Consider the following 121,896-nt stretch of genomic DNA (forward strand, 5'->3'; position numbering starts at 1 on the left):
TGGAGTTAAAACACTTGTTCCACTTTCACCTTGCTGAAATGGCAGACCTTCCTGATAAGAACATATAGATGCCAAATCCATGGTTATAACTGAATTGCAGCCACCAGCTGGCCCCCTGACACACTCTGTGCAACTCTGGCTGTCCTAAACACATCCCTAAACTCGAGATTGCCATCTCCTAAAAGCTAATTCTGCCTCCCGAAACACTCTGTGTAACTCTGGCTGTCCTAAACACATCCCTAAATTTGAGATTGTCACCTCCTAAAAGCTAATTCTGCCTGTAGTGCTGAGTGCTTACCTGCTGGCATGTCCTTCATGCCCTGAAAAGCAATTTTCAGTGTAAATCACTGGTCATAAACAAAGCAAACAGGCTGCTGTGCACACACCGCAAAGCACAGAAACACTGATGTGGAATTACTGAGGATGTTCTTCTGCATTATTTGTGATTGTCTAAAAAGGTGCCAGTCTGAAGTAGCTTGAAGTTGGAGGTGGGAAGGGTCTGGGTAGGAAAACTTGGCATGGGAAGTGTCCTGTCAGCACAGGAATGGAACAGTCAGGGAACACTGACACGGGCCACGTGGGCACTTGCAGAGAGTTTGTCCTTTTGCACAATTAAATTAATTTTCCTGCTGGGAAAATTTCTTTTTTTCCTGTGGATTTTAGTGGATTTTGGCCCCATTTGCTGAGATGGGACTGACAGTGGCTCCTCCAAAGAATTGGGTGAATGAGTCCCCAGTTGGGGACAGAATCCCCTCTCCATCCCCACTGGAATGGAAGCCAGGAAGACAAAATACACCAGGACCTTTTGTTGTCATCCCCAGCTCTGTGTGTGGGTGATGGATAATGTAGCAAAGTGCTGAACTTTTACTCCTTAAGCCTGTAAAGATTTGAGTGTTATCATTTGTGAAGTAAAGTTGTAGTAAAACTCTTTGCCATGTAGCTCTCCAAAGAAATACAATTTTTTATTCACTGGTAGTCTAATATCTTCTACCAGCTCTGAAGAATAGAAAAAAATATTTGGAATATACTTTTGAAAATCATTAAAAACTACAGGGGAAAAATTAAGAGGTCTAAGGAGCTTTGAGAGGCTTTTCCTTTAGAGAACTCCAGGATTTTCTGTATTGGGCGGAGGTTATGCAGCTGTTTTATCCTAAGGTTAACATATTAGGTTACAGGAATCTTTCCACTTAATTGAACAAACACAGGAGAGTATTTACGTAACTGAAGATCTGCAACTGCCAGCAGGATTAATTAGGAGAGGAATAATTAGGCAAATAGTAGTGTCCAAATGGTCCCAACAGAAAAATGTATTGCAATCCCAATAGAAATCTCATTAATGCTGTTGTTTCTGATGAGCTGTGCCTTTTGCAGTACCACAAAGGGAGGCAAATGTGGAAGGATCTCAGTGGGGCGTCAGCTTGGGTACGAGGCAGAAACAATATCAAGGTTTTAAACTGTCTGGTCTCATTATTGTCACTTGGTCATGGCTGCAGCTCCACTGTCTGCTCAAAAGCCCCCTGTGAGTGAATGAGCCACTTCAGGGTGGAACAGGTACAGGAGAGAACGTTTCAGGTTGGTATTTGCCATGGAATTGTTGCTTCATGCATGAGAAACAAGCTGTCTCTTATGCTGAGCAGATAATCCAGGAAAAAATGAGACAAGTGGAGCTTGTTTCAAGTACTTCTGCTTGAGTGTTTCAGTTTGCTGCTTCAAAGAATGGAAAAGTTAATGAGCACATTATCTTAGACTTTCCACTGTAATGTCACTCATGCAGAGGAATTAAAGAAAGGTTAATTAATGTGATGTCATATTTATAGTGGCTGTTCTAGGAGGCAGGTTCCTGCTCTGCAGTAGCAAGGTCTGTGCCATGATCAGTGAGGGAAAATATCTTAGAAATAGTTATCCAGCAGGGAACTTGTGTTTTCCCTATTTCCCCCTTATTTTGTCACCTGAGAATCTTTTTTAGCTCTGTCACAAATTACTGCATTGTAATTCTGAATTGCATTTTTCAGTCTTGTTTCATAGGTGCATTGGAACGGACTAAAAAGTATTGCACTGTGAGAATCGCTTTAATCCAAACCTATTAAAAACAAACAAATAAACAAAAAAAAAGCCTTTCACAAATAATCATTCAGAGATCCCAGCTTGGATCAAGTGTTTCTTCCTCAGAAGTTCCATACCTTCCAGCTGGGGCCTGGGGAGGCTGAGGGAGATGTTTAAGGGTCACAAATACCATCTGAGGCAACACTGGTAATATAAATTGTCTCACAAAACTCCAGTTTCTAACCAAGCTGGAATTCTGGCTTTTGTTACTGTACCAGGGAGCTACAGGGCTCTCTTGAACTGATCTATTAACAGGGTTTTGTTAACATTTTGATCAAACTACTAACAGCTGAGCAAATTAATTTGATTTTTAGTGATGGGTAAATTAATCCACATCAGAATGTTTTAGGCTGGAAAAGTAGTGCTTCTCTTTGTCCCAGTGAAAGTTTGCAGTAACAGTTGTGTACATTTTGTATTTATCTGTTCCCCTTCTCCTGTTAGCTGTAGTTGCTGATGGTTTTCATTAACTTGGTTTCCTATTATGGCAGCAGCTCTGAATGAATATCAGTTAGGCCAGCCTCTTATTTATGTGTGTGTCCCTAGGATGTGACTATAAAATATTCATTAATTCTGGATTCCTGGGGCTATGTTCAGACATGCACATCTCCTCCTTAGTGAAGAGAGACAGACGCTCAGGGGAGATTTTTATGACTTTTACTGTAGACCTAATGTTTGAACACAGGTGCAGAGATGGAAACAATTGACTCTCAGTCTCTGAATACTCCATACTTTGCTGTCATGTCCAGAACACCTGGAATATGGGATTCTGATTTCATTGAATTTGATGCCACTTGTTACCTAATCACTTGTAGCATTAATGACAAAATCTGTCTTCTGCTGCTTTCTGAGCGCAACCCTTTTGTCCTGCAGCCCTGAATTTCCAATATTTTTAAACTCTGTGGAGCACATTCATTCCTGATGAATAATTACAACAAACCTTGAAAAATGAGGGAGAATATATGCTTGCAAACTTGATCAGGCTAATTCATTGTTACTTTTGAATTATTCTTACAGGTTTGAGTTAAAATTCAACTTTTTAAAATTGTTGAGTGCAGAGGTATTGGAACAGATCACGTGCACAGAAGTGAATTTGCAGGAGGGTGAGCAGAGGAGCTGTGTGGGGCAGGAGCAGCAGGCTGGTGTCTCTGGAAGGAGCTGCAGTGCCCATCCTGGAGCAGGAGTGCCACACGTGCAGCCCTTCCCTGCAGGAACACCCTCACCTGCGTCAGGGACAGGTGTGCAGCAGCTCTGGTGCCTGTAAAAACGCCATAAAAGTACCAGCTGCTGTGCAAACACTGCAGCCAGAGAAGGAAGGGCTGCTGCTCTCTGTAAGTGTTCCTGAACAAAACCATTCTGGGGGGGAAGTGCCTGAGGCCAGGACTTCAGAACTGGAGAGATCCCCTGGCATGAGGGATCTCTTCACAGCCAGCACAGAACTGGAAAATCCTAGAATGGCCTGGGTTGGAAGGGACCTTAAAGCTCCTCTCATTCCCACCCTCCTGCCATGGCAGGGACCCCTTCCACCATGCCAGGCTGCTCCCAGCCCTGTTCAGCCTGGCCTTGGGCACTGCCAGGGATCCAGGGGCAGCCACAGCTGCTCTGGGCACCTGTGCCAGGGCCTCAACACCCTCACCCTGACCTTCTGTCAGCCTGAAACCATTCCCCCTTGTTCTGTCCCTCCAAGCCCCTGTAAAAAGTCTCTTTCCATCTTTTTTGTGGGCTCCTTGCAGGTACTGGAAGGTCAAAATAGACTTTCTGTGCACCTAAGACAGACCTGGATTACTGAACCCTCTAGAGCTATTGGAATCCTGGAAAACTGGAGAAATAGAAAATAAACCTTAAGCCAGAGAAACAAGCAGAAAACTCTTTGTTTTTTGTGCTTTTTTTTTTCTTTCACTAGAAAGGAAATGCTTCCTGAAGCTTTTAAACATTTCTCTGCCTAAATTTTAACCCTTTTTTTCATGCCATCTTTTTCTGATATCCAAAAGTATTTTTTCAAAGTAGAATCCAGGCTAATGCAAGGAGAGGAACTGTAGATTATTGAATAATGGGGCAGTCAAAATAATGGCCACAATGTGAGAAATAAACAGGCAGTAGAAAGTTAGTGCTGGGGAGCATTTCTCAGTACCTCAGGAAGGTTAAAGAGCTCAGGTCTCAGTAAGTGTGACTTTCCTCTGTTGTGTCTCAGCTGATGAGCATCCTCCTTCTGGCCCTACTGAATCTATGTCCTGCCTTCCCTTTTTCACCACTAAATCAGAGGCAAAACATCAGGTTCAGGTTGTTTAGCCATTTGTATTGCAAACCTCTCATGCATTGGCTTTCCTGTCCTCACAAAATCACAGAAGGAAAAAAAAAGAAAAAGAAACCAAAACCAAAAGAACAACCCAGTGCAGAGGCTAATGACTGAAAAATCAAAGGGGAAAAGGGAATGAAGATGTGAGAGTGAAAAACACAGAGTTACTGAGGGAGGAGAGGGTGAGGGCAGGAGTACAAAGGGTAACACTGCTCAGCAGCAACAGGAGTTCTTTCTAGAAAAAACACCCTCAAACATTAACAGATCTGGTCACACCGGTGTGAGGGCACAGGCAGCGAGGCAGGAGGTGAAATGGGGCATGGCACTGAGCTCTGCTGCATTCTGTGTGTGAGACAGGGGCTCCTGGCTGGAATCCCTATGGATTTCAGTTCCCCTGGAGCAGCCAGAGCAGCCTTTACTACCCCTGGTGCTGCCCTGCCCCGTGTTGAGGCTCCTGACCCCATATCTGCAGCTGAACTTCACTGGGGTCACGTCTGCAGGGGTTAAATGGCTCAACCTGACCTCAGAGGTGTTTTCCAACCTCAGTGGTTCCACAAATCTTCAATGGTCCCTCTGCAGAGGCCCTTTGGCACCTGTTGGACTCTTCCAAAATGTGTGCTCCCTCTGTGTCCCACAAAATACCATCCTGGGAGCTTTGGCAAGGTGGGGGACTCTGTGCAGGCTCCCCAGCCCCTCTTACAGCACAGACAATCCCTTCACAATTTACACAAGTCAAATAAATTAGTGATTAGAGCCTTAATGGCTTGAAAATTTTCCTCTGCCTGGGGCAGTGAGGATTGCTGGGGGGCTCGCTGTGTCCCCTGGCCATGGAAATGAAGGTTGCTGGCTGCTAAAGAGGGGTGCTGGATAATAAAGAGGGGTGCTGGCTCCTAAAGAGGGGTGCTGGCAGCTAAAGAGGGGTGCTGGACCCACCCTGGGGCTGCTGAGGGCACCCTGAGGCAGCCAGGCTCGGGCAGGAAGCTTCACCATAGCCTGGATTTACTTCTCATTCAAAGTCACTGAAAGCCAAGCTCCTCCTTCTGATCAGAAGCCAACTTTTTTTTTTTTTTCTCTGTGAGCTTAACTGTTTCTTGCTCGTGCTTAGCTAGATTTTAAAGCTGTATTTTAATGGAAGTTAAAGCACTGTGGATATTTTTTCCCCTTTTCCCAGCAGGGCTGGAGGATGTGCTCAGCATGGAGGGCACAGAGCTGCAGCTCCTGGGGGAGCAGATCCCCCTTCCCCTCCTCAGCTCGGTCTGTGCCATCTCACTTCAGTGTCTAAAAACTTTCCAAAACAACATCCAGGGCTGAGGGAACACCAGCCCAGCTCATAAAAAGCAGGCCAGCTTTCAGGAGCGTGGGCAGGCCCCATGCAAGCCACCTTCTAAAATGAGAGGTTGTGCTTGTGAAAAACGCCAATCACTTGATTTTAAAATTTTAAAAGTTTAATAGTAATAAAATGGTTATATAATAGTAATACAGTTAGACTAATAATAATAATTTGGACAATTTGAATTAGGACAATATGAGACAATAGAGACAAAGAGTTACAGACAGTCTGGGTACCTTTTTCTGAGAGCGAAAAAGGACACACGTTAACAGAGGATTAACCTTTAAAAGCAGTAACCTGTTGCATATTCATATACCTCATACATGATGCATAAATTCCATTCAAACACAGGATTCTGTCTGGTCATTGTCAACTTCTTCCTCTGAATCCTAACAGCGCCTTCGAGGCGGGAAGAAGTTCGTTTCTTCTGATAATGGAGCAATAAATTCTTTTTCTCTGAAAGATTCAGGTGTCCTGTGGCTGCTATCTCGCTGCGAGTCCTTTCTTTAAAAAAAAATATCCTACATAGCATCGTTTCTATTTTAACATTTTTTTATAACCCAAAACTATATTTAACACACTACCTAAGAAAATTAATACATTAATTTTAAAGCATTACTTTCTAACACAACACATATAATATTCAGAGGAATCATAATCAAGGAAGAAACTCATTTGTAAAAGGATTTTGGTTTAAAGAAGTATTTCAGAAAAGCTGAAAGTGCTTAAATGTAGACCTCTAACTTTTTTCCTTTCCTGCTGTACTACTGCACAATTAAGCTCTTATTTTTGTCAGTTCTTCTATTTCCTGAATGTGAGAGCAATACAAAATGTTGAAGTAGAACCTGAGGGGTTGGGAATGCAATGAAAGTATGGATTTATTTCTAAAAAGAGAAAAAGAAAGTCTAGCAGAAGTTTTTTCTAACTTTTTTCCTTTCTTGCTATACTATTGCACAATTCAGCTCTTTTGTTAGTTCTTATATTTCCTGAATGTGAGAGCAAAACAAAATATGTTGAAGTAGAACCTGAGGGGTTGGGAATGCAAAGAAAGTATGGATTTATTTCTAAAAAGAGGAAAAATAGTCTAGCAGAAGTTGGTTGTATGTTCTTTGACCAAGTAGAGCTCTGCAGTGGAGTTTGTTCCACAGGCTGTGGCTGACAGACACAGGGACAAGGCCTCACCCCCTGTCAGAGCCATCCCAAACCCCAGAGGATTTCAGAGGGCTCTGCGGAGCTGCAGGAGCACAGGGCTCTGTCCTGACACGTGCAGACACAGCTCCTGCTGCTCTGTTGGCTCTGGCAGAGCTGAACCAGCTCCAGAGTGCTGCTGTGAGGCTGCCCTGGCACCAGTGCAGACCTGCTTTGCATGAGGTTATGCTGCAGGACTGCTGAAGCTTTCCTGGCCCAAGGAACTGAGGGAAAATGGGTGATACTGAAGCAGCTTTAGAATAGTTCCATGGTTTTGGTAGTTGTTAAATGCTTCTTGTGTTTCCTCTATGAAATATCAGGTGTGTTAAATCCTAAAACAGCAGAACAGAGTGGAGGCTTAAATTTAGACTAATTCAGAGAAAGCAGTGTACACACAGAGCCCAGGAAGAGAGGTGGGACAGATTGCATCAGGGATGAGCCCCATTTGTGATGACAGATCCATAAACTAATGGGAACATTTAGCATAACAATGTGCATGTTGGGGGATGGAGGGGACAAATGGTAGGAAGCAGATGTGTGCAGACAGCAGCTGGAAGGAGCCCTGCTCTCACCAGTGATTTGTTTCCAGCTTAAACTTGGCTCCCTTGTGATTGTTTTTGGTTCTCACATCCAAGCAGTGGGAAGGGGAAGCTGTTTCTTGTTCTGATGATCACCCCCTCTTACAGTCCCACTGAGAGAAGGGTTTAGTGTGTAGGAGCAGTAAGGAGGACAAGACAATGAGAGATCTGAAGGAAAGGGGAGAAATGGGGACTTTAAGAAGAGAAGGGAAAGGAGAAGGCTGGAGCAGGAGGATGCTAAAGCAATTGGAGTAATGTGAACACAAGAAGTAATTTCCAGAAATCAGAGATGTGAGGAATCCCTTCTGATCACTATGAGAAGGCTTGCTTCAGCTTTCTAAGGCTGGATTTGTACCCCTACAATGGCACACATTTGGGCAGCTATCCCTCAAGAGAGCCCTGAAAATGGGGTAATTTACTTCTAAGCTTCCTCTTCAAGTGTACCCCAAAATAATCAATAATCAAGTGCACCCCCCAATAATCAATGAGTAAAATCAGTCCTAAAAGGAAATATTCTAATTTTGTGAGTGTCCAACTCGGGTTTTTTTTTTGTAATTAATACACTTTTGATTGATATGCTGAATCCTGGCCTATAAAGGGATCAGAACACAGCAACACTTGCACTGTGTGAATGGCAAAGGGAGAGTAAATCTCTGGCTTTACTTTTCCAAGCCCTTTAGGACCAACTTTCCTCAGGTAAGTGTTAGCAAAGAAATAATCCATGCATGCTTATGGATTCTTTCATGTTTGCCTGATTTTAATGATAATTAAATAGTACATGTCTGAGATCCAAAGGCAAACCAGACTCAAGTGTGCCTGACTCATTTCTCCTCTTCTGAACAAAAATGGGAAACATCAAACCTCTATGTGAGGCTGTCTGATGTTCTGGTTACCCTGCTCTCTCATGCAGATGTTCTTAGGTAGATATCTGATACTTGCTGGATTTTGTAGTAATTCGTTACAGAAGGGAGAAAAATGTGTTATCTTCTGCACAGAGAGAATTTCTTGATGGTCTGAAATGTGCAACTGGGCTTTTCTTATCTCCAAAATGGATTGAAGCAGGTCTGGAAATATGATTTGTCTTTTCTCATAACATGTGTCAATGAAATAGTGATACAGGGAAACTGATGTCAGCAGCATAAAATAATCTCTTTTAATCCAACATTTCCTTGGTATTTGTGAGACCCACTCTGAATGTTTCTTTATTCCTGTGTGTGGTGTCCCTGTGCTCATGCAGCTGCTCTGGTACTCGGTGATGGTGTAGATGGATCAGGACTGAATAATGGAATAATCCATGGAAAAAGCAGGTTGCAGTAGGGATGGCAGCTTCTTGTGTGTGCTCTAAAGCTGAACACTGGAAGTACTTTACCACAAGCTACAGGATAATAACACTTGTGCAGATGTTTTGAAATATGTATTATTGATTATTTTTCTTTCCTAGCTTTGTCTCTTAGGGATCATGCTGCTGTCTTTTCATCTGTTCCTTATAATAATTTATGGAGCCAAGTGTAGAGATCTCAAAGGTAGGGACACATCAGTCATTATTCTGTACAGGGAAATACACAGCCTGGTGCTGCATTAAAGAATGCAGTATGAGCTCAACCTGTGCATCAAAGGACCCAAAAAGAAAGCCCCAGATTTACCTCTCAGTTAAAGCTTCTCCTCTCTGTCAGTTTTCAGAGAGGGATGAACTGGTGATGCAGAAACATTTGTGATAAAAACATTGAAAGTAATTCAGTCAACAACCAGGCATGAGCCTGCTGGAAAGCTGCCCCAATCCAGGGGTGGATTTTAGCTGGAACTCTGCTCAGCACTGCATTTCTTCCAGCAGCTGAGCCTGGGGTGATGTGACTCCAGGACTGTAGTGTGACAAGGAATTGTTGCCCTCCCTTCCCCATTCCCCCTCTGGCTTCTCCAATCATTATGAATGGGTTTTCTGTCTGTATTGAGTATTGGTAAGGAATACCTGAGAATTTTAATCTTATTTTCCTTCCTGGTTTTTTATCCCATTTGGAAGCAAGTACTTTTTGCTTGTTTACAAACTGCTGGATTCAGTTTCATGCTGTTACATAGAAGATGGTAAATCCAACTGAGCACCTACATTCAGTTAACCACAAGAAGTTTTCCTCCTGGCAAGCATGCAACATTTGAAATATTCCTTCCTTCCCAATACTGAACAAAAAGTCTCTCTATTTACAATTGCATTTAGTTGCATTTTTTGGAGACAGTTAAAAAAAAAAGGGAACATTTATTTATTGCAATTGATCCATAGATCAGTTAAAACTAGGCAGGTAAAACTAATTTACCAACCAAGTAATTTTTGGTTGGAACGAAGTGATCTCAGTTATAAAATATGACCTTCCTAAGAGCAAGACATTTTCAGGTACAAGTCACCTGTACTTTTACAAGCCAAAACACAAAGATTGCATTTGTAGATAATGAATGCTTAGATAGCATCGGTGACTCAGAGAGAAACTGATTAGAGAGGCTGCAAGAGGAGATGCAACAATTCTGTGTGGATCCCAGGGCTGATCAGTGTGAGAAAGAGATGATTATTGCAGAAACCTTCAGGTCAGAGAAGAGACAACCTGGAATGCAGGAGAGGTTATAAAACCCTCAGTGAGATGAGATAAAGACTGGCTGTTCAGCAAATCTAATACAAGAGCTCTGGAGGCATTGCACAAGCCTGATGGAGTCAGTGTGTGGGGAAATCCAGGGTGAACTTGGTGTGAAAAACGCTAATCACTTGTTTTTTTAAATTTTAAAAGTTTAATAGTAATAAAATGGTTATAAAATAGTAATACAGTTAGAGTAATGGTAATTTGGACAATTTGGATTAGGACAATATGAGACAATAGAGAGAAAGAGGTACAGACATCCAGGTACCTTTTTCTGGGCAAAATAAGCCCGGAAAAGGACACCTTTTAACAAAGGATTAACCCTTAAAAACAACAGGCTGTTGCATATTCATACACCTCATACATGATGCATAAATTCCATTCAAACACAGGATTCTGTCTGGTCATTGTCAGCTTCTTCCTCTGAATCTTAACATCTTCTTCCTTCAAAGCAGGAAGAAGTTCACTTCTTCTGATAATGGAGCAATAAATTCTTTTTCTCTGAAAGATTCAGGTGTCCTGTGGCTGCTATCTCACTGCAAGCCCTTTCTTTAAAAGATCCTACATAGCATCGTTTCTATTTTAACATTTTTTATAACCTAAAACTGCATTTAACACACTGCTTAAAGATAATTAATACAGCATTACTTTCTAACACAACACATTTAACAGTCACTTTAATATTTGCGAAAAGCCAATCATAAAATATGCATTTTTTCACATTGGGGAGCTTTTTCCCAAAGGATCTCAAAGTCTCCTTGTTTTGAGGGAGTGAGGTGTCACAGGAAATAGAAATGTGCTGAGGACACAGCTGATGGGGAGCATGGTTTGGTTGGTTTTGCTGTGCAGAAAGACTGCTGGGCATTTGACCTGCAGTAAACACAGTGAGACTTCAAGTAGGTGCCACATAGCTGGGGAGTGCTCATCCATCTCCCTGCTGCCCTGACAGATTCCATGGGCAAGGGTGGGCACTGCGGGGTGACAGGGATGGTTTCACTGTGCTGGCAGGGGAACAGCAGAACCTTTCACTGACCTGCTGAATGAGACAGCTCACAGCCCTGCTCCATGCAGAGCCGTACTGAGGATCCTGTGGCAGCAAGCTGTGCAAACACAGGAGGCAGAGGTTGTTCCCTGTGACTCCCAGGTGGGCACACCTGGCTGCAGATGGCCCGAGGGGGGAAGCAGGTCTGGGGCTGGAGCAGCACACTGTGCCTGCAGGATTCCTGCTTTGGGGCTGGCAAGGACAGCAACTGCACGACAGGGTTCACTTGTGGAGGGAAAAGGAGTGGAGCACCATAACTGGGAAATGCTGGCCTGGGCAAGTGTCTGTGGTAGCAGCCAGGAGGAAACTCTGCTGTGCCCTGCTCCTGGCAGCAGCAGCAGCACTGCTGCCCTGACTCACTGGTGAGCGTCACAGATATGTTCTATGAAAAATCCTTTCCTTAGGATTTTTTCTCCTGAGAAGCTGAAAGGCCTCAGGAACAAAATGTAAACAATGGTTATCTGCTGCTGTGGAATGCAACAGGTGCATCTGTGATTGGTCTCATGTGGCTGTTTCTAATTAATGGCCAATCACAGGGAGCTGGCTTGGACAGAGCTGAGCCACAAACCTTTGTTATCATTCTTTCCTATTCTATTCTTGGCTAGCCTTCTGATGGAATCCTTTCTTCTATTTTTTTAGTATAGTTTTAGTATAATATATATCATAAAATAATAAATCAGCCTTCTGAAACATGGAGTCAGATCCTCTTCTCTTCCCTCATCCTCAGACTCCTGTGAACACCACCACAGGTGAGGGTCTGGCACATTTCTTACCCCCGACTTAACCCTTGCAAGAAGCCTGGAAACAGCAAAATGAGCCCATTTCCTTGATGGAAGGAAATCCACATTTCCTTGATGTTCTGGGGCCTTGGACATTTAGTGAAGCAAAGCTCAGTGGCTCAGTGTCCAGCTGGGTGGGCTCTGGGGATGTTGGTGGGGCAGAGCTCCTGTAGCACTTCCCTCCTTCAGTCTCCTCACCCTGCCTGGAGTGCTCAGGCTCTTTTTTTTTCTTTGCAGAAATTGCTGATTATATTGAAAGGAACTATTCTGGAGCTTGGAATTTTAATTATTTCGAATCAACTTTTGATTAAATTGTTGCTATTAAATAAAGGTTTAATCATCTGGAAAAGACCTTTAACTGGCTAGGAATAACAGCTAGACTGGATGTTTATTTATTTCAGTTTCAATCTGCTACTGTTACTTTGGGTTTCTTTTCCTGAAGAAACACGGGGAGGAGTGGCACATAAATCAAAATTTTATTCTGAACTCCTTTCCTTATTCTGAATTGCATAAAACATTTGATCTTTCTTCACTATGAAATTTCAAGATAGAAGGATCATTAGTATTAAAGATAATATGAAATGCAAAAGTGTTTGTTGAAGAGGAGATAGAAGCTTCTCTTCATGTGATACTTTATTTTTCTTGTTTCCAAACTAAAAATGGCCTGTTGTGGCTGGCTGATGTAGCAGCTCTACAGCCAGGAGGGGTGGTGAGCTGCACCCAGTTTGATTGAAGTTTTTCTTTTTTTTTTTTCTGCGTGGTGAAAAAGGGTGTCCTCACCCAGCTAAAATAAATTACACCTACTGTGAAATTTTATTAGCCATCAGTTTTTGCCTTGAAAAGAATACAAGAGTGAAGAAAAATTAACCAGAGACGTTTGAATGTAATTGGAGCATATGACAGCAAAATGGTCACTGCTTTTACAGCTAACAGTTCAAAAAAAGTATTTCTATCACCCCATGTTGAATTGAGCATCCTCAGATCCATGACAAATGCACAGTTGGAAATGAGGGGTGACAGGCTGACCATTTTGTTCCACTCATGGTTACTTTTCTTCCAGGAATGTGGCTGAAAACCTTTCAGAGCTGAGTAGCATCACTGTTCCTCAGCAAAAATCAGCATTTCTGCCATGCTGGAGGCTTCAAGCAGCCCCACAAAGTGCTACTGCACCTGCTCAGCAGTGTGCTGAAATGGCAACAATGAATAATAAATGCTGCTGCCTCCTTCAGAACATTACCAAACCCTTCTTTTCTCCAGGAAGGTTTACAAAATCCTAAGTCATCCCATGCCCAGACTGGCCACAAAACCCCCTTACACAGGTTACAACAGAACCCTTTATGTTGTAACAAAGGCTTTAATTTTTCTTCTGTTTGCCTTGGACTTCCCAGTCGTTTGTATTTATTTCTAAGTAACTTCCAGCTGGACCTCTAACAAAAATTCACCAAAGCAAAGACTTGATATATAAGGTTCTGGTCATCACCAGGAATGGATCACTGATGGCAAGTCTCTGTCTGGGGGAGAGAACCTTCCCCAGTGGAAAATCTATGTAATTCTGTCAGGCTCTGTGTGACCTGTAATTATGGCCCTGTGCTCTTTTATTAATTTACACTCCTGCTTTGCTTTGCTTGTGTCCAAGCACATCCATATTATGATGCAAATTCAGCAGCAGCATGAAGGCCAAGCTCCAAGTAAGTGTTCCTAAGGGAGTTTTTGTCATACTTGTTCAAATCACGAGTCAGGGAAAAAAAAAAGGAAACATGCATTCAAGCCATTAATTTAACATGTTAGTGCAGATCTGGATTCATTAATAAAATACAAACTTGCTGATGACCAAACCAGTGCAAACTCAGGTTTATTTACCCGTGTGAGAGGTTTATTTCTCCCTGTGCCTCTCCTGGAAGTTCCCATGGAGTGAAATTCCCAGAATAAGCATGGCTGTAATGCAACCCTGCATCAAACAAACTGCAGTTTGTGTGTATAGACCACTTGGCTAATTCCAAAGAAAATAAACATGATGTTAGTCTTAATGGATTCAGCAGCTTTGTTTCTTAAGAAGGGTGAAGAAAATTGTGTCTTTGGACATTTCCTTCCATGGGTTTGCAACTGAGGTACTACAAATTTCGAATATTTTGTCTTAAAATAGTTTCTTTTGTAAAGATAACAGTTAACTCCTGTCTCTGTAATTGCAAGAAACATCCCACAGAACCCCAGAATGGTTTGGGTTGGAAGGGTCCCTAAAGATCATCCAGTTCCAACCCTGTGCCATGGGCAGGGACACCTTTATCTGCAAATTCATCTTCCATTTGTCCTCCTGGCACACTCTGATTTCAGCGTGTCTGCAGTGGGGAAAGCACAAGGTCCTGACAGGGAGCCGAGGGAGGCACCATGAGAAAGGATGGCCCCGCATCTCCTGTTTCAGACCTGTTAAAACAATGTCCCTCTCTTCTCCCCTGGCAACAAGTTCCAGGAACGTTCCAGCTACCTGCTCTAATTTTTAACCATTTGTAGTGGAATTGATGCCTCCTCGTTCCCTTCTCAGGGAGTTGGTGAGTTTAATGTTGATCAGATCTGCTCCCTGCACGGTACTTAAACTTAATCCTGACTGCCTCTGGCTCAGTTGTTTCAGCTGGTGGCCCTTTAAGCCTTTCTAGACATTCCTCCCTCTGCTGCAGTTGGTAAAAGAGAAATAAACCTGCTGTCAGGAGCACGGGCAGCCATGGAAGCTCCGGCCAAAGTGCCCCCAGAGTTCCCCAATAGAGACCTGCAGGGCCCATCCGTGGCTTTGGTGTTTCCCTTCCCGCTGTGCCCGCACCGAGCCGGGCCGAGCCGAGCCATGTCGGGCTCCCGGGTTTCGAGCTGCTGTCGCTCTGTCCTGCCGCTCCCCCCGTGTCCGTGTGTCAAGGGCCGCTTCCTCGGCCGCCCTCCGCGGTTATTAAACGACTTTGCCGTCGTAAACCACAATCGGGGCGAGTGCCAGCGAGGCGTGAAACTTTTCCGCCGTGACTTTGGCCGTCACCGCCCCCGTGCCAGGTCTCCCTGCCCGTCCCTCCCTCCCTCCCGGTCCCTGCACTGCCCCCGACGGCGGCTCCGGCTGTCCCCGCTCCCCCCCAAAACCCAAAAAGCGCGATCCGCTTTGATGTCGCCTTCAGAAAAGTTCACTTTATTTACAAGGGGGGCTCCCCCCTGTTTACACGCGCCCATTTGCAAAATTAGCCAAGCCCTCTGACAAAAACGCAAAGGAATGGCTGAGAAATAAATAAACCTCTCCCCCCCCCTCCGAGGCGGAAAGGCTCCAAGCCAGCGGGGCTCTGCTCCCCCCAGGCCCGGGACTCAGGCGATCCTGCTGCAGAACTCGTCGAAGTCCCTCTCCATGAAGAGCTCGCTCTCGATCACATCGTCCTCCGAGGGGAAGTACTGCTGGCTCTCCTCCTGCGGGGAGCCCGCGGCCGCATCGGCCCCGGCCCGGGCGGGCGGGGAGCGGGCGGCGGCTCCGGGCTCCCCCGCGCACTCCATCAGCGCCCCGCGGGCGTTCTCCAGCACCCCCAGGTACGAGTCCATGTCCAGCGGGTCCATCTCGCAGTCCGACCCGCCGCTCTCGGTGCCCACCGAGTCCGAGCGCAGGTGCATGAGCTGGTACTTCTCCCGCATCAGGAACTGGTTGGTGTTGCGGGGCGCCCGCATGCCCGGCGCCCGCCGGCCCAGCACATTGACGGGCCGCAGGGAGAGCAGCACCCGCGGCCGTGCCGGGCGGTGGCAGCGGCGGAAGGCGCGGCAGTGCTGCTGCTGCAGCTGCTGGTGCTGGTAGTGCTGGAAGTGGCTGTGCGTGCGGCTGCCCAGCAGCTTCCGCGCCCCGCCGGGGACCCTGCCGCGCCGCCCGGGCGGCCAACGGGAGCGGCTGCCGCCCCGCCGGGGCTCGCCGCCCTTCAGCGGCGTCGGGGAGGCGCCCCCCGGCACCCCCTCGCCGCGGGCGGGCTCCCAGGGCGGGCACACGATGAACTCCGCGCGTCGCAGCATCGCGGCCCCCCGGCCTCTCACATGCTCCGAGCCGCCGGGACGCCCCCGCCGCGCTGCTCCTGCGCCGTCGCCTCTCCGGCGCGTCCTCAGCTTCTCTCCGGGCTGAGCGGCCGCTTCCCAAGAGCCCTGCGGGGGCCTCTGCGGACGCCTCTACCTTTTCACGATCCGCTCTGTTTTTTTCTTGAGCGGAGCCCGTTGGCAGCGCATAGCCTGGCTGAACGGCTGCGGGCTGCGGGGCAGCTTGACGGGTTCCAAGCCGCCTCTTCGGAGATGGTCTCGCCTACTCCCCGGCCGGGCGCTTCCGGGCTGTCAGCGCTGCGCCGGGCACGGCGGGCCGGGGCAGGGCCCGGGAGAAGCGAGCGAGGGGAGGGGAGGGGAAGGCGCCGAGGCTCAGGGACCGCACAGGGAGCGCGCGCACCGCCCGCCGCCCCGCGCCCACTGCCGACGCGCTCCCGCGCAGCTCCTAGTTATCACCTCCGGCGCAGTCCAATTGCCGCCGCGCCGCGGGGGGAGCCGGGGCGGCACAGCCGCTCTTCAGCTGGTCTGTCCCCGCCAAACTTGGCCCTCCGCGCCCGAGGAGTGCGGGGGCTCCGCGGCACAGCAGCCCGCACGCTCGTATCTCCCGTGTTATCCCGGGTTATCCCGGGATCTCTTCCCCCTTGGGCGCGCTTTGGCTTGGCCCAGAGCTGCGGGCGCATTTTGTTCATCTTCTATTCACGAAGGCCGTTTACGCTCAGCTCCCCGCGCAAGCACCATTGCCCGCCCGTCTCTTGCAGCAGCGCTACGCAAACCGCGTACGGCGCCCGGCCCTTGCAGCGGCACCACGCAAACCGCTACGCAAACCGCGTACGGCGCCTGTACTTTCAGCGGCGCTACGCCAACCGCTACGCAAACAGCGTATGCCGCCCGTGAGGGGCTCTGGGGTGGGGTGGGGGGGGTGGCGGTGAAATGGCCGCGGGAGCAGCGGAGAGGGAGAAGGGGCAGCCTGAGGCCCGCACCGGGCGCTAGAGAAGCCGCGGGCCTCAGTGCCAGTGCCCGCGGCCGCCCTTCCTCTACAGCTCCAGGCTGCGGCCGGCGCCACCGCCGGGCAGCGGTGACCTTCCCGCCGCGGGTCCCACAAAATGGTGCCCGCGTCTTCCCCCTCAGCCGCTTCACGCCAGGGGGGTCCCCTCCTGAGGCTTCACTTTTTTTTTTCTTTTTTCTTTCCTTTAACCTCTCCGGCTGAATCGGTGCTTTTTCATCAGTATAGAGTGAAAAACAAGAGCAGAGACATTCATTTTTGTAATTTGGTGAATGTCCCAGTTACTTGTGCTGGGCCTTGGTCCCTCTACCACAAATTTCCCCTGATTTTCCAATCTGTTTTGGGTGGCGTTTTTCTGCCCTGTACGTAACTAATCTGCCAGTGAGTTCCCCGTTCCCCCCCTCCCCACTCCCTCCCAGTCTGTTCATGGAAAACAAGCTCAGTGTTGCCCAAAGGCTCCCAAGTAAAAGCTGTGCATGAACAAGGGCATCAACTCCCATGCCGGTAACATTTTATTACAATTTAACAGTGAAGCGCAAAGAAGTACCAAATAAACTGAGGGAGACAAGGTAAAAGTCTGGATTTGGGCTAAACATGGAATCAACCTTGCCCAAACCAAATTGCCCACGTTTGTCTGTTTCACTGCATTACAGTGTGTATTTCTAAGCAGCGTTTGTTTCAAATTCCATTCACAAATTATATGGTGTTCCATTTAAACTCAGCTGGGGTTATCACCTGTGTGTTTTACAAACTAAAGGCCAAAATGGGAGGGCTTGGCACTGGAAAAAGCAGCAGCTGTCTAAAATGTGCAGCCTCTGAGGATGTTTATAAAGAAATGCCACATCATGGGGTAGAATCCACATCCCCAGTTGTCACAGGCTTTTTCACAGATGTATTAGGCAGCAGTGTGGCTTGAATAAACTTCTGCCACTCCAAACTCCTCTCCTGGATACAGAACATGCCAGAACTCTGTGTTTGTACAGGGGACTCTGCCCTGGCAACCACATGCAGCCAGTCTCTCCTGTCTGGCTGGTCAGCCCAGCTCAGTCTGGCCTCAGTTCCCATTTTCTCTTCTGTTTCTCTCAGTTTGGTGCAGATTGAGTCTGCATTTCTTTTAGCTGTTCTAGAAGGATGTAGGAAATTGTGTGTAGAAAGGAGCCTTGTGCTACTTTGTGCAGGAGAGAATTCCAGTTAATGTGCCTACCTTCACATCTGGATTATCTCTAATCCACACACTGACACTGCCCTGCACAGACCACTGAATTCATCCTGCACCCAGTCCTGCAAATCAAAACATAAAGCTTTTATTGAAACCTTTATTGGTACCTATATCTCTATAAGTAAATAAATTTTTAGAGCAATTTGAAATCATTACAGCTGAACTATTTGTGCCATTATTGACCTGGCCTTCATTCCCCAGACTCTGGGCAGGGTTCAGGCATGCAGGCTGGGAAATCCCCTTCCCTCACCTTCCTGCCTCACTTCTATTTTTCCCTGTTGAGATCCTTTTCACAGCTGTTTTCAGCACAACAAGTGGAGGAAATGTTTTTTTTAATGTATCATGAAATGTTTTGTAATTTCTCAGTGGTTGCCAGCAACCAGTAATACTTTTTTCAAACCCTTAAGTTTTCTTTGACGTGGGAAAACCCATCTACAAGTTTGGTTTTTAAAATTTCTTTTTTTTTTTTTTTTTTTTTTTAGCAGCAAAGGATGCATTTCTGTTGTAGCTACAGCCTTAAGAATTGATATTTTGAGATATTTAAGAGAATCCCTTTAACGGAGGTAAGGTCGAGCTCCCAAGAGGGATTCAGTGGAGGCCCTTGGTATCCAGTTACTGAGGGAAGCCCAGCTCCTGCTCTCGGTGGGTCATAGCTGGGCTGGGTTCTCAGGACGCCCAGCACAGCTCCTGCCCGTGTTTAGGCTCCGCTGCGCCGCCATGGACCGAGCTCCTTTCACCCCCGTGCCATGAGGGGAACTGCCGACCCCGCCCCTGCCCCGCCCGACCCCTTCTCCAAGCCCCGCCTCCTCTCCGCCCCGCCCAATCAGGATTTTCCCGAGCTGCCTCGCGCCGCCGTGACGTACCGCCCCGGGTGAGCTCACACCCAATGGGCGGCCGCCTTACAAAGCGCCGTTGTGCGGCCACAGAGAACCGCGCGTTGATTGGCCATGGCGCTGGCGGTGCTTCCGGCCATGCTGCGCCGGGCGCGATTGCATCATGGCGGGACGGAGGTGAGCGGGGGGGCCCGGCCGGAGCCTCGGCCCCTCACGGCCCGGCCGGGCTGAGCTCCGGGCGGGCGGCTCCGACACACCAGGGCGGGGCTGCTCCAGAGCCGTGCCGGGGAGCGGCTCCTTCAGGGTGTCCCGAGAGAGCGGCGGCTCCCGGGCCGGCAGTGCCGGTGTTGTCACGGCGGGAGCGGCTCCGGCCGGGCTGGAGGCTCCCTGCGGCCTTGGGCGTTGTTAGCTCGTGTGTTCTATGTGTACAGCGTCCCGTTCATGTGCGTGATTTACCGCCTGGGTGCTGTGCGGATTTATTGCTTTTTCGGCAATTTAGGGATTACTTATAGGAGGTGCTTATTAAAGGGTAGCCTGGTGCCTTATTGCAGGGCTTCATGCTTAGCAAGGCTTGGTTTATTAGTTATTTGTATTGCAGGGCTTCATGCTTAGCACGGCTTGGGTTCATTAGTTATTTGTATTGCAGGGCTTCATGCTTAGCAAGTCTTGATTTATTAGTTATTTGTATTGAAGGACTTAATGCTTCGCACGTCTTGGTTTCGTTAGTTATTTGCACAAAGAACTTACGGTCCCTTACAATGTGTAATATCTTAAGCGACCCCTTCAGCATCCTTTTAACTGGGGAGTTGATGAATGCACCCTTTGCTGCAGTGATTTTGATATCTCCAGCAAACCTTGGCTTCCACACCCTTTCTGAGACTTTAATTCGGTTTGGTGGTGACACCTTTAGAAAAAAGCTGTCAGGTAATAGAATTAATTTGTCACATGAAAGCAGTGTTCAGTAACTCAGCTGACACTGGTTTCTGAGTTTTTATTAAAAAGATGTAGTTCAAAGTTATTTCAAGATAACCTAGATTTCTTTTGTTCACAATGATGTTGCATTTTTAATAAAGGTTGCATGATGACAACAAACATTTCCTAAGCCAGCACAAGATACAGTGTAAAACTGGGCTCTTGCATAGCGTGAAATGTTTGTATCTAAGGACAGCATTAATTGATGAGTGTGCTTATTGCTTTAGCAATGTTTTAATTGGCCTCTCAATGTTAAAGGAAATCCTTGCAGGGGGACAGCTGGGCTGGTGTTGCAGTTTTATTCCCTGTATAAGAGACAAGGTTTTCAGAAGCAGTGTTTGTTCTGTAGTTCAGCATTCTGTTCCCATCCTTCCTTCCTTTTGTTTTAAACTTGGCTGTTTCCACCCCTTATAAAAATGGAGAATTTTGATGATCAGGTGAACGGTTTAGACTGATGTTACCCCAGAACAGGACCTGAAAAGACAGAAAATGGGGGGCTAGATGTGGAAAATATGGAAAATAGAGCATTGTTTAACTTTGGAGAAAGCTGTAAGTGGAGAAAGGAAGCTCCTTGTCTTTGGAGGGAGCTTTGGTCTCTTTTACAAAATAGTTTGTGGGAGAAGGCGACTGGAACAAGAATAAGAGACTGATCATAAACCCCTGGAAATCAGAAACCTTTTGTTCACCTTTAGTTCATCCTGTGTTTTTATATTTATCATTTCTCAGGCAACAAAATGATTAATATAATGAAATCCACTTTGTTTTAATCACATATCTGATGTATGGGAAGTACAATAATATTTCTCAGATGTGGGTTCACTTTATTCATAGTGGTGTTTTAACTGAATTTTTATTGTTTCTTAAAAAGTTAATGTTTAATAAAAGTACATAGGAACTTGCTTTTATGGTTTTAATGCATGTTTCTTTTTCCTTGTAGATAAGAAGCCCAGCTTAAGTCTCTGACTGCTGTAGCACAATCTCCAAACTTTGGCACCTTTGCTAGTGGATGTTGTTATCCTCTAGAAAAGTGAGTGTACTTAATAAAAAGTTAGTTAATGGTGCATTGTCTTAAACTTCTTGTCTGCTTCATGTGTTTTCTGATCTCTGTAGATGTGGTGTTGTATGAAAGTGGGGTTTATTAGATGTGTTTGTATAATTTTTGTAATATGGTTTGTGATGTTTTTGCTCAGACTGTGTTCAAAGTAATGAAGTTATTCTCCATTATTTTGTGATTGAAAATACCTAGATTGCTTATAATCAGCTTCTTTCTGTTCTGTGGAGATAGTCATACCTCTGTCTATAGAATGATTTTTGTACTTTGGCTTTTTTTCTCAGCTGAGGTTGAGCCATGGCAAGATTTCCAATGTGCTTTTGGCTTTTAAGTCAGTCTGTTTAAAATTCTGTTTAAAATTCTAAATCTCCATAAAATTCTGGTTTGTATCTTGGAAAATATAACAGGTAGTGATGGTTGCACATTAATTCCCAGCAGTGTTTCCTCCCCCCTGCTTCTGATGCAGTGAAGTGCTGCTGTTGCTGAGGGTGTGGGCGCTTTGTGCCCTGTGGTTGCTGGACACTGCTGTGCCCGTGCAGTGCTTCAGTTGGAGAATGGGCCCACAGTGACCCTGGGGCAACGCAGGGAGGCTGTGAGCCCTGAGCAGCCTCCTCAGCCCTGCCCCAGGCACAGCCCAAACCAGCCTGCCTCTGCTTCCTCAGCCCTGGCAGCTGGCCAGGCTCCAGACACTTTGTAGCTACACTGATTTGGGAGTTACACTGATTTACACTGAGCTGGGGCTCAGCAGAACATGCAGATCCCTGAGCTGAGTTTGTGTTTGAGCTCCTCCAGACAAAGGAAGGAATGATGAATCTGACTCCAGGTTCTCAGCAGGCTAATTTATTATTTTATCATATTATATTATATTAAAGGATACTAAAATACACTAAAAAATACAGAAAGGATGCTTACAGAATGCTAAAAGATAATAATGAAAACTCTTGACTCTCTCCAGAGTCCTGACACAGCTTGGCTCTGATTGGCCATTAAGTCAAAATAATTCACACCAGAAACCAATGAAACAATCTCCAAACACATTCCAGACTAGCAAAACACAGGAGAATCAAATGAGATCAGAATTGTTTCCTTTTTTTCTGAGGCTTCTCAGCTTCCCACAAGAAGGATCCTGGGCAAAGGGATTTTTTGAGAAAATGTGACGTGGAGCTGAGTAGAACATGCAGATCCTTAAACCTCAGGTCAGCTGGCTTGTGGGAGATCAAAGCTTTAAGGCTGAATTATTTTATCAGTTCCATTGTCTCTGTGATCAAGTCACAGCCTAATCAGTGCTCAGAGGCAGAATGGTGAAAACTCCTACAGGGTGTGTGCAGAGTAACTCACTGTGCTCAGGCTGGTTGTTACCTTTCAAAATACATCCAGGCCATGTCCATGTGTTCCTTATCAGCCCCTGATTTCCCCTCCAAATGCTGTTGCCTGTGCACCAGGTTGTGGGATTCTCAATTATAATAATGTGATAAAGGATAATTTGGGTTTGTCAGTGGAGAGAAGGATTTGTCATGAATACAAAAGTGGTGGAGTTGGTCTGTAGCACATTTTTTCAGAGGGGTTCAAGCCTTGAGCTGGCAGTTTTTGTGGTGTTCTGGGTTCTGTTTAAGGAAATGCTTTGGAGCTTTAGCTGTAACTGGAAGAATTGTCTTCATGCATTTGCCTTTGTTGCTGCTTTATGGTTAGTATTTAAATGCCAAAACTCAGGCCTTGTGCTGTTACTTGTAATTCTCTAATGCTGAGTGAAGCTCAAAGCTGTAGTAGCTACTTCTGGTGTAAGTGTGCTCAGGAGCAGCAGCACTGAAGTGAGAGGTGGAAGAACCCTTTTATCCTTTAGCATCATCTGCTACAACCTTCATAACCAATTTCCTCCTTTTAGGGAGCTGCTGTCTTAAAACTGAGCTTTGTTTAATTCTTGCTGTGGCATTTTATTGACATCTGACCCCTTTCTATCCCATAGCAGCTCTGGAACCAGGCAACTGCTGTGTGTTCCTAATAGTGTTGAGAATTCCTCTTCCCTGTGTTGCTTGTACACAAGCGGCCTGTACAAGTTTTAATGTACTTATAAAACTCATGTTCACCTTTGCAGTTTTTCAGCTGTGCTCTCTGCACTCTGGCTGCTTTTAGGGGCATCTGAGATTGCTGGCACAGCCTGATGGAAAATGCTCTTTTAAGCATCTAAACAGTTTGTGAGTAGATGAACAAGGAAAAGTTGCTCCTTCTTCAGTAGTTGAAAGTGAAACTCTCTGATACAAACTGGTGCTGAAGGGTCAGCTTGAACTCAGAAGCTTTTCCTGAAGAAAAAAACCCTGTAACCAAAACATAATTTACCCTTGGTCTGTTTTCTCTGGGAAACAGAAATAAAAACATGATAAAATAGGGAACAATCATAGTTGAATGAATGGAGAATCCTTTTCCTGTTCCAAAACTTTGGTGTGAGTCAGTCAAAATTAGGTTTTTTTTAGAATGGAGTGCTTGCTTCCATGCCTGCAGTGAATCAGGCTCTTTGGATTGGTGATATGGATTTGAGAGATAAAAGTTGTATTTGTGGAGTTATTTTTTCTCACTTCTGTTCAATGTGTCTTTTTCTCTTATTGATCCTTGTTGGGAAAGAATGGTTCAACAAGTTCCAGAAAACATAAACTTTCCAAATGAGGAAGAGAAGATCTTGACACTCTGGAAAAATCTAAATTGTTTCAAGGAATGCCTGAAGCAATCAAAGAACAGACCTAGGTAAGAGTTGTTAAAAGCTGCAGCAGTTGTGTGGCAGTGCCAGGCTGGCTTGGCTGTGGTTACTCTTTGTTTTTCCTTGCTTCTGTGAACAGCAGCTGCTCCCTTGGGCAGCAGCAGGCCTGGCTCTTGCTGCTGTCCCTTTAGATTTCACTTGGTGAAGATCAGCAGTGTTCAAGTGCAGGGGATGGGTAGATATAAGTTTAATTGTGTTAGGAACTTACGTCTTAAAAAGGAACTCACTAGGCTGCGGTAAAATATTTAAATATGGATAACATTGTAACTAGACCAGTGAAGAGATTTTTGCTTTTATTTCTAGCACATCAGTCTCAGAATACAAAAAGGAGACAGGACAGCTCACTGATCTACTCCAAAATGTCTCTTCTAGGAGGGCTCATACAGCAATACATAAAATCATCTCAGTCTACATTTTCAGCTAATTACACACAGAAAACATATATTGACAAGCATTTTATCTAATCTTATAAAACACACGTAATGGTAGTTAAAACAAAGACTAGTTCATAAGAGACAAAGAACAGAGTTCTATTTATGCTAATTTTCTAAAGATATACATTAAATAACTTTGTTGCTATCTTAAAGCCAATTCTACAGAGGCCTATTGTTGTTTGTCACGTCTTCTGCTTGGGAAACTTTTTTGCTTGCATGGGAAACTTTTCTGCAGTGCTAACAAAACTCCAATCTAAGGCCTACATACCTTTTTTTAACCATTTCTTAAAAATCCTCTAACCTTATGGATTCCAACATTCAAGCAGTTGTAATAAACCTGTAATTTCCTGCCTGGTGGGTTGGTAAGAGAAATGGGGAGGGAAGCAAGGAGCTCTTCCCAGTGTGCTGGGTGTGCCATGGGAATCCTGGGGGAACTGAACAGGCTGGGATGTTCCCTGCAGTGCCACTGCCAGCACCTGATGGTGGAGGAGGAAGGAATGGACATTTTCCAAGTGAAACACAAGTAGTGCAAGCATGGAGTCACCTGTCACTGACTTGCTGCTGAGTTTTTGTGGTTTTCATGAGGAATGTTTTGTGTTGTAGGTTCAACTTCTATGACGGCCCCCCGTTTGCCACGGGGCTGCCCCACTATGGCCACATTCTTGCAGGAACCATCAAAGACATTGTGACCAGATTTGCTCATCAGAGTGGTTTCCATGTTGAGAGGAGGTTTGGCTGGGATTGCCATGGCTTGCCTGTGGTATGTGTCATGAATTTACCTGCTGATACTTCTGTAGGTTCTTCTTTCCCTGTAGTTCCCTGCTTATCACTCATATTTCTGTTGCTTTTATACCTGATATTGTTGCTAAAAAAGAAATGGAAGTTCCTTGTCCAGTGTGTTTCTCTGGCTTTTGTGTGTGGTGAGTTCAGGAGCTTCCTTCTGGTCATTGCTATGAGCCTGTATTTATTTGGCTCATATTTCAGAAAGTGGTGTTTTGTTTATTTTTCTAAAGAAACTAAAGAAACAGTCACACCAGGGTGAGCCTGTGAAATCCCTGCCTAGTTCAGGTGCAGCTCCCATGAAATCCCAAAAGGTTAAAGGAGGCCCCTGAGCCTCATTAAAAGGCACAGGACACAGAGTATCCAGGGGGCTCCTGAAGGCTTTTGCTAACAGGATGTTTTGTTTGGTTGTTTTCCATGTTCCAGGAATATGAGATTGACAAGACTTTGGGCATTAAAGGGCCAGAGGATGTGGCAAAGATGGGCATTGAAGCTTACAACAAAGAGTGCAGAGGGATTGTCATGAGATATGCCAAGGAGTGGGAGGTGAGTGCAGGCTCAGTCCACCTTCTGCTGAGCATTTCTAAATGTGTTTGTGCAGGAGTGTTTCAGGTGGGGGGAACTTCATCCTTTTGTCTGATTCTATGCATAAATCTCATGCCTTTAAGCTCCTGTGTTTCTCCCCTGTGATCCTGAAAGAGAACAAAAGGAGCCCCTTTGTGGCTTGGAACAGACACTGCTGTGCTGTCAGGAGAAGGTTACTGGCAGGTTACCTGGAGCTCAAAGTGTCTGATGAGCTCCACTGAACAAATAGCAGATATGTTGAGCATTGTCTCTTTCTTTGTGTCTTCTCTTGTAGAGAAAATTGAAAGATCTGTCTGGTTTTCTAATGGAGCCATTAAAGAAAATTACCATTAACCTCACTGCTTTTCTGCTCCTCCTTCCCCACAGTCTTTTCACTGCCAGAGTGCAGGGCAGCAGCTTGTATTTTTGGAAGAACAGAAATTCTCACATCTGGTTTTGTCACCAGAGGTGTGGGTAAAACCTCAGTCTTCCCAGAGAATATTGGTGTCAGCTTTTCGTCCCAGGAATACAGGGAAAGTGTTGGTGTCTGTGAGTTTGAAGAATGGTAGTTCTCTAAAAAGATTTCCAATAAAGCTTCATCTTAACCATAATTTTTTTTCCTAGGCAGAACAGTCCTAATTAGTTTAATTTTTTTCCTCCTGCAAAAGCTCTTCTGCTTCATCACACTCCTCTGCATGTTTCTAGCCCTGCTGTATTTCTTTTCATGGAAATGGGAGTTTCTTACTTGAGTATCACTTGCCTCTTGCCCTTGGGAGCATGGAGACACCAGAGGTGCCTTGGGTAGAGAAACTGTGGCTGGATGAAAAGCAGACAGTTTGTTTTTTTCAAATTACACTCTGAAATGTTGTATTTCAAACCCATCATTGATAATTCTTTATTGCTTTTAGAAATAAAACCAGCAAGATTCATTCTGGTTTGTTGTGGTGGTTTAACCCCACCTGGCAGCCAAGTACCAATGAGTGGAGATAAGAACAGTTAATTTGAAACAAAATAAAATATTAGAATGATGTTAATGATAATAATAATAGTAAAAGAGGACAGAGGGAGGAATAAAAGCCAGGAAAACCAAGTGATGGCCAGCCCAGTGATTCACAGCTCCTGGCCAAGTCTCCCCAGTTCTCTGCTGGTCTTGATGTCCTATGCTGTGGAATGTCCCTTTGGCCACTTGGGATCAGCTGTCCTGGCTTTTCTTTGTCCTGGCTCTTCTCCCACCCAGCTCCTTGTGCAGCTCCTGGCTGGCACAGCCTGGGAAACTGAGAACTCCTTATTTGGGACAAGCAGGACTCAGCAGCACCTAAGCCAGCAGTGGGCTAACAACATGATTCCCATCCTAAATCCAGAACATAGCACTGGACAGCTATGAAGAAGAAAATTAACCCTATCCCAGCCACACCTGGAACATTTGTGGTTCATTTTCCATACCTTTTAACTTGCTGTGCTTCAGCAGCTGGTGGTTTTGCAGTGCTGGTTAGTGCAAGCACTTGATCTTTTGGGTGGTGAATGGATTTTGTATTTTGTTTTGTTCTAAACTTGTAAGTGTGTGTATTTTAGATGATAAATAAAAATAATGAAATTTGTTTAAACTGAAATATTTTGGAATAGTGCTGGGAGAGGAATTACCACCATTCCTGTTGGATAGTGTTTGTTTTTTGCCTGAGGTGGTTAGCAAATATTTGAGCCTTATGAAAAAATAGTAAAAGTTCCTTGGCTGTGTGAGATCTCACAATGCTGTGACCAGACATAGTGCTCCAGCTCTGTGAATCCTTGTGCTAATCAATCCTAGGCTGTGGATCTTATAGAGGAATGTCAGAGTGGCTTAAAGGTCAGCATGGAAACTGATCCATGTCAGAGCTCAGGTGTGGTATGAAAATGCAGAGGTGAGGGAGTGAATGTTTTGTGTTCCCTTGGCTGGTCTGACATTCAGTGTGGGCTCTGTTAGCAGTGTCAGGACAGCTGTCCCTGCCTTGGCTCTGCAGAGCTGGGGGCTTTGGGTGGCTGTGAAATCCCACTTGTCCCAGTGAATCCCACAGCTGGCTCGTTCCTCATCAGTGTCTGAGTGTGACCATGGCCTGTCCTGAGCCAGGGGTGGCACCTGTCACTGCTGGGGCTCTGGCAGGGAAGGCAGCTGGCCCTGGAAGGGTTTGAGAACTTGTCATGTATCAATTTCTCTCAGCATTGCTTTGTCTTCAAGTTACATCATGTTTGCATGGAGCTGAAAGCTGAGAGACTTCTGGGTTTTCACTGTCTCTGCAACAAGTAGTCTTAAAAATAGAAGTGTGACCACTGTCATGAAAAGCAATTTTCAGGCATTTGAACCTTGGCTGAACCTTGAGGGATCCACCATTTCTATCTGATGGATGATCCAAGTGATCTACTGTTCCTGCTGTGTTGAACACATTTACCTGATGTGTGACCTTGGTTCTAAATAACCATCTCATGGTTTCATTCCTTCCTTACTTCTGCCTGTATGAGTACATTGTTTGGAACTATTACCAGGCCAAAATACTTTGTAGATGTATTTCATTGAGATGGCACAAACACTGCACTTAAAACCCAGCTGATTTTTATTTTACAGAAAAAGCCTTCACTAAATTTTTTCCTGAGGTGGTCTGAAAGAAACCTTTGGGAGCTGGAATAACTGTAAAAACAGAATAAATATTTGTAATGTATCCTGCTGGTGCATTATTAAGATGCCTTTCAATCTCTGTTTTTGTGTCTTAACAGTTCAGTGTTACCAGATTAGGACGCTGGATTGACTTTGAAAATGACTATAAAACTCTGTACCCCGAGTTCATGGAGTCTGTGTGGTAAGTGAGCACTCACAGCTTTGGGGATTTGAAATGTGAGAAAGCCTTCACTCATTGCAAACATGTATTGGTCCATGTGTCACTAGAACTGCTCAGAAAATGCCAAATGCAGATAAAACATCAGGCAGAGGAATTAAAGTGATGTGAAATCTCTTGATGTCCAAGTGATGGAATGAATTTTCCCATTTTTTCCTTCTCCAGGATAGCAGGGTTTTGCAAAATAAAGTGCACCAACACTGCCCTGAAATCTTACTGCTCCGTGCCAGCTTCAAAGCACTTCTGAAGATCTATTAATATGGTCCTTGGTTGGTTTAGGAAATTACATTCTAGCTCTGCATTCTTGATGTTCTTCACACTGTCAGCTGTAAATGGCAAACTGTCCAAGCCCAGTTTAGCTCCAAACCTCTCCCTCAAGCCTGATTTTAGAGGCTGTGAATCTGCTGTTATCTTTTTCTTGGCAGCACAGTTTGACAACTGCCTTGGACTCCTGGTGCAGAGCTTAATAAAATTTGGGTGTTTTGGCAATGTGTTCAGGGGGCCTGTTGGGATTTCAGAAGACAAGAAAACCTTCCAGGTTAAGGATGAGCAGGTTGGTTTAACACTGTGAAGAAATGGCAGCTGTGAATCCTTTGGGTGATAGAATCACAAGGTGAATTCAACATTCATTGAAAAACAAATTATGTGCATAATTAAGTATTGAATATTTGGTAATGTTAGCATTATTAATCAGCTTTAATTGTGTAGTTTCGTAAAGTTCTGCCCCTGGATTGACAGAGCTTTTAGATGTCCCTGAAGCCACTGCAGAGACTGAAGTGCCAGTGAGATTTCAGTGAGCAGTGGAGAGATGGTGGGAAGGCAGCAGATGTTTAACTCGCTCAGCTGAAGAAACCCTGCATAATTATAAAGCCAAAACTGACAAGAAACCTTCATTTTGTAAATTACAAAAATACTTAGTGCCACCTCAAATCCTGTTTAACTGGCAGCTTAAAAACCAAACCTGCCTTGAGCTAGTTGCAGGGTGTCTCTCAGCAGCCCAAGCCTTTTTTTGGTGATTTTTTTATCCCACCACCTCTTCAAAAGGCAATTTCTGGTCTTTGACCTGTGCTACAGAGATCACCTCCTCTAATACCTGCTTTGATACAAACTCTAAATTATATTTCCTCTGAAAACTCAGTGAGGTTTCAGGAAGCATGTAGGCAGACAGCCTCTTAATTTTGTACTTTTTTTGCTTCCTGATACTGTTAAGTTTCTGTTAAATCCTGTAATGAGACATTTTCTGTTTTTAAAAATTGGGGTCTTTTTTGGGAAGTCTCCTAGGACTCTCACAGGGCTGAAGCAGATAATGCTTAAAGAGAGCTCTGTCACTGCACTTAGAGTGGTGCTTTTGGCAGGGTAATGCCCAATTTCCTAAAAATTAAATAAATTAAATGGTGAGCCAGGCAATCTTCAGACCCACAAGGTGTTACTGAAGTTACTTTGCATGTCCCTCAGGAGTGTTAATTTGAGCTGTAGGTTCTAGAATGCTTCTCTCACAATTGATTCAATTTTTTCTCATCTCCTTTTGAAATTCTTTTAAAAAATTTAAAGTTTAGTGTCCAGCTATGTACAAAAGAGAAACTGCAGCTTAATTTCTGCATTGGCTGCCCTGGAGACCATGTTGGCCTGTCCAGTGGTTTGACCTTGTTGTTGTTCTGTCTGTGGGAGTACAATGCTGATTTTAGGTCCAGAAAAAATAACCTGGTTATGAAAATGGGAGTGGGCATGGCAGCTGTAGGTTTTGTGGTTAAAATATGGTGAGGAGTTTCTCTTTAGTCATACAATCAGCTAAACCAGCCTGTTTAGGTTGGTTTTATTTCTGGTCTGTAGCTTTTCCTGCAGCTCTGGAGTGGCCTCAACTGGAATTTCTTTGTGACATGTGGTGTTTTCTTCCTTGTTTCTGTTGAGTTCAGGGAGAAAATCTAATACTGGTAATAAATGTTGTTTTCAGTGGTGGCTGATTTGATCCAAATAATTTAGATTTGGAGTATTTAGGACTCAGACACCAAATACATCTGTTGTACAGTATCTCTACAAAACAATATTAGTGAGCTCAGAATGCTGGAGAGCATTTCTTTTTTATCTTTATAATTAGTCTGGTGGAAATGACTACTTTGTTGGCATTTTGATGCTGTCATATGATGACTGACTAAACTGAATTTTTAGCCTGCTAAATTTTGACTTAAAACAAAACATTCACTGGTAGAATTGTGGTATCCTGGCAGAATTTTTCAGGGGAGGATTGGAAGTTGGTGTCAGTGAGAGGTGATACTGCACTGGTTTTGCATGTTAAGATCCAGTCAGCTCTGCATATATTGAATAACTTAAATAGAATTAGAACTTAAAAGCTCTGTACAACTTATCCTGCAGCCAGCTTGGATCTCAATTAAGAAGTGCCCTTCACTGGAACAGTGCAGTGAGTGATGTTTTGAGCTGGCATGGCAAAGCATGGAATATCTTCTTGCCTTCTTTTTGTACAGCCACAAGGCACATCCAGTGAAATGGAGAGGAGTTTGGGAGCTTAAACTTCTTCCTGAGGTGGTCTGAAAGAAACCTTTGGGAGCTGGAATAACTGTAAATGATTGTTCTCAGTGCTGGGTGTGGGTTCACCTCTGGGAAAAGCAGCCCAGGTGGGATGAGGGGATGTTCTGCATCCCCAGGTGATGTCAGGGCTTTTCCTCTCCTCCTGCTCCTCTGAAGGGTGGCTCGAGCAGATTCCTGTCACCATCTAGTGCCCAAACGAGCAACTGCGGGCTGAGCTGGTAGAGACAGCCCTTGGTGACAGAGCTGTGGGAGGAGCTGCCCCGGAGAGCTGGGCTCACACCCTGAGACAGGCCCAGCACTAAACCAGAATGATCTCAGAGCAACAGATCTCTGAATAGAAATTCTCCCAGTAGATTTCCAGAAATAGATTTCTCCTAATAGAAATCCCTGTTGTATTCTATGTATTCCATGACTAATGGTTCTCTGGAGAGATACTGGTGATAAGAAGTGTGCTTTGTCCATTTTTCTATAAGCCACTTGTATTTTTTTCCCTCATTCTTGTATTTCTTTTGTGCATTAAGTTCTCTAGTCCCCTTGTTGTTACCTTCTCACCATTCCAGTCTTGTTGTATCTCCTTACCTGTATTTTGGAGGAGGAAAACTGCAGCCCTATGGCTGACCTTTGGGATAAGTCTAGCATCAGTTTTAGGCATTCAAATTTACTGTTATGCAGCTATTTTGCATTTCTGGCTTCACCCAGAATCTCTCAACAAACACACAGCTCTGAAGGTTACAGCTTGGAGGGTAGACCTGGAACAGGATGATCTCTGTATGCCAGGATTTTCAAGCTTTCAGTGCTAGTTTAACACAGAATTTCACAACTTCTGTACTCAACAATTCCTAGGCCCTGGAACAAAGAAATACTTTTCCTGCCTTTCTTCAGGAACTGTCTTTCCAAGCTGCTATTCTAAAGATAGCTTGTGTTTGTTATTGGAATTCATGTTCCACTTAGGCTTATGCTTTTTCTGATTCACATCCAGTGCTTTTTGAGTACCTTTTTTTTGTCCCTAAGCATCTGTTTTTACATGTTGCTTTCATTTTAATTTTCTCTTGTTTTTCAAGTGTTGCCCATGAGTCGTAGGAAAACCTTTTCCTCAGGATTTCTGCTTCCCATGGTGCTGTTAGGGTGCAGTGTTTGCTGAATTTAAAATGACAGGGCTTTTTACATAGTGTGGTGTTTGTGCCTGGATTTGTTTGGTAGGTCTACAGAGGCTTTAAAATTGTGCTTTTATCTTGGTGTGAACTGGTGTGAGGTCACACAGCAATAATTTTGTCCATTTACCTGAAGTACCATGGATATGTTGAAATCATAGACCTCAGGATCCTGCTGTCCTAATGGCCACAGGACTGTTCACAGTTCCTGCTGTTTTTTCTTTAAAGAGAAAAAAGGGAGGAAAGCACTTTATATGTGTTTGAAAGTAAATCTCAGTGTTAGTTATGAGGTAGTTTTGTGGAAAGATTGGAGTTCTCAAACCCTTAGAAAACCCTCAGATATAGATCATTGCAGACAGAGCCCCTTGATCCCTCAAAGGAATGGCATTAAGGGCTTGGGGAGCTCCAAGATCAAACCTTCTCTTTGATGTCAGCTGGATGGAGGTGTTTGAGAAGTGCAGCTTGCTTTTGGGTATGAGGGATGCTGGATGTGGGATGCCAGGGCTGTTTGCAGTGCTGCATTGACTGATTCAGTATTTTTTAGAAGCAAAACTTTCATTTGCAGGAGTTTGGTTATATCCATGTGCTGTGTGTGTGACTTGGATGAACAAATTCTGCAGGAAGGTTCAGGATTTCTAGAAATTCTGAGGAGAGCAAGGCTTTGTTATTGACTGGGCTTGACCCCCATGACACTTCAGGAACAACAAACTCTTATCACTTTGGAAGTTAAACACTCCTTGCGCCTTTAGGGACCAGATTGTCTCTGAACAAGAAGCTGAAATATGCATCTTGAATTTCACCTTTTCCCAAACTGCATTTTTCTTCAGTAAAGGTCTGAGTGCTGCTCCCACAGCCAAGAGGATGCAACTAAATTTATTTATGTGTGAGGAGAAATGTGGCAGAATTAGAGGAACAGGATTTGATTTCTCATTTTTGTGAGTAAATGCTTTGTTTGTCACTAGAAAGGAGCTCTGTGGTTTCCTTAGATTATTATTATTTTTTCAGAAAGCACTGCATTTTCACTTTTGGCTTACAAACCTGGGTCCCTTTGTTGCAAAGTGTCAACATTTTTCAAACATAAGGGTTAAACCTTATGTATTTTCACCATGTTTTGTGAGGTAATTGTCTAAAATATTGTGATGATTTTAATCAAAGTATGATCTCTACCTGTCAGTGACTCTCACTGTCAGGACCATCTCATCTTTGGCAGGTGGGCTCTGCTGCAGGGAGCTCTTTGGGAATCAGCTCTGCTGGTCACACACCAGCAGCTTTTTTCTTAAGGAAACCATTTTAGGTGCTTTTTAAGATAACAAAAGAGCTTGTGTAGTGGTAATGAGGGCTATAGCATCAAACAGCAGACTTGACTCAACTAGAATTCTGTTTATTCTGCTGGAATGGCTGTGTGAGGGAACAGGATGTGACAAACTCCAAAGAGGGCAGGAGGGATGGAGGAACTCAGGGCAAGGATGAAGCTCAGGGCAGGTGTAGCCATGATACTTTCTGAAAAATCCTTTTCTTAGGATTTTTCCTCCTGAGGAGCTGGGAGGCCTCAGGAACAAAATGCAAACAATGGTTATCTGCTGCTGTGAATGTAACAGGTGCATCTGTGATTGGTCTCATGTGGTTGTTTCTAATTAATGGCCAATCACAGCTGGCTCAGTCTCTCTGTCTGAGAGACAAGCTTTTGTTATCATTCTTCTTTTTCTAGTCTTAGCCAGCCTTCTGATGAAATCCTTTCTTTTATTCTTCTAGTATAGTTTTAATATATATCATAAAATAATAAATCAGCCTTCTGAAACATGGAGTCAGATCCTTATCTCTTCCCTCATCCTGGGACCCCTGTGAACACCAGCACAGGCAGGAATGGAGCTCAGGGCAGGGATGGTGGATCTAGGACAGGGCTGTGCTTAGGGCAGGGATGGAGCTCAGGACAGGGCTGTGCTCAGGACAGGGATGGTGGATCCAGGACAGGGCTGTGCTCAGGGCAGGGATGGAGCTCAGGACAGGGCTGTGCTCAGGACAGGGATGGTGGATCCAGGACAGGGCTGTGCTCAGGGCAGGGATGGAGCTCAGGGCAGGGATGGTGGATCTAGGACAGGGCTGTGCTCAGGACAGGGATGGAGCTCAGGACAGGGCTGTGCTCAGGACAGGGATGGTGGATCCAGGACAGGGCTGTGCTCAGGGCAGGGATTCCCTCAGAGCCCACCCCTGCTCTGAGTGCACAGCTGGAGCCCGGGCTGTGCAGTGGGGTGGGATTGCCACAGGAGGGAGATGCTGGCCTGCATTGGGAGCTTGGCAGCTCCACTAGTGCTCACCTTTCCTGAGCAGCTCCCTGAGTTTACAGTTATATTTACAGCTGAATTAAATATTCAGTGTTTCTCTGGGTAGTTTTTGTGTGCTGTTAGTAGGCAGTGTTCTATAGAAAGGCAAGTGGAGCCTTTTTCTATAGGTGTTTCAGTTACTGTTTTTGAAAGGCAAATAGAACACCTTCAGTAGGAATGCTGTCACTTGTCACAGGCTGCATTAATTATGCTCTGAGGGGGTAAGCATACATTTAAAGTTACTTTAACTCCCACAAAAACTTGTGCAGTTAGCCAGCTCAAATTTATATGCTGAAAGCTGGTGAAACTATATTCAGGGACCATTTTTATAAAAGACTGATCTGGATTTATACAAGTCTAAGTTGATAAATTTAAAATCTCCACTGTAAAATAGTTACTCACTGCTGTGTTTCAGATTTGGGTTGGGGGTCAGGCAGCCACATCTTGCTGTTGGTGACATTTCTTGTTTGAACAAGGTTTCTTTGGGGCTGTGTGTAAGGTAAGGCACCTTTGTAGGAGTGCACAGCTCTGAGAGACTCCTGGCTTTGGCTCCTCTGTAGCAGAACTTGATGCTGCTGAAGGTCTCAGAGGCTTTTTCCATCTCAGACTTTGGATTATCTAATTTTTCTGATGTTAATGACCACTCATAGCAGAGTTTTGGACTTCTATTGGAGGCCCATGGATGAATCTGATTGGCCTGCACATCTTTTCTGTGTGACATTCTCTATTTTCTCCAACTGCCTAATCTGCAGTGTAATAATTATTCTGATTAAAGCATCACAGGACTTCATGTCAGCGAGCCAGGGCATGTCTCTTGATATTCTTATTTTGGGCCACAGATAAAATCAGTGCAATAGTCCACTTGTGGTTTTTGTTAAAGAGGATAATTTCAAGCATAGAAGACAAGACACTGACTGAAACACAGGTCCAGATTCTCAAGCACAAAATGACAGCCTGCAGAAAGAAGTGCTGCTTGCCAGGACTGGGTTGGTTGCTTAGCAATGAGCTATTTATCTGCAAAGGGACCCAGAAAAGGGATCAGGATGGTTTGAAAACATAGTTTGAATAAAGGAGCTTTTAAAGTCAGCAGAGTTTAACAGTTTTGCTGTGAAATTCCAAACGAGGAGGCTCTGCAGCAGCTCTGATTTGTGAGCTGAAGCTGACAGGATTATTTAAGGCTTGGCCTCTCCTGCCTTACAGCCTGCAGGCTGTGCCACTGAGTGTGCAGGTCAGCAGGATGGGAGAAGCTGATAAATGCTGATGATCCTTGAGGAAACCCTGGGGCATTCAGGGTTTCTCCATCACATGGACACCTTGAGTTGTGTGAAGAGTTTCTCTGCCAGCTTCCATTCACCTTGAGCACTGACTCAATTTGTCACTTGCAATATTAATATTGCTGTCTTGATTATTTCAAGAAAGCATAAGGCTCCAGCTATGCTCCAGGCTGAACTGATGGTTTCCTAAGCAGAGTTAGACCTTGGTGTGAGACTGATGTCTTGGTGAGGATCCGAGTTCAAAGTAGAATATTAAATTTCAGCACTGAGTTCATGGTTAACTGTGGTCTCCTGTGAAAATGCTCTCAGATGAGCAGGATTTACTTGAGATGACTCTGATTTGTATCTGAGTCTCTGCTGTAGCTCTGGTTGCTGCAGCAGAAAATGAAGATCATGTGAGAAGTGAGCAGCCATGTCACTACAGCTCTTCTCTAAGTTATGACTGATTTCAGCCTTTTTAATTTTTCAGATTTCAGGTGATCTTTGTATTCAGGAAATCTGAAGAGGAATTTAGATGGCACACAAATCCATATTGCTGGTTAATCTCTGTGCTATGCACCACTGCATGGAATACCAAGCTGCTAGTTCCAGCCAAAGCTAAAATCTGCCAGAAATGCAGTTGCAATCAATTATCTCTCTGCCTTTTGACTTGCAAATATTGTCTTTAGTTTGTGGTGGGGTTTTTTTTGAAGTGTCATTCAGAAACAAACTCCAGCTAGAGCAGAAATTGTAAAATAAATGTTACAGTTTATTTACTAAATGTGAAACACCAATTATTCCTTGTTCCTTGTGTACTTCCAGGTGGGTTTTCAAGCAGCTCTATGACAAAGGCCTGGTGTACAGAGGGGTTAAGGTCATGCCTTTTTCCACTGCATGCAACACCCCCCTGTCCAACTTTGAGTCCCATCAGAACTACAAGGTAAGCTGCAATCAGATTTCTCTATTTTCTTCTGTAAAGCTTTAGTACTCTTCACTTGGTGGGTCCTAAACATGTCATTACACTCCAAATTGGTGGCAAAATCTAGGAAAATGGATTAATTTTGATAATATTCTGCTGTATTTGTTTGGATCACTTGATCTTAGAGTTCTTCCTTGCTTACTACTTACAGATGTTTAAAGTAAACACTTTTTTTTTTTTTTTTGTGGTAAACTCCTCCCTCTCTGTGCTCTCAAGGCTTTATTGCAGTGGTGGATTTTCAGAGCAAAGCTGCATTGTCCCTGTCTGTACACATGTGAAGAGGGTCTTTGGCAGGGTTTGAATCTTCTGTGAGGAGATTTGTAAGGAATGTCAAAGACTGTGTAGCTGTAGGATAATGGTTCTTCTAAAAATCATTAATTACATTGGGAAACACCAGAAAATGTTCTACCCAATATAATGCAGGATTTCCTGTGGTTTATAAAATGTTCTTTTAAAAATGAGTGACAAGATGAAGCAAATGCAGCTTCTCACAACAAACTCATGTTCATGTATGTGAGGGCAGAACTTGTGTCCCAGTTTTCCAAATTCCACATTAGTTTGTAGATAGAGGTTTTGTATCCCCTCCAATCCTGACCCAGGCTTCCACATCCTCACATTGTAAATCTTCCACTTGCATTGTGAGAGCAGAGAGCTAGCACAGATTGTACATCTGGTCTCTATATCTTGCCTAAAAAAGGCCAGTTTTCTGGCCAAAAATAGTGGTTTTAAAACAAATGTTTAAGTAGACTTGGAGTACAATGCAGCCCACAGATACCAGAGAGATAGCAGAGCTTTCAGTGTTGCTGAAGGGTATTTATACTGAAGAAAAAATGGTTTGTGATTTATGAAAGAGAGATTTGCAAAAAGATCTTGTTATTTGTGACTGTCTGACAACTGAAATAATTACTTTTCTTGCCCTTATTGGCTGCCATTTCACACAGGCTCAGATAAATGAGATTTCTTTAGGAAAAAGACTTTTTTGAAAGCTTGTATGTGTATCTATGTTCTCTTTTTTCCATAAAGCTTGAAGCTCTTTTCTCTTCTTGAGTCTTAATGAAATATTTAGGTGCTGTTTTTTACTCTAGAACCAGAGGTGTGTGTGGGTGGGATGCTGCTCTGCCACTCCATGCACAAATTACCTTTCTCATCTGCCAGAAGTGGTGTTTGGAAGTTGTGGCTCTGTGAGCTGACAGGATTTATTGTTGGTGAGCACAGTCATTGCTGGGTGTGAGGCAGCTCTTGCCTTTCTCTCAGTGGAAAGCAGCCTTTGGCTGCTGTTTATTGATCCTCTGAGAGCAGGGACACAGATCAGGAGCACAGGAAGCACCTTCAGAACCAGAGCTGGGTGTCCAAGGCACACCTGAGCTATCAATGCCAGCAGCTGGTACTGCATTAAACTGAGAAAATGGTGTCTGCAGGTGAAATTCTAACAGCTAAAACCCTACACAACACATTACCTGCCAGCCTGGAGGGTATTTTTATACTTTCCCAGTTGTTTTAATCTCCTTGGTGAGCTCAGTGAGGAGCCTGCAGTGCTGCCTTGCCAGAACCAAGGGCTCCATCTCTGCCTGGTACTGAGCCTGGGCCATGGCTTATGTAATATTTATGTTTTACTGTTGACTGCACCAGATGTTCACAGCAAATTCCCTCTGGGGCAGCCCTCAGCTCTGACAGAAATAGCTGCCTGTCCCATGATGCCAGTGAGTGTTCCATGATGCTGGCTGGAGAGCAGAGCCCTGGCCACAGCACCAATTTAGGGCTGAGGGTCGCTGTGCACGGCACCCTCTGAGCTGCCATGTGGGATTTCAGAGATTTCAGAGGGAAAATTTCACATTTGCAGGCCTAGACTTGTTTTTACAAGCAGCTTTTCATCATATGTGAAATGTGAAGTGACTGAATAGGGTTGTAGTTGGCTGAAAGAAAAATTTCTTTTCAGGGGATTTTTAGGATTCATTTGAAGGTGAAGTTTTATAGTGTAGCTGACAAAGGTCTCCTTCCCTGAGGTTTTTTACTCTTAAATATTGACATACTCTTGTTTTTAAGTACTCCAAATGTTTTTTCCCCCTTGTTAACAACAGCTTATTAATTAGAGATGAATCATTTTATGTGATAGCTGTTCTTCCTGATGGCTGTTCTTCCTAATCCCTGGCTGCAGAGGAAAATGTGGAAAAGGATTTGTTTATCAGTATCTAAGTATTTCTCAGTATCTGAGAAACTGCTCATTTTCCTGACCCTTGAGATTGGTTCTAAACTTTGAAAATGGGGTTATGAGAGGTGCCTATAGGAACTGCACTTGTCTTTCTTTGGTGTTTTGGCAGCAAATCCCCCAAATCTCCCTGCTGAGGGGGGATTTTAACCCTGTGGCCTGGTTGGACTGGCAGGCTGCACTGGTGTAATGAGGAACTCAATGATTGCTCTATTCTGACTTTAATGTTCCCACTGCACCTTTTCCCTCCCAGATGAGCATGGCATGTTAAATTGTGTTTCAGGATGTTCAGGATCCCTCAGTGACCGTGAGCTTCCCTCTGGAGGAAGATCCAAGTGTTTCTCTTGTTGCCTGGACCACGACTCCCTGGACCTTGCCCAGCAACCTGGCCCTGTGTGTTAACCCAGAACTGCAATATGTAAAACTCAGAGGCAAGTGTGGAACACCTCTTCCTTCAGGGCCTGTGGATGTGTATTTATGTTTTGTATTTTAGCCTGGTTTGTGTGAAATTTACAGAACTTTTCTGGGGTTGAACCAGTGATAGTGTGAAGGATCAGATTCACTTTGGATGTGGCTGATGATTTCCAGCTGCTCTGCTCTTATTTAACATGAATTGAGAGGACTATTCCTTACAAAATACTGATAGATGAAATAAAGAATAGTAAATAAATGTGTGTGTGTTTGTAGTCTTCAATTATACCTTCATCTACAAACACCTCTCCCCTTTTTTTAATAAAGTAAAATAGTGAGTAGGAATTTCCAGTTTCAACATAACCTCATGAATCTGTTGTGTGTTAAACATGAGGTTGTGCAGGCCTTTGCAGTGAACTCCACCTGTTTGGATTTTCTTTCTTTGAAGAGAACTAAGTATGTTTCAGTTTTGAAAAGTTTTAACTTAAATTTAGTCATCTTAAAAAGAAATACTGGGTATTTTCAGAAATAATATCCTCACTTGCCTGAGGCCCTGAGTTGGGTTTGGATGTCTCTGGCTCACTGCTGTGGGACAGTGACCCTCAGTTAGCAACCTGAATAAAATTTGTCATTGAAGTTAGGAAATCAGGCTGGTTTGGGATAGAAAATGAGTTTTCTTCATAACATTTCACTCAATTTTGATGTTAACTTTCTTTGTTGGTACATACTTATTTTATAAAGAAATGCAAGCATGTAATTGAAATAGCAAATCTCAGGAAGGCTGCATGAAGTGCAATCATTACCTCACAACTTAATAATATTGATTTTTATGTACTCATTGTCCATCTTCCAGTCATTTCCCTCTCTTTCAGTTATAATTTACTGAAACTTCTCAATTGCTTTTTTTATTTGACTCAGCAATAATAGACAAGGATTTCTGATTTTGCAACAACAAAACACACTGAAAATCAGTGGCCTGGGTTTTATCCTGTGGTTTCTGTTTAAACTTAGCCTTTGGAAAGTGTTCATTAACTGGCTGAGTGTAGAAAAAGTGGCTGGAAAGTAGTAAAGGATTATTCTGGGCGGTTTTATTGTTACAATATCTTGCATACATTGAAAGGTTTCATAATGGTGCAAATGAGGGGATTAAACAGATTTGTGAAACTCCTGTTTTATTTTATGTTCTAGATAAAGCCACAGGGAAGATTTACATTTTGATGGAGTCCAGGCTGGTGGCACTGTACAAATCTGACAGTGAATATCAGATACTTGACAGGCAAGTACATAAATTATTATACTTGCTAGCTTCCAGTGCTTTTCTAAATGTTGTTAAGAAGATGGATTTCCCTGCATCTGTGTTTATATTTCAAAAATCTATAAAAGGAATTGAAATTTGCTGGAACAAATTGGTCTTGTATGTGAAGCTACAAATAAAAAAAAAGTTTCATTGGGTCCCTGTATTGTAGTGGGGAATAAAGGTTCCATAGTCCACCCTTCTCCTTTGTGTTTAGATAAAGGTAAAAGTTTGAGAAAATGCTGGAGGTGTGGTCCAGGTGCCTTCTTCTACACATGATGTAAAGATGTAAAGGGGAGTGGGCACAGCAATCCTATTGTTTTTAGGAAATAAATATTACTTCTCCAATTAGTGGCAGCCATTGCTTTCTGCAGGGTGCTTACTCATCTTGATTAGGTGGGAAAAGAGGAATTATTTGAGAAGTCAGGCTGGGCAGGGGGTGCAGGTATTAAATTCTGTAGCTCTTTAGACAAAATGTCTGTCTTGGCTTCTCTTAAACATTTTGTATAAACCAGCAGCCTGTTAAAGAGGTCAAATACAACAAATATTTGTTTGTTCAATTTATTCAAACAAACAAACCAGGAAACCCTATAAAACCCCACATAACCACAATAAAAAAATAAAGACTAGAAATGGTTTTGAGAATAACACCCCTTCATCACTGGCATCAGTTATTTCTATTTTAGTCGTTTTATCAAGCATTTGAAAGCTGTAAATTGAAAAAGTAGAGGATATTTCAGCTAAGCAGTTACATGTAATCATTAAATTAGGGAAATGCAGAGCTGGAATGTTTAAGATGTTTCCTGTTCTGATGGTTCATACTGTGCCAGTTGAATAATTTTAGATTTCTGCATTGATTTCTGCCCTTCCCCCCTCTCTGAGAATGCTCCTAATCTGTCACTTGGTCTGTACCAATTTAAGCTGGTGTTCAGTTTCTGAGGATGATGTTCAGCGCTCTCATTCTTCAGGCTTGGCTGAACTTGTGATCTCTGGAGTTTTTCCCTCCCCTCTGAGTCATCAGTGGAACCACTGAACAGTGTCAGGCTGGTCCTGCCAGGCCCCACTGGGGATTTTCTGCTGGTCTGATACTGAATTAACCACAACTTTCTCTTGAAGTGCTGGAGTATCCTCCAGTGCCATATCTGTGTGTGTTGGAATGATAAAGTGTCAAAGCTCTCACTAACATTGAGACCTACATTTGATCTGCTTGCTTGCTTGCTATCTAAGCTGGCAATTCTGCCCCAAAAATTTTGGCTTTGTGTGGCTTGTTCTTGATAAATCCACATTTTATATTCTTGAGCACTTCTCTTACTAGAAACTGTCCATCACTTGAAGTTGAGTCAGGTTGTTAGATGTGTCTCAGTGGTTTTTAGGTCCATCAGTGCTTCAGTTCTCTTGGGAAATACAGATATTCTGTTCCTTTTGGGTCTTTTGAAACCTGTTCAGAGTGTCTAAAAACTTCTATCAAAACCATTTTGTGTTTTTAAGTATTTTTAAAAACATTTACTTTAGGCTTAAAAAAGAAGCAAGGTAGCTCATAGATTAAATTTGTTGATCTGTTGTCTTTTGTTTCCAAATTCTTCTTTTAATGCAACATTACAATTTTAACTTCAGTGTGACTGCAGTCATTCTATATCAGAAGTGCACAGAACATTTTAGCCTGCTTTTGATGTGGTATCTTCATCAGAAATTGGAAGATCCTGCTCTTTAAGGCAATCATGAACATTTCAGGTGTTGTATTTATGTCCCTAACACCACCACTCACCCCCTCCAATCTCTGATTATTTTTAAATTTTTTTTAACCTCTGCCCATCTATAAGGCTGCTAGCAAATCTCTTTGCAGAGCAGTATATTTTAATTCTTTTTGTGTTAGTGCTATGGTCTCTTTTCAAGCTGATTTCTTTTCTGGTTTTGGTCATGCTCCAGTTTTTCTGTTATGTAAAAATTAATTTTCCCAAATGTGAGACAGTTAAAAGGTAGCTGGTAGTTGAATGGTTCTGTGAACGATTTAGATCTACAAGTATCTAAATTCATGGAAATGAAATTTACCACTTCTGCTCTTAACTTTTTTCTTCCTTTAGCTCACTTTTACATTTTCAAGCAGTCAGGCCCTTGAGGGAGAAGTTGATAGAACAAAATCTGTAGCAGGATCAGGCTGAGGTCAGGGATGGTCTGATGAAAATGTTCAGTGTGTGGAGTCCCCTGAGCTGGCTGCTTTGCCCTCATGAGTGGGTCTGGGTGTATAAACCCAATTTTGGCCATTCAGTGGATTCCTGTTTTATTTAGCAGAGGTAGGAGGTGATTGTTGAGCATTTCCCTCCCCTTGTGTTGGATTTCAGTCCTTTGGCATATTAAACATTTAATTTCTTCACACTGATTTCCCTGGTTGTCTCTTTGAATTCTAAAGAATCCAAACCAGAGATTTCTGATCTCCTGAGAGTGAAGGATTGCTGAAGTGATTTTAAACAAATCTTACTGCTATAGCTTAGGTCACAAGAAGGCACCATTGTATAAATTTTCAACCTGGAGTCCAGGACTTTGACAAACAAAGCATTTCAGATCCCAAAATGAAAATCAGGAATGTGATCCACAACCTCTACCTTTCTCTGACTTGTCTTAAATAAGAATATAACTACTTTTTTTTTTTAAAGCCAATTCTGGTGCTTCACATTCTGTATCTGTGTGGCTGAGCACTGGGATGCTTCTCTCTCATCTGATCCTGATTAAGCACCTCAAACATTCCTAAAGGCTGTGTGTAATATAAAAACATATAAACCATCTGCAAAGCTGAGGCTTAAAATAGAAATCTCCCCTATTCCTAGAGGATATATTGTGTGTGCTGAGCTGGTGTGGAGGGGCTTGACAGCTGACCTGCAAGTAAAGCTGAGTTAATAGAAGAAATTAATAGAAGAAATAACAATTGATGATTTTCAAGTGTATCTATAGCAAGGAAGAAGACAAAGCATGGAAACCAATTAGAAAAGATACATGAACGTTTTTGTAAGCTAGACTACTTTTCTGTCCCTGTGTGGGCTTGTTTTCTTGAACTGGGCAGTAAAAGCTGCTGCAGGTCCTTCCTGTGCAGGGAAACAGCTTTGGAAAGTCCCCCACTTTGAAGGAGTCAAGTGTTCTATGGTTTGGCCATTGTTTGGAAGTTGTAGATCAAGGCCAGAGCAGGGAGAGACCACAGCTGGGACACAGTCAGAGAGCCAGCCCATCTCTTAGATTAAGTTATGTTTTAAGTGGATTTTCCTCCTGAAGTTGGACAATTTAAGCACTTCCAGGGGAGTTCTGAGCTGCAAATCCCAACCTACGCCCTGCCTTTGGCAGCTGCTGTCGGGGGCTGAGGGAGCCAGGCTCCATCTCTGCCTTGTCTGGCCCAGCTGCTCCCCAGGCAGCCCTGCCTGTGTGGGATCATTCCCTGAGATCCCTCTGGAGAGCCTGGATGCCCAGGTTGGAATAAGGAATGAGATATCTGAGCTTCACAGGCTGCAATACCCTGTGTCACAATCTCCTGTACATAAAACTTCAGGATCTTTATTTAGTGCTCTTGGACATGCTGAGCTTTAGGGCTTTGTTGCTATGATTATTGTGTTTGATCCAGAAGATTCTTGCCCAGCTTTACCATAAGGAGCTTGTCATTAATGCTTAATTCCTTTATTAATTTACACTGATTGATTGAAATCTATCAGGTACAAGTTGCTGACTGGTAGCAGAGATGCATAAAAGACATTGATTTTTCTCCAATTTACCACAGAGGTGGGAAGTAAATTTAAGGAAATTATTTTCTTCTTCTGAAATCAAATTCTGTCAGGGAGGTGAAGAAACAAATAGAAAAAAACCAGTTTTCAAGTTGTTAATTTGTGTTCTTGTAAATCCTTCTCCTCAGGTTTCCTGGTATTGTTCTTAAAGGCAAGAAATACAAACCACTCTTTGAATATTTTATTCAGGTAAGATGAACCAGTTTGGTGTTTGATACAGGATATAAAGACAAAAATAAAACCCATTCTGAGTAATCCTTGTTCATATTATAAAAAGATCTTGGGTTCTAATAACAAACTCCAGATTGTATTAAATAGTGAAAGTTTGAAAAACAGTGTTGACGTTTTTTTTCTCTAATTTTTTCCTTTAAGTTTTAAATATACTCAGAGTAAACACTGGTTGATAAATAGAAGTTTGATTTCAGATTGAAGAGAAACTTAAATACATATTAACAAGTACACGTTAACCAATATTCTTTAATTTTCTCATCTGGTGAGTGTTGTCTTCCTCCTAAGCCCAGCTTTGTCTTCACAAGGGAATGACTTGGATAACAGCCACAGACATGTCCCTGTCATTTCCCACTGAAGATTTAAAATCCTTTGCTGCAACCCTACTGATGTATCAGATTTATCTGGATGCAGCTTTTCAGCTGCATTAGGTCTGGCATCATAGATGATAAAAGAATATCTAGAAACAGGAGAGTTCCTAGAGAATTTTTCTAATTAAAAAAAAAAAATCTGATTAAAAGGTGATTAAAATCTGATGAAGAGGTGCAGCACTGCTGGCCAGGCAGCTGGGGACTCCTGTGAGGGATTTGGTCATTTGAGACATTTCCTGTTCCTAAAGATGTGCAGGAGTCAGCAAAGGTGGGAAAACCTCTGCAGGAAGCAATCTCTGATCTTTCTAGAGGAGAGTCAAAAACAGCTGAATGTGGAATATTGGACTGTGCATCTGAGGGTTGGAATGGATAAATTTTGTGAGTCCTGCTGTACTTGTAAAGAGCAGATGGGGGCATCTACAATTTTTTATTTAGAATGGAGATCTTATCTCAAAATAGCTCCCTTCAGAACAAGCCAAACTTAATATTTTGTAACATATTTGGTTCAGCTGTGACTGCAGTATTTATTTTACTATTTTTGTTTTAGGGAATAGTAAATAGCCCTTTATTTTTCATTATCTGTATACTGAACACACTGAAATTTGTCATATCTTTCCTTAGCAAATTTTTTTCTGGATTTTCTCTTCTCTCTGTTTTTAGTTGGTATTTACCATGCTCTTATTCTCTGGAGGAAATAAGGAAAATGTGTGACTATAAAACCAAACTTTTTTAAAAATCCAGAGGTATAGGGGACATAGAAAAATGCAGGGAAACTTTTGTACCTTTCTTGGTTGTGTCTCCACATTCAGGAGTGTATTGATTTGCAGTCTCTTAAGCACAGAACTCTGTGAAGATCTGTGGCTTCAGGAGTAATTGACTTCTGGAGAGGTGTGAGATTTAATCACACTTGACACTCTTTAAATGAAGTACACAGGTGTCTGGGCTATGGGAAGTCATTAAGTCATGGCTGGGATGTCACATTTTACTGTGTCACTGATTTTTGATGCACTTCTTTCCTCTTTTGTGTGGCTTGTGGCTCTGCCAGGTTCTGAGCAGCTCTGTTTTCCTGTATGTGTGTTAGTATATATCAAAATAGAAAAATAAAAATATTAAAAATGAATAAATACAATGTATTATATAGAATATATTATATAGAATGTATTATATATGTATAAATTATATTTATAATAAATAATATATTCAATGAGTAAATATATAGTAAATAATATAGAAAATGATATTTTTGTGTTACAGTGCAAAGAAAATGGTGCTTTTACTGTGGTGGTGGATGGCTATGTGAAGGAGGAGGAAGGCACAGGGGTTGTCCATCAGGCTCCCTATTTTGGTGCTGTAAGTATCAGCTACACTGTGGTGTATCTGTAATGTTAATTTTGGCCAGCACGCATTGCTGGGTTTTCCAGCTCCTGGGGACTTTCTCAGGGTGATTGATGTTCAACAATCTTCCCATTTGCTGCTTAAAAGTGTAAGAATATCATGTAGCTTTGTATTCTCATGAGCTCTTCCATTAGTGCCTGTGCTAGGGTGGAGATTTTTGTGTCCCCCTCTGGAGTTTGTGTTGTGTTGTGTGAGCTGAACTCACCACTGGATCTTTTGGGGGTGTCACTGAGCTCAGCTTTTCTCAGTCTGAAGCTGGAGCTTTGGGAAGGGCTGGTCTGTGGCACTGGTAGTGAAAACTGGCTTTGCTAAGGGATGATTTTGGTTGGGAACAGCAGTTCTGCTCAGTGTTTCAATTTCATTACTCACTGGGCTGTTAGAGAATGAGAAAACGCTTTCACTGCTTTTGTCCTGAGACTTTATCCCTTGGTGTGAAAGGATTTTGTTGCACTCCATTCTTTTGGTTTTTTTTCTGTCTTTATTGTCCCTTCCCTCAGTCTGTTCTTTTTTAAGGCTAACAGGAATAATTTGTCATGGATTTAATAATTTCAGTTTTTAGACACTTGAATTAAATGCACTGTTTTAGGCTCATTGTCCTTTCTGTAGAGTGTCCTGTCTTCAGCCATTATCCAAAGATGCCCTCAAAAAACTTTGCAGTGCCTAGCAATTAGCAATCCCTGGACCACGAGCTCTGTCATAATTTCCAGAGAAACTTGGCATTAGCAACAGGCCTCTTTGTATTCATATGGAATAGCCCATCCTCTTCCATCCTTTTTGCCCAGCATTTTGCTGAAGGGAACATCCATTGTGGTGGTGTTTCCCTTGTCAGGATGATGGTTGATATGAAAAGATGTTCCAGCTTAATATAGCTCTGAATAAAGCAAATTAGGGTGGGTTGTGTTAGCAGTTAATGAAGGAAATGGTGGTGGCTGGTCAGTGTCCTCAGGAGGGTAAATCCTGTCCCACCCTGCAGCTGAATCCTGGGTGTTCCAGAGGCTGGGAGTTGATTTAGAATCAGGAGCTCTTGCTGTGGGAGATGGAGGGAAAGGAGCTCTGGAAGAAGCTTTCCCTGGACAGGAAAGAATCACACAATCCCTAAGAGTGGTTTGTGTATTTGCACAGTCCAGTTAAATTTATTGGAAACAGCTTGTTGGAAAGCTTGATTGGCCTCTTAGAGCAAGGGTTATCTGCCCTCTTTTATTTGATTTTTTTTAATAAGCCCACTGAGTTTTGTAAACACAGAGGAAAAAATATTTTTCTCTCTCTCCCCTCTGGGAAATCAGCAATTACTTGTAAAACATTTTTTTTATGAAAAAACCTGAGAGTAACAGTTAAATGCTTCACAAAGAAAAAAATATATAAAACTGTGTGTGATGAAAAAGTGCACAGACATCACCAACAAAACCTTGCAGTCATCAGCTAAGGAGAGTTCTGATAATTTTGGTGCCTGAGTCAAAGGGCTGTGCTGCCTTCACAAGGAAAGTGCACAGTGTGTGTTGCACTCAAAGCTTCTGCCTTCTTTTTGGGGTGCATGTAATTCAGTTTTGACAGCCCCTGGATTATTTCTGTTCAGAAAAGCTCCCAGAGGTGCTGGTGTAAGCTCAGGATTTCATTATTACACAGCAGGCTCTGTGCAGAATCCTGCTGGTGTTGCTTGTTGGCCTTCAGACAGGCTTAGCTGAAGGAAGGGAGATGGTTCATGGTAGCAGACAGGGTTGTGTTCCTGCTTAATTGGCTCCTCTGCACCTTCCTGTTGAGGTGAAGGTGAATAGAAAAGGAATAACTGCACCAGGGTGGTGAGAGGTGAGGAAATAAAGAAAGCACAATCCTTCATAGCAAGCCTTGAGTCTTGTCTCTGATCCTTCTCATCAATATAAGTGAGTCCCTTTGATAAATAAAGTTGGAAAGACAGGGTTTTATTTACTTACTTATTTAAAATCCTATTTACTGATACATGTTCTGTATTGCTGATAGCTCAGCAATGTATCCTTCTCCAAAAAAATAGAAAGTAAAAATTCACTTCCATTTAGTTCCAGATGTAGTTTCATTGTCTTGTGTGATGCCTTTGCCAAATGCAAGCTGCCACACCATATCAGAGCCCTCTGTTATTTCAGTTCAAAAGACATCAAAATTAAAGCTCACAGAGCAAGACAAACCTGTATTAAAAACCCTGTAAACTCATTGTACCTCCAGATTAACATGACACTGAAATTCAGCTGCTCAGGTATTTCATCATATGCAGATGTACCTGCAGTCAACTTAAAAGCTTTAGTAACACTTAAATTTGCATACACATTTTTAATTTGCAGTGCTGCTAGTGCCTGCTCAGGCTGTGACACACAAGTTTCATAGATCTGTTACTGATGCACTTTTTTTTCAGTACCTGACACTTTTGGCAAAAGTGATGCTTATTTTTGCTAAGAGGTGCTGAAGGTGAACATTTGACTTTGTGTTCCTGTTATTTTGTTAAAATTTCACATAAAAAAGCTTTTGATTTCTCACAAATGAGCTGTGCTTATTAATTTTGTATATTACAACTTCTATGTGTTATCTTTTGAGGGATTTTGAGGTGCAGGAGTGACCACTGTAGCTCCTATCCTGGAGAAACCTGATGTTGATCTTGGCTTTTATGTGAGCAGTAGTGTTGTGTGCCAGAAGCTGTCCTCACTGTTGGAGAGGCTCTTCTGGGTCACAAGGGCAGGGGCAATAATTATGGGATGCTTTCTGCAGCTGCTGGACTGGTTTAGGGCAAATTTGGGAGAGAATCTCCAAAGGGGGCCTCTCCAGACAGCAAGCCCAACCGGTTTGGGAAGGAGAGAAGTGGAAAGAACCTGTTTATTTAACAGGCACAGCACCCCCAGCACACAAAATGAACAATACAGCATGACACCACTCTGAGAAAGATGACAGATTCAGAAAGTCTCCCTTGAGGGTGGTCGCTCTGTTATCAATCCCTCCTGTGCTGGGGCAGCTGCTGCAGCCACAAGGTGCAAACTCTGGGTGTTCCCAGGTCCCAGTCTGGAGCAGGTTCAAAAAAGGAAAGGAGAAACAGTCCAGGAAGAAATTTGGAGTGTTTAGCTAAACTAGCTAATGAGCTGAAGCAAGAGCAAGCAGAAGCAAAGTGAAAAGCAAAGCAAAAAGCAAAAGCGGCACTATGTACTGTCCCGTCTGTATGTCTTTCTGATAAGAAACCAAACCAAAACTTTCACTCTTCAGAGCAGTCTTGAAGGCACAGAACATGATATCCAGCATAAACAGCACACAGGAATGGGGATACAAGCATCATAACATCACCCTAGGACAACAGGGCTGGGAGTGCTGGGGCTGCAGGGATTTGTTGTTTCTGTGTGTAAAACTTTGGATTTGTTGTTTCTATGTGTGAGGTTCTGGTCCATGAAGCGGCCACATTCCCCATCTGTGGATGGATTTCATCCTTGTAAAACACAGCAGGTCTGGCTTAGGAGAATGGGAGCCTCGGGGTGGTGGGGAGAGCTGGAGGGGCTGGGTGGGGCCACAAAGGACATGGCAGCCCTGCCCTGGCACCCCAGAGCTGGCTCACCTGGGTTGGTCAGGGCCAGGGAAGGACAGCTCAGGGAGCTGTGGAGCCCTGCATGTGAAATGTGCATTCACACCCTGTCCTTGGGCAGCCTCAGAGGGTGCTGTAGGTGCAGCTCCTGTGAAACAGCTGCTGTGTAGCCTGGGTCAGATACAGATTTACTGTCACTTCAGCCTGGAAGGTAAAATTTAACTTTTCTATCCCCCTACTGATTTTGTTTTAATTTTTTCTCTGATACCATTATTGTTCAGTCATGTTCTGGAAAATCCGAAGCAACTCTTTTTTTTTTTTTTTTTTTCCTTTTTTTTTCCCTTACTGCTACAGGAAATTAAAAATTTAAATGGAGACAGGCCAGGAAAAAAGAACTATGATGTTGTCCATGTGTGGTTCTTGGTCAGTAGCATTGCCTATGGGCCAAAAATGATTGAGAAATACAGGTTTAAAGGCTTTGGCTCGTTAAGACATTCAGAAAATGGGATTGCTTATGTGAAATGCCAGAATTAGATTGATTAAAACAACCTGCTTTCTGAAACATGCCCTGTTGGCTGGAGAGCTGGGCAGATCCAGGCTCAGGATGGAGTGATGGATTCCTTTGCCATGCAAGGGTTGCCTGAAGCTGTTCTCTCCACGGGTGTGTGTGTGCTCAGACACATAAAATACATGTGTGTGTATGCACTGATGTGCAGAGAAACACATCCACATATCCCCTGTACTAGGGCACAGCCTGAAGAAATCATAATTTTCTGCATGAATAAAACTACAATCCTGTAAAAAAGGACTTTTTCATAAGCACTTGGGATTAGTGAAGCCTGAGTATTTTGCTATTCTTGTCCAGTCATCACATTTTCTGTTGAATATTTCATTTCTGTTTCAAGGGATGGATATCTTAGCCAGTATTTTGTATTCTTACAGCTTGCTGCTTGTCTCTTTTGCAGGATGATTACAGAGTCTGCATGGATTTTAATATCATTCAGAAGGACTTTGTGCCTGTGTGTCCTGTGGATGCATCAGGCTGCTTCACAGCAGAAGTGACTGACTTTGCTGGGCAGTATGTGAAGGTCAGTGGGCCTGAAATACTTGATTCAAGATTCATTTTATATATGGTAGAAGCTTTATTTTTTTTCCTTGTGTGGGCTTGTTTTCAATGTGTGACTGGTATCTGGATAAATTAAAATTTGTTTTAACGTTTGTTTAATTTGTTTATTAAGCAGCTGAGAAAAAAGTTGAAATGCAAGTGATGTTGTGGTGAGAGGGCAGAGGAGGATCCTGTTTGCAGACTCTCACTCACTCTGAGCTTTCTCCTGACACAAATGTCATGTCCAGAGTCTCCAGGCACATCTGCAGGGCCTCCCTCACCTCTGGATGACTCTGGATTTCCAGGTGCCATCACTAAGTTTCTCCCAGCCAGTTAATGTAACGTGACCCCCTAAAAGGGAGAAATTCAGTCATTTCCCCACTTGTGGGCTGTGCTGCAGTGGGAATTTCCTTGCAGCAGATGCAGGAGAATCCCTGGAAAAGGAACCCCCAGGAACTCCACATTGCTGCAGATACAAATCCCTAGCAGGGAGTGCCTCTTAAATTCCATATCCTGAGAAAACAAATTGCTTTTAGCCCTGCTGCTCCAGTTTGATAGCAAAACAAGTTCTGGAAACAAATACAATGCAAGATTTTAGTCTTTTCCAATTAAGTTGAAGATTCAATCAGCTATCTTTCCTTCCTGCTTTATGCATTAAGCAAATAAGAGGACATGGAGGTTCCATGTTTAGCTTCTTGCTGGCAAAAATCTGAATTTAAGGCTCTTGGAAAATTTTCTTATGATACTGAATTTTCCACTTGTTGATATTTGTATATTTTTTTCCCCTAATGTTGTATTGACATTTGTATGTTCAGTAGCTTGTCTTAAATTATCAATATACAGCTTTCACTTCCAGCTTAGCATGAAGTCCCAGTTAGTTAGGGAGGTATGTGAAATATGCTTCAAATTCTGAAATTCAGTCACTTTAGAGGAATGTGGCATCAGGAAGTTTAAATATTAGGTAAAAAGCACTATGTGATTTCCTGCCACAAAATTAGAAGACTCAGTCATTAGGATATTAAATAATGTGGTTTCTGGCTTGTATTGGTGCTTCAGAAAATTTAAATTTTACACACAGTTGTGTGTATATGGAAAGAGAGTTAAGGGTATAAAAGGACTGATGCTTTAATTTACAAATTTTAATGTATCCATATAGCAGAGACACATTGAAGACACTGTAAATAAACAGGGTTTAGAGAGCAAATAACTTTGCAAATTTAGTGTTTTACAGTGCCCCTGCAGGAAATGTATAAACTTGATAGCGATTTTGTGTGTGTGTGTGTAAATGCTGGGTTATGCATAGATTTTTTATAAAATAATTTGAATATCTGCGACAAACCCTGTGGTAGCTTAGAGCAATGTGCATTCCAAGGCCAATGTGTGTTTCAGGATGCAGATAAGCACATCATCAAATGGCTGAAGGAGAAGGGCCGGCTCATCCACAGCACCACCTTCCAGCACAGCTACCCCTTCTGCTGGAGGTAAGCTCCCCCCTGCCCCTGCCTTCAGCTCAGCTTCCTAACACACAAATTCTTCAGCTTCCTCCTGTATTTTCCCCTCTTTTACTTAATTTTCCTGCCAAAACTAAAAATAACACAAAGCGAGATTATTAATTCAGGCGAGCTCCAGTTTTGGTTTAGTCATCAAGAAATTTTTCTTTTTTTTGCCATAAAACTGATGAATTTAAGTGTAGTGCTGAAATTTAGTTTCTATTTATGGTTTTAAATGTAGTTTGTAGTTTGTGTTGCTCATTTCTCAGTGTAGCACTCCCAACTAACCACCTCTTGTAAAAAAGGTTATTTTTTAAGCAGCTGAGTGATGGGAAAGGATTTTTTTGATACCCTTTGAATTGTATCCAAATAAGCATATCACAGGTAGTCTTTGGATGTTTGTGTTAAAGCTTTGTATGTTTTGAATAAAATGGCAAAAATGTAGCTCTTTTGAACCTTGTTAGATGACTATTTCTTTGAAAGAAGCCCAGTTGCTTAAAATGTGGAAACATCTCCCTAGGTGGATGTCTCCGGGGGAAGTCTCCATGTGGAATTCCCCATGGGCCTTCAGTGTCAGTGAACAAACAAGTTTTGGTTCTGAGGAATACAGGGCTAGACAGATTTAATCTAGAAATGAAGCTTGTTTTTATTAGTGTTCTCCCTGGTTTGAAATTTCCATTGTTGCTGTTGTAAAAAAATCACCAAACAATATCAAATTAAAAGAACCTTCAGTAACCTTTTAGTAGAGTATTAAATTCTTATTATGAGCAAAGACAGACTTAAATTAAAATATCTAATTTAATTATCTGAAATGGCTTGAAGATTTTAAGTCTTATCTGATGTATACAGCACCTGTACTGAAATAGCTGTGATAAAAGCTCATCTCTCTGTCTGGCTCTGACTCTGCCAGGTGAAGTGTTCTAGCAGGGTACATTTATCTTTAATTTATAGCAAAAATAACCTTTGCTTGCTCTTGAGCAGCAGGATTGGTTTGTTTCTAGCAGCTGCCTGGAGGAAGAAGGGAAATTGCTCTTCAAGTGTTACGTCCTTGATGATTTGGGACAGCTTTTGAAAAATGGCAGGCCCAAAATCAAGCAAGGCTTGTGTTTTTCTTGTGCAGCAACTCAAATATCCAGTCATGGCCTTCTGAGAGAAAAGCAGGGATGCAGAAGTGCTGATTCTGTAGAAGATCCTTAATCCTGCCACTCTGTTGACATTTTTGTTGATGGATGATAAGTTGCAGGCAGCACCTAGCAGCAAATTATCCGGTGGGAAGAACCGAACAATGGATTCTACTTGAAAAGCTCATTTCACTGCCATCACAAATCAAACCATAATTGGAATGTGCTAAAAGTAGAAGAGTAGTTCTTAACTTTGAACATAGTTATAAGTTATATTGATTAATGGAAAAAAACTTTGCAATCAGACTCTTCTTAATGTACTCCTGCTTTTCCCTGAAACCAAGCAGTTGTTGAATCCTTGGGATGTTGAGAAATTTGCCTTCTCTTTGTACATATCATGAAATCAGGATCCTTCTCTGTTTAGTAACTTTCTGTCAACTAAACTTTAAAGTATGAAAAACACAACAGCTTGGTAAGGACAGAGTAGATAGTTTTCAGTTAGAATTTGTCTGTATTAGAACTGCTGAAAATGGAAGACATTGGTCAGGACTGGAGATCTTGGGAGTCTTGAGATATTGGGTGTCCCTCACAGCTCCTGCCTGCCATTCCTTTGGGAGCAGTGTTGGGAAGCTCCTCCACTGGCAGATGTGGAGCTTTGACTTTTCCAAACCAGTAAGGCAAAGCCAAGAAGCATCTTGATAGCACAGGCTGAATTATTGATCATTTCATTCCTAAATTACAAGACAACTGAATAGGATCACAATTACTGTGATTTGATTCTTGTGATGTGTTTCTAAAGGATCTGTCTGTAAGGGGAACAAAACTTTGTTCAGTTGGGACAGAGGGGAATGGTAAGGCAGGAACTTTGTGAGGATCAGACTTGGATTTAAGGTCCTTGTGTTGATGGAAAACAAAACCCAGCAGTATTTCTCATCTGATTCTACAGTAAAATCCAGTTGGACCTGCATTCCTCAACCTTCTCACCAGTCATGAGGGGCACAAACATGGGAGGTGTCACTGCTTGGGCAGATTTTACTGTTTTGTTCTCTGCAGTCTCCTGCTGAGGCACTGCTTGGTAGTACCAGAAGAAAAATATTCAGGGAAACTTTGTCCTCTCCCCTTTATTATTGTTGTAGGAGGAGCAGAGCCCTGGGGATGCTTGGAGTGGTTATCAGGTGTTATTACTTCGGTGTTGGGTGGGAAATGTTCCCCTGCTGGGCCTTTGGTACAGATCTCCCAGCCAGCCCCACCTGCTGCTCTCCTCACCATTGTCCCAACCTTCCTTTTCCAACATGTGAAGATCATGTGAGAAATTTAAATATAAAGTTTTAATATCAATTTTTTATTCTCCTTGTTTGCACTTACTCAAGATCTTGTGATCATCATTCTTCAGCATATCTGGAACAAAATACTCAGTGAAATCAAAGCATCTTGTAGCTTGGGGAATGCTTGCTTTTTTACTGTGTGAGCAGTGAACTCAACTGCTCCCATTTTTTATATTAAATTAAATTTGTAGCAAACCATCAGTAGGTTTGCCTTTAATAGCTAGGACACAACTACATTACTATTACTTTGAGCTTTCACCACTTCCTTTAAGGTTATAGGTATTTTAACACTTAAGCACATGGAAAAATACAGCTATAGTTAAAATGGAAAGTCCTTTGAAGTATAGTGTTAAAAGAAACAATGTGTTTTTTATTGTTGGGCTTTGTGCACTGTGAGTTCAGCTTTTAAGGTCTGAACAACCTTTGCTGTGGGTTTTCTTTCTTTTGTGGGTCAGGCAGGTGCACCTTTAGCAAGTGCTGGCACAGTAGCAGTTTGAATTTACATCATAACCTGCAGTAGTTGATGGATTTCAAATGTGTTCTTGCTGTGGGTGTAAGTAAAATGAATTAAACTTTGGCTGTTTGTAGTGCTCACTGCACATGGGAGATAACAGGAGTTTCTCAGGTGAATTTTTGTGTATTGCCAAACAGGAGTTTCTCAGGTGAATTTTTGTGTATTGAATTTTTGTGTAAGTTCTGAACCAAAGTGACTCAAACCAAAGTAATATTTTTCAGAAACCTTTTGTGGAATGGAATGATGCTAAAGGAGAGTGAGCTCCTTGTCTCAGTGTTGTTTTCTCCTCTGTACCCACAGATCCTATCCCCTAGGGCTCTTCTCCCTCCTCAAAATGGAATAATGGGATGGATGGGAAGGGTTAGAAATGTCTGAGCCCTGCCAGTGACCTGTGCCCCCTGTTGGATCCCAGGATCCTTCAGAAGGATGTGCTGCCTGAACAGTTATTCAAGACCTTAAGCAGTTATTGTGGAACTGATAAATCAGAGATTGGGCTGGGACACTGCAGTCAGATGCTTGGAGATACTGATTTTCCCAAGCAATTTAGGAAATTGCTCAATCTGTGCTCTGGCCAATTGTGTTTCCATTTCTAAGCAATCCCAAGTTGTGAAACTGCTCTCCTCCCATAAGAATTTTCTTGTATTGCTTTTTGAAGTAAGGAATATGTTAAGATATATTTGAAACTTCTTTTATATGCTTATCTGCATTTCTTGCTTTCCCTGTCCTCCTGGAATAGAACTTTCTTCTGGTTAACCCTAGGTGCTGTTACTTCTTTATGATTTGTGATTATTATTTTAAATGCAAGTAGTAAAAGCACAGCATAATGTTCCCTGGCTTTTCAGGCTCATGTACACATAAAAAGTGATGCAGAATGAGCTCATGTGGAAGACTGAAACATGACTCATTTTAAGAGTTGCTGAAGTTCATCATGTTGTACTATGTAGGAGCACAAATTTCAAATTCAAGTATCGTTTGAACATTCTCATGATTGCTCTTGCTATACAAATTCCTTGAATTACTGGGTTTGAAGGCTGTAAAATATTTTTTCAGGACTGGATTTCAAAATAGTAGCTCACATAAGTGTAACAGTTTATGTAATTTAACAAACCAAACAAACCCCAACCTTTAACTGTGATAATATTTCAGCAGCACTCTGTGAAAAGGAGACTGTCATGTGCAAAAAATAAATATTAAAGAGCACTTTATAAATAGTGTAGCATTTAAAAATGTGTTTGTTTCTTTTATTCCCTTCCCTGCACAGGTCAGATACCCCGCTGATCTACAAAGCTGTGCCCAGCTGGTTTGTCAGGGTGGAGCACATGGTGGAGAAGCTGCTGGAGAACAATGCCCAGTGCTACTGGTAATGTGTCCTGCAGAAATCTGATTTATTCCTTTCCCTGGAGCTGGGGGTTGTGTGTGCTGGAGCTCTCCAAAGCTCTTCCCCTGTTCCTATGCTCACTCTGCTTCATATTTCCACTCCTTTTCAGCCAGTGCTGCTGGGACCAGTTCTAAACAGTGTTTTATCTCAGTTCTATCAACTGAATAGATATTGAATATTTCCTAGTAATTTACAGGGAAATACACTACAGGGTCATTAAAAGTGTCCTCCAATCATGGTATGCAAACCTAAACAATTCAGCATGAGAGAAACTGCAGAGGAGAATCATCCTGCAGAAGCGGAGATGTGCTTCCCAAAAGGTTCCACCTGAGGCAGTAATAGAGGCAGCTTAGGGCTGTGTATATATTGTTCCAAATAAAACCAAATTTTAGACAAGTTGTGTGTTTTTTCATCTAGTTATTACAGATAAAGGTTGATTACTTCATAGGTGCATTTGAAGAAAAAAATCCACACCCACTCTCCCCCTAAACAGCCACAAAAAGCTCAACCCAGCTGCCTTAATTGTTGTAGGTAAACTCAGTTAGAGTTTTAAAGAAAAAAAATTCTATTAATGGCAAAAATGAAATCTTGACATGTATATAGGGAGTGTGAAAAATACTCCCTATATTGTGTGAGATTTGTGTAGAAAACAGCAGATGAGCTTTAGATAAGAACTTAAATGCATTATTAATTGCAGTAAAAGGGGACTGTTGGTGCTGGTGGCCTTTTAGGGAGTCAGTCCTGAGTTTGTGGTGTGTTAGTAACAAAAGGACCTTATCTTCTGCACTTTCATGAGCTGCATTTTTATTTCCCTTCCTGTCATCCATCACTTGTGCCTGGGAGGCTGAGACCTCCCAGTGAGTGAGGAAAACTTGGAGATTCCAACCTCATTCAGTCTTTTCTTCTGAGGGCTGCAGGGAGAGCTGGGATTCCACCCCTCTCCCACCTCTTTTGTCTCTTGGAAAGGTGACTCAACCTTCAGTGAGCAATTACAGCTTGTGCTGCCTTTTTTTCATGGACAGTAGCTGGCAATTAAATTCTCCATGAGCAGCTTTTGCATAAGTGCTGACGTGGTGCAGGCAGTGTAAATCCTGGGATGTGAGGGAAAAGTCAGTGATCCAGAATGGAGCTGCCCAAAAATGCTGCAGCACAAGCCCAGTCTGCCTGTGTCAGGAGAGTTTAGAGATTAGGGAGTGCTGTTTTCTGTTTTCCACAGCAGAACATACTGTGATCCTCCTTTGGGGCAAAAATAAGCTGGAGAGGGGGTGAAAGTGTTTGTTCTTAGCTTTAATTAGCTTCCTCAAGATGCTTTCACTGTTGGGATGACAGTAGACCTGCATACTTAATTTTCACATGAACAGAAGAAAAAATGTAATGATCCTGTTAAGAAGGGCTTGAATGGATGGGTTTTGCTTTTCCAGAAGCAGAGCTTCAGGAAGGAGCTGCTGAGTGACCTCCATTCATCCAGGAAACACTAATTAATGAGAATTACTGCTCAGTTGAACCTCATGTACATATTTGGGGTTCAGTGGTGTTTTTGTAAGTGCTGATGGGTGGGATACAAGTGGAAGCAAATGCTGGAGCTGCTCCTGCAGAGGTTGGGTGAGAAGAGCAGGCAATGCCATCATTTGGCAATTTCCAGAATGCCTGGAATTACAGGAACCATTTGTCCTTTAGGCAGTTTCTGACTCTGAACACAATTCCATCATTGAACATAAAACTGGTTCCTCAGGACTCCTCTTAAAACCATGTGATCTTTAAGATTTTGGGAAGCTTTTTGTTGGGAATGTAGCTACAAGTAGAGATGTATGATCACAGAATTATTAATAAATAATATGTATTTCCAGTATGTGAATTCATAGTAATTTGAATACTGGGTAATCTGGAAGTTGGCTTTTAAAATCCAGCTTTTGTAAAGAATAAGGGAGTGTTTTTGAGGTTTTCTTCGTGTGTTCTCCATTGATGCCAGTTTTGTTTGGGCTTGTAGCTTCTGAAGTTGGCATTGAGACTGCTGGCCTTCTGCAGTATTCATTTATTTAAATTTTGGGAACTCCTTCCTTCCCCAAACCTACTTTTTCTGCTTTTGAAGAGACTTGATCTCTGAAAGTGTCACAGGAATAATATGTAGCTTTTTAAAAATTTATTTTTGGACTCTCTGGGGCTTCAGCACGTCCTGAAAATGAGAAAATTTGGGATAAATGCTTTTCAGACTATATTAACCTTTACAAAATGGGTTTGACTGCATTGCTTTTTTTATTCCTCCAAATGACTGATAGGTATATTGTCCCTTAAGAATAGCTGCCCTCTTGATAGATATCCTTTCTGATGAAATAGATTAAACATACTTGGACAAACTTTGCAACCTGATTGCATTTCTAATTAGTTTTTTAGTGAATTACCCAACTTATAAGGCCACAGTCATTCAAAATTTATTAAAACCAGTCAGTCTATTTTCATTTTTCAAAATGAATTTAACTATCACTTCCAATAATGGCTGCATGAGTAATGTGCCAGCATTTTTGTAAAACCAGAAGCCCAGAAACCCTCTCTCCTCTGTTGCATCCTTATTTCAGTCAGACTGGGAATTAACTTGTGCTGGATGTTGATGAAAATGCACAATTGGAACAGTATTTAGGGGGCTGTGCTTCAGCCTTTAATTGAGGTTCCCTTACTGGATGTTCTTTGCTGTGTAACTGAGATCTTATTTAAGGAAATTTTAAATTAAAAAGATTATCCTCTGTTTGGCATTCAGGCACCCAGTGCTGCTGTATTTGAGATGAAGAGAGGCAGATTTGGCTGCTGTAAAATCCAGCCAAATCTGTGTCAGATCTTGGTTTTGTATTCTCATGATAAGGAGAGTTGGATGCAGCACCAAGGTCCTGTCTGGATTTCAGCCTTAATTGTTGTCACCATCATTTTCTCAAATGGTTTGTTGAAAGAGCATTTTTTATGTACCCACAGACTAAACCAGGCCATGTTAGATTATAATTACAATATAGGACTAATTCCTGTCATCAGTGTTCAAAGTTGGTGTAAATTGAAAATTTACAAGTTACTGAAAGCAATAAATCTGTACAATTTCCAATGAGAATTCCAAACTGTTGTAGCTCATCCTTCTGGCAGTGGATGTTTTATTTCCATTCTTGCAGACTGATAGAAAAGATTCTGTTTAAATTTTAGCTTTGAACTCTTTTTTTTCTTTCTTTTAAACCTCCCTCACTTAAAGTTCTCCTTCAGTAACTCCTGAAGCATTGACCTGTAGCTGTTGCCAAGTTTCTGATGTTAAAGACATTGTGCAGTTCTGACATTGTTTGCATAAGATGTGCAGCACTTGCAGGAGTGGAAAAATGAGCATCAGTGGAAGGAAAGCAGTGATGGGAGACAGTCAGGGACTTCAAAGCAGCCAAAGCTTTTGTTCTGGCATCTTCTCACCACTGAAGAACTCAGGTGCTGTAATAAAGAGCTTGATGTATGGTTGAAGGTATTATTTTCCTGACTTCCATCACTTAAGCTGTTAGTTCTTGCTGGAAATGCCACCCACAGCACATTTCTGTAGTGAAATTAAAATGAGTTTTGCACTCACTCCCTGCAGCTCCAGCCCAGGTGTCATCAAGCACATCAAGCTTTGGAGAGGCTTTTCACCCTGGTCATTTTAATCTTTGACTACAAAACTGTGTCCCAGCTGTGGAAAGGTGAGATGTGATCAGGAATGATGCCTGTTTGTGTCAGAAACCCCGAGGCTGTGCAGGGATGGGCTGTGGAGCCACCATAGAAAGCAAATGTTTATTTTACTGAACTTGTCATTTTTGCTCACGTGGGAATCTGGGTCTGAGGCAGGGCCACAGAATTTTAAGTCATAACAGGATTGTAGATCAATGGAAGAAAATCAGTGAGTCCTTTTTCCTTCTTTTGCTGCGTATTTTTGTTTTATAGAAAGTCTCAGGACATTTTCTTTCTTAGTTTGTTAATATTAATACATTTCATCTGAACAGTTTTAAATCTATGGTGTGTGTAGATTTTTTCATTTTCTTTAGTATCACCTTGCAGTTGTAACTCTTCTTTTTGAGTCATCAGTCACACTTTTCTTACTGGGGAATTGTGACTACAAATGAGATCCTCCCTCTAGTAGCAATTGTGATGTGTACAGCAACGTGGAGTCACTAGATGGCAACATTTCCCGAGGAAAAATCCAAATTGCTGCCATTGCCTACAGCAGGAGATGGAAAAAATTGCTGCAGGGTTAGCCTTGTGTTTGTCTAATTTAGAGAGGGTTTTATTACTGTCTGTTAGCAGACATGGCTGAGGATTAGAAGTGAATTTGGAGGCTTGTTCACTGGATTTTGATGGCTACTGTTCTGCTGTGCCTCAGTTTTGCTGTTTGCTCTCTGAGCCTCTTGTGCAGGGCTTGCTGCTGATGCCATGGATGCAGAGGCACCTCTCCAGCCCCACTGAAGGGGCACAAGGAAAAGCTGCTGAAATAAACCCCCCAAATGCCAGTTCACAGAGCAACTCCAGCACGATTTCCTTGGGCATCTGATAAATCTGTGACATGAGCAGTGTGTAGAATGTGTGCCCTGTCACAGGAATGCAAATGCACTGATACATGTGCATTGAGATGGATCCTGGGTGCTGATGCCCTACAAAATACTTTGTGCCAGCAAATGTTAGAACATTCCCAAGAGAACTCCTGGCTTGTGGCTGCAGGGGTTGTTGATGAGATAAGGAGTTTATCACAGTGAGCAGGTGCCTGGCTGTGGCAGGGAGGTGCAGCAGGGTGTCAGGGGTGTGTGTGTGCCAGCTTTGGAGGTCACGGCTGCGTCCGGAGCGGTGCCGCTGACGGGGCTGCAGCAGCATTGCAGGCCCACCAAACGTGGGGGTTGCCATGGGAACCAGGAGAAAGGAGCCAAGAGAAACATTGGGAGATGAAAATGATGGAAAGCACAGCTCAGCTAGCCCCTGTGAGCTGCACCATGAGCAGGGTTTGTGGGCTTGCACCACTGCAGCTCTCCCGGGCTGAGGAGCAGAGCTGCTGCAGTGGAAATTCTGCCTGGCACACACTGACCTTTCCTCCCTCCCCCCTCCCCCCATGTTTAATTAGGTCCATGATATAGATTGGTGCTAATTAAAGTGTCAGAAGGCCATGAATAGTTGCTTATTTTATCTCTTTGAATTAAAAACCATTAAAAATCAATTTGAGGGCATGCTGAAGGAGGCTTGTTATTAGAGTAAATTAACATAATGGAATTTAAGCCTTTGTCTTCTAAGGGTTGGTTAATGTTTAAAAAGAAAGCCAAATTCTACACCTAAAATAAACCCCCCTGTTGGTATGCTAGGAATTTAAATAAATCTGTACATATTTAGTTAGATGACATAGAATAACTACTTCATCACCTTTGAGTTTGTTGATACAACTCAGCTATCTGCTGCTAGAGTAACTTTCTCTTTTCCAGACTTAAAACTGATTCCTGATTTCAGGTGGCACTTAAAGTTACCAGCTTGCCAAAGGAAGGACAGATCTGGGACCATCCTCTCAGAACCAAAGCTGTATTAGAGCTCTTAATCTGGTATTAGGTCCTCTAATTCCCACTGCTTAAGGTAGTATTTTGTTTATCAACTTTACAGTCTTAACTCCTTTAATTAGCAATTATGAAGTAAATCTTACCCAATACGTAAAGGTGCTGTGGTTTTGCAGGGAATACCATGACAAAGAAGAGTGAGAAAGGATTAGCCTATCTTTATGTAATATCTGAAACAGCTTCTCATGTTGAGCTGATGCTAAAACACGAGGCTTGTGCAGGGGCAGTGTTTTATTTTGGCAGTGCTGTTTGTGTTTACAGAACAGAGGGATGGTGCTGCTTTCAGGCAGTTCCTGCATCCTGTGACTGGGGCACGGTGAGGCAGCTCAGAGCACACCTGAGCTCTCAGATGGAATAAGGAGCTCAGTTCAGTATTTGCAGTTGTGTTATGAGCACAAGAAATACACCCTATAATATATCTAGAGAACAGGAGCAGATGTCTTCATCCTTTTAATAAGTTTCCTTCTGGATAATATGATAATTTAGAATATTTTTTTATTTGCATCCTGTACATTTTTCCTCTGGAGACAAGAGTCAGAAAGCAAATTTCTTTATTTAATTGATGCTGTTCCTTGCATTTTATTGATGCTGAGATCCCACTGGCTCAGCCTGTGGTAGCTCACTGTCAGCAGACTCAGTTCTGCTCTGGGATTGAGGGTGGTCAGTATTTGCTGTTTTCAAACCCATGCCCACATTGCTTGTGTGACTTGGGTGCTGAGTTGTGCATAGGCTGAGAAGGCAAAGAAGATGGTTCCTGTTGTAATAAGTTAATAAATGCTTTTAAAAGGCTGGGTGTTGCTTTGCTCTTCATGGGTCTTTTTGGCTTGTCAAATGGAATTTTTATTTTAGACACGAAGAAAATGAGTAGCTACCAAGAAAGGATGTGGGAGTTGACTGTGCAGAGGACTTAGCAATGCATGAATTAAGCAAAACCCCACATCTGCTTCAAAAATAGGAACAAACAGTCAAAAATGGACACGGAAATTTGCAGCAAATGAATAATTTTCATTATCTCTAACTTATATGATAGAATTTTGATGTTGGGAAAGTAAGATAGACATGAGCATTCAAACAGGTTGGAACTGATGTACTTTGATTCAGAATCTTTTTAATTTATGATTTGGCAAAACAATATTTATTCCTTTGTGTTGTGGAGTTCAGTTCCCTGAACCTTCCAACTGCTGCAGTGCTGAAGTTTATTTCGTGCCCTGTCCTGGGTGCCAAGAGGAGAAATTGCAATTGTCCCACACTGTTCCACAGCCATGAATCAAGAGCTCCCTGACCTGCTGAGGCAGCAGTCTCCTTAACCTTGCTAAATGTCAGAGAAAGAAGTATGAAATCCTATCTGTATCATTTTGCAGAGAAATTTGAAGGTCAAACAAATTGTAGGCCAGTTGGGAAATAAAAAAAAAACCCATAAAAACCCGTTTCTCATAGCTTAGTTTGAGGAGCTGCAGCACCATGGCTTTGGGAGAGATGGGGCTGCTTTGATTTTCCACTTGCAGCCTCATGGAGCTGTTGGGTGCTGGGGTTTGATCCTCTCTGGGGTGTGAGGGTGTCCAGTGCCAGTCCAGGGCTCTGAACAGGCACAACTGGGCACAGCCAAGCTCAGGGGTCACCAGCAGGAACCTGAGCTTTGTGTGTCAGCCTGAAGGGCTTTGTGATGGATGTGGGGTTAAACATGAAAAATGTGTGCATTGCCATATGGGAGAGGGCTTTTCATTTATCCTCCAGCTGCTTTGTGTAGATGGAAGAGTAAAAAATGCTCCCTCAACTAATACATGCCTGTGGCATGATGGTGTCTTTATGAAAATATAACAGGAGAAATATACTGAGAAAATATCTAAGAGTAGGATGAAAAGAAACTGAAAAACTCTATAAGAACACTAACCTGGAATTGGTTTAAATAAAGATCAGGTGTTAATAACAACATCATTGAGAATACTCTTTTTTTTTTTTCCAGCCTCATCAAATATTTAAGTAGAAGGTGCCTCTGATTTTATTTTTTCCCCTGTGATATGTAGGTATGTGTTAAGCTGAGCTCTCTGGAGCTAAATCTGGTGAGAGCAAGTAAAAGAAATGGGCTCCAGACTGGAAGGGCTGTGCCTGGCATGGCTGTTCCTGCTGCAGATCCCTTTTCCAGCCTGATCCCAGCTGTGGACTGTGCCTGCCCTTGGCAGCACCCATGGGCAGCATCTCTGCACAGGCAAAACCCAACTGCTTTAAGTAACACTTCCTTTGAGTGATGGGCTCAGAATGGGTTAGGTACAGGCTCTTTTTGTTCAACTTGATGCCTGTGCCACTGTTATTCCTGCCCTGTACCTCTGAAGAGCCACAGATCATTGTTCCAAAATTGGTTGGTAGGAGATGAAGTGGTTTGTGTTTCATGTTCCACTGAAAACTGGCAGCAGGGCCAGACAATTTTACCAGAAGAGGTAAATTATATGCTTTCATAGCTCAGAGAGAGAGATCACACCACATAGATTTTTGTGGTTAATGTCCACTTTGGGGATAAAATTAATTTTTCAGGCGTGTTTTGAGGAGGCAGAGTTGAAACTCTTAGCATTTTAATGTCATTGGGGGATTGTCTCAGCCTCTAGCTATGTTAAATGGGACTAATAATTTCAGCTAATCAGTGTCTAACAACTTCTGAAAAATGGAAACTAGTTTAGGAGTGATGTAAAGAGAAGTTTTCCACATTAGTGGAACGTTGGGCAAATGCTAATGAACTTTGTACAGTTTCCACTTGTGTTTGGAGAGAGGGTCTCCTAAGGTCAGCACAGAGAGTTAATAGTAATGAGTCCCACGCTGAACCAAATTGGGAAAGCCTGTATACATTCTACATTTCAAAGCAGGGCTGCACATGTCATGTGAAACATGACTCACTGAGTTTGTTTAAAATTGTTTTATATTAGATTTTTGTTGGAGAAGTGTTACAGGAGACAACTCTGCGGCTGAAAGTAACTCCAGAAACAGCAAGGGAAGCTGTGGAACCTCAGGCTGATATTTAGTGAGGCTTTTAAGGGCACTTTTTATCCACTTGAGACAACACTGCCATCAAGAAGCCTTTAGATCTCCACATGGCATCGTCATGGGTAAAACTTTTAAAAGAGAGTGGCTTTTATTTTCATCAATAGTTTGCCTTTTTTTTTTTTGTTCACACTTATTCACTTGTTTCATAAATCTCCTGCTATGGGCCAAATCCTACCTCAATGTGTCATATGAATCCATTCTTTCAGTTTGTCCTCTAATGGAGCCTTTCATCTTTGTTACTCTTGGGACTGATCTGTGATTAAAAATCTTCTTTAAAAAGAAATACTTGACAAGAGGACCAAGAGCTTCAGAAAGAAAAGGTGGAAGAGACCCTGTGTGCTTTGTAGCTTGGCTGCTCCCCCTTTGGAAACTGGCTCTCCTAATCCAGCTCAGACTTTGGGAAGGGCCTTTCTGGTTAGACTGGGAAAACAAACCCAGCAAAACCTGCCTTGGGTTGCTAAAAGCTCAGTTCCAGAGCTGCTTTATTGTTGTGAGCTGCTCATTCACAGCTTCTGTGTGTCTGACACTGTCTTAAGGTTGCTCTTTCTGTGAATTTAATTTCAATTTGGTCTTTTGAAATGCACCTTTAGGCATGAGGGGAGCATATTGATGACTGTGAAACCCATTGCTTTCCTTCATCTGCATATAATCATTGGGTAAATAGTTAATTGTTTGTTTATATTGTGGGAGAAAATGGTTCTGATCGAGGCACCAGGCCACTTAGCACAACCAGGAACATTGGGTTCTGGCCTTAACCTTTGAGCTCCAAGACACTTTCATACAATGATAATTTGTCTTTACCATCCCTCAGTGCCCATTAGTGCTCAAAATGAGGTTTTAGCAAGCCTTGATAGGGTTCTGTGGTTGGGGGGCGTGTTTTGTTTCTTAATTGGGTAATTCAAAGTGAGATGATAAATAGCTTGGAAAGGATTTTTTGTATGATCTATCAGCCTGATTAATGTTCATGTACCTGGATGCCCACACATAATCCAAGGTGCCTTTTGATGCTATTGCTCCAGGCTTTTTAATCATGGGAATTTCATTCAACCTCAAAATCTTTTTCTATATGTAATTTAAGCAGCAGTGTTGTGATCACCCTTAGCCATAACCCTCCAGTGTTGGACTGTCCCGAGGACTTTGGCTGTTGTTTCATCCCTAATGAATCTATTTGATGTTGCCACGTTTTCCTGAGTTGCTTTATGGTAAAATGAACCTGGTGTTTATCACTTCTGCAGCTCACCTGAGATCAGAAGAAGGCAGTGTTGTGTTTTTTGGCAGCACCTCCTCAGGCCTTGCAGCAACCAGAGCTGTAACATGAACGTGCTCCAAGTCAATCAATGCTGAAACGAACTTCTTGGTGGATAAAATCAAATAGAACCAATTCTTACCAGCTTTCTCTGAAGTGGCACCTAGTGATACGTGACTACTGTTGGTTTTTTGTCCCAGGGTTCCAGATTTTGTGCGGGAGAAGCGCTTTGGGAACTGGCTGAAGGACGCTCGCGACTGGGCCATCTCTCGGAACCGCTACTGGGGCACCCCCATTCCCCTGTGGGTCAGCGACGATTTGGAGGAGGTGAGTGAGGAACACAAAAGCTTCCAGCTGGCAGAAACCCTGCCTGTACTTGTTGTTTGCCTGTTTTGCTCTATCTTTGACTACTGCAGCCTGAAGTGCTATTTACATGTTTGAGCAGTAAATCTGTATAACCCATTTGTGTGTGTGTAATAGGTGATAGATCTGTGCATATTTATGGGTGCCTTGGTGTGCCTGTACAGGTATTCCCTGCTTTTGCTTGAGAACTGCAAGCAATTTTTCTTGGTTTTTACATTAAAATTAATCTTGTCTTTCCCAGAAGAATTTGCAGTGATGGCAAATCTAAAGGAAATAATAAATGCAGTGAGAAAATGGCAAGGAGGAGAATTTTTTTTTTTTTTTGGAACTCCTTTAAGTCTGCTTTTGATATTCTGGTGGTTGGTTAGTTCAAGCCAAATGAGTTGCTGAAGGCATAAAAGCCAGTCCACCACAGCAGAACAGCAAAGATACATATTTGTAGTGCCACAAATGTGAATGTAGCAGACTGTAAAAATATGAATCTAGTGGAATGATGAAAATGTATAATGGTAATGCTAGAAATGAGCTTTGTCAAGCTGTAAGGTACCCTGCATTGGTAGCAAAATGCAGAGGGCACAAGTGAACACTTAACAGAATTTTGATGGGTTTAAAATTCTTTCTGAAGGTAGAGTGGGTTTGAGGTTTTTTTGTGTGGGTTTTTGTTGGTTTTTTTTGCATTGGGTTAGTTCCACTAGACACACATGAAAAGCCTCCCTCATGCCAGAAGTAGAAAATGGTGATCAGTGTCAGGGTGTGCAGGGAAGGTAAACACTGATGGCAGTACCCCAAGCCTTTATTTTTCTCTCTCTCAATTTGAAAAAGTTTTACTCTTCATTTTAGACCTGAAAGACCTCGAGTAGGAAAACATCTGCTAGAGAAGTATTTTATGATCTTCAGCTTGCCATTGCTTAGATGTGCACCATAAAGCATTTTTTATTTCCTCTTCACTGGGAATCTTGGTAAGACAGGGAGATACTCCTGCAGTTAGGATTTAAGTATCTAAGAAAGCCTTGGCATTTGGATTCTGCTTGTGCTGTGAGTGAGTTTGTAAATTACTGACAAACCCAGTGCTTCTGTCTCTCATATAACAGTTCCATTTTAGTTTGAGGACTGACAATTTATACACACTTTTTTTCACATTCATCCAACATTGCTCAGTCCCTTGTTTGATATAACAATTTCTTTTAGGTAATAAAAAGGCTTTCAGTGTTGTGGCTGAGTGTTTCATTCTACAGCTGAAAAAGATTGTGTAAAGGTTTCATTACTTCCACTCCTTGCCTCTAATAATATTTCATTTTCTGTCCAGTCTCCCCATATCTGTATTCCTGTGTGTACTGATTTTTTTGCTTTTCTAGGTTTGATTTGTTAGTTTTTAATAACAAAATGATGTCTAACTCGGAAGATTGACCTTTCCTTTGAAACGAGCTGCAAATATTCCTCAGGGCTCAGTGTTCTGAATAATGATGGAAATACCAACAGGTCTATTATTTCTATCCACAGATGTTACACATTTCTGTTTGCTCCAGAGCCTGAATATTGTGCTTTAATAGCTGAGTACAGCTTCTGAACTGAGCTAAATTTCAAGTTAAGGGTTTTTTTTTAATATTCTCTCTTTCGTGTGTGTGAGATATGGCTTGAAAAACAAATAATAGGGCTGGCACTGATGTGGAACTTAGAGCCTGGGTGACATCTGCTCTCTCAGTAATGCTATTCCCTCAAAATTCCTGACTCCAGTGCTACTGCAGCCTGGTGTGGGATTGCACAGCAGCCTCTTCATGTCTTGCTCTCAGAAGAACACTTTGTTGCATGTAATTATGCTTTGCATATTAAATCCTAGAGAAGTAATAACAATTCCTTATTTAATATACAGTAAGGTGAATTAATTGCTATTAAAGTGAATTTTATTACAGATCAATAACTGCTTTTGCACAGTTTTATTTTAGTTTTCTTTTAGCATAATTATCAGGTAGAGACACATAATGGAAGTTAAATTCTGAAGCTTGTGTTTATTGCCACATTTTTGCAGACAGTTTATCATTTTAAGCTTTCAAATTCCAACCATTTCCTCAGTGGAGGAAAACAGCTCATTTGGATTAGATAATAAAATTTTTTAATATAACACCCAAGTTGGTAAAACAGATATGGGCTCATTTGATAGGCCTTGCATACAAATGATAGTGTTCAGCATTCAGTGATGCTGTGGAGGTTCCCTGATTATTTCTTGGCTTGTCACCTATGGTAACCCTGCCCTGGGCTGGGAGCCCTCAGTCTGGCCCAGCACAAGGAGAGGGCTCTGCCTCTGCTCTCCTGAGGGTGAGGGAACCTCTCCTGGTGCATTTCTGGGCCACTTCTGGCCCACTGTAGCAGTCATTCCTTCCCCTGTTGAATATTCATGAGATGCTTTCTGGAGATCCCAGACATTTCTCTGCCACACCCTGCAGGCTTCTGCCTTTCTGTGGGCATTCCTTCCTCCAGCTGTGGTCCTGGCCACAGCTGAAATGGCAAACCCACAAAACCAAACATTTTTATCCAGCAGGGACCGCAGGGCTGTGCCACAGGAAGGTTGAGATCCATGACTGCTGCTGGGTGGATCTGTGCTCCTGTGGACATCGATAATCCTGGATCTGATGTTCATTTTGTTGGCAGGGGTTAACCTTGACCTGTGGGTTCATGTCAGGTCCCATCTGCTGCAGCCTGAGCTGCTGTTGGATGTGGTGGAGCTGCTTCTGTAGCTGCTGTGAACCATAAAATGGAGGAGGAGCAAATGCCTGGTGGGCAGAGCAGAGGGCCCAGGCTGCTGGGGCAGCCATGGCTCCTGAAGGGATGGATCCAGAGCAGGATCCATCTAATTGAGGAATTTAATTGGGGAGCATCAGCCTGTGTGTGCTCCTTGCAGAAACGAGGGGGTGGGCCTAATGAGGGATGGAATTAGATTAGCATCTCTTTGCTGCTTTCTCCTCTTGCCTTTCAGTGTCTAATGAGCTCCCCTTGCGACACACGGAGCTCCTTCCTTCTGCCTTGGACAGAGGCAGTCTGACTCAGTGGGGGAGATCTGTGTTACTCTGGGGGTTGGTGGATTTTTCATTTCTTCCATGAGTGATTTCTGGGTGCAGTTCTGCATCAATATTCAGAATTTTGCTTTAGCATTGAAGCAGTTGTTCAAAAAGCACCAAATAATGAGCAGCTTTTCTCCCAGAGCTTAGTGTGAAAGTATTTTCAAATACAAAGGTCAGTGAAGGTGAAGTTGTATCCAAGGGCATTTTTTTAGCCATTTCTCTATTAATACCTTTTCTTCCTCCAGCAGTGCTGAGCTAAGCACCTGCTGCTGCTCACTTGAGCCTCTGTGTTTACTTATGGGGCCACATGAATGAAGAAAAGATCTGGGTTTAAAATAGTTTGTTGATGAAGATGTATTTTCACCTGGAATCAATCCCCTGGTGTAGTTTGTGTGCATTCTGGAGCCTCTTGTACCTGGCTAGTGGAATCATTGTCCTGCCTCATTTCCCACAGGAAAAAAAAGACAAATAAGCAATGAAAATATCACATTTCCAAAGTACTTTAACAATAGCGAATGGTGATTAGTAATGCAGATCAGCACTTGAATCAGACTGGGAAAATCATGTCTTAAAACCCAAATCAGACTGAGTTTCTGTCTTTTCTGTAATTCATGACAATTTTTTGGAACGAAATACACCAAAACCTTTCACTTAGTCACAATTTCCATGTGTATACATATGCATATGTTTAAGACTTGCTCAAGGAATTGAGCAGTGCTCTGATTTTTTGTATCTTAAGAGCAACTTCCAAAGTTATTTCATGTGAAAAACGTCTGGCCTATTTACAGCTTCTTTGTGGTGCTACATTTAACTCCTTCCCTGTTAGATCTGTCAGACCCTGGGGTTTTTCTGTTGCTGTTCTAAATGGGAAGGATGGCATGTGGGACAGCATCTCCAGAATCCAGGCCTGTGCTGCAGCTTGTGGCTCGTGATTCCTGGCAGATGAGAGAGGCCACAGGGTCTGGGAGGGCTCATTGCAGTAAAACATAAAGTAAAACCTTTGCTTTTCTGCTTTCTCATACAGTTTTTTAGAATCATTGTTTCATGATGTCAGTGCAAATCTGATGTGGAAATCAGCATTTTTCTTAATAGCACGTTGGTGCACAAGAAAAGTCTTTCTTAGCAACCCCTTTGGTAGCTGTGATGCTTTCTTTGCTTTAAATAAAAAGCCTTTAACATGTACAGTTTTGTCTACCTGGGATGGAACACATATGGATAATGAGCTACTTACTTTAGGGGAGGAACTTGGGATCTGAAACTCCTGTTTGTGTAAAATCAGTCATTGAATTTTCAGAGGTTTTTGGTTGTGTTTGGTTTGGAGAAGCCCTCCCCATTTTTTGATAACCTGCCAACATGCTGCTGCTTCCCAGTCTCCACTTCCTGTGACATGAATTGTATTAAATCAGGGCAGTGGTCTTTAACATCATTTGAGAAAGGAGAGCCTTGTACAAAATGTATATTGTTTTTTTTTCAGCTCTATTAACTGCTACAGGAGATAGTGCAAGTCTCCTGTCTGATATTAAAAAAAAAAAAACACCAAAAAAAACCAAACCTGCTGTGTACCAATAACTGGCTAAATTTCTGTAATTTCTCCTGCAGGTGGTTTGTGTTGGTTCAATGGCAGAACTGGAGGAGCTGACTGGAGTGAAAGTGACAGATCTGCATCGAGAAAGGTGGGTCACAGGGACTCCACTGGGTGTTAGAAATAGATAATCAGACATAAAAAAACCTTGGGTTGTTTTTGCTCAAACCCTGGGAAACAGATTTAGGGAATAGAAAAGTTGTAACAGGACTTGTGATTAACACATATAGATGTCAGGTTCTTTTTTTCTTTTGAAAAACACTTGTTGAACACTGTTAATACAAAAAATTACAGAGACTGTTAAAGGGAACACTTTGTCTGATGGTCATAATACAGGGGGGAAAGGGAACCATGGGGAGAACAGAGGGCGTCTGAACTACAACAACATAACTGTACATCACTAAAGCTTTTCTTAATATTCACACAATAGTTATCTTTGAATTGTGAGAGCAAATCATCTCATTATCCATCTATAACACTAAATCTGCAGGAAATTAAACTCTGGTTAAATGAGACACCAAATGCACTTCTCTGAGTTCAGGGAAATCAAGTCAGGTTGGGACATCATTGCACATTTTATTCTTCAGAGGGTTTGTTCACGTGACCAAGAGCTATTTTCCTTTACTGATTCACTTTAAATGTTAGATCACTTCTGTTCAATAGACATAGGAAAGAATATGGCTGAGGGACATATTCTGAAACATGGGGTCAAGACTTCTGGTAGTGTTGAATTTGTAGGCAACCCCGACGTGGGAGGAGATGAGAATCTTGACCCCATGTTTCAGAAGGCTGATTTATTATTTTATGATATAAATTGTATTAAAAGAAAATTATATATTAAAACTATACTAAAGAATAGAAGAAAGGATTTCATCAGAAGGCTAGCAAGGAATGGAAAGGGATGATAATAAAATCTTGTGACTGACCAGAGAGTCTGAGACAGTTGGACTGTGATTGGCCATGAATTAAGAACAACAACATGAGACCAATCACAGATGCACCTGTTGCATTCCACAGCAGCAGATAATCAATGTTTGCATTTTGTTTCTGAGGCCTCTCAGCTTCTCAGGAGGAAAAATCCTAAGGAAAGGATTTTTCATAAAAGATGTCTGTGACGTGGTAGCAATGACAACGCAGAGATACATAGCACACCCGAAACAAAGATGATTGAGTCCTTCTGTTGTATTTCTGTTAAGGTTGAATAAACCATTTGAATTTTAAGGCAGATTTTTAAAGGTGGGTTGTGTCCTGTTTGCAGCATTGACGGGCTGCACATCCCGTCGCGCCGCGGGAAGGGCGCGCTGCGCCGCGTGCCCGAGGTGTTTGACTGCTGGTTCGAGAGCGGCAGCATGCCCTACGCGCAGGTGCACTACCCCTTCGAGAGCCGGAGGGAGCTCGAGGACGCCTTCCCCGCCGACTTCATCGCCGAGGGCATCGACCAGACACGGGGATGGTAATTCCTGCCTTATTAGCTCTGGGGGCCTCGGCACTCTAGCTGGTCACAGGGACCCCAAGATGCGTTAGAAAGTCTCTTTTCCCAGCCCAGCGCTTGAAGAAGGAGTCAGAGCTCTTCGTTTCTCGGTCTCAAGGTTGTTTATTGTTCCTTATCTATAAAATTCTTTCTCTGACCTGCTGAGGTCTTCTCAGCAAGACAGTCAGAGGCACACTGGCTACCCTCAGGGCAGTGTTATCTTTTTATACTAAAAACTATGTGTACAATATTTACAATAACTTCCCAATACCTATCACCTATTTAGACAGTGAGCTTCTACTCTAAACCAATCTAAAAGTGCCAACATCACAGCAGAAGATGGAGGCCAAGAAGAAGAAGGACTTGACACAGCCAGATTCTTCCATCTTGCCCCCTGAACTCCCATTCTAAAAACCCCAAAAATCTATTTTTCACCCCATGATAAATTCGCTATCGTTCTACTTAAACTGTCATGGCTTCAATACTTCCATATCTATGGGTAATGCTGTACAGATAACTTGACTGTTTCTGTATAGGTAAGTGTATAATTAATTTTTTAAACTAAACCACAAGGTGGTCTAAAGCTTGGTGATGAAAAAGTTGTTGGAGAAATACAATATTAGCAAGAAAACTTCCCAGCTGTTATGGAAGACATCAGTAGGTAATAGGGCACATCTTAGGCCTGATAAGGAAAAATCTCAGCAGCTGAATGATCACAGAACTTGAGTTATCTGCTAGAGACAGAGCTGCAGTTGAGTCGGTTGAAATGGAAGTCAATGTGTTGAGGATTTCAAGCCAATGTATAGCCTGATAACTTTTACTCTAAGATTGAGTTTTGGGTTTATATGAGTGCAGAAAAAAACTAAATCAAACCTTATGTTGTTAAGATTTTATAGTTTACAAAAAAGTCAAAGCTTTCAGCTGTAAATACATCTGCTTCTTTCACTCTGGATAAATCCTTTTCAATCATCCATGAAAAATTTTGTCTGATTTTCTGTGGTTAATGTTCTCATACATACTTGTATGCCTGCATACAGCTTTAATTCTAGCATTGCAAAGTGTTTAGTCCATGTCTGAAGTTTGAGGTTGACTGTAAAAATTGACAGATGAAGATGAATTTTTTGTATTTTCTGGATTAGTGAATTTGACTCTGTCCAAGCAGAACTTTTCCACCCAGTAACTTGAGGTATTACAGCTAAATAAATTCCTCTGCAATACAGTTGGCACTTCCCTTTGCCCACTCCTCTACCCCCCAACAAACCAAGCAACCAAAGCAGGCAGGATGCCAAATACAACTAAATTTCATGACTGTAGTGAAATGTCTTCATTTTTCAACCCCTTTATTGTGATGCAAAAAATTATCTAATACCTCAGTAAACAATCAAATACTGTTGGGTAGCAAAAGGAGAATTAAAAAGTTAGTTTTCTCTCTTTATTCTTTTCATCTGGAAAAATTAGAAATAATTTCTTTTTTAATGGAGGAACTCAGGATGAAGGTATTTGATGTGAGCCCTCAGACTTGTGTGCCATAATCAGGGTGCAAGAGGAGGCTTTCCCTTTTCAGTTTGGGGTTTTTTGTTCTTAACATCACTGTAAGAGTTCCTGGGACTCTTAGCCAGAGCCAGGTGTGTTTCACCTGTTTGTAGTGGGAAATCAGAACACCCTCCTCAATTCCACCTCTCCCAGGTTGTTAATGAGCTGGGGCTTTGCTAGCAGCAAGTGTTGGGTGATTTGTAGTGGAGCACTTGTGATTTGTGAGAGACAGGAGGAATTAAGATGTGAGGTCTAAGAACAAGGAGCAGGGGTGAGTTCTGAAGTGCTGGGAGCACAGGATGTGATTTGTGTTTGGCACATCCTGTTGGAAGTGTGAAGATTGAGAATGGAGATTGGTTTTGTGTCAGGTCAGAATCTGCAGCTGCTGTGAAGTGAGGACTGGGAGGTGGGGAAAGGCTCAGGAGGTGCAGGTCTGGTGGCTTCCGGTTCACTCCACAGAAGAGGAGAAAAAAATCAAGGGAGACAAGGGGAAAATTAATGTGAAGGAGGTGATTGTCCAGGAAAGTGATATTTTTGATGACTTTCTGCATGGATAGAGAACCAGCTGAATTATATTTGTTAAAGCCACGGGACAAAATCTCAGAGTAGTTGGGTTGCACGACTGGCAGTCCAGGCAGAGTGGTAGGAAAGGCTCTGCCTCTGTACAGGGAAATGCAGCAAAGATTTATGGTTGTGGTCAGAATGTGGTGGCCCATAGGGAGTTCAAAGCTGGAGGGTTTGGCATGAACCACAGGATCATGAGTTTATCCACAGATGTTCAAGAAGAAAAGGAGAAAAGATTCCCTCCCTGTTTTCTCCTTGGTGGAAAGTAGAGCAAAGGAGTGAAATCCTGTCCTTGTTATGGCTTTTTTACTGTTGGTTGACTGACAGGTGTTTATCTGCAAGGACATACCTAGGAACAATCTGAGATTTGGTGAATGGAAGGTGAAGCAGCAGAGAAATTGAGGAAGTTTTCAGGAAACAAGTGTGTCTGTGGACAACATATTTCAAAAATAAGGTGCAGAAAGACACTGCTTTAAAATATTCAGAGTGAATGGGGTGAATTCTAAAAGCACAACCTGAGGAAGAATCTGAAGAGTTCCATCAGTATATGTGGATCACAGGTTTTCAGAGACAGTCTTGTAGCTGTCATCAGCTCAGGCACCTCATGCTGAGGCTCTTTGGGTTTGACAATTTGAACATAAAATTTGTGATGTATCCTTGGATGCATTTTTTCAGTGCCCACTGTCTGCCTGTACAACTTTCCTAATACAGGGAATTAGGAATTCCTGAAGAACATTGAAATCTCTCCTAGTTCTGCCCTGTGCTTTTTACCTGCAAATTCAGGTGCTCTAATAGGAGAATTTGTGACCAGTTTGCAGAAAGTGCTGGGATTTTGTCACTGAGGAACTTTTTAGTAAGTACAGAGGAAAAACTGCTGTGTTTGTAATGACCTTTCAGCCCTGTAGGCTTGAGGTGTCAGTCACCTGAGTAAATAGTCAGATATTTGTGTTTTGGGGTTTTTTTAAAAAAATCAATACAGGGATTTTGAATGCACATGTTTGTGTGCAGATGGAGGAGTATTGTTTAAAATTCATGAAATTAAACTGCAGTTTAATAAAGAGAATTTGTATCCTGCAGTGTGAGTTGAGGTTATTTTGAGAGTTAGGGGTCTGGATGAGATAAACATCAGAGTTGTCATGGAAGTCACTTAATAAATGCACACAGCAACCTCTGCAAAGGACCCTCAAGTGTCAGAATAATGCTTTTGCAATTATAGGCTGCTTTTTGATAAAAACAACTTTGGAACATACAGATGGATTTTTTTCCCCCCATGAAGTGTTTCTCCCCTAAATCTTCATGCAAATACATAGTTCTGAGACATAACCTCCTGTGCCTTATTATAGCTTTTTTATAATCACCTTCTCTTTGAAGGTTGCTAAGCAGTTGTCAGTGTGATGCCTGTTTTGAACCAGGAAAGCTGTGGCCCACCCTCCAGTTACTTTCTTTAAAGTAATTACCAGCAGTGCAGTTCCAGCAGCTCACACAGCCCTCCTTTGGTGAAGGCTCTGGCTCCTGAGTGTGAAATTATCACATCATCCTGCACTTCCACTTAATTTCCCAGATATAATCATATATCAGCCTGTGAACAATAGGTGCCTGTGCTTGCTCCAGCACTGATTTCCAGAGTGTCCAAGTTTATAGAGTGGTTGTAAACACGTCAAATAGAATGGGGAGGAACCACTGCTGCCCTTTGCTGGGGGAACATTCTCTTGTTTCCTAGTGATGGCTGATTAAAGCAGGCAGCCACAACCTCCTTCCAATCAAACCTTTGGCAGCATTGGAAGGAGGCTTCTCTCATTTTTGGTAGCTTGTTTTTATACTTTATACTATGTACTGTCAGGCTGAAGAACACAGAATTAACACACAAACAAAAATGTGCTGGTCCTGAGTGCTCTGTTTGGTCCTGACAGGTTTGCAGTGAGCAAATGGGAAACTTGTTCAGGGGCAGAATTCCCTTTTTTCTGCTAAAGAGGGAAATTGCTGCAGTTTTCTTCCTCATGATCTTCCTAATGCTTCCTATTAAAATTTTTCTGCCTTCCTGGACTAGTAGATCCCAGCTGAGCAAACAGCATGATATGCTTCAGAAGGAAGATCTACATTCCATGGCTCCTCTTCTGACTCTTTGCCACATAAGTGTTCCCCAGACTTAAAATTTACCTTTGCCAGAGGAAGGAAGCATAATGACACATTTATTTTGTAATGAAGACATGCAGGCTTTAGCTTGGTGTATTTATAAAGTCCCATTTGTGTTGTCTCTTGTTTCAGGTTCTACACTTTGCTGGTGCTGTCCACTGCTCTTTTTGGGAGGCCTCCTTTCAAGAATGTCATTGTGAACGGCCTTGTCCTTGCCAGGTTGGTGTCAATCAGCTCCTTCCTGAGCAGCTTTTTAGTCAAAGAATGTTTCAGATAAAACCTGGAAATTGTAAATGGAATGTGAAATGGGCTTTGGAGCTGTTAAGACTTGCCAGGGTGATATCTGTGCTGTAGGAGATAAGAGGCATCTGAGAGTGAGAGGCTCACACATCCCAGCATCTGCTGCACTGGGCTCTTCCCAGCAGGCCAGTCCTGCCTGGAGAGAGAAAATGAATAACAAGAATAGGAAAGAAATTGTACCTGTTATGCAGAGTAAAGGGGATGATAAATGTAGTTTTAGATGTAATTTAAATTTAATTATATTTGTTTCCCTTTATTTTCCAATGGAAATTAAAAAAATCAGTGGGCTGGAGGGATTGATTCAAAACAAGTGCATCTTTCCTCAGCTTGGGTAGGAAGGACAGATTTCCTGCTTAGATTTGTAACTTGGGAGCCTCCTGGGTGGGCTTTGGTTTTTTCAGTTGTTTTTTAGGTTCAACAGTCCTACAGAAAGGATGTGCTAATATATAGATATTTATAATTATGTCTGTGCCACCAGGAACGTACTAGGCCAGAAAAACTGAGCAGGATTTGAAGGTCCTTTTTTCTTTATCCATTAAAATAAGTGTTAAAAGTGTTAAAAAAGTTCTGAGAATTGATTCTTACGTTCTGATATTTTCTAGTGATGGCCAGAAGATGAGCAAAAGGAAGAAGAACTACCCTGATCCGATGCACATTGTGAACAGTTATGGAGCTGATGCACTCAGGTGGGGTTCCTCTGCTGGATGTTCTGTGGGATGTCTTGGCTCCCTGCTTATGGCAGATCCATACCAAGAGGGTGCTTGGGTGGTTTGACAGTTAGCAGCAGGAAGAAAGTTCATTTTAGAAGCTTCTAGACCACTGTGACAGAAGTAGCTGCAAAAGTGAATGACTGCAAAGAACTGGCAATGGATGCAGTGCATGTCTCCTTCCCTAAAGCCCAGGGGATCTGCTTCTTCCAGCACTGATAATCTGAGCCAGTGAAAATGGGAATAAAATATTTGATAACAGCACAACAAGATCACTGTTAAATCATTGCTTAGAGGAGGGTCTATGCATGATGCACAAAACATTTGTTTCCTGTTTGCACTATACATTTTCTAGAAAGTGCTTTGTGTTTGTGGATGTAAGAACATTATTTGCACCTAATAGTAGTGGCACCACAAGAGCAGAAGTGGAGCAGCCTAATGTGTGTGGATAAATTGTCCTGGTCAAACAGAGATTAAACACAGTTCAAGTGGTTCATTAAAATTACAGGAGCACATGAAGTGATTACGGAGTCACTTGGTGCACTGACTGCATGCATCAGGTGGTACCTTGAGGTAAAGCTACATAAAAGACATTTTAATAACTGCAGGAATGCACTACTTGGGCAGTTCTCTGGAGCCCTGTAATTCTTGTGTATACAAGAAACCCTTCAGCTCTCACACATTGTGTTTTACAGCTACACACGGAACTGATGGGCTGAATGGGAGTGGAGTGTTTGTTTGGGGAAGATGGTTGTTGCTTCTAGATAATTTAACAGAATCCATGTGAAGTTCTAATTATTTCAAGCTTTAGCATGTTTACAGTGAAGAGTTGAGTGGAATTCTTACATTTAATCAAGGTTGCTCTTTACAAATCAACAAGGTGTGGTAGCAGGGTAGCACTGAGCTGGTAGCTGCAATAATAAAAGTGAAAAGGGTTGGAGTTACTCATACTGGAGATTTTTAAATCACAGGTGATGTTTCTGTTGAAAAAAAAAAAAACAACCCTGCCTTTTTTATAAATAAACCAAAAAAAATCTCAAACACCAGAAGTTACACTTCCATTATTCATGGGTTTTTTTTGAAATTTCTAAGAAGCTAATTCATTTTTCTGCCAGTGTACTCATTCTTTAATGTCACATTTATTTATACCTACACCCACACAGAGAGTAAAAAAGCATTGCAGCCTGGGCTCATTTCTGGAAGGAGCTAAGCAATTCAGTTCTCTGCCTTTTCTGAGGTTCTTGATGTTCTCTGTTTATAGCAAAAGCTACAACTGAGGGTTTTTTTTTGGCACTGTTTCCCTGCAGAGTTACTTTAGCTTTTGCAGTACACAAATATATATGTATATTCTAACTCCAGCTTTGAAGTATTCTCAGCAGTAGCTTGATAAATAGATCAGTGGAAAATATAGATATAAGTTGGTGAAATGAATATGGAATTGAGCAAACAGCAGAAATAACAGCACAGTAAATTTAACAGCCCAACTTGAGGCTTCATGAAATTTGAATCCTGAGTGAAATCTTTTAGAAAGGCCAAACCAGTTACAATTTTAACATTGCTGAGACCTGGGCTGGTGACCTGTCCAAGCTGAGCTGTGTCAGAAGGAATTTGCTGGTCCTGGTATTTCCAGGCTTTGCTTTCCTCTGTGCTGGGTGAGGATTGCTGTTAGAGGGGAGCAGTTGGATCTTCCTCTCAACCTGGTCTTCAAATGCAGGAGCAATAATGCAACAAGCTGCTGGTTTGAGGGGTGAAGAGGAGATAATTCACTTTTTTCTCATGCATTGTCAGCAAACTCAGTGACGCTGGCTTAATCTGAGGAAGGTTTTATTTCTGCCCAGTGGGTAACTGAATGGCTGTAACTAAACTGATGGAACTCTGCTTTTCTTGTGGGCTTTGTTTCTCTGTCCATACAATAAATAAATGCATCTTTGAATTAGAGTAATTGAGGAAATTGTTCTTTTTTAACATTTACGTATTGTAAGGCAGGGTAGGGCTGCTTTATTAAAACAACAAACCCACCCCCAAAAACAAAACTACAAAACCACCAAACTGTAGCACATAAATAATTGTGGTAGAAGGAAGGTTTAAGGATAGACCTAAATTCTAGTTTCATTTAAGGACTTACTATTCATTGCCATTAATTGTTCTGTACTTCTGTAAATTTATAATTTGAATTCAGGTATGAATTTACTTGGATGATCTTTGGGGTCTGTTCCCACCCAAACCATTCTATGAATCTGTGTTAAAAAATGTAAAAAATGTTGTTGGTTTTTATTTTTTAATATTTTTAATTTTTTTTTTAAATCCAGTACTGAAAAAGCACATTTCTGTGCTGCATTACTGTCTGTTTATTCTGGCAGCTCTATTTTTATCTATTAGTTTTAATGCAAGAATTCCTGAAGAATTCTTCCTCTCCTGAAGAATTTATGGTCTGGTATTCTTGAATGTGCTGTGTCAAACTCCATTAAGATTTTAAAGCCTCTTAAAGGAAGTGCCTGTAAAGTTATATTAGTTTAGAATCATGATTTTAAAACTTTAAAAATGTGAGAAAATGGGTTAATAAATTTGGATTGAAAAATGCCATAATCTTTAAAACGAAAAAATGTTTGGTTTGGTTTTCATATTTGGAAAATTAAATGAAGTGTGTCTAAATCAAGTTTGGATTCAAGTTTTTCTGACACCTGAGTAAGGCCTCGTTTCTATTTCAACTTGATAGATTCCAGTTTATTTCTGGAGACGGAATGTTTATTTGGGGAAGAAGGTGGGTTTTATTTTTTTTTTTTAACTGAGAGGCAGCAAAGAAGCTGAGGGACATTTCTGTCCCTTGTATCAGTAGTTGGTGTCACCTGGATCCTCTGCTTTGCTCTCTCAGAGCTGCCTTTGGATACAAGATTTGTATTGCAGGAGGCACAGCCTTTGTTCCCTTCTGGGGCTGTCTTTCTTGAAAATATTGATTTCTGCTCTTTCCCTTGGGTTTGCCTGGTTTGTTTTGCTCCTTAGTTCTGCCAAAGCTTTTCATAATTGAGGAGATGAACAGGGTTGAATAGAAAGATACTAATGGTTAAGGAATTCAAAATATTACCACAACAATCCTAAAGATGAACCACACAACCTCTGCTTGTTTTACATTATGATGGCACCTGAGCATGTGTTAGCACAGAGAGTGAAAAAGAAAATTTCAATTCAAATTCTGTGTGCAGCAGAAAAACTCCTGCAGCGGTTACAAGTAAATGGTTTTATGTTCAGTTTGTTACATGCCTACAGTACAGCCATCTTTGGAGTTTTTCCTGTGAAACCCTATCAGTATTTGCAGGTTTAAGCTTTGAACTATTGTGCTCTTATTTTGCAGGTTGTACCTGATCAATTCTCCCGTGGTAAGAGCAGAGAACCTGAGGTTTAAGGAGGAGGGGGTGAGGGATATCCTGAAGGATGTGTTCCTGCCCTGGTACAACGCCTATCGCTTCCTGGTGCAGAACGTGCAGGTCCTGCAGCACAAGGTACAGGGCAGGGCAGGGGACTCTGGGAATCACCATGGCAGGGAAATTCCTGGGCTCTGCTCCTTCAGGGTCCAGGGAATCACCATGGCAGGGAAATTCACACTGGGAGGGAGATCTGGGCTCTGCTCCTTCAGGGCTCAGGGAATCACCATGGCAGGGAAATTCACATTGGGAGGGAGTTCTGGGCTCTGGAGGTCATCTCGTCTTTACTCCTTGGTCTGAGTTAGATCAAACTGTTTATTATACTTGCTCCTAATCTGTTATTTGCTCTTTGTACCACGCTTTATAAAGTTGTAACCACCTGCATCTTTGTGTTCTTGACCAAGCTTATTAAATAGGAAGGGGGAAAGGAAAGTGAGGGATTGCTAAGACATGACAGCTCTCATTTCTCAGATCAGAGTGCTGTTGAGTCCCTTTTATTTCACATCTGTGGGATGCTGCTGCTGCATTCAGACTTGTGAAATTGGAGTTCCAGACCTGGTGTTTGTGGGGCCAGGACACACTGAGCAATTACCTGCTGCTCCTCACCCCTGGGAACACCAGTTAAAGCCACGTGTGCTTCAGGGGATCCTCCTGAGATGTCCCTGCTGAACATGGGTGGGTTTTCTTGGTGGTGTTTCCAGAGCAGCTGGAGGCAGCAGTTCCCACTGATCCTACCTTTGTGCTGCTGTTTTTTCCTTGCTGTTCCCTGTGTGGTGTGGCCAGCACAGCTCCTGTCCAGGAGGATCTGTCCAGCAGGATCTGTCACTTGGGCTGCAGGTTCCTCTGCACTGAGAGCTGTGCTCAGCACCACACACACTGAGCAGAACTGCAAATCAGTCAGCAAAGTTATTTGCAGTAGTGGCTGCTGTGACAGTTTCTTGAGCTAACTCATTTACAGGAACTTTAATTATGAATCTGCATTAAAATGCTTAACTTGGGAATACTCAGTCCTGAATACATTAGCCACAGCAAGGAGATTGTCTTCTGTAACATGACAGTAATTTTTTTAAAAGTTATATTTAAATGCAACTTAGAAAAAAGATTCAGAAATGGAATGGAAAGAAAGGCAAATCACAAAAGCAATAATGCTTTAGACTTGTAGATTACATTTGAAGTCTGCTAAAAATGCTGGATGAGTGACAGGAGTTTCTACACTTTGAGTGTGAAAGCAAGATTAAAATTTCTTTCTTATAGTAATTTTTCATTAAAATTGAAGATTTGATGTGTATTTTGTACAGTTTCTATTGAAATCAATTTTAATCTTTTAACTGAAATTAATGACAGCAGGTTTAGTGCAGACTTCTATGGGAGAGTGGGAACTGAATGAAGAGTCCAAACCTTGCACTTGCAGTGGCAGCCTGGGCACTGTGGAGCTGCCATTTGAATCAATAAAGGCAGCTCAATTCAGAAATCAGTACAGTAAACAGCTGATTTAAACTATTGGGTTTATCTGTTTTAGCAACCTCTTTGGGGAGAAAGTTTGCTAACTCCAGATCCTAATGTTCAACAAGTCTTATTTTAGGATCCCTAGACAAATTTAGATGTTACCCCCAAAATACACCTGTTTATCCTGTGTGACCTTTGAATTGTCTAAAGTGACCTTTATAGCTTTTTGCTGTGATCCCATTAAATCTTGCAGTGTCAGCTCAACTGGGGATGGAAAACCCCAGTGGAAAATCCAGGTGCTTGGGGAGATAGGTTTAGTAATTCAGTATTTTCAGGATTTTCTCTTTCTAAATAGTAAAATCCTTCCTATGCACCATATTAGCCAAAAGAATGTGCTATTGGATGTGTTAATGCTTAAATTAGGTTTCATTAGGTTTAAGCAACTTCATTGTGTTCTGCTTCCTGCAAGAGTGCAAGTAAAATCCCAGTGTCCTGGATCAGGTATAATAATGATTTAATGCTTACTGTAATTCCCCCTTTAATTGTAGTTGGTTAATGACTGCTGACCTCACACTGGGATTGTTCCTCTTCTGCATTTCTTTCCTATGAATCTTCTTCTTTGTACTGTGAAAGTGGATCTGTAGGATCTGGGTTTAATAATCCAGACAGATTTTTTCATCTGGACTCTGAGGGAAGGGAAAGTCTGAAGGCTTTTAAAACCAGCTATTAAATACTGTTTGTAAATTTAACAAAAAACCAAAAAAAAACAAAACAAAACCTGTTTCCAACCTGTTGTAAGAATGTGGGAAGGAGTCAGACATGGTCTTGCTTGCAAGGGCCTGCAGAACTAGCAAAGTGATGCCATTTCTCAGATGTCTGCAAACATCAGTGCTCTGGAAAGCAGCAGAAGTGCACTGTGTGCATGTTGGATGCTATAAATTCCACCTGTTTTTTCAGGTTGTTTCATTCATCTGTGTTTCAGTGTGTTGAGATTGTCCCATGCTCTTAAAAAAGTCATGGTCTTGTTTCTAGGCCTGCTTTCCCAACAGAATCCATCTGCACAGTGAATTCCTTAGAAATGCCTCAGACCCTCCTGGATGAAGGAGCTGTGTAAATTCCAGGATCCTGGCCTGTGTCTGGAGCCTGGGAAAGGATTGGTGTTGCTTTTTATCTGCTTTAACAGCCCAAATCACCAACCTCCTTTGCAGTTAAAGGTGCTGGAGAGGCAGCAGTGAGACACAGGTTTTGCACAGCTCCTTCACTTACATAGCTGTGTCTGGAATTTAATGTTTGCTGCTGGGAAACCAGTGGAACCCAGGGAAGATGCCAAAATAGTGCTAGCTGGCAGGTAATTGGATACAGAGGTTTGATTGTATACCCTGATGACTTGGAAATCTGCTTTGTGTTTTGATGATAGGATGAGGGAAGAGAATTCCTTTACAATGAGAACACAGTTAAGGAGAGCAATAACATCATGGATAAATGGATTCTTTCTTTCACCCAGTCCCTCATCCAGTTCTTCAAAGCTGAAATGGCAGGTATGCATTTTTGCTCAGGGGGTCTGGGGGTGTTTCGTGTTGGTTTGCAGAACTTGCCTTTCCATACAGAGATTCCCTAATTCTGTGGGAGACTTTGATAAAAGGAAGGAAATCTAACCAGCTACAATAATCCATGGAATGCTTCTTTCATGGGTGTTAAGTCAGATTTTGCTGTGCTTGTTCATGAGATTTCAAAAAGTGATGAGGCTTTTTTTGTCACAGCTAATCCTGTGAGCTCAGGGATGGAGCTTGTTGCTGTAACAACGTCTGCAGTGCTTGGAGCAATTAATAATTTTATAATAGTCACTGAAAGACAGCACTGAAAAGGAAGCCAAATAGAATTTGGAGAAGCTGTAAAAAAAGGGATAAAATGGGCAGTGCTCAAGTCAGCTGAATAAAATAATTTTGGTGGGTACATGGGCACTGGCAATAAATTTTTCCCTGGTATGGTTCCATGGAGAGGGTTTCTTTGGAATCATGCTGTGGGAGTGTGTGCAGCAGAGTGGATGGCATTAGGATAGCTGTAAAGGATACTGTGCAGGTTTTTTTCCTTTATGATGTTTTTTTCATCATCCCATACCTCTTGATGCTCACATTCCATTGAGACACTTAATTGCAAAGAGGAGATGCTGCAAGAACCCCCTCAGGTAGTTGATAAACCTGCAGATGATTTGAAGAGGTTTTGGTGCATTTGAGGGCACTGGAAGCCCAGATACTGGAAAGAAGGTGGCTTTGGCCATTGTCACTCCTGTTCATGAATAAACAAATAACTCCCTCAGTACCTGTGATCTTAAGTTGCCCCCAGAAGAATTTTTAGCAGCCTTGGGCTTGGGAAGGAAGGTGTTAAGTGGGATAACAGGCAATAAGGAAATTTGTGATTGGCACATATGAGTTCAGCAGGACACAGGACAGTCCTGCACTGCCCTCATCTCTTGTTCCCCCCCCTGACTGGTGTCATGGTCACTGTCACCAGGAGCAGAGCAGTTTATCTGGCTGTGACAGGGGAACCAGCTCATTTGGTACCTGCAGAATTCACTGAGCTCATTTAAGAACATTTTATTAAAGGAGGAAGGAATCCTCAAGCTACCCAGCCTAGCAATATGATAAAAGCTGGCTCTCATTGATGAAAATGTGGCTTCTTTTCCTGCAAGTTGTTGTCCTTGAAATTTGATGGTGGTTTGTGTTGAGCTTCAAGTGTTGCCAAACAGAAATAAGTAGAGCCTATGCAAGTTTATGTGCTGCTTGTGAAGAGGAAAATAACTCTGAGGGACAGCAGAAAATTCATTTGTGAGTTTGTGAACCTGGGATCTTGGATTAGTGAATGGTTTAATCAGAAATATTTGTAGGAAGGTGAATATGGGAGTAGAAATTTGAATTATCTGCTCTGGATTTCTGAGAGGAAGATGAAGCTGAGAAAAAGAGATGTGTCAGTGACCATCTTTATAAAATAAGATCCTTTCAAGAGGAGAAAAGAGTTTCTGCTGGAAAATGACAATGCAAAGGCTTCCAAGGCAGTAGTGTTGGTAGGAAATACTGTTGTCTTGTGTTAGATGAAGATAACATCATGTGCTCAGCAAATGAGTGGCAGTCTCATGTGGAAGGGATTAATAAACAGAATTTTTCAATTAATTTTTCTGCATAAACTCTGGATTCAGTCAGGCAGATCTTAATGAGATGAAGTGAATTTGTGTACTGTGACATGATACTCTAATCTCTTTTGCAAACCTATTTTGTTTTTTTTTTTTTTTGAAAATATTTTCTACTTTGTATCACTTCAACTAGGAAAAATGTTAGGGAGAGAAAAGGAAAGATTATAATGGTGACTGATACTATCAAATGCTCAATAAAGGAGATAAATAAAAATATAAATTCTTGTAGCTGGAGGTCATGGGGTGTAAGAACACACAGGTTTGAACCTGTGGTGAGGAGACCCCAGTGACCAGGGAAATGCTGCAGCTGGGCTCTGCCTCTTCCATTTTATCCATGAAGTGTCTTTTAGAGTGGAGCTGAATTTTACACCCAGCTCCTGCCTCTGGAAAAATGCTTCCATTAAGTCCAACTTGTGGTAATTCTGTCCCAGTTTCTGCTGGCACTTGGAGAGGTGGCAGCGTGGGGTCGGTGTGGGATTGACTCCCCTGCAGGGGCTGAGGGGCAGGGAAGGGGCTCAGCCTGTGCCCCCTCCAGCTCTGGGTGCTTGGGAGAGCCTGGAGAAACTCCAGGGAGGGGGAAGAGCTCTGCTGGTCCTGCCTGGGAGGGCTTTGCCTCCCAGGAGTGTGTGCAGCTGGAGGAGAGGAGACTCAGCCCCATTCCCGGCATTCCTGGAAAATGGCACAAGTTACATTGTGTTGAAACTTGATGTGTTTCAGGGGTGTTAAAATTCTATATTAAAAATTAATAAGCTTTATTAAGCTTTTATTTTCTACTAAAGTGCCCAATACAAACACTTATTTTAGTAAAGCATCTTTTCTCCTGATGACTGAAATGAAAAGAAGTGTGTGGTGTCTCCCATGTACATCCATGGCTTTTTCCTGACTCACACAAAAGCAGATTTCACAATTTGGTCACAGCTGTTGAGAACAGAAATGCATTTTTCCAGGCTAATGCTGTATTTGTTGTTAAAGATACACTGTCCCTGAAGGGTGGGATTTTTGATTATTTAAAATTTTGATTATAACAGTCCTCCTAACTAAATAATGCATAGTTAGGGGAAAGGTTGGGATTTTTTAGAAATACAGATTCCCCCATTAATAGTGTCTTCCCCACCATGGTGTGAATCTTCTGGGCATTTCCTTTTTAGGTTTAAATCCCTATTATTTGCCTTTAAAAACACTTCTGCTCTACAAAACACAGTGAAAAGTGTGCTGGAGCTTTTAAAGCCAAGATCCATTTTACTCAGTGGCTGCTTGATTAATGAAACTGCCTCAGAATGGAGCTCAAGAAGCTCTTGGCTTTCAGGGAAGTTAAATACAAGGTTTTGCTTAGAAAATTGAGTCCTGTGTAAGGTCTGTCTCCCTTATCCCCCAGTTTTCTCAGGAACAGCTGAAATTTGTTTCCCTATTGCATAGTGATGTTGGGATGACCTTGGTGCTGGCAGATTTCCATGATTTCATTTACACAGAACTTGAAAATACAGCTCTGTTTATCTCTTACCTCATCAGCCTTGCTGCTACTTCACATTTTAGCTTACCCTGTTACTTAAATAATAGTGAAAAGCTGTAATTAATTCAGGGAGACTTGGTTGAAGTAGGTGTCTCATTTTAAATCTGCTGAGCAAAAGGAGGAAGCGTTGGCAGTAATTAAGAAAATTTTATTTTCTGGTTCTTCAGTAATTTCTGTTCAACTTGCAGTGCCTTGGCTGTGTTTGCAGCATGTGCAAAGGGAGGATTTGCCCAATCCCCTGCCATTAATAGTCTCTCATCCACTATCCTCTTTACCAGTCAGATAAAAGCATAAGGCTCCCATAATGTCTCTTTGTGTGGGATTAGGGAAGCAGTTTGGGAGGGGGGAAAGTGTTTCTCTTGAGCATGAGAACAGTGCTGTGCATATTCAAAATACAGCTGTAAAATGATCAATATTTAGTCACTTTTTGGAGCTTTCTGCTGTGTTTAACCCCAGGACTGTAGAGGATGATGTGGTTACTAGGTGAGGAGCTTATTTGACCTGCAGGACCCGTTTTCCCTTGCAGCTTACAGGCTGTACACGGTGGTGCCCCGGCTGGTGAAGTTTGTGGATGTTCTGACCAACTGGTACGTCAGAATGAACCGCAGGAGGCTCAAGGTAGGGATCAGTGCTGCTCTCCTGCCCTGCTGCAGAGTCCTGGCAGCCCCTGGCAATGGCTTTCATGGCAGCTCACACAAGATCTTGGCTTGAAATGCTGTCACTTTGTGCCTGAGAGTGGCACCAAAATTAACTGTTCTCTTTCCTCTGTGCTTTGTGGGAAAAACCACCAAAATGCCCAATAATTGTGTTGGACTTGTGTGATTATGTTCACAGGGCTCCCAGGATGAGGGAAGAGATGAGGATCTGACTCCATGTTTCAGAAGGCTGATTTATTATCTTATGATATATATTATATTAAAAGAAAATGATATATTAAAACTATACTAAAAGAATAGAGAAAGGATTTCATCAGAAGGCCAGCTAGGAATGGAATGATAATAAAATCTTGTGACTGACCAGAGAGCCTGAGACAACTGGACTGTGATTGGCCATGAATTAAAAACAACGGCATGAGACCAATCACAGATGCACCTGTTGCATTCCACAGCAGCAGATAACCATTGTTTACATTTTGTTTCTGAGTCTTCTCAGCTTCTTAGGAGAAAAAATTCTGGCAAAGGGATTTTTCATAAAGTATGTCTGTGACAGACTTGCTCAGTGGAATCAACCAAAGTTAATACAGTTTGTAAAACAAGTGTATTGTAGTAAGATAGGAAACTTTAGAAGCCTATTGAAGTGCATTTCCTGATCCTAAAATGTCTATTTTTCTTGGTGAATTCTTCATTTAGGGTGAGAATGGGACTGAGGACTGCATTATGGCCTTGGAAACTTTGTTTAGTGTCTTATTCTCCATGTGCAGACTCATGGTAAGGGAATCACACCCCACCCTCAATAACACTTTAAAGCAGTTAATACAAAAGCATCTTTGTAGCACAGTTCATTTTCCATCTTACTCTTCTCTTTGCTTCTCTGCCCCATGGTAGTAAAAAGAAGACCTGTATCACCTTATTGATAAGGACACATTATGATTTCTTCCCTGATGCCCAAAAATAACATTTAAATACCAGGCAGGAGGTAAATAAGTAGTCTGAATTCCATTGTTTATTTCAGTCTGCATTTTGAGTAACATCCTAGTTGCAGACACTGTGCAAGCATTGTTTTTGCTGAACTGCCCTTATGTAATTCATGGTATGACTGATTCATAATGTCCAAGCAATAAAGGAAAGCTGGTGATTGAATGCAACATTACAGGCACCATATACTCCATTTATCACTGAGCTGATGTACCAGAATCTGAAAACCCTCATTGATCCAGCCTCGGTCCAGGAGAAGAACACTGAGAGCATTCACTACCTCATGCTCCCCCAAGTCAGGTAAGAGGCAGCTCCTAGGTGGCAAAATTGGGATTTGGTTGTTTGTTGGGGTATTTTTGTTCATTTTTGGGATTTGTGGGTTTGTTGTTGGCTGTTTTTTTTTTTAAATTTTGATTTCACAGAACAGTGCTCCCTCATTTTTGTGTTTAAAACTGCATAACAAGAAACCCAACTACTTTAATAATGTAAATATTCCTTTTTCTCTGAAAAAACTTTAGGATGCTAGTGAACATGTTCTTTTCTATGAGCACAGAATGTTTATATTTTGTTTAGGATCTGATCAATTTTAATCTCTTTGCTGTAGGTGAACATTTTTCTTGCAGTTCTCTTCACACTCCACCCTCAATTTTAGCTGAGAATTTTCCCTCCATATTTAGGCAGTAGATTTGTGTTAGCTTAAAGGACTGGAGATGGGAAGGAAAGCAATTAGGAGGAATGCGTGTTCCCAATTCATAATATTTTCTTATGGTGGGCAGATATATCCTTTTTAACTCCTCAGACTGTGTGTTGGCTCAAAGCTGTAGTGCCTCACTGTGAAAGGCCCTGAAGGATCAGAGAGATCACTGCTATTGCAGTGGATTTAGTTCCTGCAGCACTGTCTGCTCTGGGTGTCTGAAAATAAGAAAAAAACCTTCCCTTCAGCATTGCAGCTCAGTGTGAAAACCCTCAAGGACAGGGGACCTGACCTTGATACTTGGCAGTTTAAAAATTTAAGCCTTCTCTAATGGTGAGTCTTTTTATGGCTGCTGCATGCTTTGAGCAGGGTGGATGGTCCTTGTGAGAGCTTTAATAGTGAGAGTTACTGCAACAGGGAGCTGGAGATTGGCATCAGGATGGTGCTGATTTTCTGTTCCCTGGGCAAGTGCTGTGAAGAATATGTAATCAAGGAATGCCACCCTCATCAGGGAGCTGCCAGGATTGGTTTGGGCTCCTGTGGAAGGGAGTCAGGGAAGGATGGGGAGCTGTTTGCAGGGACTGGGTGTAGCACGAGCATTTCAAAGTGGCTTAGTCACTCTTCACTGCAGTTAGTGCTGACTTGCTGCTGCAGTGTGCAAATGTGGGATGTGTTTGAGGCTTGCACCACTTTTCTCTGTATTGCATTTTGTTTGGGTTTCTGTCTGTTACTAGTTTGTGGAATTTATTTGATCCCCTGTGTATCAGTTTGAAAAAGCCTTTTCAAATCCAGAGTATTGTTGGAGTTTCACCTGGAGTTGCAAGGCACATCACTGCATTTACTTTGAAACTTTTCTGATACAGCACAAGGACAATATTGTCAATTAATAGGAAGAGAGATTTTTGGATGCAGTTACAGAAAATACCACTTTACTTAGTATGGGGATTGCAGATAAAGCTGAAGGACTTGGCTACATTCACAGCTGAGCTTGACTCAACGCCTGTGTTAAACCCTACAGAGGTTGTGCTTGGTTGCTCAGTGTCTGAACAGATGGATTGCATTAAATTTTGTGGATTTGCATTCAGTCTTTGAAAAATACTCTCGTGTTGTGGCTCTGCAATCTTGTTCAGTGATATTGAAATAGTGTCACATAATCCTGTATGAAGCTTTCTGGGACAAAATATTCCATCTTGTAATTTCCACATTTCCAAGTTGTTGGAGGATCATCCTCAGGGACTGGCTTTTGGAAGAACTAAAGCTTCAAAAGAGGTAGAAGCAACTCAAAGCCTTAATGCTGCAATGGGCATATTTCAGTTGTAAGTTTTGCTTCAGCAGCTCTGTTTTTCTGGCCAGTCCTTACTGGAGTTGTGGTTTTCATCCCAGTACTTCTGCTCCTTAGATTACAGCAAATATCTGTGTTCATTTAATTTTATTCATATCTGTCTTTTTAACCAATACTTCTGCTCTTGCTTTGATACCTGAGTGGTTTTAAAGGAGCTGCCCAATTAGTGCATCTTCTCAACAAATCAGGAGAAACACATTTTCAGAACATGTCACTGCTTGTACATTTGAAACAAGATGTAAATGTCAATTTCCTCAAATAAAAAGGAAAAAAAGGCCAGAAAATTCAAGCCCAATCCTCTCTCCACCCCACCCCCAAAAAAACCCCAAAAGGCAAAAAAACACCCAACCCTGCCTAGCCTCAACAGGGAAGGGTGTTAAAATTATTGAGCTCAGAAAGATGTTAAAACTCTAAAACATCAAGCTCAAATACCTGCAGTTTCTGGAAAAGAGGATAAATTGAGATCCAGTGAATTGTTGTTACAGGGAATTCATTGTGGCTATAAGTACCCTATGTATAATATCTTTCTGCATCTTCTTATGATATTATTAATGTAAATTGTATTTTTTATTGGCTATTACTAGAACAGGTTGTATGACTCAATCCTCTGCACCTTGTGAGAGGTGCTAACAAAAGATGTAAAAATAGCTCTGCTATTTGTTTTCAGCAAGTTATTTCCTCCTCATCTTCTCCACAAAGAGAGAGGAAAAGCCTGTTTGTTCCTTTTTCAAATTGCCCCAACCAGGGCATAATTGAGTCTGTTGCAGGAAACGTCAGAGAAAGGGGTAAAATGTTTTCCATCTGCTCAAAGAGATGTGATGAAAATGCAGCAATTATAATGTTTCCTTTCTAATCTAGGGAGGATCTCATCGACAAAAAAATTGAAAGTGCCGTTTCTTGTTTGCAGTCTGTGATTGAGCTGGGACGAGTGATCAGAGACAGAAAAACCATCCCAGTCAAGGTTAGAGTTCCTCACATCTCCTGTCATACCTTGGGAATGTGTAACTGCTTTGTAACTTTGGGATGAACCTGGGGAAACTGAATAGTTAAGTTTCTGTTTTGGTTTTTTTGGTTTTTTTTCCCCAGTACCCTTTGAAAGAAGTGGTAGTTATCCACCAGGATCCAGAGGCTTTGGAGAACATCAGGTCTTTAGAGAAGTATGTACTCGAGGTAAGAACATCATGTTTAAGGGGATTGTGTCTGTTGGTTCCCTGAACAACCTCCCTGTTGATCATATTAACAACTCCCAGGTGAAATGAATTTCCAGGAGAGCTGTAATGAAAGGGCTGGCAGTGGGTCATGTGCCAAAGGCAGTTCAGTGTTGAGAAATACTTAATCCTACAAACTGACCACACTGCACTGAGAGGCTGCTAGAATCTGACCTGTTTGCATTCCTTAAACCCACGAAATCCATCTTCAAGGATCAGTGACACAAAATTCTTGTTCTGTTTCCACTGAGCACTGGCACTACAGGATCTGAGGGGGTTTTCTCTTGTGCAAATGGTGTGGCCATTTCTGTGCCTGTTCATTATCCTTTGCCTGTTCTTGGCAGCTTAAGGATCCTTTCTTCCCTTCCCTGTAACAGCACGTCTGCTCATGTGCTTAAAATATGCCATCCTGTTGTGGTTGAGGTTGCCATTGTCAAGGGCAGCTGCTTTACCTTGACAAAGAGAACAAAAATGTGCATCTTCCCAAAGAGGATCAGCTCACCTCACTTGGCTGGGTGAGGGCAGCCATGTCAGGCAGGGAATTCAGGAGATGAAGCACAGGAGGAACTCTGAAACTTGTGTTACATATAACTCCATCAACGTGAGCTTTCCCCAAGTCTAAATACACATCTCTGAAAATCTAAAAATTCTGCTGGGGGAATGAGCACTGGCTCAGGAAGTCACAGCTCAGTGCACAGGACCTCTACATCACTGCTATATGCAGCTTGCTTTTAGTTACTGTGGGAGTTAAATGCCTAAGAATTACTCACTAGAGGAATTTTAAATTAAAAAATAGTCATTGATTTGCAAGGGGCACTGTAAAGCTTTTCTGTCATGTTAACTTATTGATTATTGCTCTTAGACTTGGCAGTTATGATCCCTTGCTTCACAATTGCTGTTATTATTAATTATAATAATTTCAATATCCGAGTCTCTTCAACAGCAGAATTCTGTGAAATTCAGGCTAATGTCTGTTCCATTTTTTGGATCTGAAAAATGGATTTTAAATTCTAGAGAATCCAGTTTTAAGGGACATGAGGTTTGCTTCCTCAAATTACTTCCAAAAGAGTGGTTGCTAGAATTTTTGTCAGCTTCTGCAGCTAATGAAAGGTAACAAAAGAAGCTAACAATTTTTAAATTATTACATAATTGGATTGTACATTAGTATGTTTTGATTAGCATTCCTTTGCTCCTGCAGACAAAAGTGTCTCTTCTGGAGAGATGACTTAAAACAAACTCAGATGCCTTTGTGGAAGCACAAACACAAAGTGCTGTCTATTGTCCTGGTTTTATTATGTGTCTTAAAATTCAACAAGCTGCTGCTGGAGCTTAGTGTGTGTTTTATTGTACTGCATGGCAATCAATCCTGTTGTTTACTGGATGGTGCAGAGCTAAAGAGGTCAGTGATTACAGGCAGGCTGGGCAGCATTGCTTGGGCTGCATTTGCAGCTTTGTTCATCAACCTCCTGCCTATTCAGAGCTTTAGAACCTTCAGTGATTGCCAGGAGTAAATTTGCAGATGCCAGAGGTAATGGATAAGGAGAATTACACCATTTAATTTCGTGTAGCTGCTGACAAAAGAGTGGGGAAAATATACTTGTCAATTCTTCAGAAATTTCATTCATTGCTTTTGCAGAAAGAGCTGTAGTCTTTGATCTGCAGTGCTCCTCTCTCATCTTCAGAACACAGCAAGTCATTTAAATAAATGGATTTTAATATTAGAACTTGCCAGATTGTAGAGTTGTCATGCAAAAATAGCCAAGCTGATGAAATGAAATGAACCCAGAAGGCTTTTAGCAACTGGACACAGTTGCATTTTATTCATTTCTATTTGAGGCCTTTTACAAGCCTGGGTCAGGACTTTTCTTCCCAGCTGCTTCCTGGGAAAGGTTTTCTCTGTGTAAATTTGACTCTGCACAGTCAGAATCTTGTTTCCATCCAGCCTTTGCATTCCCTCCAACCCCCAGCCCTGTGCAGAGCTGCTGTAAAACAGAAAATTGACTTCTCCATCAAACCCAGGGACTGAGCCTGTGACAGGGCTGAATTATCTGACAGGAGCTGTGGCTGGGGGGCCCAGCAGTTCTTCATTTCTTACTCTATTACATAATGAGTACTTATTTTCCTTTTTAGGCTGCCTGCATAGAGAGCCCAGCTGAAACACAGCATTTCTGACATTTCTGTCTCTATTCTGAGGACTGGCCATAGCTGGGGTGCATGGCACCAGCTGAAGGCTCTTACATGTTCAGGCATTCCGTGTTCAGCTCTTCAGCTGGTCATGGGAAGGGCTGGTTGCCTCACTGTGTCCCCATGAGACTTGAAAGATGTGTTAAGGAGCTAATTTTGAGTAATTAGGAAGATAAAATTAAGAATTATTTTAAGCCAAATCTCTGAGACTGGTGTAAACAGACCTAAGATACAGATTTGCCTGTTTTTCTAAGACTCATTCTGGGTTTTTAAATGGATAATGTGTACGAAAGAATAATTTCCTAATCTAATTAGTACAGAAAACTTGTCCTGATGGAGTTGGCTTCTCTGATTTATCTAATCAGGCCCAAAGTCATTTTTCAATTTGTGCTATTTTTTGGATTATTATTTCTTTTCCCCCACGAGGTTGTCATTTACAACTCATGGGCTCATTTCCAGCAGCACCCCATTGAAACTGAATTTCTGAAGTGCATAATTTTCATTAGATTTCCTAAAAGATGTATTAAATAAAATTAGATTCAGTTGTGTTCTTGGCTCCTCACGTCAGTAGGACTTCCTAGGGAGTTAGACTGCAGCTCAGAGATTGTATTTAAACATTATTTCTCAATCCAAATGTTTGGCTACTTGCTAGTCCTGTCATGCTGATGCTGCCATTTACTTCTGCTTCCTAAATGCCTTGCTTGTTTGCCAAGTGCACCTGGGGATGCTGTAGGATGCTGTGGGAGCTCTCACCACCATCCAGTGGGCATTAAACACCAAATGCTCCATGTACTGGGCAGCCTGGCAGACAGGACCTGCTGGATTGCAGCGAAATGTTTGTGCAGGTCTGTGCCTCGTGTTTTCCAACCCAGCCATATTTTCTCCAAAGAGTTCCAGCCTTGGTCTTTCCTCATGTGAAAACAACATGGTCCTCTCATTTAGTTGTGTAAAACTTCCCACAGCACCACCATGTTCCCTTCAGATATGGGAACAAAATCTGCATGTGCAGCTCAGAAAAATGGGCACACACCTTTCTGCAGGGTCTGGGGCCCCTCCTAAAGTCCATGCAGGTTTTATAAAGCTGTTTTGGCTGAAGGAGCTTTTCTGAGCAGAGTGGTTTTCTGTGCAGTGAGGAGCTGCAATGAACAGGTAAGGAGGAGACAAAATGAGGCCATTTTGTACAACCTCAACCGTAAAATGGTTGGTAATGATTTCCCCGCTCTGTGTGTTCTGAAAGGACTGTTCCAGCAGAATTTCCTCTCCTGATCTCTGCCAGGCCACTGCACTCAGAGGGAATGGGTTCAGCTCTTGGGCAGCTGTAAGGGGAAAATCAAGAGGGCTGCTGAGTTTCTAAACGTAGTAGGGCTGAGATTAGGTGGAAGGCTAGGCCTAGGCTGCTTAGGGTGAAGGCTGAGTAGAAGCTTAGGTGGAGGTAGGACATAAAGAAAGTTAAAGGGGCTGATTTGAGGTGGGAGCTGCCTGTTAATAGCCACGCACCCTGGAGGCTGAGGGTGGGGATGGGCTCTGCTGCTGAAGGTGGGCTCAGGGTTGGGTTTGTTTGCTCTCCCAGTGACTCAGTCCACGGAGACAACCCCGTACAAACCTCTCACATTGACATCAGGAGCTGAGCCATGTGCTGTGTGTCCCTGCAGGAGCTGAACGTGCGGGCACTGACACTCTCTGCAGACAAGGCCCGGTACGGCGTGCGGCTGAGGGCCGAGCCCGAGCACACCGTGCTGGGCCGCCGCCTCAAGGGCGCCTTCAAACCCGTCATGGCTGCCATCAAGGAGCTCAGCAGCGAGCAGCTGGAGAGGTTCCAGGAGACAGGTCTGTAGTGGGACAGAGCCCTCAGGGGTGGCAGTGTGTCCTTCTGTGGGCTTGCAGAATCACGAAATAATGAGGTTGGAAGAGACCTCTAAGATCATCGAATCCAGCCTGTGCCCTAACACCTCAACTATACTGTAGCACCAAGTGCCATGTCCAGTCTTTTTTAAACACATCCAGAGATGGTGATTCTACCACTTCCCTGGGAAGAGCATTCCAGTACTTTGTTATTCTTTTGGTGAAAAACTTTTTCTTAATATCCAACCTATACCTTCCCTGATGCAGCTTGAGACTGTGTCCTCTGGTTCTGTCAGAAACCGACCCCCACCTGCCTGCAACCACCTTTCAGGAAGGTGTAGAGAACAATAAGGTCACCTCTGAGCCTCCTTCTCTCCAGGCTGAGCACCCCCAGCTCCTTCAAATGTTCCTCACAGGGTTTATGTTCCCAGCCCCTCTCCAGCCTCATTGTCCCCTCTGGATGTGCTCAGTGTCCCAACATCCTTCCCAATATGAGGGGCCAGAGCTGGACACAGCACTCCAGGTGTGCCCTCACCAGAGCCCAGTAAAGGGGAAAAGTGACCTCCCTGCTTCTGCTGACCACACCATTCCTGATCCAGGCCAGGATGCCCTTGGCTTAAGGGATCTTAAGGCCTGCTTCCCTCTTGTTATTTCTCTTCAGCTGTTTCGAGGAGGAAAGTTGTGTTTATTATTTCCTTTTTTTTTTTTTTTTTTTGACAAAAAAAGTTTAGAAATGGTTGTGGACACACGTTTTAAACTGTTCTCCTGTTAAATTGTTGCTTCATGTCAGAGAAGGTTTAGGGCTGATAATAGGAAAAAGTTCTTCCCCAGAGGGTGCTGGGCACTGCCCAGGTTCCTCAGGGCATAGTCACAGCCCTGAGGCTGCCAGAGCTCCAGGAGAGTTTGGACAGTGCTGTTTGGTGGGATTTTTGGGGTGTCTGTGAAGGATTTGGACCCAGTGATCCCTCAGGGTCCCTTCCAGCTCAGGATATTCTCTGATTTTAAGTGCTTCTGTAAAGCCCAGATGAAGCAGAGAATAAGCTTTCTGTGAGACTGAATCAGATTGGAACTGAGTTTTTGTGCAGTAGCTTTTATTCTAAAAGCATTCCTTTGATTCCAGAGTTACAAGTGGGTGTGAATTTCGCAGCTATATCTGTTTAGCAAACTGCTGAAATGGAAGTTTGGAGTTGGTGGGGTATACGGGTTATTTTTAAGTTTTATTCCATTCAGATGGTTCCACACAAACAGTTGCTGAAGTGCCTGTGTTTCAGTGAGCTGTGCTGCCTGGAGAAGTGCTTATGTGAAAAATGGAAATGTGGGATAATTCACTGCTGCTTACTAGTGCTTAACTGTTGTTTGACTGCATTGCAAATATATACATTGCACATGTTTGAAGGCTGATGCTTGGTTAAAGCTTTCTGAATTCAAAACTAGGGGTTTTACTTGGATGGTAAGAGCTGTTCTCCATCTGCCAACCCTGCAGGCAGCATTGTTGTGGAAGGACACGAGCTCCATGGGGAGGATCTGCGTCTCATGTATCAGATGACAGAGGGATCTGCCCAGTTCGAGGCACACTCCGATGCTCAGGTATTTCATTGGTTATTTCCTCTCTCTTTTTTTGATTGAGGGAAGAGTTCCTCAGGAAGCAGTAGGAAAATAGTGAAGTAAAAGCTGGCTTGGATTTGTTAGTTCAGGTAGTTCAGCACATTCCAGGAGTGTGTGAATCTGGAGCTGTTCAACATTCTCTCCACCATCGCATTTTGTACATGAGGAGCTCTCTAAAGGCATCCTGAGCTCCTGATGGTGTTACTTCTACCTTGTGTCCAGTTTGTCACCTGTTCACCAATGTTTTGTGCATTTGCTCAGGTTTTGGTGCTGCTGGATGTGACCCCAGACCAGTCCATGGTGGATGAAGGGGTGGCCCGGGAAGTGATCAACCGCATCCAGAAGCTTCGCAAGAAGGTGAGCACTCAGTGGGGTGGGACAAGGCACTGCCATTCCCTTTCCAGCAGTCTGGGCAATATGCACAGACTGCATTTTTAATTAAACATGGAGCCCTGTATCATTTACTCCTCAGGTATGGCTTTCTGATTGGATTCCCTTGCAAGAGCTCTAAAGGATGTGTAGAGAAAATTTTCATGGGACGTGTTATTTTGGAAAAGATCAGTGCAGTTAAGGCTGCATAAATCATAGACTCATAGAAAAGTCTGGGTTGGAAAGGATCTTTCTTCAGCATAAGACTTTAAAATTACAAATTTTACCAAAAGAGATATTCTTTACATTATGTATATTTGAAAAAAATCTGTGTAGATTTTACATATATATATATATGTATACACACACATATATGTATACATATTCACGTTTTCACACCTATGTAGTATTTTTAAAAATATTATGTCTACATGTATGTAGATTTATATATTTTAATGGTTTTTTACATATATAAAACTTGAGGATTTATTTCTGTATAAAATATAACCAGGAAGGATTGTGGCCATGAAAACTCTCCCATGTGTTACTGCATTTAAATTCAGTTCTGTAATGACATAAAACCATAATTTATTTTCACTATATTATTTCATAATTTATTTTCACTAAATTATTTCATAATTTATTTTCAATATATTATGAATAAATTATATTCATAATATAATGAATATTAATATACCTAATCTTGCCTAAACTCCCATCTTTTAAGATTCTTTATGTTTTTGTAGAAGGATTGTTTTCTTCCAAGTCTTTTGTGGAAGCTTTTAACAACTGCTTGATGATAAATATCTTTTTTTTTTTACTTGACAAGTATTGCTGTCTTGGTGTGTGGTTTTGCTGTCAGTAATGGTGTCTGTGTGTCCTGCAGAGGAACCTGGTGCCCACAGATGAGATCACAGTGTACTACAGGGCCCTGCCAGAGGGGGAATACCTGGACACTGTCATCCAGCAGCATGCTGAGTTCATTTTTGCCACAATAAAGGCAGATCTGAAGCCTTACCCGGTGCCTACCTCAAGGGAAGTTCTCATCCAGGAAACAACACAAGTAAGGAGGAAAAGCACTGCTTGCATAGTTCATCTTATTTGCTTTTAACCCAACAAGCTGCTCCAGTTAAAGAATAATGGTGTCAATATTTGTTTGTGGGATAGAGCAGATATTGTTTTCTATTTATAACTTTTTGTATTAGTCTTTCTTGGTTTATCAAAGAAGGGAGTTGGGTTCTGTATGCGTGGTGATTTTGAGAATGAAGCTGCTTGGATACCAGAGTAAATAACTGAGGCAGTTGTTTGTCTGAACTTAATACACAGTTATTTGTACTTGGATTAGTGTGTTGTTTGAACAGCCAAAATGTTGTTGCTCTGATTTTCTTAGATTAATAGACTTTTGTACTAGAACTACTCCTTTGAGGCTAAATTTGGCTTAAGACCAACTTGTTTAATATTTAAGGATGTTTTTTCTCTGCCCTGTTGTGCTGAAGTTGTCTGTTGTAAAAGTGTAGTTTCATATTTCAAATCAGCAGCAATTTCTGCTGTTTTCTTTGATTGCTGCTTCTGACATACTTGATGATAGTTTTGCCATGGTTTTACTGAAACTCACTCTATTCAAAAGACATTCCTAGCAGAACTGTGAATGAGCTATTCTTAAATATAAATGTCCTGCTGGACCACAAAGATTAATTCACACAAGAGTGTAGGATCCATCAGACTTGAGATTTGATTTACAGGATGGCTGGGAAGGCAGGGAATAGCTGAAAGGAAAGGGCACATTTCATCCATCTTAATAGTGTGTGTAAAGGAAATGTTTTATAGTTATTAATGGCACTTCTGAAGTTGTACAGATTTGAAACAAAGCCCTGTTTGGCCTTTTTCAAAACTATCAGTTTCATGTAGTGACAGATGGGGGAAAACACTAAGTAAATACTGGGGTTGAGAAATAATTGAAAATCTTAAAGTTTCTTCCAAGTACTTATTTGATATTTCTGATGGACAGCATCAAATCTGAATTGGAATATAAAAGCTGGAAATACAGTGCTGGGAATCACCTGTGTGATTGCCTGCCTCAAATCACCTGAACCTGAGCTTTAGTGCTGGTCACTGTTGCTTTCCATGAAAACTTTAATGCCTGTGCAAGTATGGTTACCCCCACTCTTACTTTGCTCTTACCTAAATCTAATTTAGTATATTTTAGTGAAGAAAACCACTGTGGAAAATGAGTGTACTGGTTTAGTCATAAACACTGCTCTGTGTGTAGAGATGAAATCCTCCCCTGCCAGCAGGCACCTGACTTGGTTTTTATGGCTAGAACTGATGGCTCTCATCTGGATGTCAGCAAAAACCAGGCACTCCTCTCTGTTGTGGAGATGATGAGCTAGTGTGTGACCCTGGGAGAGGTTTGTGGGTCAGGCCATGCATTTGCACAAATGTTGAATTTCAGACAGAGAAAAACTGCAGAAATCTTCACTAAATGGCACTGTTCTGGCAGCCAGTTCTGTGGGGTGTTGATAGCTCAGTTCAGAGAAATGCAGTTGTCTCATTGTGGGCATCCAGCTGAGAGGGCCTCCTGCCACCCTGAAACCTTGGCAGGGAGAGGGTTTCACACAAAACCATGAGCAGGCAATTGGGCTTGATGTTCTCTCTGGAGGAGAGGAGGCTCCAGGGAGAGCTCAGAGCCCTTCTAGTGCCTAAAGGGGCTCCAGGAGAGCTGGAGAGGGACTGGGGACAAGGGATGGAGGGACAGGGCACAGGGAATGGCTCCCACTGCCAGAGGGCAGGGCTGGATGGGATTTTGGGAAGGGATTGTTCCCTGGGAAGGTGAGGAGGTCCTGACACAGGTTCCCAGAGCAGCTGTGGCAGCCCCTGGATCCCTGGCAGTGCCCAAGGCCAGGCTGGATGGGGCTTGGAGCACCCTGGGACTGTGGGAGGTGTCCCTGCCCATGGCAGGAAGAGTGAAATGAGATGGTCACCAAGGTAAAGCACCTTCCAACCAAGCCACCCTAGGATCCTACACAATGCTGCCAGTCCTGAGGGGGTACAGTCTGTGTGTGGGACATGGAGGCACAGAAGAACACAAGCTATGCACTTGTTCATTATTATTTATTTTAAGGAGTCTCAGTTACAGGATCACAGAATGGGTTGGGTTTGGGAGGCACCTTGAAGATGATGTATTTCCAGCCCTACCATGGACAGGGACAGTCACCCCAGAGAAGTCCTTGTGGAGGAGCTCTGTGCCTGCTGCAGCCTTTGCTGTGCCTCTGAAGTGTTTGTCACACACTCAGAATTCAGAGTGGATGTTGCAGAGAGAAACAGATGACTGAGATTGCAGTACCACTGTCAAGTGCTCCAGTGCTCCTTGGGAGTTTGTGTTCCTGGCCTGCAGAGATGGATTGCTTAGGGCAGGTGCTTGACTCTGCTCTGCTGCAGCTCCTTTGTCACATCCAGAGCAGTGACATGAGAAAGCCCTTCCTGAGAAATCCTTCATGGGAGTGTGTAAGTTAAGTCAGCTGTGGCAGGATCGTTGCACCAAATTTCTGGAAGTTATTCAGAGGAATAACAGGATTCTGCTTGCTGTTGAATATATGTGAGGACTGGAACAAAAATGAAATGCACTCTGTTCTTTTTACATTTATTGTGATTACATTCAAGTCATTACTTCTGGGAAATTATCCTGGATCAATTTTTGATACAAGGCTTTAATTCTGAGCTCCTTTCCCAAAGACTTGCTCCAAGCCACAACAACAAAAAAACTAAAGCAGTTTCTCAGAAACTATTGGGGCAGAAAAGTAGGTACTTGAAAAATGAATTTAGAGTTGTTGGTAGAATGGATAAACACAGAATGGCATTTGTTGCTGCGTAAGTGTTTTTCCCAACTTTGTAATAGGACTTCAGTAAAGAATGACACTTCCAAATTTGTCTGTCACCCTTTGGACTGTGTCTCTTGCCAAAGACCATCTCTAAATTTATAAACAAAATGGCTTAAATGGTCTCTTTGTACCAGTTATTCATATGAGTGATTTCTGGATCTTTTTTGGAAGATCCATGTTGGATTCAGGTCTGACAGGGTCACTGGTGCCTCCTGGGGGGACACTCAAAGGCTGGTGGTACCAAGGCAGTGTGACCCAGGGGGTTCTCAGTGCTCCCCCAGGGAGAGTGGAGGCTTCTCCAGGCAGTGAGTGAGAGCAGGGCCCTGGTCAGTACTCTGAATTTCTCTGGAAGAGTGTTCCTGTCAGGCAGATTTGCTTTGGGATTGTATTTTGGGAGGGTGTCCTCACTGCTCATCACTTGTGAAAATCAGGCTGTTTGTTCCCTGCTTTCCTGACATCTGGTACAGGCAGATTGATGTCTGAAGCACTGTCACTGAAGGCAGATGTAGGAAAAATCCCTGCTTTATGATAAATCACATTTAGTATAAAGCAATATCTTAGTGTTGTTTATTGAAGGAAAACATTTTGCTGTGTTTGTTTAATAAGCAGTATTGAAATAATGCCAATCTCTGTCTTTCCCCAGCTGAAGGGATCAGAGCTGGAAATCACCCTGGTCAGAGGGGGGGTGTGCCAGCCTGCTGGCCCAGCCTGTGCCTATGTCAACCTCAAAGTCTGTGTCAATGGGACAGAGCAAGGTAGGAATGAACATCCCCAGCTTGCTTTGGCAGGGCTGCTGGGAGGGAGAGTTTGGAAATGGAGTGGTGAATGCTGGAGCCTCAGTTCATTTGAAAGGTGGTGCAGGTGAAATAATTCTTGAAAATAAGTTTATTCAAAGCAAAACCATACCTGTCCATGATTTCTTCTGAGGGAAGCTCTGCTGTGTGGGCAGGAGTTGTTACTCCTGCTGCAGGGAGAGTTTGTGTGTCAGTATCTTTGTGGGAGCTGCACTCTCTGGGTTTGGGGTGTGCTTGAGGATGTGTAATCCCTGCTGCAGCTCTGTGCAGGAGGTGAGGCCTGGATGTGGAGGACATGGTTTGAAAAGCTCAGATATGAAGTACAGAGATGAAAATCATACTTAAAACCAGATAATGGCCTGACTGTGTCTTGGGCAGTGGACATGGGTGCAGTGATGGTGAGTTAGAGATTAAGAAGGGAGAAAGCTAAATGCACTTGGGGAGGTTTTTTCTTGTATGTACTGCCAGTTTATGTATGGAAATAATTGTTCCTTGTTGGACATGGTCACAGAGCTGCTCCCTGAGTGAGAAGGAATCCAGCTGGGAAAGCTGGTGACCATCTCAGAGTGCACAGTCTCAGCTTTTAACCAATATAATACCTATAATATTAAATTGTAGGCTGGTTTGTACCTTAGTAACACACAAATGGGAGTGCCTTGTTAATAAAAGCAAATAGAACTTCTGCACCATAAATCTGAAGTACACATCAGTTTGTTTCTCTGTTTTCTTTCCCCTTTCCCACTAAAAAAAAGTCTGGAAAGATGCAGTGTTACCAGTTTTAAATTGACTTAGAAACTCACTGGAAGTAATTAGCATCATTAGAAAATCATTAGAACTTGGATATTGCTTCCAAACTGCATTTTAATTTCTTAATTTTGGTTTTAGATGGTGTTTTGCTGCTGGAAAATCCAAAAGGAGATAATACCTTGAACTTCACTGGACTTGTAGATGCTGTCTCCTGCATTTTTGGTCTTAAAAATTCCAAACTGACAGTTTTTAATGGAAACACAGGTAAATGGAGTATGACAAGGAAAATTGAAAGTCTTTCTTGCACCAGCTAGGAGTCATTTACTGTATAATTATTTACTGTGTAATTTATATCTATCTAGCTAGCTATATCAAATTGACAAGAAAATGGGTAAGGAAATATTCCATTTTATAGTCCTTAGCTTATGAGACTGTGTTTATAGTCACATCAACATGTTTCCAAAAGCTGCTGCTAAATGGTGCTCATCTGTTATCTTGCTTCCATTGCAGTTCTCATCAGGACAAAATGTGATTTATTTCAGTGTTTGCACTGGGCCCAGGCTGTGCTGGATCTCCATGGCAAGCTGCCATCAGCCTTTCCATGCTTTCCCTAATGCCTCAGTAGGCAGGGTGAGAACTTAAGCTGAATGCAAACTGTGATCTGTAGAAGAAAAATGTTGCCTTTCCACCCTAGAGAACCTTGAGGAGCTCTACATTTCTTCTTTTTTTTAGAAAAACCTATTGAATAATCTTTGCAGCTTGAACTTTAAGGCAAAAGAATATAAAAAACAAAACCCAGAAAACTATGAAAATGCTAATTGGATGGCTACAAAACCTTTTATTAGTGTTTGTTTCGTGGAAATATTACTGAGGCACATCTGAGGGGGAGGTACTTGAGTTGGCTGATCAGGGGTGCCCCTAGGGCTGCTGAGGATCACCAGTTCATGTCCACCAGTGACATCCATAAAGAGTCTGTGTGTCACTGCTGCCATCTCAGTCCTCAGTTTCCTTCTTGTCCTCTCCTGAGAACATTTCTAGGAGGATTTTTGGGGTTTCCCATCTGGTGTCATCCATTAGCACCCTGTGATAAATCTTTCAGGTCATGCTCAGCTCAGCTGAACACAGTCCTCAGTCCTGTCATACAAAAGGATTAATCTTTGCTTTCAGTCAGAGGGGATTTAGGGGAAATCCTTCAGTATCTTCCTCAGGTTCCAGTTGTGTTTTGGAGAAGAAAATGGTTTTCCTTGAAATCCTTTTCCAAGTAGGAGGAAAAACAGTGTGCTCTGCGTCTGCGGAGGGGAGTCTGTACCTGTATTGTTCATTGTCACCACAGATAGTAAGAAATGACCTTCAAAAGGCCAAGAAGAGTTGGGAAACTCCATCTCATTAAGTTTAGAAGTAGTTTGACTGCATATTTGGGGGTTTTCTGCCATTTATAGGACAAAAAGATGCAGCACAAATCCATTAATGCTGAAATCCCAAAGGGAAGTGGTGGAGAAAGTTGAAACCTTCCCTCTTCCTCTGCTGTAGTAACAAAGGCCTTTTTCCTCCTTTTTCCTTCCTTTTTCCTTCCTTTTTCCTTCCTTTTTCCTTCCTCTTTCCTTCCTCTTTCCTTCCTCTTTCCTTCCTCTTTCCTTCCTCTTTCCTTCCTCTTTCCTTCCTTTTTCCTTCCTTTTTCCTTCCTTTTTCCTCCTTTCCTTGTCACTTTTGCTCCTTAGGAATAATTTTGGGACTTAGATCTTGCCATGCTGATTTTCACCTTTCAGTGTCAGTGGTCTGGGCAGAGCAGTGTATTTTCCCTGCCCACTTATTCACCATATGGAAATTCCCTTGGAAAAGATCAGATCATCAAATTGGGTTTTGTGGCAGTGTGTCACATCTCAAACAAGCATTGGTCAGCAGATGTGGCTCCCTGGGGAGTCCCAGCTCAAGGCATGTGCCAGGAAAACATCCTGAAAGGTGTCAGAGGACAGAACAGAATCCCAGTGTTTGCTTTGGATACAGTCCATCTGCTCTGGTGTGGGTAACCTCAGGTGAGGTCTCATGGTGACTCCAGGTCTTGGAATCAGCTGCTGTGTCCCAGAGGAATTGCAGAGAAAGGTTGTGCACTCCAGACAAGCAATTTCTGAATGGTTCCCACGTGTGTTAATAAAATTGGGACCCAGCAAAACCAAATTTCTGGCTCCTCATTCCCTTCCTGTGGTTTCTAGGGCTGCACACTGTACTTGCAGTAATTTATGATCTTGTTCTCTAATTGTAATGAGGGTTTCCTTAGGGTTGTGCTGTGGCACAGGATCAGGCAGTTCTTCTCAGATGGGTCCTGTCTCTGCTTTTCAGTGCAGCATTGGAAAAATGGGATAAATACTTCCTCCCCAATAGTGTGTCAAGGTATTTTGAGGAACTGCACCCCCTAAACAAAGCTCTGGGACTGTAATTCAGAAAATAGAATTTGTCTCTTTCTACATTAAAAAAAAAATAAGTCAAAGGAAAGAAGCTGGGCTCAAGTCAGATGGTAAAAAAAGTTTTCTGTGACTTTTTTTTCCTCTAAACTGCTGAAAACTCTCAAAGCTTCTTGTTTGAGAGGCTTGTAGACTTGCACTCAGCTTTCATGGAAGTAGCCCATAATGCAAAGGATTTATTTAAAACACTTTCAATATGTTTATGGGAAGAAATGCATCTGTAGATCATGTAGGGCTTAAAATAAAAGGGAGGGCAAGGAAGGTGGGGCAAAAATCCCCTACAAGCTTTTGATCCATGCCTTATTCCATCTCTATAATTTTCAGATGGCTGATTTTTTTAATCTTCAATTTTTAAAAGGCTGTGAGGCTGTAAGCTACTTTAGGGGAGAGCATTAGCACGTAAACCCCACTGCAGGGAGAAGTGACTTTTAAAGTGATTTTGATGAGCACTTGTAATACCTGCTTGCCTTCAAGTCTGTTGATATCCAGGAAGAAATGATCCATATTTTCTTGCTCTTGTGAGAGGGCTCTGTGAACAGACTCCTCTGTCAGCCTGAGCTCTTCCCTGGGAAATGTCAGTGCTCCTGGAATGCCAAATGCTCATTTGTTAATTGGGCAAACCCCCATCACTGCAGCTCTGCCTCCCTGCCCTGCATGGATCCCCAGGGGTGCTGCCAGCTTGGGAGAGGCAAACTGGGAGTTACTGGGGCCAAGGGTTCCCTCTCTGTCACCCCCTGTGCTCTCTCTTCTGTGGCCTGAAATGGTGCTGGTTCAGAAAACCTGCCCCTGGCTCTCTTCCTTTGGATGGAACCTTGGTAATTCCTCTCCACTTATTAATTCAGTTGTTTTCTTGCTTTCCTGAAAATAAAACCAGAAGCAAATCCCCTTCCTGTGCTTGAGACAGGCCTGAGCAGTGCTTGGCTTTTGGTTTCTTTTTTCTTTAAACTGTTAAATTTAAATTTGTACATATTTATATACAAATATATAAAAGTTGATATTTAAAATACACATTTTAGAATCTTAGATGCAGCCTGAGGTCTTTTTGCTTCCTTGAGCAATCTTGTAAACACTCCCAGTGCATCTCACTCTGTTCTGTGGCACTTGACAGAATTTTGAGAACTTGTGATTGCTGTTCATGTTTTTGTGGGGTTAGGGGCTTTTTTTGGGAGCTGGGTGGTCGGTTTAGGGTTTTTTAATTTATAAGTATATAAACCTACAAAAAGTATACATTTATAAATTATTTCCCTTGAGATTTTCAGGTGAACTATAGAAAATGAGCTTTGTACAGCTTAGGCTGCCTGACATGTGGATAAGGCTGCTGTGGAATGAGAACCTGTTGGCTGGAGCTGACAGGTGTGCCTGTTCCATATGTACAGGAACACACAGTTCTGACAAGAAATTAAATGCATCAGCTCTCCCTGGGTTTGATGATTTGATTTCTGGAGCTCTTTGCAGCACACAGTGATGTTATTCCTGTGTATTTTAATACCATGCCCATCAATGGCTCTGTTTGACCTCAAGGCTCAGGCAGTGCTGCAGGATTCATTTTTGTCACAGAAACCTCATCAGCTTCTCCTCCCAGCACTTCCAGGGGTTGCTTCTGATGTCCTTGGAGATGGGGCTGCTGGTTTGGGTCTGGCCTTCCCCCATTCTCTCCATCTGCCTGCCTGGAGTCATGTGCTGGATCATTGCATACAGATAGTCCTGTAGGGGGCTTTATTTATGAGCCATGACTTCAAATTTTTGGTTGGTTTTTTCTGGAGTTTAATATATTTAATATAAATATATAATTTATTATTATTGTATTAATTAATTTGTTATTAATATGATAATAATTTACTATATTTACTATTTATTATTAATAAATAACCTGATGTTGCATAGTGACACATTCCCAGTCCTGCTTTGGCCATACAGATACTCCTGTAGGGGGCTTTATTCACGAACCATGACTTGAAATTTTTTGGTTGGTTTTTGCTGGAGTTTAATATGTTTAATATCAATATTTAATTTATTATTAGTATATTAGTTAATTTATTATTAATATTATAATAATTTACTATATTTAATATTTATTATTAATAAATAGCCTGATGTTGCATAGTAACACATTGCCAGTGCTGCTTTGGCCAGGGAAGTCTGGGTGCAAGCAAAGATTACAGCTTTTCATATAATGATGTAGGAATAGAAAATAGAAAATAAAATTTGTCCTTTTCTACATTAAAAGAAAGAAAATTCAAAGAGAAGAAGCTGGGCTCAAGTCAGATGGTAAAAAAGTTTTCTGTGACTTTTTTTTCCTCTAGACTGCTGAAAACTCTTTTAAGCTTCTTGTTTGGGAAACTTGTAGACTTGCACTCAGTTTTCATACAAGTAGCCCATAGTGGCTGCTGAATGGTTGGCTTGGGTGAATAATTTCTTGCTTGAAGTTAGCTAACTTATTTTTATTGCATAAATCACTATGTGCATAAGAAATGTTATATAGGAGCTAATTTCCACAGCAAACGAAGCACTCTCTTTGTGTTATTATTATGAAACCCAAATATTCCTGCACCAATCCCATTTTTCCAGCAGAGAAGCTCTCTCTGGAGGACAGGATGGCGCAAGAGGAGTCAGTGGGGCAGGGGTGAGAAGCTCTGGGCTGGCCTGACTGGTGTCCCTTTGTGTTGCAGAGCTGCTGGAGCACACAGACCTGCTGGGGCTCAGTGGGAGGACTCTGCACGTGACAGCAGGGTCAGCCCCTGGCCTGCCCAGCTGCCCCAGTGCCCTGCTCTGCCAGTACATCAACCTGCAGCTCATCAATGCCAAGCCTCAAGGTATGGGGGCTGCTGGGCTGCTCCTCACAGCAGCTTCTGCTGCTCAGCTGCAGCTTTCCATTGCTGCATGGGGATTTTGGTTATTTTTTTCCTAGTGTGTGCTTTCTGATAAAAACAATCTTCCCTCTTCTCCTGAGAGCAAAAGGAGAGCCAGTTTGAGATAAGGGGCAGCAATTAAACATGAGCCCCTGGGCATTGTTCCCCTGTTTCTGACCATCAGCTCACCTGTGCAGCTTATTGTAAAAGGCTGAGTGTAAAACAGACCAAGTTTGAATGAAGAGTCAGCTCTTCACCAGGACACTGGAAACAGCCTGTGAAACAGCTCTTAGTGCTATCTAGAAGCCAAGTGAATTGTATTATTCATCTGGTCTGGAGTATAAATATATATGTGTGTGCAGTTCTGTTTCCCACCTGCTATTCTGGCACTCTGAATGCTCACGTGGGAGCAGCTGAATTGTTTCAGTAACTTGCTCTTACCCTGTGCCCTGGTATGAGCCCTTTCTGACACTACTGAGAGCTTGCAGGAGCCAAAAGTGTGGGGTTTTTTACAGGGGATTTGATCATCAGTACGTGCTTGGTGAGCTTCTGCACATAGTGGTTTCTATGTCCTGTTGAAATATTTCATGTTTCCCAGACCCTGTGTCATCATGACCCATGTAAAGAAGTTTTCTTCTGTTGGTCAAGCTGTCAGTCATCACTTACATTTCTGGCTCTATAATTAATGAACTTAGAGAATATCTGTAGGTTGGTATTGCTAATTTATCTCTCACTACCATGAAGAAATAGAGGTGAAATGGAAGAAGAAATCCTAAATTTCAATTTACCCAGATAAATGAAGTAATTTCATTTCTCACCAATAGTGACTCAGCTGTTTTATCTTGTCCAGAATGCCAGAAAGGAACAGTGGGAACTCTCCTAATGGAAAACCCTGTTGGTCAGAATGGATTAACCTACAAAGCTCTTCTGCATGAGACAGCAAAAGTTTTTGGGCTCAGAAGCAGGAGGCTAAAACTGTTCCTGGATGAAGCACTAACTCATGGTAAGCACAAACTTTTGGTTTGTCATCTGAGGATCCTTGGAATTTATTGTTGAGGAGCAGCTCATGTAACCTGAGATCCAGTTTAATTACTAAATCCTCACTGTTCACACACTGGTTTGTCATTTTGCCCAGTAATTCAATATTAGCATAACAAAATCCTTTAAGCAAACATCCAGATGTAGAAGCTCTAAGCTGTAATGCATTTCCCTCATGAAATGGCCAAGGCAAGGTGTTGTGAAAGCTTTTTCCTCCTGCAGTAAAGGTCAGTCAGCAGTGCCCTGCTGAGTGATGAACAGGGAATCTCCTCCTGGAACTGAGTCTGCAGCAGGAATATTTTAAGAATCTGTTCAAACTTTTAGCATTCATATTTGCTGCATTGTCTTGGAGGATTGGAGTGGGTGGAAAAGAGTGTTGGATCTCTGTTAGAGCAGTGAGGTAGGGCACAGCCATTTGGGATACCTGGGAAACAGGAAGGTCTGAAATGCTAAGGAGTCCCCCAAAACCACTGACAGATGGGAAACAAAAATCTCTGATTCATGAGGAAGGTGTGAGTGAAGCTTGAGCCATCTGTGGTGCTGAAAAATTGGACCAGGGTGATTTGTGACTTCATTTGACAGAGAGAATGGATTGCAAGCTACATGGTAAAAACCCAAACAACTCCAAACAGGGATTCCTGGAGAATTCCAGGAGAATTCAGCTCTCTGAATGAAATGATGCTGAGGTTTCTGTCTGCAGTGTGTCACAGTGATGTGGTTTACAGGCTGTTTGGGAGGGATCCATGACAGTTACTGGCTTATCACTCATTACCTGTCCAGAAGTTGGACATCCTGCTCAAACTGCCCCTTTCAGGGTGGCTGAGCTTCCTCAGGAGGTGCTGTCAGTGGGGAGGGCAGGAGGGGCAGCTCTGGTGCAGCTGCTGAGAGCTGGGGTCACTCAGCTATCAGTGAGGATTCAGGAGGGATATGTTGAAATCTGAGCAAGGAGTGGTGGAGGGGGGTTTGTTGGGAATTTTTGGCTGCTTGGTTTTCTTTTTTTTAGAATTTTTTAAAATTTTTACTTCATATGACCTTAAATGTATTTATTTAAATGCCAGTTTTGTAATTCAAATGGATCTCAGATGCTGATGAAACTTTCTAGTGATAGTTTAAGCAAATGCCAAAAATAATGTCTGAGTGGTGTTAACAGAGAACTGGAGCCTGGAGTGTTTCAGCACAAGGGGTAAAAACCAAGAAGATGAACCACACTTGGTTTGCATAAACTGAAAGGTATTTTTGTGTGCAGCCTTGCCCACCTGGGGACTCAGGGATTCAGGCACTCAGGAACAAGGGATGTTAGGCACAGTTCCTCTTTGGTTCAGCACCAGATGATTCTGTTCAGACACTGAAATAACCACTGTAGGAAACTGCAGAGCTTTGAAAGAGGCAAGGAGCTGACAGGACAGCAAAATGTACAGACTGGCAAAGCAGCTTTTAAGGCTCAGTTGAAGTGAGGATTTTTTAAATGCCTTCACCTGAAAGGGAAATGGGTTAAATCACTGTAACATTTGTAGCATGGATTCTCTAGAACTCTTTAAACTTCAGTTAAAGTGTATGAAGTGACAATTTACAGTGATGTGAAAGATCAGATTTGATAACTCCTCCAAGGCCAAAACAACAGACTTGGTCTCTTTTAAAACTCAGAACACAGAGAGCTTGGTCCCAGAGGTTTATTTGTGCAGCTAATGCCTTGTAGCCACACTTCTGCTATTTCAGATTTAATTCTCAGCATTCACCTCCTAGAATAACATTTCTTAAGTTTAAACACTGGCATAGCTGTGTTTTATCTTCACATCTCTTTGTATGACAAATGAGGGCTGCATATAAAACACTTTGATGCCTCTAGAAAACATTAGGTCAATTAATGTTTATCTATATTGTTGCAGCTTTGCAATCTCCCATTCATCTTCTGATCAATCTGTTCAAGGTCTTACCTTCAGAACAACAAAGTTCAGTCTCTTGAGTAGGTTTTCTGTGCTTTATTCTAAAAATAAAAATGTATTTGCTGTTAACAGTTTGAAGTGTTTGATGAAAATAACCCAGGAATTGGAAGGTTGGTGCCTGTTCAATAAAAAGGAAAAACAATCACTTGGTGGAAAATGAGTTATTGGTTTTGAAGAGTTATTTTTGTAAATGCTGTTGGTCCAGGCAGTTGGGCATCTGCTGTCTATTGCACAGAAACTCAGCAGCTTTTCAGAAACAAATGTGCTTTTCATTCCCCTTTGTAATGTTGGAAAACATTCCAAAAAGAAATGTCCAAGTGGTGAGTGTTGCTTATTCCTGAGCTGGAGAGACAGAGGCTTCAGGTTCCTGATGGTTCCACACTGGGGATGGTGGGGACACTTCAGGTGCTCCCTGCAGCCCTTCCCTGGAGCCATTGGCACAGAAAGGAAGGTGTCCCTACACTCTGTTGATAAATCAAATTTCCAGTTCTTAAAACTAATTGTTCTGATAAATACTGTTGGAAATAGGTTCATGTAAGTTCCTCATTTTTCAGGATCTTATAAATAAATATGTAATAAGAGACTTGGAGAGCCAAGTTCACAATTGGTTTGGCTGCTTCTGCAGACCAGACTCTTTCACATCCTGGTGGAACATGTTCATGGGAAGGAAGGTTAGTGAGGGAATACAGCCCTGATTGCTGAATTGGATTATAGCTCTGTGGATGGATATTCAGCTGCTTAAAGAATGGAAGAGAACTCCTGAAAAACACTGTGATCCATGAGGACTTCTCAGTTCTCTCATTAACAGATGGCTTTTAAAGTCAGTGCAGCTTCTGTGTGTTTAGTCTAAAAATGAAACATTTTTCAAAGCAGGATGGGGCAGGACACTGCAGAAGGGTTCCTCCTGAAAACCCCCAGCCAGTCTGGGTGTTATTAACATGTCCTTTGTGCTAAGACTGGTGCCAGACCTTTATAATATCTTGTGTTTGCTGGGGTTGTCTGCAGGGTTCCGGGGTGAGAGTGGCACTGTGACCCCAGTCCTTGTTAATCTGGGTTTCACCAGTGTTCTCTGCTTACACCTGCCAAGTTTCTTATCTCTCTGAGCTTTCTCAGTGCAGAGGCCTCAGGGTGTTTGATACTGGGCTGACTTTTGTTCCAAGGCTGTAGCTCCCAGTATTCCAAACACTCTGCTCTCAGTGGGGCAGCTGATGGCTGCTGTTAGCAAAGTCAGCAAGCACCAGGCTTCTTGGGAAAAAAATACACATTTCACAAGGTAACAGTGAAAGATTGCCAGCTCCTGCAAGTTTGCAGGTGACTTTCCCTAGATGCAAGTGGGATTACTCTGTGTTTGTATTTTCTTGAGTAATTACAACCCCTGAGTCAGCCTGTTGGAAGCGTGCTCTGTCCTTCAGAGGTTTGTTGGGACTTTATCCTGTCCTTGTTCCAAACTCTGGGCATGCAGCTGTGAGAAGACTTAGGGAATTATCCTGTATGGTCAGAAAGTCTTCAGGCATACTCAACAAGATTTCAGCAGTAGTTCTTCAGCAGGTACTGGTACAATCATTACATACAGACAGTTTATGAGGGACTGTTCATATTGACTTCATATCATGGTGTTAGAGTTTTCTGAACTAGGTGCTGCTCTGTCAGGATGTGAAGGTGAGAGCTGTGGGCTGATGTAGACTTTCAAAAATTTCTACTTTGGAACATAAAACAGGCTCTGCTGCTCTTGCAGGGACACTGGTGACATGTGGTGACCCTTCCTTTCGTGCCCTTGGCTTTGAGAGGAAAAAATTTTGAGCTGAGCAGTTTCTGTCCCAGTCCCACAGCAAAAATGTCTGAATAAAGCAAATTTTTTTTAAAAAGTTCATAGCTCTCATGGTAAGCAAGAGCACTAACTCTGTTGTTTCTCTCTTCTTTCCTTCTTTCAGAGATCACAAAAGATGTTTCTATGAAGAACCTGAACATGAAGACCCTCTATGTTCATGTCATACCCACTACAGCTGAATGTTGAGAATTCCAGATTTATGGCCATGTAGACTTTTTTCCACAAAAAATGAAGTCAAAGGAAGTTATTATGCTTTTAGATGAACATCCAAGTTGTGTATGGTACTTTTAACATCTCTAGTGTCACACAGGATGTTTTCTACCAGTGCATGTCTAATATGCTGCTCTTTGGTTTCAAATACAGTGTATTTTCATTTTGTTGTCTTAATATGCTGTAAAAGCTGTTCAGAAACCTTAGATATCTATGCAGTAATTTGCCTGAGAGAAATGGGACTTGTACCTCAGTGATGCTGTTCTCTGCCTGTCCTTTGTGCAGAGGGCATCTTTTCTAAACCATGGCTTACCTACAAGGCTCTCTGATATATTCCCACCCTCCCACAACAGCTTTGTAACTTATTTAAGGGTTATCTGGATTTGTTCATTCATACTGGCTGGGTTTTCATCAAGTGTGTGGCTGTTGATTTCAAATACTCCCAAATTTCAACACTTGGAAAAATAAATTTGCTTCATCTCCTGACTTTTGCTTCCCTGACTTCAGAGTATTTTGCTTCCTCAGGATTTCTGAAGGAGAGACCTCTTAGAGCTCCCTATGGATCAGGAGCAGCCAGAGCCACCTGAGATGTGACAGTGCTGAGCACCAGTGGCTGTTTGCATTGTGCTGCTGACAGGTTTGGGGGCTTGTTTTGATGCAGAAGCAGTTTCAGACTGAAAACAGTTGGGATTTTAGTTTTTGTAGCTTGTCAGTGTTTCAGTGTTCACTCCTGTACCTGCTGGAAGGAAGGGGAAGGCAGAGCCCCCCTTTGGCAGTGCTGGGGTGTTTCTGCCTGGTTCAGCTGGAGCTTTGAGCACACCTGGGGGTTCTGCACCTCCCTGGGGCAGGCAGAGTGAGCCCTGGCTGTGCTGGGAGCAGCAGGACACACACTGCAAACAGTGGAGCAGCAGCCTGGCAGAGCAGAGGCTTCTGAGCACCTTTTTCCATGGTTGTGTGAGTTTCATCTTTACACTAGGAGCAAAACCCAGAGCTGGTTCATGATAACTCTGTGTTAGCTGGAATAACTATCAATAGCTGTTCTGTGTAACTCCTGCACTGGTGGACTGGACCAAAATTGTAAAGACTCTTTGAAGTGAACCAACTTCCTGGCATGCAGCTTACACAAAATTATTTTATCAGTATTAAAAATGGCTGTGCCTCCTGAATCACTGGCCTGTTCAGGTTAATGAATACTGGATGTTGCCCTCTACCTTTACCTGGAAGTCAGCTGGGTTTTAGTGACACAGTGACATGGAAATCCAATTTGTATTGGTTTGTGGGGTTTCTTTGTCACATCAAAAATGTCCAGGTTTCATCTTCTGTGAAAGCAAGATTGCTGTTTCTAAAGTAACTTTGCTTTATTCTTGATGGAGAATAAAGGGAGATGGTAAATGATTGCAACCTAACCTCATTCTTAATGACTCAGTCTAAGGTCACAACACTGCTTGCATTTTTAAAGAATTATTTGGTATTTAGCATTTTGTCCTGTTTCATCTCACTCTCCTTCCTTCACTGTACACACTTGACCAAGTCACTTTTCCTTTTTCTCCTTTTTTTTTTTTGTATATGTGTGGTTGGTTTTGTCTGTTTGTTTAACTTGGTCTGCTTTCTCTCCACATCAGCACAGTCCTCATGGGTTGTGAGGACAGAAACCCAGGTGTGCTCCAGCCTGCTCACATCACAAGGATGGAAATGCCCATGGATGCTCTTTCTGTGTGGTAGGATCAGTAGAAACTGGCAGAGGGGAAAATTCAATATACTTAGGACATGTAATGGAAGAGCAAGACCAGAGCTGATCAGAGGACACTGCTGGAAATGCTTCTGGGTCCATTAACTTTACATCAACATTTACATCAACATAAGTAGCATATAATTAAAAAAAAATTGGAGATAGAATTAGGGTTTAATTTTCCTTTCAGGTGCCACTTGTTACATGGCTGTGGTCTCTTACCTGCACAGCCATGAACGTTAGGAACAGGCTGTGACCCATTTGGGTGATCTTGTGCTGTCTCTACCTTCCTTCTCCACATCCATTTTTAGTATTCCTTTTTTTATTCTTCTGGATAATATCTAATCATTGCATGAGAGAATTTATCTCTTGGGATCTTGAAGGGGGGGAATGTTTCCTAGTAATTTTTTTATTGAGGTTTCTTAATGCACTTCTATAACATTATCTAGGTTGGGCTAATAATAGTCTCTTGGCTTGATGTGATATTCTTCAGGATTTATGTACCTCAATTAGCTTCCCTCTTAAATAGCTTGTTACACAAATGAGGTCCCAGACCACTGCTGCATGGAGAAACCATGAGCAGGGCACTCCAGAGCTGTGTCACAGCATTTGCTGTCCCTGGAGGAGTTTGGAGCCTTGAATCCTGGTGTTGTTGCCTCTCACCTGGTGGCATTCCAGCTCTCCTCCTGCCTGGAATGTGTGCATCCTGCAGGAGCTGGACTGCTGGGGAGCAGGAGGCACTGACACAACCCAGATCCATTGTTGTATCCAAAAATCCCAGTGCTGCAGCTCAGCAAAATGGGGACATCCCCAAAAACACGTGCACAGGGTTGTGTCCCTGCCCACCAAATCTCTGGGAGCTGCTTTGAGCTCCAAGGGGTTTGTACTGCCCCAATTCCACCAGGCTGGGGTTGTGTTGGCATCCTTGATAAGGGCAGGGCCTGGCTCTGAGCAAGCCTGAGGGCAGGAAATCCTCAGCCTTGGCTGAGCTGAACCAGCAAATTCTGTGACAGGAGAGCAGCAGGGCTAGTCCTGTCAGTGCAGTCCCTGTCACTCCTCAGAGGCCAGCAGTGAGTGAGGCCAGGCTGCTCCAGCCCAGAGTCACCCCCCTGCCTTCCCAGGGTGGGTGCAGCACTCAGAGCTGCATTTCTGCCCTGCCCAGGGTGGGTGCAGCACTCAGAGCTGCATTTCTGCCCTGCCCAGGGTGGGTGCAGCACTCAGAGCTGCATTTCTGCCCTGCCCAGGTGACTGTAGGTGTCCTTCTGCAGGTAACTTCCTGCTCAGAGAGAAGAATGGCTTTAAGGAGAGAAAAAATAAACAGATTTCTCCTCATCCTGCAATGAGTTGAGTGGCAGCTGATCAACCTTTCAGCCCTTTTGCAGCTCAGAATCTTTCTGATTTCTGCCAGCAGCAGCGGAGTTCAGTGTCCTCATCATTACTGGTTAAGCACAGAGCAATTATTCAGTCTGTTAAATAATTTCTTGCTCTTTATGTGATTTCTTACAAGCTGGACTCTTAACACTGATTAAACAGATTGAAAATACACTGTCTGCAGCTGCATTACAAAAAGTGGCCTGCAAAAGAGCCTCAGATAATTTCCTTTCACATCTTTCTTCCACAGCACCATCCACACACAGGAGCAGCTTTACAGGGGGAACACAACTTTGCTGAGTTAATTTTGCTCTTGCTGTGCTGTGAGTGGTGGGCAGCTGGGGTTGGAAGGAGGGACTGTCATCAATTATCTAATGTTTTCCCCAGTTAAAATGTTTATGTAACAAATATAATTATAGCTTTTATGTAATTGAGGGGGGGAAAAGGTTCCTATTTTGGTATGTCTGGATATTTCAGTTAATTTCCAGTCTGTGTCTGTACAAAGTTCTAATTAGGGGGTCACAAAGCTCCTCAGAAGACTTCTGAAGTTCCTTGTAGATGGAATTAAAACTGTTCCTAAAGATATTTAATTTTCAAGACTTTCTTGGGAGTTCTGTAAACACTGTCCTAATTCTGATATTTGTTCTAGTTGTCTTTAGTGTTCAAACCAGTGAAAACAGCTGAAACCTCACAGACAAGCAGAATGTAGCCTGGCAGTTAATATTTGCTGTGTTTGATCAGGTGTGACAGCTGGACAGCTGTGCAGGGGGTGCTGCCATGGGATACCCTTTGTGCTCTGCCTGAAGGGCACAAACATTCTTCTGTTTGCAAGGCAGCAGCTTTGCCGAGGTGAAGACTATCAAAATACAGACCTAGGACGTGTGTTCTGTGATTAATGTGCTGGCAACCCCCAAAATCATGGGATCTTTGGGACTGCATTGCTTCTGGCTGTGTGTGCCAGGCAGGGAAGTGGGAGGAGATGAGGCAACGTGGAAAAATTGAGATCTTAGACTGCAAATCTTGCTGGTGATACAATCTAAACAAGGATGAAGGATCCTGAATATTCCTGAAGGCAGTGTTTGTGAGATGAAAAAGAGAAATTGCTCACTGTGTCAGCTGAATGAGCCAAAAGCCAAGCTCAGGCTCTTGGAAAGCAAGAGCTTTACAGCAAAGGGAGCTGCCATGGATTAGTAATTAAACAAGGACCAGTAATTCCATTTTCTTGCCAAAGAACACAAGTACCAAAAAAAGCAAGTGCTGTGCTGCATAAACAGGATTGTCTGGGAGATGGTGAAGTAATCTTTCCACTCAGTTGCTGATAAGGCTCCTCCTGCAGCCCTGTGTCCAATTTTGGGAGCCCTGCCATGGGGAGGATGTTGAGAATTTGGAGGGAGGCCCGTGAGGAGAATCAGGAATAAAGTCTGGCAAAGATGGCTTGGGAAGGATTGCAAGAGTTGGCATGTTTGTTCTGCAGCAGGGAAGTCTGAGGGTGAGATGGGAGGAGTCTTGCAGTAAATAAATACTAATTGCAAAGAGAATAGTAATGAACAAGTTTTCAAGAGGCTTGCAGTGAAATGGGATGGGAATTTAGGCCACACATGAGGGGAAGCTGCCTAAGAATTAATCCTAGGATGGATGGCCTGAGAGAGTGACAGGGTTTTTCTGACTCACTTTTAAAATTTATTTTGTCACTTAAGGAAACTATGGATTTGCAAAAAAAAAAAAAAAATAATCCTGACAAATTTCAGCCTGACATTAGCTCACCCATAAATATTTGTGAGTACAAGGTAAGAATCTGGTTGTTAGTTCTAAATGTGGTTTTGTTTGGATATCTACAATATTGTGTTGATCACATTGATATCTGAACTCCTCTGTGCACCCTGTGCCATCCTCATCATCCCACTGGATAAACAAGCCACATGTAAAAGTGGATTTTTCTGGTAATATTTGGGTACCTTCAAGATTCTGCCATTCACTTGGTGTTAAACACCATGTAACTTAGACCAGCTCTGTAAGAGGAGTCAAAGTAACAGAAATAAAGCACAGAAAGGGGATTAAAACCCCAGAACAGCACAGATTATTTATTGTTATGAACAAAATTCGGGTAATATTTTTTTTGTGAGAAAAAGTTACAAAAAGGCAGCCAGAGCACTGTAGCTGCCCAAGTTCTTCGTGTTTTGTTATTGTAATCACGGGTCGTTGAGGCTAATCGCTCCTTTTGTATTAGCAGAGCCTCGCCCGAGGCTAAGGTGTTCTTTTCCCAGAAGGGTGAAGAGACCTGAGAAGGTGAGGGGGGCTATGCAAAGTGACTCCAAGACCACAATGCAGCATGGGTCCCCCGGTGTACAGAGAAAACCCCAAAACAACGAGCCACCTAAGAGTTGAGATACTGGAGCGATGTCTGGACGTGAGGAGCCGAGTGCTGAGCCTGCAGAGATGCGGAACACCTTCGGACCCTCTCGCCCTGACCAAGAGAGACGACCCTGGTGGTGAGACCAGGCCGACTGAGTGGGAGGGGTACCATCTGACGGGGATCAGCAGGCCCTAAAGGCTCCCACGAGGATCTGATCCCCAGCTCTGCTCCTTGTGGACAGAGCTGTGCTTATCCTCCTCCTCTGAGTCGCCGTGGGAGAGATGACGGATGCTGCAGACCTGTCGAGCTGCCCAATCCTGAGCTGATCACTTTTAGTAAAAGGCATTAAAAAGGAGAAGAAGTTTCCTGGTCCTGTTTATTTCATTTACTTATTTATTTCTGTGTGTGATGACTGCTTGCCCCAAAGGGCAGTGGAGGGGACAAACCCAAACTGAAGCATTCACCTTATGCTGTAAATCCCTGGATGATCCTGTTAGTTTGTGGACTTGGCAGGAGCTTACTCCTGATCTTAATTCTGCAAATTAATTAGAAAAGTGTCTCAGGTTCCCCTTTTTTAATGATCTTTGTAAAAAATGCCTTTCCCTGCTGCTTTGCCCTCGTCTCAGGGACATAAACTCACAGTTCAATACTAACAGAGGAGATGAGCTGGTAAACAGCCACAGGTGTTTCTATTTCCACCACCTAAAATTAAATTAAGGAGTAATTGAGTATCTCTTTGAGGAAGAAAGTCCCAAAGCAGCTGTGGAGCGTGTGTGCCACAGCCATGGCTGTAAGCACCGGTGCCATGGCACCAGCACATCCCTATTGACTTGCTCCAGCTCTATTGATGGGCAGCACTTGGATTCTTTTCTCACCTCTCTTTGCTGCTCCAATGCCTGAATTTTACAATGCAGAGTTCTGAATCTCAGTTCTACAGAATGCCTTGAACCTCCTTCCCTCTATGGCTGAGCCACTGCCCTGCAAACCTGAGCTTTTGCTTTGATGCCTAAAACCAGAGGCCAGACAGAATTAAGGGAATAAAAAGCAGTTCTGTTTATTGAAGGACCTTCAGGTACATTTAGGGCAGATGAAGCCCCCCAGGGCCTACACCCAAAATGGACCATGTTTCACAGGTTTTTATACTTTTATCAGTTTGGTCCATTTGTACATTAATCTGCCAATCCCAGCTCCAGGTAATGAAGTCATTGAGCCCAAGTTTTCTCCCCCAAAGTCCCTTTTGTTCCCATCTCTGGGCCCTGAGGCAGTGAGGTGTCCTTGATTGCCAGGCCTGGAGAGGAATTGTTGTGTGTGCCCAAAATGGGAAAGCTGCAGCTGACACTGGGTGTGGGGTTTGGAGTGACACACCAAAGAACTGCAGGAGTGCAAATATATGAAAAATAGACAAGCTAAAATGCTAAGGCATCAGCTTTTAGCACTTGTGTATATTAGCCAAAAAACACTGGCTATTTCAGGCTGTACATATTCCAAAGAGATGCCTTCCTTCCCCTGAGGACAACAGCAAAGCACCAGGAACATCCATCATTTTAAAAATGGAAAAACCTACAAAGAGATACTGCAAATAGAGACTTAATGGTCTGTTTCCAAATCCCATTTTGCTGTCGGTACCATCACACACAAGACACAAACTGGGAAGAACAAGAGCTCAGAAAACAGAGCTGCACAAAATTCTCAAATATTTAGTTTGACTTGGATTATTGTGTGAAACTCTGCTTTCAGCTGCTCTCTTGGTGGATGCACAGGCCTGTCTTGGGTAGATGTGATGGATGTGCTGACCTGGGGCTGCACAGCACAGCCCTGAGCATCCCACAGCATTGTTTCCCTGCTCCCTGTTTCTCTGGCTGCACCTGGGAATGTTCTTTGAGCTGCT

The 121,896-nt window shown here is 42.5% G+C and overlaps 1 protein-coding gene and 1 non-coding gene across 2 annotated transcripts; both read left to right on the forward strand.

The window, feature by feature from the left end:
- The first annotated feature begins 19,141 nt into the window (after window positions 1-19,141).
- Window positions 19,142-115,041, forward strand: IARS1 (isoleucyl-tRNA synthetase 1). Its single transcript, XM_054280862.1, has 35 exons — window positions 19,142-19,195; window positions 20,928-21,017; window positions 23,658-23,777; window positions 24,828-24,984; window positions 25,431-25,550; window positions 28,314-28,396; window positions 36,524-36,641; window positions 39,170-39,317; window positions 40,486-40,573; window positions 44,481-44,541; window positions 46,206-46,301; window positions 50,838-50,960; window positions 52,367-52,458; window positions 56,689-56,787; window positions 66,861-66,987; window positions 71,679-71,752; window positions 72,920-73,114; window positions 77,495-77,581; window positions 78,265-78,348; window positions 81,719-81,866; window positions 84,652-84,772; window positions 88,458-88,549; window positions 89,281-89,358; window positions 89,744-89,865; window positions 92,460-92,562; window positions 92,688-92,771; window positions 96,646-96,820; window positions 98,319-98,422; window positions 98,702-98,797; window positions 99,696-99,872; window positions 103,331-103,442; window positions 104,367-104,492; window positions 109,357-109,500; window positions 110,387-110,539; window positions 114,449-115,041. Exons 3-35 carry the CDS (start codon window positions 23,659-23,661, stop codon window positions 114,529-114,531), a joined length of 3,789 nt encoding a protein of 1,262 aa, XP_054136837.1. The 5' UTR covers window positions 19,142-19,195; window positions 20,928-21,017; window position 23,658; the 3' UTR covers window positions 114,532-115,041.
- Window positions 21,545-21,676, forward strand: LOC128939990 (small nucleolar RNA SNORA84). Its single transcript, XR_008483274.1, has one exon. It is a non-coding gene; the product is annotated as a small nucleolar RNA SNORA84 (small nucleolar RNA).
- Window positions 115,042-121,896: the final 6,855 nt, after the last annotated feature.

Source organism: Melozone crissalis, unplaced genomic scaffold (genome assembly GCF_028551555.1).
Source record: "Melozone crissalis strain CALT ecotype California unplaced genomic scaffold, PUWL_Pcris_2 ptg000029l_1, whole genome shotgun sequence".
In the NCBI taxonomy this organism is placed as follows: Eukaryota; Metazoa; Chordata; class Aves; order Passeriformes; family Passerellidae; genus Melozone; species Melozone crissalis.

Coding starts and splice junctions, on each gene's coding strand:
- IARS1 (XM_054280862.1), top strand. CDS start 23,659: ATGGTTCAACAAGTTCCAGAAAACATAAACTTTCCAAATGAGGAAGAG. Junction 39,318..40,485: donor GCAATATGTAAAACTCAGAG/GCAAGTGTGGAA, acceptor TTTATGTTCTAG/ATAAAGCCACAGGGAAGATT. Junction 92,772..96,645: donor TAGAGAAGTATGTACTCGAG/GTAAGAACATCA, acceptor GTGTCCCTGCAG/GAGCTGAACGTGCGGGCACT.